General features: G+C 38.2%; 1 protein-coding gene across 1 annotated transcript; it reads left to right on the top strand.

Moving 5' to 3' along the window:
• Positions 1–37,912: 37,912 nt before the first annotated feature.
• PLD5 (phospholipase D family member 5) lies at positions 37,913–124,478 on the top strand (the record flags this gene model as incomplete). The annotated part of the gene is made up of 10 exons (XM_083349929.1): positions 37,913–38,101; positions 90,569–90,705; positions 102,688–102,856; positions 106,926–107,040; positions 116,658–116,785; positions 118,270–118,467; positions 121,093–121,232; positions 122,653–122,818; positions 123,787–123,901; positions 124,246–124,478. 10 exons carry the CDS (start codon positions 37,913–37,915, stop codon positions 124,476–124,478), a joined length of 1,590 nt encoding a protein of 529 aa, XP_083206055.1.
• Positions 124,479–144,179: the final 19,701 nt, after the last annotated feature.

Raw genomic sequence — 144,179 nt, 5'->3', positions numbered from 1 at the left:
AGCAATACTGGGATACAATCCCCAAAATGACAGAATGATCTCAGTTCGAATCCAAGGCAAACCATTCAATATCAAAGTAGTCCAAGTCTATGCCCCAACCACCAGTGCTGAAGAGGATGAAATTGACCAGTTCTATGAAACCCTATAGCACCTTATAGAACTAACACCAAAAAATGATGTCCTTATCATCATGGGGGATTGGAATGCTAAAGTAGGTTGCCAAAAGATAACTGGAATAACAGGCAAGTTTGGCCTTGGAGTACAAAATGAAGCAGGGCACAGGCTGATAGAATTTTGTCAAGAGAATACGATGGTCATAGCAAACACTCTTTTCCAACAACCCAAGAGACGGCTCTACACATGGACATCACCAGACGGTCAACACAGAAATCAGATTGACTATATGCTGTGCAGCCAAAGATGGAGAAGCTCTATACAGTCAGTAAAAAGAAGACCAGGAGCTGACTGTGCCTCAGACCATGAGCTTCTCCTTGCAAAGTTTAGGCTTAAACTGAAGAAAGTAGGGAAAAGCACTAGGCCACTCAGGTATGAATTAAATCATATCCCTGTTGAATATACAGTAGAGGTGACAAATAGATTTAAGGAATTAGATCTGATAGACAGAGTGCCTGAAGAACTATGGACAGAGGTTCGCGACATTGTACAACAGGTAGCAACCAAAACCATCCCAAAGAAAAAGAAATGCAAGAAAGCAAAATGGCTGTCTGAGGAAGCTTTGCAAATAGCTGAGGAAAGGAGGGAAGCGAAAGGCAAGGGAGAAAAACATAGATATGCCCAATTGAATGCAGAATTCCAGAGAATAGCTAGAAGAGATAAGAATGCCCTCTTAAATGAACAGTGCAAAGAAATAGAAGAAAACAATAGAATAGGGAGGACCAGAGATCTTTTCAAGAAAATTGGAGAGATGAAGGGAACGTTTAATGCAAAAATGGGCATGATAAAGGACCAAAATGGCAGGGACCTAACAGAGGCAGAAGAGATTAAGAAGAGATGGCAAAATTACACAGAAGAACTATACAAGAATGAGCTTAACATCCCAGATAATCACAATGAGGTGGTCACTGACCTCGAGCCAGACATCCTAGAATGTGAAGTGAAGTCGGCCTTAGAAAAGCTGAGCAACAACAAAGCTAGTGGAGGTGACAGTATTCCAGCTGAGCTATTCAAAATCTTAAAAGACGATGCAGTAAAAGTGCTACACTCAATTTGCCAGCAAATTTGGAAAATTCAACAGTGGCCACAGGATTGGAAAAGATCAGTTTACATTCCAATTCCAAAGAAAGGCAGTGCCAAAGAATGTTCAAACTATTGCACCATTGTACTCATTTCTCATGCTAGTAAAGTCATGTTTAAAATCTTACAAGCTAGACTTCAGCAGTATTTGGATCGAGAACTACCAGAAGTACAGGCAGGATTTCGAAGAGGCAGAGGAACTAGAGATCAAATTGCCAACATACGCTGGATCATGGAGAAAGCTAGGGAGTTCCAGAAAAACATCTACTTCTGCTTCATTGACTATGCTAAAGCCTTTGATTGTGTGGATCATAACAAACTGTGGCAAGTTCTTAAAGAGATGGGAGTACCAGACCATCTTATTTGTCTCTTGAGAAACCTATATGCGGGTCAAGAAGCAACAGTGAGAACTGGACACGGAACCACTGATTGGTTCAAAATTGGGAAAGGAGTCCGGCAAGGCTGTATACTGTCGCCCTGCCTATTTAACTTATATGCAGAGCACATCATGAGCAAGGCAGGGCTAGATGAATCAAAACTTGGAATTAAGATTGCCGGAAGAAATATCAACAACCTAAGATACGCAGATGATACCACTCTAATGGCAGAAAGTGAAGAAGAACTAAAGAGCCTCTTGTTGCGGGTGAAGAAGGAGAGTGCAAAACCTGGCTTGAAACTTAACATTAAGAAAACCAAGATCATGGCATCTGGCCCTCTCAATTCCTGGCAAATAGATGGGGAAGAAATGGAGGTAGTGACAGATTTTATTTTCCTGGGCTCCAAGATCACTGCAGATGGGGACTGTAGCCAAGAAATTAAAAGATGCTTGCTCCTGGGGAGGAAAGCCATGGCAAATCTAGACAGCACACTAAAATGCAGAGACATCACCCTGTCAACAAAAGTGCGTATAGTCAAGGCTATGGTCTTCCCAGTTGCAATGTATGGCAGTGAAAGTTGGACCGTAAGAAAGGCTGAGTGCCAAAGAATTGAGGCCTTTGAACTATGGTGCTGGAGAAGACTCCTGCGAGTCCCTTGGACTGCAAGGTGATCAAACTGGTCAGTCCTAGAGGAGATCAATCCTGACTGCTCTTTAGAAGGCCAGATCCTGAAGCTAAAACTCAAATACTTTGGCCACCTAATGAGAAGGAAGGACTCACTGGAGAAGAGCCTAATGCTGGGAAAGATCGAGGGCAATAGAAGAAGGGGATGAAAGAGAATGAGGTAGCTGGATGGAGTCACTGAAGCAGTAGGCATGAGCTTAAATGGACTCCAGATGATGGTAGAGGACAGGAAGGCCTGGAGGAATGTTGTCCATAGGGTCACGATGGGTCGGACACGACTTTGCAGCTAACAACAACAACTATTTTCTGTAGCTTGGAGCTCTTTAGATGTGTTGGATCTACAACCTCCAAGATTCTAAACCAGAGGTCCCCAAACTCCGGTCTGTGGACCAGCACCTGTCCAGAGCATGCCAGCAACTGGGCCATGCAAACAAGCAAAGCCTCATCTGAGGAATGCAGGCAGCACACAAAACCGCAGGACTGGTCCCTGGTGCCCAAAAGGTTGAGGACCACTGTTCTAAACTATCAGAAAGCAACACTGAGCTCTTTTATACTAATTCATCTCTGTAATTGTTTCAAATTCTCTACATTGCTATAAGGATCTGCCTCAATTAGGTCTCCCAAGAAAGCAGAACTCTTGAAACAGACTTGTTTCAAAAGGAACTTTTACTAAGAGTTAGTGATAGCACTAGAGCAAAGCAAGGTCTAAAGAATTCAATCACAAAAGGTTACATCATAATGCCCATTCAGGACTCCTCCCCCCAGTGTCCAACCGTCCAATTGAAATCCTACCAATCCACAGGTGCTAGGCTGTTTTGAGTTCCTAGTGATTTAGCGCCCATCTCAAGGTGTCTCTCACTTTCATTTCCTAATGGTACCAGGCTCCGTTGTTGGGAGATAAGGCAGATGTTTTCAGGCCACATTCCTTTCCCATGAAGGGAAGACGTTTCAGAAAGATCAGAGCACAGCAAAGCAAATACATTCCCCAGTCAAGCAGCCCCCCTCCTCCCACCAAAATGGCAAACCTCAAAAAACTACACAGGCAAAGAAATAATAAGCAGGCAAATTCAATAGGGTACATGGGTGTGTGTGTGTGTGTGTGTGTCTGACAATTGCATCCACATATAGCCATTACACTTGTCTATGCATACCCGTGGGATCTGCTGAATTCTCTAAACTGTCAGAACATTGTTTGAGCCACTCAAAGGTGATCAGACCCTAGGCTTGCCCCAGTTGCAATCCAACAAGCCTATTGTCAATCCATCAGTCATGAATGCTGGGTCTTGACAAGTCCCATGACTTTGCAGAGCCAGTTCAGCATCCAGATCTGTAGGTTTATTACTTTCCTGGCTGGTGAGATTATCAACTGTTTCCCACAGCTCTGTTGCTTGCCCTTTTGTAGTGACATTACTCATTACCTCCCTCTGATGTAAATTCAGGACAGAAGGAGGGAAAGATTAATATACCTGTGTTTAAATTTTCTGAATATTGAAAATGATGGACTGGAAAGCAGATTATAGTATATGGGAGAAGGTTTAAAATAACATATTTTTGATACATCACCATTATCTTCATCATAATAGAGATATATAACAAATTAAGAAGGAAATCATTTTGAACTAATGTCCTTCTGGATTTATGAAATATTGAGGAAATTTTCTTCTAATGGCATCTATACCACTTGGGAAATACACCTATGGTATGTAATTGTATAAGGGATGGGATACTATAAATTTGACTGTACTGGTTGCAAGAAGATTGTGAGTTGCTCCTTTAACTATTTTTATTTTCTTCTATTTTTCTTTTCTTTTTTGCATTTCTTTTTTTCCTATTTTTTTCTGATTTCTGTTGTATTTTAACACTGGGACACTTTAATAGTTTTTTAAAGAAGAGGAAATATGCTTGTGGTCTGAAGTAACATGACAGAAGTATATATTGGAACAAGCATATGTGACATCATAAAGAGCTACAATGCTGTACTTAAAAGGAGTCTAGGGATCAACTGACAGAATGGGGATGGAAGTGTTTCCTCGTCACAGTTCCCTTGTTAATGCTAAACTACAAATGAAGATAACTGTATCTCAAATTGTTTGAATTGTACAACCCATTCCTGAGGAGATTGAATTCACACTGTTATGAATCTTGCAATCTGTACAGAGCCCAGTGGAAATTTGGATTTTGACTCATTATCTAAAGTTTGTCTCTACAAGTAGAGTAACATACACACATACAAGTAACACAAACATACACATCTTACCCAGAGGAACATATTTTGCTGCCTTTGACAGATTGGAGAAAAAATATATTTTGCAATAGAAAAATGTACTTCATTCACAGTTTTCATCTGAGAAATTACTTTCTGCGGCCAAAAATATTTCATCTCATACAGAGAAACATGTTTTCTGCTTTTGATATATTGAGGTAAACATTATTTTGCAACAGAACAATATACATCATTCGTAGTTTTCATCTGAAAAATTATATTTTGCAGCCAACACACTTATTTTCTAAAGTGATTGGAATGTTTTGTTTGAACTCCTTGTCTAATGTTAGGACCCACCCCAAACCACGTCTTAGGAAGACAAAATTCTTGGAGTCAAGTCTATTCCAAAAAGAATCTTTACTATGACATGCTTGGTTGTAGAAAATGAGACAGGACTTAATATTATTCCACGAACTAACCCTTATATAGAGTTCCCGGTTTAACCCCCCTTAGCCCCATTTGGTCAGTCCCCCATCCTTTCTCTTGTATCATCCCTCTCGTGGGAAAAAGGAACTTAGGACCTTTCATGTTTATTGCTCTCTTCCGTGACATAAGCCAGATGCTAGCCCTCCCTTTTGTTTCCCCAGTTCAAAAGGCTTCTCCTTTCCTTTGACATGCCTAATACCGGTTCAATACACATCCATTCTCTTCTCTTCGGGAGATGGCAGAATCCATGGAATAATGTTTTAAACATACATTTATGAATAGGATATAAATGGATTCTGACACTTTATATTAAAGGATATTGCCAGATACAAAATTGGTGTGGTCAGATAGCCAAGAAACACACATTGCAGTATCTGAATATCCCATAGAAAAGTTTCAGTGGCAGATAACTGAAACTAAAAAACTAAAAAAAGTTGTTGTAGAAGTATAATAGAACTAAATATATATTTGGCCAATTAGATTTGTTCCCCTGAGAAGTACATCAATAATATGAGGTTTGGGTTTTTGTTTGTTTTAATTCTTCATTGTTGTTATACCTACAATAGCTTTTGCTTCAGCAGAATTTTCTCACAAGTTATTACTTTTTCTCCTTGCTAAAATAACTATGTGGGTGATATTTACAAATATTTCTACAGGCAGAATGGTATTGCTTTGTTGTGCTAAGAACAAAAGGAATCAAATGGGACACATCAAAGGAATTAAATTTAATGGAATTGTTGAATATTTTCATCAGTGCTAAAAACCGATAGATGAGAGTGATTTTGTGGATTATGCAGAAGTGTAAAAGGTATTTCTTATAGATATAAATATTTTATACCAACAAATTATTTTATACCAACAAAATACTTTATAACAACAAAATATTTTATAACAATAAAATATATTTTAAAATTAGGAAGGCAGCAAAACCTATAATATTCAGGATGTAACAACAAAATTAAAGAATGCAAAAACTTTGTTTTTGCTTTGTTGAAAGAAAAATCTTCATCAGGGTCCAGCCCAAGCCGGGAATAAACAACATGGCGACTGCTTTAGAAAGAAGGTTGTAGTTTATTGAAGAGGAGGGCCAGACAGAAAGATGGCTCTGGAAAAAAACACCTGACCATATATAGTAGGGAGTGGGTTTTTATACCTTCTTGGGCTTTTGTTTGGAGTTGTTCTTGTGGCATGAACTTTGACCTGAGTGAGTGTGCCTTTCTGGTATTCTGATGGTGGAGGGTTAATCCTAAAAGGTAAAGGTAAAGGTTCCCCCGCACATGCGTGCTAGTCGTTTCCAACTCTAGGGGCCGGTGCTCATCTGGGTCATTCGCAGTCAGTGTTGGCAGGGGGACAGAGGTTGGCCTCGAGGCCTCTCGTTTGTGGAGTCCCTCAGGGGTCGGTCCTCTTGCCCCTCCTGTTCAACATCTATATGAAGCCGCTGGGTGAGATCATTTGTGGTTTTGGGGTGGGGTATCATCAGTACGCTGATGATACCCAGCTTTTTATTTCCACCCCAGATCAACCCAGTGATGCCCTCTCCATGATGTCCTGTTGCCTGGAGGCGGTGAGGGTCTGGATGGGGAGGAACCGGCTTCGTCTAAATCCCGACAAGACCGAGTGGCTGTGCATACCGGCATCTCGGGTTGTCCATTCTATTCCATCTTTATCTATAGGGGGTGAGGTGTTACCCCCCGTAGATAGAGCTCGCAACTTGGGTGTCCTCCTTGATTCACAGCTCAGTTTTAAAGATCATATAGGAGCTGTGACCAGCGGGGCTTTTGCCCAGGATCACCTGGTGCGCCAGTTGCGGCCCTACTTGGGCCGAGATGCCCTACGCACAGTCACTCATGTGCTCGTGACCTCCCATTTAGACTACTGCAATGCTCTCTACATGGGGCTGCCCTTGAGGACCACTCAGAGGCTTCAAATGGTGCAGAATGCGGCCACGTGAGTTGTGATGGGGGTCTCCTGATACTCCAATGTAACACCTCTGCTCCGCAAGCTGCATTGGCTTCCAGTTGTCTTCCAGGTAAGATTCAAGGTGCTGGTGATGACCTATAAAGCCCTAAATGGCATGGGTCCAGGTTATTTATGGGAGTACCTTTTGCTGGTGTTAACTTCCCATTGTCCTGTGCGCTCCCACAGAGAGGGCCTCCTCAGGGTGCCGTTGGTCAGGGAATGTTGACTGGCAGCCCCCAGGGGGAGAGCATTCTCTGTGGGTACGCCTGCCCTCTGGAATCAGCTTCCTGTTGAGCTCCAGATGGCTCCCGACCTTCGCTCTTTTCGCTGCGACCTGAAGACTTGGCTATTTGAACTTGCTGGCCTGGACTGAGGGACTGGGATTTTAGATCTTAAATTTTAAAAATTTTAAATTTTAGAATGTGTTTTATTGTTTAGGGCTATTTGGTTTAATTTCATTTTAATTTTTGTATATTATGTGTTGTTCATAGTGTTTTAATTGCCCTGTACACCGCCCCGAGTCCCTTGGGAGAGGGGCGGTATATAAATCCAAATTTAAATATACAAATAAATAAATAAATCTCCGTTTCAAAGCCGAAGAGCCAGCGCTTGTCTGAGGACATCTCCGTGGTCATGTGGCTAGCATGACTAGATGCCAAAGGCGCACGGAACGCTGTTACCTTCCCACCCTACTGGTCCCTATTTTTCTACTTGCATTTTTATGTGCTTTCGAACTGCTAGGTTGGCAGAAGCTGGGACAAGTAACGGGCGCTCACTCTGTTAATCCTATTATGTCACAAAGGTCATATCCTGCTTCCCTGTGGCTGTGGCTGATGACAGTTGGATATTTTTGGTGTGAGGGATTACTGATTCTAGGGATCTTTATCGTTCTAATCCAAGCTTCCTGGCTCCAATATTTCTGACAAGATTATCACATCTGCATTCTTGCAGACCTGGTTTCTGTTTGGGGCAGAGAGACTTGGGGAGGGGGGGTTGGTTTCTGCCTTTAAAATCCTCTGGGGAAATATATTCTGCCTTTTTAATATTTCCCAAAATATTTCTTTCTCTGGATTCTTCCCACAGCTTTATGTGGTTATTTATTTATTGATTCATTTGATTTCTATAAAGCTTTGCTTTAACATCATAATGAGTCCTTTGGTAGATAGGGCGGCATATAAGTCCCAATAATAAATAAATAAATAAATAAATAAATAAATAAATAAATAAATAAATAAATAAATAAATAAATAATCTTGGTGTATTAAGAAATCCAAAAGATTTATTCTTGAATTGAAAACAGCAAAAATTATCCTAATATTGATAGATAGTGTTTAGACTATTAATAGAATAGAGAAGCACACTTTTATGGGGGGGGGAGTAAACACAGATTGTCAAAAAAAATTCTTGAAAGAGAGAAAGCAATTTGGAAGAAATTAGGAAAAAAAGAAGAATAAGAATGAATATAAAAGAAAATAGAGGAAGGAAGGACAGAAGAAAGGAAGATGGATATGTATTAAAAAGGGGAAGGAATAAAGTAGTACTACCTTGTAAAGAATAAAAAGTAACAGTTGTACTCCCTCCCCATAAGCTGTATTCCTAAAATGGCATCCTCCTCAACTTCAGTTTTCAAGATTACCCAAAAAATTACAATTTATTAGGTGGACAGATACCTGAACTACTGTTGATTAAATGTTCTTTTAAAGTTCTATATGCACCCAAACAGATTTCAGCATGGGCTGCCTCATTTTATCTTCAGTCTTTTCTTTAATGGCAGTTTCCTGACCTTGAAGAATACTTACCTTTGCCATTTGGCCAAGTAAAAACTCTTGTACAAGTATCTTTTTGTTTGGTGAATGAAAAGCAATTTAGTGTCATCAACACTAATACCCTTAGTTTTGCCTTCTTGATTTTGAACAGTTTTTATAGATTTTATAGCTTGTTAATCCTCCTATTATTAATGTTTCCCGGACTTGCTCATTTTGTAATATTGGAAGATAAGATTGAGGCCAGTACTATAAAATGATTTTTTAAAAACTCCTGTGATCACAAAATCTATTTCTCCAAAGTATTTTGGCATAGGCTGTTCCCCTTACAAACACTGTTCAGTACCAACTCACTCCCTCAAAACGATCTGTCTGAACTGTCACTGCAGTTTTTGATTTATTTAAATTGCTCAGAAATGAAATGCAGAAGCATCTAATCCAGTGGTGGGATTCAAATACTGTACGTGAACAACCAGTTCTCTGTGTGGATGATGCTTCTGGAAGTCCATTCTGGGTCGGGGCAACAAAAAATTAGCTACCGGTTCTGCTGAAGTGGTGTGAACAGGCTGGATCCCACCACTGATCTACTCTTATATGTTAATATAACTCCAAAAAAACACTGAAGTTTTTATTTTGGCGTTCTTCTCTATTCATAGAAGATACATTGTGATACTAGTTTAAAAAAGAAATGTTTTAAACTAAATCATAATTCTTCTCTCCATCGGCCATAATCAAGAGTGGCGACAGCAGTGGCAGCCTATTGCTCTTCTGGATATTTTAGATAAATGGTGTTTTGTTAAATGTTTAATTTTATCTGGCTGACATAGATGAAATGTGTACTTCCGGGAACTGAGAAAAGAACTTTTAAGTAAGAATAATGTCTTGTGAATCTTAAAATACTTTCTTCTCCTGATTGTGCATGCACATATAATGAATTCATGAATATGATGGATGGTATAACATCTGGCTGCTGAAGGTTACCTCTCAATATGCTTGAAGGGGAAAAAGTTGGGCATAAAATGGTCACATTTATTTAGCTGCCCGATGAAATAGAAGGTAAAATAAGAACTTCACATGGTTACTGGTTTTCAAACATTCATGCTCAGCTCTGATATTGTTTATTCTGGTTTCTTATCTAAAATACAATTGTTTGGGTTTAAATACCACATACTAAGCCACAAGCCATGGACTACTGATAAACAGTGACCAAGTTCCCAAAATACACTAAGCCTAACCAAGCAAGCCATCTTATGGTTCAGTGTGGGAATGGCCAGAATTTGGTCTCTCAAGAATTTGGTTTCTCACCCTTCAGCCTTTCCAGACCCCCTTAATGGGTCTCTCTGTTGGTTTCAGTGAGAGCACACTCTCCTGGCTTGTGGGAAGGCTGGCATGTGGGAGGTTTGGGAACGCTATGATAAAGCCTTCACCTCCATCTTATGGTACCTTGTTTTCGTGTGATCTCATAGGCACCTGAGTAATCCAATTATTTCTATGTATCCTATGTTGTATGAGATTGATGTAGTTTTTGTAATGTTGGAGGTGAATAAAAGTTCAGCGGGCAGTGCTCAGGGAGTTCTTTTTGGAGATGAGGCTGCCCTACCTGGTTCAGGACAATTCTATCGACCCGGGTCTGAATTCTTTTCCCTTCAGTTCAGTTTAATGTGTAAATCCAACCAGTATTTAGAAACATGAAGTAGTTAGTTCACCATTTAAGAGTTATGAAGAATTCCTAATCTGAAGAGAGAGAGGGAAAACCACATATGGGTAAGTTTTGCAAATTAATTGGGTAAATAAAAGATTTCAAAAGGCATGGTGTGGAAAACTGCTGTGAAAACATTTGTTACACTGTTAAATGAACAGGCTAATGGGAATTCATTATCAAAAGTTGTCAGATGTGTCTAATACAAGGTTTTGTTCTTCTTTTTACATTGTTATTATTATTATTCTGTATTGTTTCCGCCAGACTTCACATCTAGGCTAGGCAATAAAACTAGGCAGTAAATTTCAGATTTCCAGACATTTAGCTCTGGGTACTGGTGGCAGATTTGGCAGAAGGTTCCCAGACATGACTCAGCTAGCTGAAAATCTTAATGGCACAGAAGCATGAGGTCTTGACACAATTGTCCAGTTCCCACTGCAGAGAAAATAATTCACAGCCTTTATAAGTTTAGACTCCTTTGATTAAACTTCATGATTATTCTTTCCCCTTTCTGCGCTACTTGGCAGTTTGATGGTCTTCAGTGGCTGCCCTACATTCAGATAATGGTCTCTCTAGCTTGGGAAGTTTTGTTCCCCAACTTGTCACCTTCAGCCTTTACATGCTATGCTATTGCTTGTACACAGAAGTTTCACCTTAGGGCTGCTCATAAGCAAGTATGGCCCTATCATATAAGACTTGAAAGGCAATGTTATCATCTAGGATAGTATGTACAGGGTACTTGAGTAACGTAGAGGGTGTGGAACTGTTATTTTCTCTTCTTGACCTGTTTATAGTATATCATTTTTTTTTAGAATAGTAATAGCAATAGTACTTATATACCACTCCATAGTGCTATACACAGCATTTTTTGAGCAGTTTACAATGTTAGCATATTGCCCCCAACTATCTGGGTCCTCATTTTACCAACCTCAGAAGAATGGAAGGGTGAGTCAACCTTAGGCGCCTTCAAAATCAAACTCCAGGCTGTGGGCAGAGTTAGCCTGCAGCACTGCATTCTAACATTGTGCCACTAAGGCTCAAAATCCATATGACTCTGTTGATCTATTTTTTTTAATATATTTATTTTTTTAACTTCATTGGACATGTGTTTGCCTTAAAGAAATACTTGATTTACATCTCTTAACTATTTGTATGGAAAGGTATAATTTATACTAAGGTTTGGCTGTAATCAATGCATGTTGCAATGTGTTCTGAATAAAAATGGGAAGTTGTATATCTATCCAATGACTTTATATGTAAGATCTATTATGTAATTTCCTTATATATCTATTGTTTAGTTACACTTTCAGGCTGTTGACAGGATAAAATTTATTTAATTCATGCTGGAATTTTGTGGCCATAGAATTCAAATAATGAATGTCATCAGTGAATGTTAAGAAGATATTCTAACTATCAATGTACTGGTAAATTAGACTATCCTATTTATGGTTATTGTTCTGCTGTTGATTTAGATGTGTTTTCCACAAATGTATAATATTTCTGAATTCAAAAGGGGCAAAATTTGATTGTCCAATGTCTTGTTTCAGCTATATTTTTGTACTTTTGATCCATTTTTGGGGTGATGTTGGTAGTGATGCTAATAACAATTTTTCATATTTTAAATATAGAAGACTTCTGTATGTCACCAAAATGATTTCCCCAATTTCAGTATAAATGCAATCAATAAGGAATGACTTGTCTTAAAGTAAAAAGCAGAAGTACTGATTTAATCTTTTTAAAATTTGTGAGATTTTAAATTTAGTAGGCCATAGTCAAGAAGAATATTGTTTTTAAGAATCTTAAAATGAAATATTATTGATTCCATGTGTAAGTATATTAAAACTGTAAAGCTACTGAAAATGTACACAGTGGACATGTTTTACTGTGTTCAGTGAATTATCCCCTAGTAAGTGGCCAGAGGTGCATCTTTAAATTTCTCTGTTTTGGCACTGCAGCATTTCAAGAACAAAAATTATGCACTATAGGCAACATTCTTCCAAGAAAAATATTTTGCTTTCACTCAGAGCTGAAGAAACTTCTTGGTTGAAATGTCTTCAAAGAAAAACAAGAAAGTCCAGTTATCTCTTGAAAAAGCACCTTTGGAACAACCATGATCTGGATGACTGAGAATGTATCTGATTACAAGTAGATACTGTATTTATCTACTTGCAATATTGCATGCTTCTGAACTGCTGGGTGGGCAGGACCCAGGGAGTGTGTGAGGCGGGCAGGGGTGGGGGGCTCACCCTGTCTCACAGAGCCAGACTCAAATTGCTGAAGTGTAGACCATTTGTGGATGGCAGTTCCAGCATCAATAAGCCGTTCCACCATCACTTCCCCAGTGTATCATGTCAGACAGCATGAAAGAGCAGCCTGGGCTTACATGCATTGTGGCTTGGGGAAAATATAGGTTCATAGTTGCTTAATTTCAAGTAACATAATGACTTGGCCTGTTATCAGTCTACTCCTGCAGTGTCATCTTTGGTAGCTGAATACAGGAGAAGAAAAACTCATTTATGAACTTTGTTATAAAAAGATCATGAGAGCTGTTCTCCAACATAGTATACAGTGGTGGGATTCAGCCAGTTCTCACCACATCAGCAGAACCGTAGCTAATTTTTGTTGCCCAGGCCCAGAATGGACTTCCAGAAGCGGCATCCACAGGTTATGATTGTTTTGCATTCATATATTGTTTATTTATACATAATTCCTATAAACTGCTTTATTTTGGATAAAGAGGCATGATATGAGTAAATTTAATAATACATGTAGTAATAGAGGATCTTAGAAATCATAGCATTTGTAAGTGAGAGCCAGTTTAGTGTACTAGTTAAAGGCAAGAGGATATAAACTGAGAGACTGTGAGTTCTAGCCCCACCTAAGGCACAAAGCCAGGTGACTTTGTACCAGTCTGTCAGGTCCTCAAATCCTTACTCTTTACCTTGCATATATACTCTGCTTTTGGGGGAGGGAACGTTGCAGCAACTTGGGATAACCTTCGCTTTCTACTCTCTCCTCCTGCCTCCATTCCTTTGAGAAAGGAATGTGTCTCCCTCATCAGGGAGACGGTTACAGAGAAATGAAACTGGAGAAGACCTTTCGGTGCGCGCCAACTGTGCCAGTTACCCGCTCTTCAGACCATCTGTGAATCGGCTGGATTTCAAATGGACATTATGACTTTGGTGGGAGGAGGAATATCGCTTACTTAACTATACCGTTTCAGTGGGCTTTTCCCCAGATTTCGCCTTGACTTCCCTACTGTCACTGATCCCTCATAAAAGTATCCTCTTGAGACAATGCCTGCTTCAAGAGTTCTGCTTTCTTGGGTGCTTAGCTGAAGTGGGTCAGTTTACACAATCACTCTCTCTCAGAACTAGGAGGAAGGAAACTGCAGAAGTAGCATTAGCATACCCAGTTTAATTTATTTGTTAAATAATTTACAATCATAGACCTAAATAAAGAAGATGATATTAAAGTACAAAATATCCAAGATAACAATGGAATATAAGTGATGGGCTGTCTGTCAAAACAAAGCAAGATTATGGCATACATTTGAAAGGAGACCAGGAAGCCTGTAATTGGGGAGTTTGTCTGGCAAGAACAAAGAATGCTTATTCACAGGGAATATGCAGGTGTAAAACTTGTAACAATTCTGTGTGGTCAAAAAACTGGTAAAAGTAACAAAAGACTTAAGCATCTTGCAAACTCAGTTAGAAGCTGGGAACAGAGATGGCCTGGAGCAAATAGTATGTATATTAGATAACTCCTGAAGCATTCATTAGCCAAGGCTAAGGAATAGGGAATGCTAGAGACCAATAGAATAATTGTTAGATTATTATTGAAATGTTTATTAGATGATATTTCTTATATATTCCACCTTATCCCACCTTCTACTTCAGAGAAAATGTATAAAACTTTATTAATTCTGTGGTTCGAGGTTCCTTGGCATTTTGGCCAGGATCCCTTTTCTTGGAGTGCTTCAATAAAAGACAACAAAACCTGCACTTCGTGTCTGGTGTTCTTCATCGGCCTCAGCACCAGGCTGAGACCTGAATCGGGGACAACATAAGCATGCAGGTATTGTGTTCCAACCCAACTGTTTCTTTTCTTTTTTCTTTTTAAACAAATTTTCTTATTTAAAATATTTAAAAACTTTGGACATGGTGTTATCGGTCCAATATACCTTCTTGCCTAACATCATTTTTTATATGTTATATACATTTTATATGCATATCATTTATATACAATTATACAATATTCAATCTTATCATCCACCGTTATTCTAATATTATTTAAGTTCAACATCTTGTATATCTCTATTAAGACCTTCCTTTCTGTTCCCACCATAGGTAAAACTTATTCCAAATTTTATAATACTCTGACTGATCTTTATTTTTTTATTTCCAAACTTAACTTGTCCATTTCTGCACATGCCTATATTTTGTTTATCACCTCATTTTTGTCAGGTATTTCACTATCTTTCCATTTCTGGGTGAATATCATTCTCGCTGCTGTGATGATATGTATTATTAAATATAACTCTTCTTTGCTATGTTTCTCTTTTGTTATGCCAAGCAGGAAAAATTCTGGCCTATATTCTACTCTCCATCCTAATATTTCTTCTAGCCATGTCTGTATCTTTTTCCAATACCTTTGCGTCTTATTACAGGTCCACCATACATGAAAATAGGTGCCTAATTCTTGGGAACATTTCCAGCAATTTGGGGATATTGTTTTTATACATTTTACCTAGCCGTGTTGGAGGGAGATGCCAGCGGTAAAATATCTTATATAGATTTTCTTTGTAAGCTGTGGCCAGCGTTATCTTTTTATTTCTGTCCCAAAGTGTTTGCCATACATCAAGATCAATACCATGTCCCACATTCTTAGCCCATATCAACATCATTTCTTTGACTTGTTCTTCAATCATTTTATACCCCAATAACAATTTATACAGTTTTCTTATTTGCTTCTCATCTGCCCCCAATAAGATTTTATCCAGTGCAGTTTCTTGAATATTTATCCCCCACTCTTTCTTATCTTTCCCATATCGTGTTTGTATCTGTAAGTAAGCCCACCATTCCAATTTTATCCCTTGTTGCTCTAGTTCCTGTCTCGATTTCAGTTCTCCCACATCATTCATAATATCTTTATATGTAGTGCTATTCTCCAAATTGAACAGATTTGGGTAAACTATCGCCTCCAGGGTGGACAACTAGACCGGTACTTTAATATAATTTTGTTTTCTAATTTTATTCCAAATTTTTAGTAGTGCTTGTCTAATTCGATGGCTTTGAAAATGTTGATATAGCCTTTGTTTCTCATTCCATAGGAATGCGTGCCAGCCTAATTGCAAATCACGGCCTTCTAAAATTAATAGTCTTTTATTCCTTAAAATTATCCACTCTCTAATCCAGGTTAGTGCAGCTGCATAATAATATGTTTCCCAGTCTAATAGTCCAAACCCCCCATTTTATTTAGCATCCTGCAAGAGTTTCATTTTAATCCTCGGTTTTTTTCCCTTGCCATATAAAATTTAGTGTCAGTTTGTTCAGGTTCCCGAAATTTTTTTGATCTAGTTGTATAGGAATATTTTGGAACAGGAATAGAATTTTAGGTAGTACATTCATTTTTATGACAGCAATTCTCCCTAACAATGAAAGGCTCAAGTTTCCCCATCTTTCCAGGTCTTCTTTTATTTGTTTCACTATTTTCAACCCAACTGTTTCTGATCTCCAATGTTATGGCAGAATTTGGCCATCTTAATAGATTGTTTAGTAGGAAGCACACCATTGCCTGATGGGACCAGTCCAAATAATTTGTTATTAGAGGAAAGAATAACACAAGAGTGTGAGAGAGGGCATTTCAAAGTACATGTGTGACCATCTCAATTTCAGAGTCTCAACTTAAGTATTCTCAATAGGGGATATTGAAATTCCTGGTCAAAACTTTTGAGAGGAAAGTATCTAAAAGTGGCACAAGTATATACTGTAGTAAGTAGTTCAGTATACATTTCTGAGAAACTTGCTTTGAGTTCCATACTCTTATCATAAATGCACTCCTCAACTAGGAACATGGACATGCTATGACAATTAAAGTACCAGCTCAAACAAATCTATGGAGACAAGTCTGTATTTTGACTTGCATTGGTGGGAGTGAAGGCAGTAATATCTGATCTGATCTACTTTGATTTGTCTCCTCAATATCTATTTACACTGAGCTTAGACAAAACCTGGACCATGGTCAAACTGAGAATTTCTGACCTTAATGTACAGAAGGATAGATTTAATGAATTCGTGTATCCACTTTTGCTATCTTCCAATACTATCGCCTAGAGCTGGGGTATTAGATTATACTCATGGTTTGAATATAAATTTGAAAAGAAAGATCAAACATCAGAGTTACTCTGATTTCAACTAAAAGGCAAGTATGTGAGAATATGTACATAATTCTTGACACAGATCATAATCCAACGATTTATCTTTAGGAAAAAATAAGAACTTTATATGAGGTTTTGACTGCTAGAGGAATTGGAGACTTGTCACGTTAAAATTTTTGGTCATTACAAAAAGAACTATAAGTGAAGGTTTTCAGTCTTGGTTACTTACTTGTTCTTGTGGTATTCTTAAAGTTGTTAAAACTGCTTATTTTAACATGTAGATAAGGTTGAGGCTTGTCATTATGGGTCTTTACTCCATAACGTCCCACAAATGATACAACCTTTCTCTTGATGACCATTGGATACAGTTATATGAAGAGACAGTTGTCATGTAAGTTTTGGAGAGTGGGGGCCTAAATTGATGAAAGATTAGTGAAACAGGTTTAGTAACTTGAACAGAAAGTTAATTTTCAGGAAGTACATGAGTTAGGCAGAAAACCATCTACATGTCATTTCACTGGGAGGGGAATCAAGAGGAGAGTTTTCCCATCTGTGAAAGGGATAGAAAATAAGATGCTGAGATGATAAGATCAGGCATATTATGATACAAAGAGGGGACACAGAGGAAATTTCTAGCTTTTTCTTTCCTGCCTTTTATGACTAGTAGGTTGTAATGCTGCTGGGTGACAGTGCATCTGAAGACACACACTTTCAAAGGAGGGCTCAGTGCTATTGTGTCATGAGGAATTGCTCTCACTTGGAGGCAGATAGATTCCAAAAAAATCTAAATTGGCATATATCTTTGTGTTTTGTAAACTTTACCTTATATATTTATGATTTTTAAACCAAATATCAGAAATTAAGTCCCATGGAAGTTGATCTTTTAAAATGGTTTTTGATATGGTAAACATATTTTGAGTGTTCCAACGTTCTGTAAATTCAAAATCAGTTATGTATTATGGAACAACATAATTTCACTACATGGAAGTTTAATTTGGCTGTCAAATTAATATCTGGAAGAGAATATTTTAAGTTTTCTATTTTAGATTATATTACAGTTACTTTTATTTGACATTTCCTGAATGAAATACATGTATATCACTAGAATCTATTTTCAGATAAAATGACTGCTTGTATTATAGGATATCCAAGTGCAACATAGAAGGCATCTGATTTTGTTCTTGTTTGTCCCTATTGCTTATCACTACAATCCCTTAACATGTCTGCTCAGAATTCCTACTAAAAATCAATGAAATCTAGTCACAGAACATATGCACAACAATATTTTTATCTACTTTAATTGAGATTACAAATCCATTCAACCACGATGGAAGGAAGAATTCTGAAATTTAACTCAGTTGGATTAAAATATATATGTGCCGTCTTTCAACTTGCTTTTATTTCTAGACTTTCAATTCTCCATAGTTTAGTCGTGTTGTTGCTGTTAATTGTGAAGTCGTGTCCGACCCATCACGACCCCATGGACAATGTTCCTCCAGACCTTCCTATCCTCTATCATCTTCTGGAGTCCAGTTTAGTCATACTGAATTATAATAGAAAGTTCCTTTAATCCTCCTCCTCCTCCTCCTCCTCCTCCTCCTCCTCCTCCTCCTCCTCCTCCTCCTCCTCCTCCTCCTGCTGTAGCACTGGTGATTCTATTTCATTAATGTGGGCCAGGAAGAGATATGATTGAAAAAGGAAAAGGCAGATGCATTAAAGAAGACAATGCATCATAAAATTTCTTACCCTCAGCTCCTCAATCTGCTAGCTTATTTCTAGAAAGTCATGCCAAGCCTCATCCGGTCTTGGCATTATTTTGTTGAATGTCAGGACAGTCTCTAATCAAAGAGACACAATTCCTGGTCTGATGACACATGAAAGAATCATCCTAGTTGTGTATTATGGAGTTTTGCTTGATTTTTTTTTAGGACGGGAAAGAAGGCTTGTTTGGATAATTTGTTGCCCACCAGGTATTCCAGAAGAATGCTGCAGACCTGATGGCAGGAACTTCTCCCTTTCTTTAGAGGACTTTGCAGTTCTCAAGGCACGTATACCATTCTGGATAAACAGATGAAAGCAGGGGTTCTGCTGATGTACTGGCTGCAATGTTGAGGATGAAAATTCCTGGCAATGGTGGTTTCTAAACCGCTGCTTCAGACTAAAAGTCCTCACCCTCACCGGGTAGACTTCAAGTTAAATCAATCTTTATTGCTGTCATTAACCATCACCAAGCAAATATAACAACTGTAACAACACTTGACATTAAGAATTGTCTGAGCTTTGTTCATGGTGCAACCAGCATTATAGAATAAATTGTAACTAGAATTAAAGCAAGTGCCTTTTCTCATTACAGTTTAGGAAGAATGTGGAAATTTATTTTACAGGGTCTTTTTATGCATTTTATACATAATATCATCATTTTATTGTTATGAAACCTGGACTAGTTAAAGAAGTAGGTGGTATATTGTCATTTTCAAAATAATATAAAATATGTTATAATAATTGCCTCTTTCATTGCTTCTGGAGAATCAACATAATAAATTACAACATCGTACTGTATCTCAAAGGTCAGAAAGTAAGATTCTTTTAAAGCTGCCATTTTATACATAAAGTATATTATTCTATTCTGTACATACTTTTACCAGCTAATAATTACCGGTTTTTATTCTGGAGCTTCTGAATATTTTTGGCTTAGAAGGAGAGTTATTACATTACATTTAATTAATGTTGCCATTGTGAGACCAATCATGACTGGTGGGAAAATGTTCACAGCTATTGGTACAGCTAATAGGAACTTGGTAGTAGCACTGTCCATGACTCCAGGCACAAAACAGAATACAATACTCTTGCACTGATACTTTTTTCTCTGCTGTTCTGCAGATTCAGAAAGTTACTTCATATTTAGGTACAAATAACAGCAGTAGTTGTTGTCTTCTAAAAAGAAGGTTGCTTGTTCCAAATTCAGCAAAGCCCTCTTTTAAATTACTATTTTTCTTCTCCTGAGCTTCTTAGTGTTCCCTGTGTTGTTGTTTTTTTAATTCAGCCCTGGCAGAGCATCTTTCCATTGTTTTTGAAATCAATTCAGGTAAAATGGTTTCACCATCTATCAATAAGACTTAGAGAGTAGAGTAGAGATGAAACTTTTCTGCCTTAGGTGACTGGAAAAGTGATGATGTGGCATATTGCTGGACCTCTTAAAAAAAGTAAAAAATAGGAAACTTGGGGAAAGAAAAAATAAAAATGCAAATTCTGTCCATTTTCAATCAAACGTTTATTTACAAAGTATTCTAAACATAATAGTATTCATTGTAAAAGGCTGCCATAGAAGTTATTAGAGACTATGGTTAATACTGACTCAAGTGAAGGGGTGTTCCTTTGTCTGCAAAGTAGACAATGAACTGATGAGATTAGTGTGCAACAAACTAAAGCATGCTTTCCAAAATGAACACACACCTTCAAGACATAACATAAAAAAGTGTACTTTGGAGGTTAAGTAGTGTCAGCCCTCCCATGTAAACTAGACTGGAAACACAATGATGACCTAATTCAATTTTATTGCAAGGCTACACTGACAGAATCTTGCCAGTCTGAATCCACAAACTTCCTGCCACCACTTTTAACTGTTTGATTTATTAGGGCAGGTATTTCCTAAGTTTTAGTCTTTGACTATTCTCCTTGGGAATAATAATAATAATAATAATAATAATAATAATAATAATAATAATAATAATAATAATGATGATGATGATGATGATGATGATGATGATGATGATGATGATGATATTGAAAGGAACCTTGGAGGTCATCTAGTCCAATCCCCTGTTCAGGCAGGAAACCCTATAGGATTTCAGACAAATGGCTGTCCAGTCTCTTCTTAAAGACTTCCAGCATTGGAGCATTCACAGCTTCTGGAGGTGGGTTGTTCCACTGATTAATTGTTCTAACTGTCAGGAAGTTTCTCCTTAGTTCTAGCTTGTATCTCTCTTTGGTTAGTTTCCATCCATTGCTTCTTGTCTTGCCTTCAGGTGCTTTGGAGAATAGCTTGACTCCCTCTTCTTTGTGGCAACCCCTGAGATATTGGAACACTGCTGTCATGTCACCCCTCAGCCTTCTCTTCATTAAACTAGATATATTCAATTCCAGCAACCATTCCTTGTATTTTTAGCCTCCAGTCCCCTAATCATCTTTGTTGCTCTTCTCTGAACTCTTTCTAGAATCCCAACATCTTTTTTACATCGTGGTGACCAAAACTGGATGCAGTATTCCAAGTGTGGCCTTACCAAAGCGTTGTAAAGTGGTATTAACACTTCACGTGATCTTGATTCTATTCCTCTATTAATGCAGCCTAGCACTGTGTTGGCTTTTTTGGCAGCTGCAGCACACTGCTGGCTCATACTTAAGTGACTGTCTACTAGGACTCCAAGTTCCCTCTTATAATTACTACTATTGAGCAAGGTACCACTTATACTATACCTGTGCATTTGGTTTTTCTTGCGTAAATGTAGAACCTTACTTTTTCACCATTGAATTTTATTTTGTTAGATAGTGCCCAATGTTCAAGTCTGTCAATTCCAATTCAGCCTAGTTCATATCTATATTAATTCAATCCAAAGTGTTTCCATTCCATTTTTTAGCTGGAAAGTTTCCCAGAGTGACTTGCAGATCAGTAAAATTAGAAAATCCCTGTCCTCAGGCTTCAACTATACAGCCAAGATCCTTCTGTATCTTAAGCCTATCTTCTGGAGCGTTGGCTTGGTGTCTGCAAATCTGATGAGTTCCCCATCTATCCCCTCATCCAAATCATTGATGAAGATGTTGAAAAGCACTGGGCCCAGAACAGAGCCCAGGTTCCTTCTTCTCTTGTTGATTGTTTCCTGAGCAGCATCTATTTCCCACATCCCCCCAGGTCATCAACTCATTCCATAACAAGTAGAAAAATGTACCTGAGATCACTTTGGTGAGGAGTGCAGAATTAATAAAAGGCAATGTTGTGCATTCAATCATTCAGAAACAATTGATGGCCTATTCTGGGAAGAAGTAGTCAGGCAGTGTGGATATGCCTATGGAGTCCAGAGGCCTTTTACCTGACTCAGCAGATGATTACACTTTTCATAATCTTTCTGAGAATTTATGAAAACTAAAAAACTTAATTAGGTTAAAAGTTTTCATTAGATGATAAATAATATAGGTATAGCTAACTTGTCCAGCAGCTGCTCTTTATTTCTGACTTATACTAAGAGGAAGAAAATATTTTTAGAATATGTTTCACACAGAAATTTATAATGGAATTGAATTTCATTAATTCACTGCATCACGTGACTTGTCGTGACATATCACAACTTTTTTTGCATTGCTGGAGCTGGAGTGGACGCGGCCTCTGTATGATGCAACCGGCCTGCAGGCCAGAAGTTTGACACCCCTGGTTTTGAAGATAATGAAAGCTGAACTACAATATTTAAATGAGTCAGTGTAGACAACTAGTTTACTTATCAAGGATCCATATCTCTCACTGAGGCATATCTTATCAGTACTTTCTTCCTATTCTGATGACAATGTTTATGATAACAATGGTTATCTATTTTTATTTACTTTGGGCAGTTTACAAGAAAAACATAAAAAGTGGTGTAAACGCATAAATGCATCAAAGTTAAAGGAGAATTAAAAATACAGTTAAAATTAAAATATTATAAATTTAAAAAGGCACAGGGAGCACTCTCACATCACCAGCCACCTCCAAGGTCATATATTATTCTTTGATCACCATGCTAATTGGCAGAGCCAGGTCTTAACGTTTTTCTGAAGGTCAGAAGAGTGGGGAGTCACTTCACCTCTGCGAATAAGATGTTCCCAACAAGGGGGTCAGCAGCTGAGAAGACCCTCTTCCTACATCTCAGCAGTCAAACTTCTTTAACCTATCAGATCTGCAGCATGTCCTCGTTACCTTACTGGGTGGGTCAAGTTGATGTAATTGAGACAATATAGTTCCTCAGGTAACTTGGTTCCATACCTTGAAGGCTTTAAAGGTGATAAAGAATACCTTGAATTGGACCTGATGCAAACTGGCATCCAATGCAGTTTGTGTGGCAGAGGTGTTACATGAGCAATCCAAGGGAACTGCTCATGCCATTGCATTCTGAATCAGCTACAGCTTCTGGATACTCTTCAAGGATAGCCCCATATAGAGTGCATTGCAGTAGTTGACAAGGAAGTTGACAATGTCTGAGTGTCTGAAAGAAGTGTTTCTTGATCTAGGAAAGTGCATAACTGGCACATGACATGAAGTTGAGCAAAGGTCCTCCTAGCCATGACTGCCACCTGCTCTTCCTGCAGGTCATGAGTCCAGGAGGACCCGCATATTATGCACCTAGTCCATCTGGGGCAGTGCAACCTCATCCAGGACTAAACATAATAAGCTCCTGGATACAAAGGACCTCCTACGCATGGCCACTTCATCTTACCAGAGTTTCCTGAGCCTGTTGTTCCCTCCCCAGGTCCCCATGGAGTTCATGCACCATGAAAAAGGTGCCAAAGACAGAGATATACAACCAGGTATTGTTAGATGTCTAGGGAGATTCTCAGGCATGGTTGTCCCAAAGGTGCTTTTTTCAGGAGGCAACTGGACTTTCTTGTGTTTCTTTTGAAAATGTTTCACTTCTCATCTAAGAAGCTTCTTCACTTCTTCTGAAGTTCTTCTCCTTGGGTTAAATAGGTAATGATAAAACAATAGAACTGGGGAAACTTTAGAATGCTTCAGGACATATCTGGTACAATCTGATTCTTCAATCTAGATTAAAGAAATAAAGCATATTATATTTAGGGCAGGCGTGTCAAACTGCCGGCCCACGGGCCAGATGCGTCACGTCAAAACTGCGTCCACCCCATTGCCGGCAATGAGGAAGAAGTTTGACATGCCTGATTTAGTGGGATGATTCCCAGGTGCATCACTCTGTATTAAGACCCATGACAAACATGCTACAGAACATACTTACTATTGTAGTCTAATACCTTAACAAACATATCATGGAAATTTTCTAATTTATTAGCAGTCAATCTAAGTAGCCTCACAGCATGCTTCCTATAACCTTTTCTTACCATTGTCTTTTTCCCTCCTGGAAACATCAGCACATTTACTAAAAACATTAGACCTTTATTTTCTAAGAGGCATTTAGAAAACAAGAGTCAGAAGCTTAATTTGCAGCCTGCCAGCTTTCTGTTTTTCATTAACAAAAAACTTTTAAAAATTCAGGTGAGACAAAGAGCTTGACAAGAGTGAAATTTGCAGGCATACTGATAGGCATTATAGAGAGGTATAAGGCTGTAACCATAGCCAAATAAATTCTAATGAGCTTATCCAAAGCTATAGGCAAGGATTCTGGAGTATTCTGGCTTATCATTCATGTATATACTAATGCATCCATTCTGATCACTAATTGCTCCTACTTCTGAGAATGTCAAATGTGCCCTCCTTTATCAAAAGCTACCAAACTCCTTTTCACTAACATAAATGTCTGTTTCTCTACAGCAGCGAGTCATGGTTTGAAACCAGATGGAAGTGCAGTGGATCAGTACAGTGTTTCGTGTAAACTTCTCCTTATTACAACCACTCATCAATTTTTAAGTATGCCCCAAATATTTTATGAAGGAATATGGAAGATGATTATTCCACCATTGGGAGGTCAGCCTCTAGTGTTAGTTGGTGTCATGGTCCAAAACTCAAACTGTGACTCTGAAGATGATACTCTAGCTCAGGGGTAGGCAACCTTGGCTCTTTTACGACGCGTGGACTTCAACTCCCAGAATTCCTGAGCCAGCATGGCTCAGTATGGAAACCTCTCCATTTTTCCTCAGCATGGCTGGCTCAGGAATTCTGGGAGTTGAAGTCCACGCGTCGTAAAAGAGACAAGGTTGCCTACCCTTGCTCTAGCTGAACTGTAGAATGTTGGCCTCAGGAGACACCAAGCCAGGAATTACCCAAGGCTGATAAAACACGGGGACCATAGAATAGCTGGAGCAGTCAGAATATGACATATGGCCTCCCAGCCCTAGGAGAGTAGTGCCGACAGCAGAGCAAAGGTGCTCAATAAGGCCCCTTGTCAAACAAGGAAGTAACTCTTAAGTAAAGAGAGATGGTTACAGCCGGATTTAAGAGGCAATCTTTATTCAGATTTCTCGACTGGAAACTGTCTGATTTCCTGCTCTGCTGCATTGCTCTTGCCCCTGTGGCAAAGGGTCTGCATTCATGATTCCTGAAACCTTGACCTTTGGACTGGCTGGCAAACGTGACTTGGCTCTCTGAACTGGATTTGACTTCTGTGTTTCCACTGAAAATGAAACTACCCAGGGAAGCTTTCTTTTCCCAGAAATTCTGTTTTAAATTACATTCCTTTTTAAAATCTGCCATTATCTACTGAGCCTTGAGTTAAATTGCTATTTGCACCTAGCAAGTGAATGCGTGAGAGTTTGAAATGTGAACTGGGACAATCAGGTACCCCGCTGGAAATCTGCATGAAATTCACATATATTATGGGTTGTTTTTTTGTTAAAAAAGGTATAAATCTTGCTTCTATTTTCATTGGGATGAGGAAACACGTCTTCTGAGGAACTGTTTATTTAAATGAAGTTTTTATTTTTTAAAACAATAATACTGAAATAAAAGGAGGGGTATGAGGACTCAATATATAAAGTCTTCCAATTCCTTGTAAAAATATAAAAGATTCTTTAATGTTTTAGTACCATTTTAATTGCTAAGAACTAAGTAGATTGTGTTCAAGAAGGATAAAAGCATATCATTTAATTAGAAGATAAAAAAGAAAATCCAGTTATTTACTATTATGTAAAAATGAGGAGCAAGTTAATTAGGAAAAGTGAATACTGAAGAGATAATAGAGGCTCATTTCCTGGTTTCCTTTTGTACTTATATCGCCTACCATCTTTCTTGATTTATATAAGGAGCAAATTCTACATGAAGTGAATCCAAAAACTGGAATTTGGCCATCATCAACTTTGGATATTTTGTATTAAAAATAAGATGAAGTACAATAAATCAATCAATTTAAGTGAAAGACATTTACTCTAGCTAACAATTTCACTTTGGACACAGAGATGAAATAAGGGAATACTGTGTGATTTCTCTATATCCTTTGTGTATTCTTTACAATAGAAAAATCAATAGCAAGGAGCCAGGCACAGGTATTAAACAGTCAACCACAGAATGGTTCAGCATGGAAAATAAAATATAAACTTAAATGGATAAGACTTAATAAGTTTGCATTTCCTATATGCTAAAAGAGCTCATTTCATATTTTATTATTTCTACTAAAGAATTATATACCCTTGAATTCAAATTGATGCTTATTATATTTGGAGCGATATTGTCAGGCTCAGAAGATCAAGACTACACATTAAATTGAAATTAAAGTGATTTATAGCTGATGTCTATGCACAGGAAACTAGTCAATTAATGGTAAGCACTATTTTGGCACTAGATAAGGTTAACAGAGTTCAAGAGGAGTTGGAATTAGTCTACTTTGACAACCTAGTGACTCTAGGTTGATTCCTCTTTTGAGTCCATCACCAGGCTTTGCCACTCCTTCTCCTAGAGATATTTAACTCACCATTACATAATAACTCCTTCCCAAAGATATTAGGAAGGTGTCATCTGTGTGAATGTAATAGTGACGCGATTAAATGTCACAGTGCATTGATTCTGTGACAGCCCATGGGATCCCTGTGGGAAGCCATCTTAGATAGAACCAGTTTGAGTGGAAACATTCTTGGAAGACAAATGTGGACATATGAAGGTGAAATGTATGGAAAGGACCAAGGAAAGGAGGAAGCTTGATAAAGAAAGATCCAATCTAAAAGTAAGTTTTTTTGATGGTAATGAAATTTGAGAATTCTATCCATTTTTTTTAAAAAAAAACCTGAGAAAAAGAAATTGTGATTGAAACAGGAGAGGCAACCATATAGATATTTTCTACTTTGAAACTATGCCCTTGCCATATGATTTTCTTTCTTCACTTATAAAAACAAGCGCATTGGAAGATCAGTTTTGCTCTTCTTAATGGGTCTTCTGCAGTAAGAACCCCAACCTTTCCCATGAATCTGTGCTCCTTTGCCATTGCTCCAGTGCCCACATAACTCCTTCTGGTCAAGCAAACCTCCTTTTGCTTGCAATTCTCTATGCCGTATTGTTTAGCCCATGGGTGTCCAACCTTTTGGCTTGGCTGGACTGCATTTAGTGAAGAGGAATAGCCCTGGGCAACATATAAAATCTATAATATAGTTAATGTACTGCATATAAACCTCATAATAATGTTACGAGTTTATGATTTTTGTGGGGCTGCCTTATTAGCTGTCTAGGGCTGCATGTAGCTGATGGGCTGTGGATTGGACACATCTGGTTTAGCCTTTCCTGCAAGCATATGGTCAGGACTACAGTGAGAAGAAAGAGATGGAATGTTGTAGAAAGGCATCAACATAGAAGAAAAGAAAGAAAATGGCTGGATGCTCTCGTCTGCGTTGTGCCAATTGCTTTATGTTGAACAAATTAATTAACACTGGTGTGAAACAACAAGAAATAGATTTTACTGTCTTACTATTGTTACATTTTCCTTTCATAAACTACAGAATTCTGAATGTTTTCTGGCTGAAATCAGTAGAGTTGGGCGTGATTTCAATTTCATTTATTCCAATGGAAACACAGTAAAAGTCAATTTGTCAGAATCCAATCTTTTGTTTAAAAAACTTTTAAAATACTTAAGATGAACACAGAGTACAATTTCTTAAACACATTTCTTTAAAATAGCCTTGTCCAAGCTGGTGCTTTTCAGATATGTTTGTTTATTTGTTTGTTTACCAGACTTATACTGAGCTACCATAATTCCAAGCCTAGAAATATTGGTGTTTCTAGAGAACATCAGACTGAGGAAAATGATTTTTAATAAAATGTCATCTGACAGAATACAGCTGCTCAAGAACATACATTGTATGAAGATACAAACATGCTTGAACATATACGAGCATTTTAACAGAGTAATAGAGTTGGAAGGGACCTTGGAGGTTTTCTAGTCCAGCCCCTGTTCAAGCAGGAAACCCTATACCATTTCCCAACATCTCTTATTATTGCAGAAAAAAATGGCACTAGAGCAATTAATGACTCTAGTATTAATGACTCATGGAAACAAAATCTGTTAGGTTTATACTTTTTATCAAGCATAATATTCAGCCCTTCTGAGAGGTCTGGCATTTAGCTTCTGGTTTGAATGAATTACTAATGAGCACAAAAGAAAATGTTCTTGCATGTAGCAAGGCCTACTATATGTACCAAACAAATTTTGATTGATTACTTTAATATTCCTGGATTACAGTCATAGCCAAAGATGCACTGAAGCTTTGTTATAGAATGATACAGTAATGGATACAATTATAGTTGAGTGGCTCTTTATGGTTACATAGAACTATCTTTGATGCATGTGATGTATCCTAACTTAATGGCTTAAAATGCAATGTGAAATTTGTCACTATGGTACACTGAACAGAAGTGCCTCTCCTTCACATTTAAGTTTACGATTTTCAGAACCCCCAAAACTAACTACAGATAACATTAAATGTGAAAGGAATTTCTGGTTCTGAAGATCTGTTATATGCAGTGCTTTTTTTGTAGAAGAAAAAGCTGCCGGAACTCACACATGTCATACAACCCGCCTTGCCTACCCTACAAGGTTCCATCCAAAAAAGGTGCTAGAACTCCGTTCTGAGCGTTCTATGAGAAAAAAAGCCCTGGTTATATGGATAGATGCATATAAATGTATAGTTAGCATTCCATGAAGGTTATTTTTATTTCTGTGTGCTGTTCAAGATCTTTGTTGCTTCTCTGTTTATTTTATTTACACAAGCTCAGTTTAACAGGATCTTAGGCTCTCTGTGCAATAACGTCTGCTATATTGTTAGATCTGGCCTAAACTTATCTTCTCCTTTATAACATTCAATGGGAGATTCTTTTAAGACAATGTCTCAGCAGCAGTATATGTTTAGTTTCTCCAACCATAACTGTTTTTGCCTGTGACTACAACAACAAAAGCAATAAAACAAATTTTTGCTATTTTTTCCTGTTTTTTTTAAAAAAAGAAATTATGTATTGCTTGTGAGATGCTTTGTCTCCAAAGCAGGAGGCCTGGTTTTTCTAGAGCTGTACCATAAAGTGGGTCTAAAATAGTTGGTCCTAGTATCAGTAGACTTAAGACAGACGTGTCAAACACAAGGCCTGGGGGCCAGATCCGGCCCGCGAAGTGGTTTCATGCAGCCCGCGAAGCCATCCTGGAAACAGCGAGGGAACGGCCCCCACTGCCTTGCCCCTGGCCCAGAGACCCTCCTTCTGCCAGAGACCCCCAGATCTCTTCCACTCCTGCCCAGGCCCCCATAGGCACCCTTGATGAGAACGATGTAGAGCTGGCCACACCCACCCAGTAGGCCATACGCACTCTAGCCATGCCCACCCAGTAGGCCACGCCCACCCTGGCCATACCCACCCGGCCCCCTGAGGGCAACCACGATGCTGATGCGGCCCTCAATGAAATTGAGTTTGACACCCCTGACTTAAGACATTGCCTTTGGGCTAAAAAGGAAAAAAAATAAAAGCATCAACAGATGTTAGATTTTGATACAGGAAATCTTGGCTCAAATTCTAACTTAGTAATGGAGTTCCTTAAGAGCTTGGAGACACAAACCATTTCTCATAATGAAGGAATAATTAAACAAAAATAATTGTAATACACTTGGCTAGCTACTGTGAGAACAGGGTACTTGTACTGCTTACAATATGTTCTAATATGCAGTTTCTTTTCTATGAAACTGCAACAAATTTAAAAACCAACATACCCCAACATGCTATTCTAAAAAAATATTTTCTTTGCAGCATTCATAGCCCACCTTTGCTGGGAGTTCAAAACGCTTTATAGGGGGAATTTGTTGGAAATTTCTTGTGATATTATCCTCACAAAAACCCTGTGAATTGGGTTTGGCTGAGAGAATAATCAGCTCAGAATTATCATTGTGCTCTATGGCTGAATGGGAATGTGAAACCAGGTCTCCCCAGCCTATGTCCTGATTCTACTATATCAGTGATGGAACAGGGACATCATGCCCAACCTATTGCTGGAGGTAATGAGAATCGTGCTCTAATGCATTTGGAAAGCACCAAATTGTGTAAAGCTCTTATCAACAATAACAAAAATAAACATCTTGGCGAAAGCACCAACAATAACAGATGGGAGAAGAATTCTTATTTCTTAATATTTTCAATGTGTTATGCATTATAGAGAATAGCAATTTCCTGATATATAGTGCAATGCAGGGCTTTTTTTGTCATAGAACGCTCAGAACGGAGTTCCGGCACCTTTTTTGGATGGAACCTTGTTGGGTAGGCAAGACGGGTTGTAGCACACGTGTGAGTTCCAGCACCTTTTTCTTTTACAAAAAAAAGCAGTGGTGCAATGTATCATACATAAAGTACAGGGAAGAAAGAAAAATATATGTATCATCGTCATTAACGCTCATCTTTCACTATTGTTACTTGAACGTGGCAATTGATAGTGTTCTGTTAGTTCTGTTTGATGCTACGTTTCCCTATGTGCAGCGGTGGGATTCAAATATGTGAGCAATTGGTTTTCTGTGTGGATTCCGCTTCCAGAAGTCCATTCTGGACCTGGGCAACAAAAAATTAGCTACCTGTTCTGCAAAAGTGGTGAGAACTGGCTGAATCCCACCACTGCCTATGTGGGTAGGAAGCACAAATGAATAAATCTAGTGTATATATTTCAATTAATCTAAAAGCAGCAGGGTGTCTAAGAAAATATTTGATGAAGAAAGTCCTGATAATCTGTTACTACAGGCTTGCTGTTAAAATATATCTGCTAGAAACTGGAAAAATAACTGCAAATAGGTTCCTACTTAGATGAGAAAGAAAAGCACGTACCGGTAGTAGCACCTTTAGCTGTGAATTATGCACTGTAATTCTATTGCGGAATAAAGAATCGCGTAAAGCAGGCCTGTAAAACTTTTTTTAGGGGAAAAAGTCACATTGATAAATTAAAAATAATTGTGGGTTGCAAAAAACAAAACAAAAAAGAAAACCTGGTGTACCAATCAACTGTTGGTGACTACTGGAGTAATGGCAACAAAGGAACATCAGTAAGGAATGAAAGTTTTGGAGGCAAGCAGAAGTGGTGAATCATTCCTGCTGGCAGAGACATTTGGCGATGGTGAATTCATTGAGTTTTCAAAAAAAAAAAAAAACTGCCAGTGGCCTCCATGTTGTGCAGCATCAGTTGTAAAGAATGCTGACCAAAGTTGTTAAAGAAAGTGCAGGTCTTCTTTGAAGTCTACCACATTTTATAAGAGAATAGAGCCTCTCCCATCTTGAATTGTGTTATTTGAAGCTTTTGTGAAGATCCTGTTGGAAAAGCAAGTTACAAATGGGAGGGAGGGAGGAAGCTCTCATTTTGCAAAAGCTTGCACAAGTTGATGCAAACTTGTAAATGATCATGAAGGTCTTGGAAAAATGATTCTACACAGGAAAATGCCAACATCTTTCTTTGGTGGCTTTCGGACCCCACCCAGCTCTGCTTCAGAAATCTTGCCTCAGTCTGCATTGGGATCAAGAAAGCTTTATTAGCCAGCGAGGCTTAGAATCACTTTTGAGTCACTCCTCAATCTCTCTTCAAGTCTTCAAGCAATCTCCTCCCTCTGAATAGCAATTCCCCCTTTTTGTGTCTCTGAGAAAGTAGGTTATCTCTTCTCCCAGCCTATGTTATCAGCTATATATACCTCTTCAAGCTCATGACAGGATATCAGACACCTTTTAGCTGCTACATGTTGTCACCACCACCTCTTTTAATCTTCTCCATTCCTTCTACTGGCTTTATTAATCTCTGTCTTGAAGATAGCAATATCTGGGTCAATTCAATTATCTAGACAGAAAATCAGCAACTTGGTGCTGTTTCCCTGACTGATGTTGAACTACAAAGATGTATGGGGGTGTGGTAAAATACTTGTGTGTAAGCCTTCTGTTAGTGCCTTTTATTTTTGTATAGCCCAACTTGAGAACTGGTTAGTCGGTGATTCAGTGACTTCATGACTCCACAAGTAAACTTTGAGTTTTCCCACTGTCTGTTTCACAGTGTAAGCCTCTTTCTTTGTGGTGCTGTAGATTCTTTCTCTAGGAAAGAACTTTTCTGAAAGATAAAAATTTAGATGTTACATATCTTCTTCAAACTCTTGCATAACACCAAATCCTCATTAGATGGAACAACATCAAAATAAATGGAAAATGGAAATATGACCTTCTTAACTTTTATCTCTTCAAAGACTTTTTCATATTTAAGAGTCTTGACAAACTTTATTGGGCTCATTTTCTTGTCCTCATCTTTTTCCTTAATCTTGTTGTGTGGGGTATAGATATCACCTTATTTGTGAAAGTATTTTTTTAAAAAATTTAATCAATACAGTTCTTTGCTTTATTTCTGAATAATTATACAGTTTTCTTTGCTATATTTCTATGATATACTTCCTAACTGAAGTGACAGCCTTTTCCTTCATCTTCTTTATATGTATTTGGTATACACTAAAGATCTTTTAAGAATCACAGATGCAAATGGGTTTTAGTTACATTGGTGCACACAGGTTATATATACACACACATGCACAATTTTAGTTCTAAAATTAATATTACCCTTGGTCTTCAAGATGAGGCAGAATACTAAAACAACATAATTTAAGATATTGCATTAAAAGTTCTTATACATTAAAATGCATAACTAACCTTATTCTTCATGGCTTTGATGCTAGCCTTAAGAATTTGATACAATTTTTGGTAAATTCAATAGGGAACACATTTTCAGTTGAAGTCATTAGTATTCAGTATAACACATGGTGCAAATTCTTTCTTTAGCCCATCCATCTGCAGGATGCAAAGGCTCTTTTTGATGTGTAGTATGGCTGTACTTCTTTTGAAAAGTAGGAATATCAAAAATGGGGCCAGTTTCTATGAGAATTTATGGGACATATATTCTCAAATTAACCCAGTTCGTTTTGTGAAGTACTGTTCAGCTACCGTTCCACATTTTTGCATAACCCTCCTGGCCATGTTGGCATTCTGTTCTTCACCTTGGCAACAGTGGAGTCTCTTGGGGCAGATGGCCTGCTGTCAGGGGCTCACCATAGAAACAGCCTGCCAAGAGGGAATGCTAACAAAATTTCATCAGGTTCCTAATGATGGAAATTCCCAGATGAATGAAGAAAACAGACAGAGGGAAGTGAAATTATAGCCTAGCTGGAAGCAAATGCTGTTGCAAATCTCATGAGAAATAAGGTAGAACTAGAAGCAACAGGTCCTCTGTTTCTGAAGAAAGTATTGTTATAGACTCCCTGCTTCTCAGCCACAAGAAGTCCATTAGGCAAGGATGAGACTGATCATGGGATATATGGGTTGCCTGTCAATATTAGCTTCCATTAAAAATATAACAACAGTAATTATTAAAAATTAGTACTTTGCTTAAAAACACTCCTGAAGAAGCTTCCTGCATCAAATTCTAGTATTTCAGCCATCTTCCACCATTGCAAGCTGGTTTGTCTGCACTCTTCCGAAAATTTGCTTTCCCCCCCCCTTCAGTTATTCCGATTATATGGAATTAAGTCTCATATACTGCTGTTAGGTTTATTTGTACATAAATTCCACAAATCTAGATATATTTCAGGCCAATGAGAAATTTCCAGATTAAGAATTTGTCCTACTATATCTATTCCAGAGTAAGGCTTTTCTCCCAAAAGATAGCCATATTAGGCTATTTCCCCATTGTTGAGTTAAAGAGCAACTATTTGTCCTTGTGTCAGCACAATACTGATTTGCTGTCATCATCACCAATTTCTATCCTGCCCCAGTTCTGTCTGCTGCAAGTCCCAACCAAGTTTATAGTTTATAGTTTATTATATTTGTATACCGCCCTTCTCCCGAAGGTCTCAGGGCGGTGAACAGGGCACATATAAAATACAAGGTACAAAAGTTAAAAAGAGAATTAAATACAAAGCCCGAGCTAAAACAATAAATAATAATGTAAAAAACCACAATAAAAACCCAAACACATCCCCCATCAGGCCAGGCCGGCTTGTTCAAATAAATAGGTCATCAGATCGCGTCGGAAGGATATTGTCCTGATCTTATGTGACCATGTCAGCTATTGTAGGCAAAATGACTGAGTGGTTTTCTTTTCTTGCAGTGATCTCTGGTCATCCTATGATTAATATCAGAAACACCCACCAATTTGAAAATTGTAGGACAAATGAAGAGGGACTGATATTCCAGGACCCTCTCTTGGTTTTGCTAGGCTGATTCATCAGACTTTCCTCCCGCATTTCATTTCAGCATCTCACCAGTTCAAAATATTGTGAAATAAATATATGGGAAGAAATAGCACTAGAGAAAAGTGAGGCAGAAACTGCCATAATTGAACAAGTAGCAAGTGGGGTGGTTGAAACTGGCTGATTGTTGAGCAATCACTTCTCTTACTTCACAAGGTATGGGCAGTGGGTGGGGAAGTGAAAAAAATGGTAAATAAGCAATAAATAAGCCCAGTTCCACATCTCCATTATTCTTAGGACAGCACAGTAAACAAACCCGGGACTACCACGTTTATAGGGAAAGATGCCACACATACCATTTCAGAATTATACTAATTCAAAACATCTTTCTTCTTCCCCACTTAGTAGATACATGTTTCTTTGTTGGAATCATAGAGGTGGAAGAGGCAATTTGGCCTATCAAGCAATGAAGAATTCAAATTAAAATATCTAAGACAGATGCCTCCATTTGCACACATCCAATGACCTTGAGCCTGCTCCCTCACTGTGTAAGTAATTCCATTCTCAAATTGCTCTTAAGATTTTCTTTTCTAGCATTCAGTTGGAATGTGATTTCACATAACTTGAATCTATTATTCTGTATCCTGTACTCTTGAACAATAGAGAATTGGTCTTGATATTCCACATAACATTCTTTCAGGAATATGAAGATATTTGTCTGTCTTTCTGTTTATCTATCTATCTATCTATCTATCTATCTATCTATCTATCTATCTATCTATCATCGCTTAGTCATCTTTGCTCATGGTTAAATGTAATAATTAGTTCCCATGATTTGGAAATTCTGTTGATGCAGCCTGAAATTACATTTCCCTTCTTTTCACATCACATTGGTGGCCCATATTCAGCTTGCAATTAACCTACTATTCCTAATACACTATTTTTGCAAATGCTATTACCAAGCGAGGCATTCTCCATACTATATGAGAGGGCAAGAGGAGAAACATTTGATAAAAATTTTGCATTTTTCTGTTTAATTGCATTCAGTTAGTTCCATCTATTTCTTCAGCCTCTCAAGATCATTGACTTTTATCTTCTAGATTATTATCTATCACATCCCATTTATGTAACATTAGCAAATCTGACAAGCTTTGTTTCCACTTATATTTCCAAATCTTTAATGACATATGGAAGAGCAGAGGACCCAAGGCTAAAGTCTTTGATATTCCCCTTGATGCCTCTTTCCTATCCAATGAGCAAACTTTAATAAAGTTTTGCATATGATTGTGGAAAGGATGGGATACAAAGTGAAAGATCTTTCAATTCCAATTGAGGAAGAAATGGAAAACCACTCTACCCATCACCCTCAAAGATTATAGGCTCCTGCCTATAGGGAGGGTTACAGAATATGAAGGTGAGAAGACTTTGTGAGTTCAATTTGATGAAGAAATGGAAATGGAAGGTGGGACATAATGCTCTCTATTTTCCCACATCTGGAGAAAGAGAGGGGAAGAATAAACAGTGAGGTGATATAAGGGACGATGTCGGCAAGGTGGGAAGTAATGGATTCTCAAGCCAGACAGAACAGTTATGCAAACATGAAAAAGGTGAAGATATGACACTAACGATTCAGGCTAGGAAAAATCCACTGGTGGATTCTGGGAGTTGAAGTCCACAAGTCATAAAAGGGCCATGTTTGAAGACTCCTGCATAAGAGCACGTGTGGCCACAATTGGTTTACCAAATGAAATTATGCAAAGGTATTAGTCTGTTCTTCTGAGATCACTTGTTACTCCAGGAAACTTGCAGACCAAGAACCTGATCAACCTGGATATTGCAACTCCTTCCTTCTGCCAGAATCAATTGGTTTGATTTAGTTTAATAAAAAGAAGGGTCACTTATATAGTGACCGTATAAGAGTGTTCCAGTATCTCAGGGGCTGCCACAAAGAAGAAGAAGAAGATGTATATGTGTGTGTGTGAATCTATTGTCCAGGGCACCTGAAGGCAGAAGAGGAAGCAATGGATGGAAGCTAATTAAGGAGAGAACCACCTTAGAAATAAGGACAAATTTATTGACAGTTAAAACAATCAATGGAACTGCTTCCTTTCAGAAGTTGTGGGTTCTCCAACACTGGAGGTTTTTAAGAAGAGATTGGACAGCCACTTGTCTGGAATGATATAGGATCTCCTGATTGAGCAGGGAGTTGGACTAGAAGACCTCTAAGGTTCCTTCCAACTCTGTTATTCTGGTTTCTAAATCTATAACCAGTCCATCTTGTTAAACCTAAGCCTGTCTCACCCTATTGAAACTCAGCCTCCGGCCACTGGGACAGCAGCACTTTCATCACATCTTTTTTCCTGGGGTGGAGATGATGCCCCCAGTAAGAAGGAAAGGGCCAAGTCCTGGAGCATCTTACCTCAGAGTAGAGGTTGTCAAGGCAAAGGGGCTAATATTGACATCTCAAGGCAAATCCACGATCACTTAATGCTGTTGATGAGCACCTGACTACAGCCAAAGCAGGGTAATCCTGCTGTGAGTTCGGATTAAATCACCCATCACTCTACAACGTCACAGTATTTCCCCTCTTACGGAGACCGTTCAAGGACAGCCTCAAGGCACGCATAATCCGTTAAGTTTTTATGTTTTACGGTTTTACAGAGAATTCCAGCGAACGTAGTGACTTGAAACAGTGGCCGTAAAGTCAGGAGGGGGATCGGCCTTATTTCCTGCCAAGTGGAGTTTTCTGCGGATTCAAGAAGGGCGGAGAGGTTGGCAAGCGAGCAGTTTGACAAAAGGCCCTCAACTTAACCAAGTCCCATCCGAGTCCATCGCTCGGCGCTCAGCCTGCATCTTCCTAGGGCTGCCCTGGCCAACGCTCGGCCACGGTCCGGCTCCCCACTGCTCAACTTTTCACCCAGGGTCCGAGCGGGGTGTGTGTGTGTGTGTGTGTGTGTGTGTGTGTGTGTGTGTGTACACGTGAGGGTGCGCGGATACACAAGCATTGGCCAACTTTGGATTGGAAACCAGTTGATGCCGAGCCGCCCGTCGCACCTGCTGGTGCCTCCCGCTCGAGCACGAGCCGTTGGAAGGGCATTTCTAACGCCAGGTGCTCGGCCGGTTCGAATGGCGGCGGCGGCGGCCAGAAGTTTTTTTTTTTCCCCTTCCCCTTCTTCTCCGCCTCAGCCGCGGACGGCCGCAGAGAAGGCAGCGGAGGCGCGGGACGGACGCGAAGGACGAAGCCCCGCCATTGCACCAACCTGCGGGCTGGTGGAATCCGTGGGATGGGAGGGGGGCGCGCGCCCCTCAGCTTCCCGTGGTTCCTCCCTCCCCTCCTCCTCCTGCCTCGGCCCCTCCCTCCTTTCTTTCCTGCCCGCCCGCCCGAGAACGTGCGTGGCCGCTCTCAGCTTTCCCCTCAGCCGCTCGAGCTCCTGTCAGCAGCCAGTGCCGCAAAGAGCGGGTCGGGGCCGCTGCGTTGGCAGCGAGCTGCAGCTCGGCGGGGGCCAGAGGCTCCTGCCCCCTGCTAGGGCTCCCTCCGCCTCGTCTTCCCCGCCGGGCGCTCGGGTGCGCCGTCTCCCTCCTGCCGGTCGGCCGTTTGCCTCCGTCGGGTGTCCACACCCCCCCTCCCCCCCCCACACGCTTCGTCGTCGGCGCTTTGTTCCTAAACCCAGCCCCGCGCTCGCCGCCTTCCTCGCCGCTCGCCGCCCGGTGTCTCCTTTGGGTCCGCCGTGGACTTTGCCTTGTCATGTCAAGATGGAAGGCGGGAGCGAGTGGCTCGCCTCCTCCACCCGCCCCGAGGGCTTCGAGCAGATGAAGCTGAAGAGCAGACCCCGGGAACCCTCGCCCAGCCTGACCCGCGTGGGCTCCAACTTCTACAGCGCCGTCAAGCAGCAGGACTACAGTGCCAGCGTCTGGCTGAGAAGGAAAGACAAACTCGAGCATGTAAGCCACTTTTTTGTTGTTGTTGCTCTTCTCCTCAGGCGCTTTGACCAGACTGCCGTTGCCTTTTGGATCCTTCTTTCCATAAGCCCGCCAGGCAGGTGTATCGAGACCCATTTTACAGGTGCGGAAGCTGAGCTGGAGCGGAAACTTCTTGGACGACTTGCAGCATTTGGGGCTGAGTGAGAATTCTGCACCCGGGACGTGCTCGTGAAGTCACCAGGAGTCGAGCTCGACTCCGATGGGAGACTAGCTTTACTTCGATATGGCACAAGACCAACGATATCAACCCTCACCTCTCAACATTTATTTTATTTTTATTTATTTTATTTTAATTCCATTTATATCCCGCCCTTCTCCGAAGACTCAGGGCGGCTTACAAGCTTAGCAGTAGCCTTCATTCTATGTATATGCCTGCTTATTAGGGCTTTCACACACACCCCAAGCGGCATTATTACAAAGTCAGCTTAATTGCCCCCAACAATCTGGGTCCTCATTTTACCTACCTCGGAAGGATGGAAGGCTGAGTCAACCTTGAGCCTGGTGGGATGCGAACCTGCACTAATTGCAGGCAGCTGGTGTTACTTAAGGAGGCATTAGCCCACTGCTCCACCAACATAGGTTGATATTCCCTGAGAATATCAAGAGTCGAGTCAAAAAACATGGCATCTAGGGACAGCAGTTAAATGGCAATCCCACGTATACTGATTTGGGAGCAGGTCCCACATGGATTTACTTCCGAATAAAAAATATATAGGATTGCATGTGATGTAGTATAGTTTGCCCAGTATTTTGATGCCCGAATAGTTAGGTTAGGTTCAGTCCCCCAGAAGTGCAAATAGCTTTCTGTTTTCATATTATATGCTTCATCTCCTTTTTTTAAAAACAAACAAACAAGCCGCTATCTGCTGCAAACCACTTTTCACATCCATGTCCCATGAAGGCATCTAATTGCTTAGAGGTTATGGAAACTGGAAGCTTGTAGAACACTTCTCCAGTTGAATGCATCCTGCAGTGTTATGATGATTTAGAATCTAGATGTAGCTGTTTTTGATTTGTGTCCTTTATTTTTTATTTAGAACTTGCTGTATTCTAGATATATTTTTTCTAGATATATTTCTTACAAGACTATGTAAAGTTGTGCAAAGTAAATTTCATTGCACTTTCAATTCCTGCAGGAATAATGTTAAATAAGGAGTTTGGGGACCAGGAAACCATTGAAGCTATGGTTGGCTGCAATGCATATTTTAATGCTGGGTTTAAGGTACTTTGAAATATTTCTGTAGTTCAGAGGTTTTAGAGCAATGGACTGTCATGTTCTTGTGTAGTTTATGACATTAATGAGTTGTATGAATAATGGAACAGCATATTTTGATTTTGATATTAGGTTAAGTATATACTTGTAGAAAGAAAAGGAGTTTAATTCTAATGCGAAGTTTGTTGCATGCATGTTAGGAAGCAAGGAAACGGTTTAAGTTTTACAATGCAGCAGGCTTGCTTAAGGGGATGCTGTACACTGCTCAAAATAAGGTGAAATAGAGAGTCCCTGTGTACCTTATATGCAATATATGAACAATAAAGTGCTGTTAACGCAAGCTAGTTCCTTGAAAGAAATCACTGTAGCAAAATATTTGAGGGAACACCTGCTGCCAGCATCAAACGCCCTTCGCCCAGTGCGCTCCCACAGGGAGGGTCTGCTCAGGGTTCCGCCGGTGAGAGATTGCCGGCAGGTGACACCCAGGGATAGGGCCTTCTCAGTGGGAGCGCCTGCCCTCTGGAACCAGCTGCCGGTGGAGCTGAGAACTGCCCCCGACCTCCGATCATTCCGCCGGGGCCTGAAGACCTGGCTCTTTGAGCTCTCGGGCCCAGGCTGAGGAGAAATTTTTTAATTGGGTTTTAAATTATGTACAGGGTTAATTTAATATTTTTTAATATGGTTTTAACTTTTGTATGTTGGATTTTTTAATTCCCTGTAAACCGCCCTGTGTCCTCAGGGAAAGGGCGGTATACAAATGCAACTAAATAAATAAAATAAATAAATAAATAAATAAAATATACTGACTTTTCTGTACAGCTACAGTACATGAACTAGTGCCAAGTGATGTAATCTAAAATACAGGCAAAGGTGCAGTAACTGGAATGGTGAAAGCCTTGCATTCCTACAATATTTTATACCACTATTTATTTAAGAAAGGAATCTGAACAAAAATAAGTATCAGTAAAATACAATAGGTATCCATGCCCAAATATGGATTGCATTTTAGTAATTTATACTACAGCAGAATGATCAACAGTGGGAAGTGAAACTCTTGAAATGTCCTCAGCAGCCTTATAACAATTTGTATATATCTTGATTCAACAAGGGTTTTAGATAGCAGATTAAAGCAAAGTTACTGACTTTGCTTTAAGTTTGGACAGTACATCAATTACTTTTTGTTATGCATCAGTGTTTTAACTAAATGCAGCATATTTACTAACCCAAACAATAAAAAAGAACTAGGTAACTGTAATTGTGTTTGGTTTAAAACACATATATACTGTATGTCTTTAGCCTTGGCAAGATGATTACTTATTGAAAGAAATTGAATATGGCAGTGAATTAAGGTGAATAAATACACACAAACCGGGATATTCATGTGACTGGATTTTTTTTTATTAAGGGTGTAATTCTGTCTGCATAATGGTCATGGCCATTTGAATTCAGTGATAACTCCATTTGTTTATTTGCGGAGCATATTCTATATATATGTATTTCTGAAATGGGAAAAAATGGGTAAGCATAAATCTAGAGGATTTAGATAGTCTCTCATAAAGAATGTACAAACCTTCCTGTAGGTTGTTTCACAACGTGCATATGTTTTGGCATTTATAACTGATGCTTTTGTAACTGACAATCTGCTTTCAGGCATAGGCAACTTGATATATTCCAAATATTTTGGGGTACAAATTCCACAAACTCTTGCCGTTTGCCAGAGTGGCTGTGTGATTAAGAACTGAAAGAAAGAGAAAAAAATTGGAGTGCATCTACTTCTGCTTTATAGCAACTTTTTATTTTATTTATATTTAAAACATTTTAAACATTCCAATGTTTAAACTTTTTAAAATAGTGTAAAATGTAAAAAAATAATCTGAACCAATACACACGCACAATGAATATGCAACCTAGTAATACATACATTGCAATATAATGCATTTTTTGGAAGTTCACATGAAATGTAGTAATTGATGGCAGCAGGAATGGTGGTTCAGCATGAAATCCCCTTAAAAGGTTTATTGTTGAGTTTAGATTGGGCAATCTGATTTGGAATTAAAGCCATCTCTGTATATGAGTTATCTGCCTTCCTTCTGCTGGATGAATACAAGAACCAAACCGAGCACACTTCATCAGATATTGTAATTAAACAGTGATAGTAGGAAAAACAATATTAGATTAATAGAATAGCATTAACAGAAGGGGCAACATTGTTTGTAACATCAGTGTTGATATGTATTCCTTGACTTACTTAGTGTGGTTGAAATATTACAGTCTGATTTCCCTCCTTTTCCTGTGTGCGGTGTTCTTGTAGATACAGAGTTGTCATATTTTCAAGTTAAAACATGTTTTACTGGGTTTTTAGAAATTAGTTCTGGTATTAGTCATTTTTGAGACAAAAGAAAAACAGTGGCAACTCTGAATCCAATATTTATTTTTTTAATGGATGGGGAAATCTTATTATGCTTCATTCATCCTTTCCTTGCATACTGTTATTTTACTCCCCCAAATAAGAAAAAGAGTACTGTAAAAAGAGAAGATTCCTTTAATTGGGCTGCTGCGTGCAACAGATATAACATTGTCTCTTGCTTTAAATAAGGCCTCTTAGAATTTATCTATAGGTTTTTTCCCTAACCACGGCAAGAAGATGCCCCATAGTTTTATAGGCAAATGTATTTAAGATGCTGCCTTCATCTAATCTCCAGTTCCTGCTGTTCCTCTGGATAAGTATCAAATCAGACGGTCAGAGCATTGTATAGCAGCCATATGCCATCAAGACATGATTATTTTGCCTTGTAAACATATACAATGTGTTTGACAACAATAGCAGCAACTACAAGAAGAATAACATTTCGGCTTTGTATAAGACTTGGGGAACTGCTTTTCAGAGAAGCACAAGCTTGCTTACTCTGTAAGAGAAAAAAATCTCTCACATAAATTTCCCAAGAATTTATTGAAGCTCAAATTGTTAATTATGTTACTGGAGGCAGTAGAAGCAACGTAAAGTGGTGAGGATGCAATCTTTATACAGATAATTATGTAAATTAGAATAGCTTCTGATTGGATATAGCAAAATAATTAAATATAATCGATTGGATATAGGAGCAGCTTAAGTATCAGTGAGATCGGATATGGAGTGGATTCTATGAGGTAACAGAGTGGAATTACAAAAAGAATAGTGTACTGAAAGAATACAGAGGACATTCCATAAGTTGCTGTGTAATCAGTTTATGCTAAATTGGCCTTGGTTCCCAGAGCCTATGCTTGTCTTTTAATATTATCTCCTCATTTTATCAACATTCCTTGGCATAGCTGATCAGACAGAGTTGTTTCTCAAATCTCTAGAAAGTTAATTAAGGGAAGGGGATGTTTTGCTTTGTTTTATTTATCTAAATCAGTGCCAGGTTTTCTTCTATGACTCCACAGGACTTACCAAGAAGATGTATTTTGCAACTCCCCATTCATTTTCCTGCAGCACCCTTGCATGTTAAAACTGTGAGAAATGCTGAGATATACTGTTTTATTCTATAGCACAGTGCTAGTTTTAGGATTTCATGGGTACAGAGTTGGAGTCCTGCAGTAGCTCTGAGGAGCAATTATTATGGTTCCCTGAGTTCATAGATATTTGCAAATTTATTTATATATCGCTTTAAACATTGATATACTTTATGCTTCAGTCTCTTGCAATTTCACATTTTAACTATCACAAAGAATACCTTTAAAGTAAATGAGCTGGAAAAAGTAGGTGAGAAATACTGTGTTATTCTTAGGTTATTGGGAAGATGTGGTGAGTTGATACCCTTTAGCTTAACCAGTATATACTGCTGAATATATATTGATCTTTCAATTTTGTCACAAGTACATACAAGTTTATGATATATTTGAAAACTATATGTCTATGTACACAAAGGTATTATGGAATTATTTGCAGTTATTGAATTCCTCTTCTGTCCTGATCAAATATTCAAGAAATACTTGAAGTTTAACCATTAGGAATTAGGCAATAATCTATGAAATAAAATTATGTAACTTTTTCATAGTAATCTACAGTACTGATAATAACAATTATGAGATTAAAATATGCAATATTAATGGTCCAGGGACTACAACCCCTATTGCATGAACATACTACAGCTCATATAATGGGACTCTTCCCGTTCCTTATTTCTTTGCTTTCTAAATCTCATATGTGCTCTGTAAGGGCTTGGATGACTGCTGTTCCCAAATTATTCATCTGATTTTTATTTTATTTATCAAATTTTTAATTATGTTCAGTTGTGGTATACAACAAAGACAACCAACAGAGACACACAGAGAGAAAATAAAATGAAACCATACTTCATTTAAATGACTCAAATGTGCAAAGTAATGCGTGAACATATGTATCTAAAGCTGAAAACTGCCTGTTTACTATTCGTTACGATCAAACTGCCAGATAAGCTTATGAATATTTTAATGGTTTTGAGGAAGAATTCAACAATGAAGAGACTCAGGAAGCAAAATGAGATAAAAGAAAAGGCAAAATGAGATAATATAGACCAAGATGGAGAACCTTTGTTTTCTAATGACATGGGGAACATGAGAGTTTAATTTAGATCAAGTTGCATGGAATATGAGATGTGAGGGATGAGTAGAAATTGTAAGGAATATTGGGGTTCTCTGGGTGAGGGGCTGAGTAATGGCAATGATAACAAAGTGGTGGGGAAGAGGAGAGAAACTATTTACCAGAGTTGGACTGACTTGAATCACTCAGTCACTCAGTCAGTCAGTAGTAAGTAAGTAAGAATTACTGTATGTATGCATATCTGGATGCCTCTAGGATAATTGTCTCTGCCCGTTTAATAAGCTTTTTCAGTTTGATCGTGAAAAAGGTTTCAAGAAATAATGAGCACAGAAACATACCAGAACGTCTAGTGCAACTACTTGCTCCCTCAAAAATATAGCCTCATTTCTGATTGCTTACAGCACTTAGTTGTCTTCTTAGCTGCAAATATAGTGAGTTTTATCTTTAGGTAATTAGGACAAGCAGATTTTTTTCACCTGGAAAGAGCAATAATATGCTGCTTCATTTTTAAAGAGGTTTCAAGATGAGACAAGGGATTGGGTGTCCTAGATCTGATTCCAAATAATAGGGAAATGTGGTGGAAAAGACAAAAGCCTTGGAAACTTTGGAAGGACCTGCCATGTCATCTTGGGAAATAAGAAATTACAAAAAGAGAATTTTTAGCATAAATATATGTGCACATTGGATGCAGAAGAACCAATTTTAACAATGTTAAAGAAATACTAAGGATTCCATGGGCAGAAAGCTTCCAGAGCAAAGAAATGCAGGAGAGTTGGAAACTTGTAAAATATAAGCTACAGAGAGTACAGTCGCATGCCATACCAATAAGAACAAAATAGGTGTTGCTTAGTAAACCCTTGTAGGTGACAGGACCTTTCAGCTAAACTGAAGACCCTTCTCTGCCATTGCACCTGCCCTCTGGAACATCTTACCTCCTGAAGTGAGATCAGCGTCAACCCTCTTGACCTTAAAGACCCGGCTCTACCAGTTGGCTTGGGGCACTAACGGAGGGGCTTCATTTTGGGGGTGGTTAATTGATTAACAAGAGATCTCATCCTCTTCCCTTCCTCATCATATCCCCCCATCTTTTTAGCTAGGTTGATTTTATAGTATTGTATTTATATTATTATACAGTTTTATCTTTTAATATTACAAGCTGCCCAGAGTTACCGTGTGGCAAGATGAGTTACTAATAAATTTTGTAAATAAAATAAAGCTAACGTACATAGAAAAGGAAGGTTGAATTTATTTATCTTACTTGAGCAGCTCACAATCTAAACACAACATAACAAATAAATAGTTGGCATAGGAAACATTAAGCAAGATGGTGAATCTGGCCAGCAACAAGAAAACATATATTACATACCAAGCAAGTGGCTGCAACCACACTTGCCCAGAGTAGTTTTTGAGGCCCTCTAGAATGTCACAGAGTCCCTCGTATTCCAGAGGAAAGTCTATTCCAGAGGGCAGGTGCTATGGCAGAAAAGGCATGGTTCTGGGGTGCTGATAGTTGGCACTGATTAAAAGAACCAGCAGCATGCCAAACCTGTCAGATTGAATTGGCTAGGCAGTCATCCAAAGAGATAGGAAGCCCCTCAAGTAACCAGGTCCTGTACATGTATGGCTGTATAGGTTGAAACAAGCACTGTGAATCACACTTGGAAGCAAACGGACAATTAGGGTAGCTTTTGAAGTAAAGTAGTCACATAGGCACATCCAGGTGTGTCTATCATTGCCCATGTTGCTGCATTCTGGACCAGTTGAAGCTTCCAAGTGGTCTTTATGAGCAGTTCCATGTAGAGCATGTTGTAATAATCAAGACTAGGCCATGAGTGTCTGTCTGAAAGATCTTCCAATTTAGGAAAGGCTGCAACTGGTGAACCAGATGAAGTTGTGCAAAGACCAACAGATTTTCCCCTATTTTTGAAGCTGGCAGTTAAAGATGGAGTGTTTTTAGATTTAGATGGTTCTAACATCTATAGCAGGGACGGCGGTGGCTCAGTGGGTTAGGACGCTGAGCTTGTCGATCAGAAGGTCGGCCAGCTTCTGCCAACCTAGCAGTTCGAAAGCATGTAAAAATGCAAGTAGAAAAATAGGGACCACTACGGTGGGAAGGTAATAGTGTTCCGTGCACCTTTGGCATCTAGTCATGCCGGCCACATGACCATATAGACATCCTCGGACAAGCGCTGGCTCTTCGGCTTTGAAACGGAGATGAGCACCGGCCCCTAGAGTTGGAAACAACTAGCATGCATGTGCGGGGGAACCTTTACCTTTACCTTTAACATCTATAGCAATGTGGTCTTTTTAGGATTCCTCCCCACCCTGATGTTGAGAATACTGTAATAGTAGATTCCATCACTGTACAGATTGGTAGATTTGATGACTTTAAGGGTATTTCCCACATATTCTGTGACATGGCTCAGCACAGATCTGTGTGCAACTCCTCAGGCTGTCTCCAGGTTGTAATTGTTGATAGGCAAGAAAAAAAATCATTCTCTTTCCTTTATATGAATCTTTGCTCTGAAGAAGGAGTCTGTGAAAAACCAAACCAAAAACTCAGTGGTTTAAATGTGAATCATGCCTGCATAACTTGTGAGTTACCAGAGTGAATATAATGAAGCAGTCATTTTCTGCATGCTAGATCAGACATGTCAAACTTGAGACATCACGTGATGTCACGCAACATATCGGGATGGTTTTTCCATTGCCGGCAATGGGGTGGGCGCAGCTTCCGGATGACACATCTGGCCCATGGGCCAGCAGTTTGACACCCCTGTGCTAGATGATGGTGCAGGATGCATATATTTCATAAAATGTCTTTCCATTTGTATTACTGGTATATGAAATAGATGTTCATAATGTTCATGTATACTAAGAAAAATATAAGAAATTTATAAACAAGTGATTTCCATCCTTCATCACAAGAACTATAAGCAATTTTAGTAACTTTTCACCTCCTTTTAATTTGCAACAAATGGTTTCTTCATTCTATGTCCCAAGGGTATAAAGCATTGTCACTTCAGTCTTGATATCAGCAAAAGGCCATTAAGGTTTGCCAGAAATAGCAAAGTTGATCAAATAAACCAAATTTGTATTCCTTCCTTTTACTTCTATCAGTCTTAATCTCTACTCCATTTAATTAATGTTGAATAATTTTTCATTTCTTTTTTATTCCTTCTCACAGGATTCATCCAAGCTTTAGCAAACCTTTTGTAAATTCAATACGAAAGAATTATCCACATCATTCTCTTGCTTTATTGTAATTTCCCTTTGGTTTTTCTTTTGTATGTCCAATGAAACCTTCATTCTTCTCCATGGTTGTGACTTTTCATAGAAGTCTCTCCAGTCTGCCATTTCTTCCTCCAAAAGCTGGTAGCTTATTATTCTGATGGATATAAGATCAGAATCCTTATCAAATTATTGACACAAAAATATTAAAGCATATAAAGAGTGCTTCTGCTTTTATTTCATTTTTATTCCACTTCAACAGACTCCTGTACGAAAAGTTATAATCAGGTAAAGCAGTATATGAAATGAGCAATAAATTTGTGTCATGTTGTCTTGCAAAGGCTATGCATCCATGCTTTATCATAATTTTGTAATTAGTATAGAGTACAGTTTGTTTACTTTCTGATTTTCAGACAATAGTAGAGATTATTATAGTTGATCTAATAGTCCCATGATAATTAACAGCTGATACACAAATGCCATCTTAATATAGTCACAATTCTTTTATTATATCTTCAAATTGTACTTTGCAGTAAAGTTAAAAGAAAAGCATCACTTAATAAAGTAACAAGATCACTAGTGAAGGAAGAAAAGGTGCTCGCTGATTGCATTTTGTGTCATCTCAGTTTACCCAGTAGAAAATGAAGAATAACTATAAAAACAAACATTACAGCAACAACTTCACTCTTCTAAACGTTTTAGCATCAATCACAATATGGTCAACTGATTTCTTTAGTTAAATTTATGAAAAGCAATAGTCAGCACAAGATGACAACAACACTGCATGTTGGTATTTCCTTACCTGAAATATATTTTAGGCATGGTTTATTAAATGTGCTCTACCCAACCGGCTTCTTTTGTAACTCAGCCTAGAATTAGCAGTGAAAGACGCTATATAAATCTCTTCAAATAAATAAGCAGAAAGTGTTTGTATGACTTGTGTAAGTGAAACAATCTCTTTGCAAGGACAATACATGCTAAAGGAAAGAGCAGCGGAGTGGAAAATGAGACCCACTGCCTGGATTCATATATTCCAATAATCTATGATCTATATGCCGTAGTGGCTGGGCTTCCAGAGTATTTCCAGCCAAAATCAAAGATTATTGATGTCTGAACTCAAAGCGTGGTATGTTAATGGCAGACGAAGACCAGGGAATTCAAACACATGGATGATCTTGAGCAAGGGGCTGGACTAGAAGACCTCCAAGGTCCTTCCAGCTCCATTCCATTCCATTCCATTCCATTCCATTCTTTCTATTCTATTCTATTCTATTCTATTCTATTCTATTCTATTCTATTCTATTCTATTCTATTCTATTCTATTCTATTCTGTCTTGTACTAAAAATTAATATTTACTTCCTTTTTTGCTACAAGGGAGAGAAAAATAGAACAAAAAGACAAATACAAGGAAATTGAAACCAAATATAAAACAAAAAGTATGAAAAAAAGAAGCCCGTCTGAAAAGACTTTCTTTAACAAATTTAAATGAGAGACGTTCATAGGGAGTAAATCCCCAAATAATAAACTTTTGATTAATTAATCTCACTGTAAGATAATAGAAAATGTATTTAAAATCAAAGCCATCAATTTATCATTATAGGATTTATAGCTCAAGAGTTTCAAGAGTTCTTACAAATTAACAGTATCTGTCTTAGTCATCTTTATCACCTTTGTGTAGAAATAAATGGTAAACTTAGATTCTTTTCAACAGAAAAAGTTATGTTGGACTTTTAAAAGCTGTTAAAGCATCAGGTCTAACATGAGAAGTCAAGATATTTAGACTGAAGATTTAGCCATTCTGCAAATTTAAACAATCCATATTCACCTTGGAGGAAAATTATCTTCTCTAACTTATCCCACATCAAATATGCAAGGAAGGACATTAAATTTTCCTCTGATTTTATCGTCACAACACATGTGAGGATAAAATTAGAGGAAAATATGCCACTCCTTGGAGGAAGGATAATATATAAATGCAGTAAAATAAATTAGTAAGAATGTAAACAGGAGTTGATTCTAAAGGTTTTTTGGGTTTGATATGAATGACAGAATAACAGAGTTGGAGGTCTTCTAGTCCAGGGCTTTTCAACCTTTTCACCCATTGTACCACTTTTAGGATATGGCAACATCCAAGTACCACCAGTCACCTAGCAAGGTGTCAAAAACTTGATGACCAAAAGAAAAAGGAAAAAAGTGATGAAGTATAGGTAGTCCTCAACTTACAACAGTTCGCTTAGTGACTGTTCGAAGTTACAATGGCACTGAAAAAAGTGCCCCTCAAGCCACAGCTGAGCAAAACACCTGCCTGCCCGCCCAGCAGCGCTCTACCTCCTGACTGAGTTTTTCATTGTTGTGAGCATTTCTGTTGAGGATTGGCAGCTGGGGTGGGGTGGGAGGTGTTTGGTTTTTATTTCCCCTGTCTGCTGGGTGGTCACTTCACATGACCCTGGGACACTGTGACCATCATAAATATGAATCAGTTGCCAAGCATCTGAATGTAAATCACAAGACCCTGGAGATGCTGCAACATTCCAGCTGATTGGCGCTTCTTCTGGACTCAGCAGAAGCACCAGGATCAGCACCGAGCTCCATCTGGAGCCTGGCACTGATCCTGGCACTTCCACTGAGCCCTGACAACCCCAAAGAAGCACAGATCCTGGCGCTTCCACTGAGCCCTGACAGCCCTGCACCTCCAGCCATCTCTCGCTCAGGCTTGTGTGGTGCTGCCATTCCCCTCCCCCGCTACCACTTTTCTAGGATGGTCGTGTACCACCTGCCAGGTGCCAATGTACCACAGGTGGTACCCGTACCACTGGTTGAAAAGCCCTGTTCTAGTCCAGTCCCCTGTTCAGGCAGAAAACCCTATATCGTTTTAGACAAATGGTTGTCCAATCTCTTCTTAAAAACTTTCAGCAACATTTAAATCTCTAATTTGTTTTACTAAATTTTGATCTGTAATTGTGATGCCAACCTTTTGATCTAACTTCCACCTAGCTTTCAATTGGGTATATTGAAACCAAGAGTAACTTATATTTTCTTGTCTTAACTCCTCTAATGATTTAAGTTGCCAATCATTCCCTTGCAATCTAAGTAATTCCTTGTAGGAAACCATATCCATACTCACTCCCATAGATACGCCCTCTATCGCGTGTCCAGGAATTCCCCAAATCGGTATTTTATAATTTAACTTATAATAATACTTTTTCCAGACACGCAATAAAGCACTTCTAAGAATGTGGGATTTAAAAGCCCTGTCCACCTTCTTATCGTAAAGCAAATATGCATGCCATCCATATACCAAATCCCATCCCTCAAGATGAAGTATTCTCTTGTTGGTTAAATTAAGCGAATCACTAATCCAGGTCAAGGCAACCGCATCATAGTACAATTTCAAATTCGGCGCCTTGAGTCCCCCTCTTTCCCTGGCATCTTGTAAAATCTTAAATTTAACTCTTGGTTTTTTCCCCGCCCAGATAAATTTGTTAATACCCTTCTGCCATTGATCAAGGTTGGCATCCTTTTTCAATATTGGTATCATTTGAAACAAAAAGAGAAACTTTGGTAGAACATTCATTTTAACAACTGCAATTCTTCCCAGTAATGATAATTGTAATTTTTTCCAATTATTTAAGTCCAATCTCTTCTTAAAAACTTCCAGTGTTGGAGCACCCACAACTTCTGGAGACAAGTTGTTCCACTGAGTAATTGTTCTGTCAATAAATTTTTCCTTAGTTCTAGGATGGTTCTCTCCTTGATTAGTTTCCATCTTTTAGGCTGGAAACTAGAATTGGCAGAGTCATGTGGGATCTTCCCAAAGTCTAGGGTATTCTCTTTTGTTTCCACCCCATTGTATGGATCCTTGTCTCAAATGCAACGTAGTCTGTGGATCTTCTGCATTGCTTCTACTGCTGCAGGCTGGATCGCTGTACTGTGGGAAAGAGGAATGATGTGGAAGGGAACAAGCATCTCCAGACAGAATGAAAAGGAATGGATACATACAGACAAGCACTATGCAGAAGTAAACAGGAGAAAAGGAGCTATTTCTATGGATTTCAGAGCACTAGACTATTTGGCAGCTTTCAGCAACATTGCAGGAAGACAGTAAAAGCAATGGGACTACTTTTGTAGGCATGGAGCTTTTGCTTCATGGTGGACCTCATGGAGCATCACCTGCATCTTTAATAAATCACTAGAGATATGCTATGTTCCTTTTTGCTTCAAATGCCCCCTTGCAATTTACCTACTGAGTAAATAGATCAGAAGATGATGCTGTTAATATGGCTCTGCGCTTCATCCTACAATATCTTGAATCTCCAAAGACCTATGCAAGGATCCTTTTTGTAGATTTCAGCTCGACATTCAATATCGTCATTTCAGATATTCTTCTCACTAAACTAAATCAGCTACTGGTGCTTGACTAACATCTGTAAGTGGATTATAACCTTTCTAACAGACAGGAAGCAGCAAGTGAAGCTAGGCAAAATCACATCAGATATTGTACCTGTACAATTAGCACAGAACTCCCCCAGGGCTGTGTGCTCTCTCCACTTCTCTCTCTATACCAATGACTGCATCTCAAACGATCGCTCTTACAATACTAAACAACACAGTATCAACAGTAGAGACCTTCAAGTTTCTAGGTTCTATAATATCTCAAGATTTAAAATGGACACCTAACATCAAAAGTGTAAACTAAAAAGCACAACAAAGAATTTTCTTCCTGTGCCAACTAAGAAAGCTCAGACTGCCCAAGGAGCTGCTGATACAGTTCTACAGAGCAATTATTGACTCTGTCTTTTGCACTGTTATAACTGTCTGGTTTGGCACTGCAACCAAAAACGAATAGCTAGAACTGCAGAAAAAACAATTGCTAGCAGTCTGCCTTCCATTGACCTGTATCCTGCAGGAGCAAGAAAGAGGGTTGTGAAAATATCTACAGGCCCCTCACCTCCTGGACATAAATTATTTCAACTTCTTCCCTCAAGACGGTGCTATAGGGCATTGCACAGCAAAACAACTAGACACAAGGACAGTTTTTCCCCCATGCCATCACTTTGCTTAACCACTAATTCCTACAACACTGTCAAACTACTTAGTAAAGCTGTATTACTATTATTCTCCTCATCTTTACTATTAAGTAGCCTTATCTTCTTATGACTATAACTTCATTGCTTGTATCGTGTTTTTAGTTTTTAGTATCCTAGTATGATTTATGTTGTTTGCTTAACTAGTATTCTATGACTATCACTAAGGGTTGCATCTTATGATTTATGATGAAGTGTTGTATTTTATGATTTTTGATGGATGTATTTTTATGTTGTTCATGGTCCTGATGTATCACTATTACTTGTATGTACACTGAAAGTTTGTGCACCAGAGACAAATTCCTTGTGTGTCCATCTACACTTGGCCAATAAAGAATTCTAATATCTAATTCTAATTCTAATATCTAATATATGGATTCAGGCTGGTAAAGGAAATTGTGGTGCTATTGCTTAATGGAGAAATGTAGATTCAGCATATATGAGGTTCAATACCAAGAAGATCCAGGGAGGCAGAACACACAGAAACCAAATTAAGTGACAATCAAAATAGAAACAATTTCCCCAAAAACCTATTACCAAAGAAAGGATATCCTTTAAAATGCTCATTATTCTTTAAATCTCTGGGTACTTAAATGGATGCATTATGTGTATATAGAGATACTTCTAAAGTTGGCTAGAATTATACCCAGTATATCTGACACAAATCCTAGAGAAATCTATCTATATGTTTGCTAAGAATTGGCATAAATTTAATGGCACATAGTCATCAATTTGATGTAGTGAGGATGAACAAACTCAGCAAATGTTTTAGCTAACTTAATAAATCTTATTTGAAAACCAGATAAATTGAACCATGTTCAATATAACACTGAAAGTTTTTAAGAAGAGACTGGACAGCCATTTGTCTGAAATGATATAGGCTTTCCTGCCTGAGCAGGGGGTTCGACTAGAAGATCTCAAAGGTCCCTTCCAATTCTATTGTTATTATTATTGTTGTTATTGTTATTATTAATATTAAGTTTTCCAGATCTAATTTGCCTTTATATCACTTTCAGAAAAACAGCTCTTCATGCTGGTAAATACATTTCACTGATAATTTCATTTCATTGTTAATGTCATTAAAATGTCATAGTACATATTTACTATACAATTCATTTTCTCTACTGCACTGGTTTAACTTCTTGGTGAAGCAGATGGAGAAAGAAAGGATTGTCTTTAATATGCTAAAACCATAAACAAAAACATCTGCATGGTTGAGAGATTGCATAATTCCTTGATTTTCATTTATTTACCGTATGCATTCAGTTTCTGTAGCCACCTATCTCAAACAAGTGACCCGTGGCAGTGAACAATCATAAAACAACTAAAAATAGTTACAATATAGTACAGAATTAAATACATATGACAGCCAAGAAACAAACATCATTATAGATGTCAATACAGCCAGGAAACTGGGCCCTTTACATCCTTGGCAGAAAGCCTTGTGAAAGGCCAATGGAGTTGAGGTCGTGCTCAGCTCTGAAAGAAGAATGTTCTAGAAAGCAGAGCTATGGCAGATAAGACTAGTCCTTGCTAGCAGACATTCCTTGTCTGACACAATCCATAGCATGCCCAGCCAGGCAGACCAAATTGATCAGTAGAAACCACTGGGAAAAGATTTTAATTGGAAATGAGCACCTCCTCCAGTACTACTTAAACTACAGGCAAAAATAAATAGCAGATCTACGGTTTTTTCCCCCCTTGGGTTGAATCAATTGTGTAAGCAAAGGGGGAAAAAAACTTTGTGTTGCTTCATTTGTTTATTTTATTTATTTATGTTTGTAAATATATATTTCACATTGCATACACACATAAATACCTGCATATACTATTAAGCTGATGGTTTTGCATATCAATTAGCTACATCATAAGCAGCCAATACCTTATATAGAAGTATCCAGCAATATTCTATAAATGGAAAAGTCAATCCTTCAGTATAACATGCTATTCCTGTAGCTTTCTGGCCTATATATACAGGTTAATTTTCACAACAGTATGTGTGAAGCAAGGAGATCAGAATGTGGTATATATTTTGAAACCATATTATACATGACTGAACTTTATATGTCAACATAGACCACACACATGTGTAAATGACAAATTTATCTGCTGCTTCCATCCCCTAATTCCAAATTAGACAGCAGCTCTGGGGAAGAATATTTTAATGGTACTGTTTTTCTGTAACAGATGGTGCTTCCCAAACAGCCAGTTATTCCTGCCATGAGGTATTTAAATACTCCACAGGAAATACTTTCGTTTCAGAGGAGGTAATTAATATATATCATCGATGCACACTTTAGACCTGGAAAAGTATGACGAATTGTGATGTTTGTTTTCCAAAACATTGAGAAAAATCAATTTAAAGATTTCCCAATGGAACATTAATTTGATGATATATAAAAGAGCAGGAAAAGCTTTAAAGCTTTTTGGATTAAAATGTGGTGGAATATGCAGAAGATTTTTAAGAAAAAGATAAGATTTTTACCACAATTGTTTTTGTTGGGTATTATCGCTGATTGTACTGCTATAGAAACCAAATTGATGCTGAATTTAATAACAGCTGCAAGACTTTTGGTAGCGCAATACTGCAAGAAGGAGGACCTGCCTACTATTGAAGAACGGACTTTGAAAGTTTCGAACTTGGCAGAAATGGCTAAAATCTCGGCATATGTGAAAGATCACTCGCAACAGAGATATATAGTGGAATGGAAAAGATGGATTGATTTTATTCAGAACAAATATGGGACTACAAAGTATCATTTAGCATTTGAATAGTTATTAGTTATTGTAATTAGAGGCTATATTATTTTTCTTTTCTATGGTTAAGGAGAGTTAAAGTGCGATAGGGTTTAAAGAGTAATTATAGTAATTAGAATATTTTAGAGTAAGATTGTATGATGTAATACCCTGTATTCGGCTCTGGGAAGTCGGGTGTGTGTGTTGGGATGGGAGGGATGGGGAGAGGGGTGGGGTAGATGGGGTATATGTTTTAAAAATGTATTTTAAAACTTTTCAATAAAAAAGAGCAGGAAAAGCTATCAGCAATAGAAGTGTAGTTGACTCTATTAAGTATTCATGTCTTTTATAAAAGTCTGTTGTGAGTGGATGCAGAACTTAGTGATTTTCTGGATGTGTGTATCTGTATCTGTGTGTATGTGTGTGAAAGCCATCATAATTATTCTTCAGGATACTCCATGTGAGTTATCAGATTCAAATCAGCCAAAGTGGGTAGATCAGGGATCAGGAAACAAGCAATCAGAATTGTGTTTAAAATTAGGTTACAAAAAAGAGTTGAGTCCAACTAAAGGAAGACATCTAACCTAGGTTAATATAATCCCCATTTGCATTCCACATTGAATCACAATAAGATGACCATATTTTAACTTAGCCTTTTTTGTAACCTAGCCCATGTAATTAGTTGATTGTGATGAGTCATGTGAAGCCAGAAAAATAGATTTGTTGCACATTGAAATAACTCCAGCATCCTTATCAACTAAACTGAGGCCATGAATTAGTGTAATTGAAAAAGCATATCTCCTTTGTTATGTAGCTTCTTAGTTGAGCCAGGGTGTATTACACTCTTGCAGACTTTAGTCAGTGACACTTGTGAAGTCAATGATCTGATGTACCTGACATTTCTGCTATTGTGAAATAGATGGTATATTAAAGAGGAAAAAGAATATAAATTTCCTGTAATGTATTGGGCCTTTTACTTGAACTGTTTTCACGTGTCTTTGAATGCTGCTTGAGATTGCTTAATTAGGGTGTCTGTGTAATGGTCGCTGGCTGCCCAGACATGCAGTCTCCAGGATGATCAATGGTTGGGAATAGGTTCCTTTAAACCTATTGGCCTCCGCCTAGTGGCCAACCGTATAAGTAGCTGCGTAGAAGCCTGTTCTCAGTTCTGTTCCTGTTACTACAATAAAACAATTTTCCTGTTTGAACTCTCTCGTCTCGCCTCCTGCTTCCCAAGAATCCACCACACATTTCCAATTGCCTCTTAATTGCTTCCTTTGACTGTTTTGTACATTCCCACAATACAATATCTTAAGCAGTGACTCTAATTGTAGTGTACAGCTTTTCCATATTTCATTCCTAGCCAGCCAGCAGAGATTTTTCCCATTGCTTCAGTAGCTACCATCCTGTTGTTGTGGGGAAAAGCAATGCACTGCAAGATGAAGGAAAACAAGGAGTGAATCTGATTGGAATGACTTAGATCCCCCTGTTAAGATTTATCTCATGCTGGTAAAAGCAGCAAAATGTCAATGTTTCTGCTCTTACTGTGACCATAAGTACCTGGTGTACCTTTAACAGTGACTTTGCTCTTTCTGGAGGAGGATCTCCAGGATTGGTATGAGATGTGTTCTAAATATTTGTCAGATGGAGTAACTCAGATTTGTTTCAAACTGATCTTTGAGCCTGCAGAGCCTGCAGAGATGATTGAGTTTTAGTGTGGTTATTTGGGATGATTTAATTCTTATGAACTGGACAGAGAACATTTAGCTTGGCTACCTGTGTATTGAACCTATCTAACTAGTTTCCTGGGAGGTAACAGGCTATTGGATCCTGGCAATGGTGAATTCATCCTCGACAGGAGTGATCCCACTGCTGCTTAAAGAGGCAGTGGTTTATCCCTTTTAAGGAAGCCGTTGCTGGATCCAGTCATTTTGAATAACTTGAATAACTGATCCCATCTCCAATCTGCTCTTTTTAGGGAATGTTGTTGAGAAAGAGGTCTTGTGGCAGCTTTAGAGAATTCAAAGATTATCTGGATCCTTTTCTGTTGGTTTTCAGAACTGGGCATGGGACTGAGACAGCATTGTTTGCCTGTATGGTTCACACCTGATTGGGGGGGGGGATATGGAGGGGTGCATCCATTCTGACTTCTTGATCAACAAGTTTCAATACCATCCATCACAGTGTCTTTCTAGACCAGATCCAGGATTTGGGATTGGGAGATACAGATTTGTGCTGTACTTTTCCTCAACACCAATTCCATTTGGTGGAAGTTTCAAACACCATACCAAAATCACTAGGAGTTGTTTCTCTTGATCAGAGCTTACTTGTCACAGGAAATAATAGAAGTAGCAATAATAATGAACAATGATCATAAATGCACAAGCAATCGTCAAAGAAAAGTTCAAATAAGAAATATGGTGATAAATATCAGCTTCCTTAGTAGATTTGCACTTAGTAGATTTCTACAAAGGAATATTCTTAATTGCTAAGTTTGTGCTAAGAGCGTCCCAAAGGTACTTTTGCAAAAGGCAACTAGACTTTCTTATTTTTTCCCCCTTGAAAACTGAAGAAGCTTCTTGAATGAGAAGTGAAATGTTTTCAAGGAAAAAAACAAAGTCCATTGGGACAACCATGAACTGGATAATTGAGAATCTCCATAGACATTGTGTTAAAAGTAATTATGGCATGCAATACATTAATTTTAGAGATGAATAAATATTTAATATTTAATTTTTAGTAGAAAATTAGTTCTTGAAAAGTTGATACTACCTTAAAAGTCTTTAAAGGAAGAAGGTGGAAAGACATGCTATATATAACTATAATAATTTTATTTATTAATAAACATGTATTCCCATATCCTTAAGGTTGATAATATACAGTAGGTGTTTATTTTGTTGAGAAATTCTCTGCTCTTCTCCCAATTTTATGAACATTTATTTAGTGGTTTGTGATTGCAGAGTTATACATAAAGTGGTCTAAATATTAACCTAATGATGAGCTCCATAGAATTTATTTATTTATTTACAATATTTCTATTCTGCCCTGATCTATGAAGATTTGAGACAGCTATAAAAATAATAAAAATAATAAAATCAACCAAGACTGAGCCCTCCTGATTTTACTTTTTCTTCCATTCAAACAGGGTAGGAGCTACATAACTCTTTGGGGGAAAGTATTCCAAAGAGTAGGAACTACCAACACGAAAAACTCTCATGTGCTTGTGCATTCATGTTAGCAAGATTCAGTGCTAAGAGAGCAGGATCTAATAGCCTCCTTTATACAGAACTTTTCTGTATCAATTTGAATCAATAACTTTGTCTTACTTCATTAACCCGTCTGTTGTACTTGGAATGAAGAATTCATAATCCCGCTTCTTGTTCATTGTATGGATTTTTCTAGAACTTCAGTTATTTTACTTGCTCACTTCTCCATTGAATTTTTTTTTTCTTAATTGCAACTGCTGTTTGAAGACTCCAGGTTTTTATGCAGATTATTTCAGACATGTCAAACACAAGGCCCGGGGGCCGGATCTGGCCCACGAAGTGGTTTCATGTGGCCTGCGAAGCCATCCTAGAAACAGTGAGGGAACGGCCCCCACTGCCTTGGCCCTGGCCCAGAGACCCTCCTTCTGCCAGAGACCCTCAGATCTGTCCCACTCCTGCCCAGGCCCCCATAGGCACCCTTGATGCGAATGATGTAGAGTTGGCCATGCCCACCCAGTAGGCCACACCCACCCAGGCCATACCCACCCGCCCCCCTGAGGGCAACCGCAATGCTGATGCGGCCCTCAATGAAATTTAGTTTGACACCCCTGCTCTATTTCTATATGTGTACATACACATTCACATACACACACATTTTGTTTGTATATACAAATATAACAATAGTATTAATCTCTTTCCTAACTGGCATCTTAACCTGCTTCCTCTTGAGCATTATTTTTGACCTTTGGAAGTAAATCAATTAAGTTCTATATTTTACTGAAGGATAGAGATTGATATGAGTAACATTTGGATTCTATGTCTGAAAGATCAATGATAACTTATTACTTCTTCCCATTAATCCTTGGAAGAATGATGGCTGGAAACTGAAATATTCTTAGCACCCCACTTCAGTTTCCAAGTGATACAACAAAGTTATTTTTAAGATTTACAACACATCCAATAGTTTTCATCTAAAATCTAGGTGGTATAACAACTACTATTTATTATTGTAGTCTTCAACACTATTGAACATATTTCCACTGGAATGTAATAAATCAGGACACCTATTCATACTCCCAGAGGTGGGATAGCTAATAAGATAGATTGAGCTTTACTATCACCCTTTGCCATGTTAGGACAAAAAATACTCCTTAAGTTGGTTTGAAAAGCATATTTGAAATTGGCAGGTCATTAGGTGCAAAAGCTTACAACCTGGTGTAAGAAATCTTTCAAGAGCTGGTGAAGAAATGGGAAATGTCAGATGGATATTTCTGTCCTTTCTGATGAAGTAGCTATTAACCTTGTGATTATACAATCTGTGATAAAGAAGTTCAAGCAATTCACTTTCCAAGATTCTCGTAGCCTAACCTTTTTTTTAACCTGGTATTAAACCCAATTAATACAATTCCATGAGAATCTTGCTTCCCTATTTGTGTGCTGGGGTTTAGGGGTTTGACACCTGGAGTTATATGAACAAATGGTCATCAGAGCTGCCAAGAAGTATAGCTGTCCTGAGTCTAATATTTTAGCATCCAGTGTTATTAATGTCAGTCAGTTTTTAAATGCTTTGGGGCCCCAAGCCACCAGGTCTATGTGACTGGCTGGAAGAATCTAATTGCAATTTAGAATAAATTCATTTTCCCTCAGTCCCTTGAAAATTACAAGTAGAAAAAATACAAATAGAAAATAACACTTTTCATATTCAATTAAAAAAGGTAAAGCTTCCCCCGCACATGCGTGCTAGTCGTTTCCGACTCTAGGGGCCGGTGCTCATCTCCGTTTCAAAGCCAAAGAGCCAGCGCTTGTCCAAGGATGTCTCCGTGGTCATGCCGGCATGACTAGACACCAAGCTGATCGACAAGCTCAGCGTCCCAACCCACTGAGCCACCGCATCCCTTTCATATTCAATTAGAGATGGGTAAAATACTGACATGGCATCAAGGATCAAACCCTGAATTATTGCTAAAATTTGGGAACCTATTATTCCAAACTGACATGATGAATAGGTAAGTATTCTCTTTTACAGAAGAATTAAGCTAGCCCACTATTTTATTCTACAAAAATAAAGTGAATCCCACCTATTTTACATGATGGTTGTTATGGGAAAAATAGGTGGAGAAAGGCGTGTTAGATATGATTGCTGCCTTCAATTATTTCTAAAAATAAGAAAGATGGGATATAATAAATAAATCCCATTTGCAAAATGAGACTTCATGAGAATAAATAGTATCTTCCCAAGCCAAGATTGGCTGCCTGATTCCTGAAATTTCATGAAATAGACACTTTACTACTTGTCAAGGATTGTTTTTCCTGGTGAACAATTCTGCTGAATTGCAGAACTGAAAAAGCAATGTAATTCTTTATATTCAGTGCACATGCTATGAAAAAAAATGTTCAGGCATGACAGAATCATAATAATTTTAGTTTTAACATTGGTAGATAGCTATTGATATTGAGAAAATTTCCAAGAATATTTCATCCAATTAATCTCAAAATCATATTCACTTTCATCATTGTCTTTTCCAAAGGAAATGAGGTCTGTGTCTCCTTGTATGTGAAGATATATTTTCTATTGCCTTGACCCAAGAATTTATTTATTTAACTTACTGGCTGTCCAGCTCCAATTTTGAATTTGCTGCAAATGAATTAACTAATTCTCTAAGGAAATAATAATGAAAGGAAAGAATAATGAATAATGTATGTTTGATTTAGAAACAATCTAAATACCTAAAGAGTCTATTCCCTTTTTTTCTCAATTTTTTCGATGCATGTAGCTGCACTTTTTAAAAGAATGGCAGTCAAGAGCTGCAGTGTACAGATGTTGGATCAGGAATTTTAGTCCCTTTTTCTTTTATAAATACAGTGACCGTACATCTTTTATTATAAAGGACAACCCTTTATTTCAGAAAGCTGTCCTTTAGATTTAATTTAGCTATTTATTTTCTTGGTTTTGCCCCTGAATTTTCCATTATAAAGCAAAGCTGTAAAAATAAACATTTTTAAAAATTTCTTCCCCTTATGAACCTCTTTCAGGTTTGTCCCCTTTTTCAGATTTTTCCTTTATTTTTTTTTCTAACAAAAAATGGTCACTCTGTTTATACATGCAGTACATGCATACAGTACATAAGTATTTTCTAGATGTACTAAACTAATGTGAATACTAAAAGGCGATTTGTTAATTTGAATGGGCATGCATATAGCATCAACTAGCAGTTCCTTAAAGAAATTACAGGGAAAAGATGTGTTTGAATTAGGAAGTGTAGATAGCTCCTTGGGCGGCTCTCCAAAGCACATTTTCTTTTTTGAATCCAGATCTCTGCACAGCTTAATGTTGTAAATGTATTGAATAGCAGGGCTGTGCGACATTGTGGCTCTCTCTGGTGGTCAAAGAGAAAACTTTTTTAATACTTGCAAAAAGGAAAAATACAGATTAAGAAATATCGATAATGGTTCCTTCCCCCCCCTTTTTTCTGTCTTAGAAAAAGAGGCAATAGCAACTACTGAGATGAATTCTGAAGGAAGTGCAGCCTTGTTAATGATTTTCGTACCAGCTACTATATTATTTACATACAGGCAATAAACCCTATAGCAGACATGTCAAACACAAGGCCCGGGGGCCAGATCCGGCCCGCGAAGTGGTTTCATGTGGCCCACGAAGCCATCCTGGAAACAGTGAGGGAACGGCCCACACTGCCTTGGCCCTGGCCCAGAGACCCTCCTTCTGCCAGAGACCCTCAGATCTGTCCCACTCCTGCCCAGGCCCCCATAGGCACCCTTGAAGTGAACAATGTAGAGCTGGCCATGCCCACCCAGTAGGCCATGCGCACTCTAGCCACGCCCACCCAGGCCACACCCACCCGGCCCCCTGAGGGCAACTGCAATGCTGATGCGGCCCTCAATGAAATTGAGTTTGACACTCCTGCCCTATAGGGACGTGGTGGCTCAGTGGGTTAGGACGCTGAGCTTGTCGATCAGATGGTCGGCAGTTTGGTGGGTCGAATCCCAAGTGCCGCGTAACAGAGTGAGCACCTGTTACTCGCCCCAGCTTTTGCCAACCTAGCAGTTCGAAAGCACGTAAAAATGCAAGTAGAAAAATAGGGACCACTCCGGTGGGAAGGTAACAGCGTTCCGTGTGCCTTTGGTGTCTAGTCATGCCGGCCACATGACCACGGAGACATCCTCGGACAAGCGCTGGCTCTTCGGCTTTGAAACGGAGATGAGCACCGGCCCCTAGAGTTGGAAATGACTAGCATGCATGTGCGGGGGAACCTTTACCTTTACCTTAATAAACCCTATATTCCTCTAATAAGCCTTTTAATGATAAAACCTTTACATACTAATGTGTGATCTTTGGGAGAGATAAATATCAATCACCCCTTTGTCTTACTCTGGTCTTTCTGAAAGCCCTTAAGAGCTGGCTATTTTCGACTTCCGGTGGCGGCGCGGCGCCGGAGACAGCCTTTTCGGGCTGCCCGCGGCTCAGCTGTGTAATTTTCACCCGAAACAGCGCCGATCAGCTGTTCGGGTGAATTTGAAGCCCCCTCCTCGGGAGAAGAGGAGGGGGTGAGGCCCCAGGTAGGGGTCAAGTTCTCCGGGGCCGCCTGAGCTTAAAGCTTGGGTGGCTGAAGGATCGAACTCCCCCGTAGCCTGGGTTGCTCCCAGCTGGTCAGCGTCTCTGCTCCGGATTTCTTGGAGCAGAGCCAGGCGTTTGCGACCACCCCTGCCTGAAGGAAAGACTCTGGAATAAAAGGAGCAGGCAGAGCGGTACAAGAGGAAAAGGTGAAGAGGATTATTATACTTTACTCTCGAGCTTAATGGACTTTTTAAACTTAAAGTGAAAGTGCGTCATAAGTGAAAGTAAAAGATGGCGGCTAAACCTCCTTCAAAAACTCTTCGGAGCACTGGAACTTCTCTGGTGCAACAGACATCGTTGCAAGCCTTGCTTCCTCCTGCTGCATTGACATCGAAGGATTTAGAAGATGCCCTTGAAAAGCATGCCCAGGTAATTTTAGTAACATTGAGTGATAAACTGGCAAAAATGGAGGAGAGAATAGAAGAGAGGATGGAAGAGAAATTTAGTGCGATGAGGGTAGACATTTTGTCTACAGTGGAAAGTGTGGCTGAATGTGTACAAGGTTTGGAAGAAAAAGTGGAAGATTTGACTCAAAAAAATGCTGAATTAGAAGTTAAGGTATTGGAGAATGAAGACAAAGCGGACAGAGAGTTAAGCCTTGTTCAGTTTCACCAGATGCAGTATGCTATCAGAATTAGGGGCTTAAAAGAAAATGTTAAAGAAGATTTAAAGCAGCTGATTTCTGAAGCCCTGGAAGCAGTATTGGGTCAGCCAGCATCTGAAATAAAGGGATGTATGGATAAAGTTTTTCGTGTGAATTCATGGATTGCCAGACAGAGGAAGCTACCTAGAGATGTGGTGGTTTACTTTACAAAGAGAGAAATTAGAGATGAAGTTATTCAAGCTGCCTATGATACTAAAGTAGTGGTTGCTGATCAAGAAGTTTTGGTCTTAAAGGAAATTCCTCCAAAGATTTTAAGGAGAAGAAAGGACTTTGCATTTTTGGTGCAGGAACTTAAACAACGTGACATAAGGTTCAGATGGGAGATTCCAGTTGGGCTGGTGGCGATGCACGAAGGTAAAAGATATCGTCTGGTTACTGTGGCACAGCCGCGTGAATTCTACAATAATGTTTTAAAAGCAACCCCACTATCACTTCTGGAAGCTGCAAAGGGATCTGGAGAAGGAAAACCTCAAGAGACCGAAGATGGACAGACAGAGGAGAAAGGTGCAGGAGGGGATCAAACTATAATTTCATTGGCTGATGCTGGAGAGCAGAGGGTGACGCGTGCTGCTTTAAAAAGAGCAAAACAAATAAAAGAACAAGACCAGCAGAAGATTATGGAATTTTCAAAGCGCACTTACAGCGAGGCAGTGGGAGGAGCGCGGCCCAAAGGAGGTAGGGCCATTGATGAGGTGCTCCAAAAGCTTCGGGGCGATAAGAATGGCGACTAAATTTTTGACTTGGAATGTTAATGGATTAAATTCGCCTCAGAAGAGAAAGAAAGTTTTTTTTATATTTAAAACAATTTAAGACTGATGTTATATGTTTGCAAGAAACGCATATTAGGGCTATGGACCAAAAGTTTTTACTGAACTCAAGACTGGGTACGCAATTTGTTGCCTCTGCAATGAATAAGAAAAATGGAGTGGTTGTTTATATTAAAAGTGCTATAACAGCGAACTTAATTGAAGCAGGTAAGCATGGAAGATACGTAATGATAGACTTGTTGCTAGAAGGAAAAAAAACGCTTTTAGTTGGACTGTATGCTCCTAATCAACAACAACAACAGGCTGACTTTTTTAGCTTACTTCACACAAAGCTTACTCAGTTGGATTACAAATCGTTTATTTTTATGGGGGATTGGAATGGTGTTTTGGACGTACAGATGGATAAGGCTGGTTTTTTTAAGCGTATTCCGTGTCATGCCAGGCTGCCTAAGTCTTTTTTTGAAATGAAGGATGATTTGGAATTGCGAGACATTTGGCGTGACACACACCCGCATGAAAAGGATTATACTTTTTTTTCTGATAGACATCAATCTTTTTCTAGGATCAACTTTATTTTGCTGACTAATGATTTTTTTTCTAGGATTAAGAAGATAAAGATTTGTGCAAGAGCTATTTCTGACCATAGCCCAGTTTGGTTAGAGATTAATAAGGATAAGAGAGATAGGCGCTCGTGGCGCGTAAATGAGAATTTGTTTAGAAACCAGGAAAATGTGGAAGAGTGTAAACAGCGAATGAAGGATTTTTTTGAAATTAATATGAATAAGGATACTTCTATGGATACGGTCTGGGATGCTAGCAAAGCCTATATGAGAGGTGTGTTGATATATATGAACAATAAATATAGACGTATGTTGGAAGCTAGAAGGAAACAACTGGAGAATGAAATTAAGGAAAAGGAGAATGCTTTGATTTTGAATCCATTGGATGTGAAGATTAAGGAGGCTATTAAGCTACTAAGAGGACAATTTGATAAATTAATGGCTGATCAAGTGGCAACCAATTTGAGGTTTGCCAGGCATAATACTTTTTGCAATGCTAATAAGCCAGGTAGATGGCTAGCTTATAGACTAAGGAAAAAGCAGAGGGTTTCTAACATAGACAAAATTGAACACAAGGGAAAAATGGTGTTTCAACAGGATTTTATTAAGGAAGTCTTCGTGGATTTTTATTCTAAATTATATGCTAAGGAGAAGATTAATGAAAAAGACATTGATGAATATTTGGAGAATGCTAGCATCCCGGTGCTTACACAAGTACAAAAAGAGGAGATTAATCAACTGATAACAGAAGAAGAAATATTTACAGTAATTAAGGAGTTGAAGGTAGACAAAGCGCCAGGTACAGATGGTTTGACTGCGGCCTACTACAAAAATTTACAATTAGAGATGGTTAAACCGTTAAAGGAATTGTTCCAGACAATCCAGAGAGGGGGAAAGGTGCCTCCATCTTGGAGAACTGCTTTTATCTCTTTGATTCCGAAGGAAGACCAAGATGTTACGCAAGTTAAAAACTATAGACCGATATCACTATTAAATACAGACTATAAGATATTTGCTAAGGTGTTGGCTAATAGATTGATGAGGGTTCTGCAACGGGTGATTCATGGGGATCAAACTGGGTTTATAAGTGGTAGGCAAATGAAAAATAATGTGAGGCATATAGTAGATGTGTTGGAATTTTTGGAAAGGAACAACCAGATCCTTGCGGCGCTAATTTTTTTAGACGCTGAAAAAGCTTTTGATCAATTGAATTGGCAATTTTTGATGAAAGTTTTAGACAAAATGAATTTTGGGGATAAATTTTTGCAACCAATCGGCATTATATCAAAAACAAACAGCCCGAATAATAGTTAACAATAGCCTGACAGAAGTATGTAATATTGAGAAGGGCACAAGGCAAGGGTGTCCGTTATCGCCCTTGCTATTTGTGTTAACATTGGAGATATTATTGGTAAAAATACGAAATTCGGAAAGAATTAAGGGTATACAGATTAGAGATCAGGATTATAGATTGAGAGCGTTCGCAGACGATCTGGTTGTTACAGTGACCCAGCCGGAGAGTTCAGTTGTGGACCTGATGGAGATAATAATGCAATATGGGAAGGTTTCTGGATTTAAAGTTAATGTACAGAAAACTAAAATTTTGGCTAAAAACATGACAGCATCGCAAAAGGCCCTTTTAGAAGGATTAACTGGATTTGAGATTGTTAAAAGGGTTAAATATTTGGGGGTGTTTTTGTCGCCCTCTAATACAAAATTATATAAAAATAACTATGAAAAATTATGGGGAAAAATCCAAAAAGAAATGGAGAGTTGGGAAAAACTGCAATTGTCTTTGTTGGGGCAAATCGCAGCAGTAAAAATGAATGTCCTGCCTAAATTTTTATTTTTATTTCAAATGATACCGGTTCTTAAGAAAGATTCTAATTTGGAGGAATGGCAGAGAGGTATCAACAAATTTGTTTGGGCAGGGAAAAGGCCACGAGTTAAACTTAAGATTATGCAGGATACTTGTGAAAGAAGTGGTCTTAAAATGCCTAATTTTAAATTATATTATGAAGCTGCTGCGTTAGCAGGTATAAGTGATTGGATTAATTTGACACAAGAGAGATTATTAAATCTTGAGGGCCACGACTTGCTGTTTGGCTGGCATGCATATTTGTTGTATGATAAGAAGGTAGATAATGTGTTTAGAGTGCATATTTTAAGACAGGCATTGCTGAGAGTTTGGAAGAAGTATAGACATAAGTTAGATTGTAAAATACCATTGTGGGCAATTCCAAAACACGCAATAGAAAATATACATGCTGGATTCAAACATGATGTGACTACGTACAAGGAGATTTTAAGCTTGGAAAGAAATGTTTGGTGTTTGAAGCCATATACTCTCTTGCGAGACGAGAAGATTGTTCAAAATTGGTTTCAATATACTCAGCTACGGGCCAGGTGGAAAAAAGATCAGAAAAATGGTTTTACAATGACTGATGAAAATCTGATGAAGCAAATTAGAAATCAGGGACCAGCACATATTAAACGGATATATCTTGCATTGATAGAGATTGATTCAGAAACAGAACTTGTTAAGGATTGTATGATAAAATGGGCCCAAAATATCCAGGAAGTTATCACAATGGACACGTGGGAAAAGATTTGGGTGAGGAACGTAAAATTTACACAAGCTCAAAATTTAAGAGAGAACTTTTATAAAATGTTTTATAGATGGCATCTAGATCCTAAAAAGCTTGCAAGTATGTATCCGAATTATCAGCCAAAATGTTGGAGATGTGGTGATGAAGATGCAACATATTTTCATGTATGGTGGACTTGTAAAAAGGTTAAGGCCTTCTGGATAAAAATTTGGTGGAATATGCAGAAGATCTTCAAGCAAAGGATAAAGTTTTGTCCGCAACTTTTCCTGTTGGGAATAATTACGGATGCTACGGTTGTGGACACTAAATTGATGTTGAACTTAGTTACGGCAGCAAGACTTTTGATAGGTCAGTATTGGAAGAAAGAGGAACTGCCGACCATAGAAGAGTGGACTTTAAAGGTCTCCGACCTGGCAGAGATGGCGAAGATATCGGCTTATTTGAAAGATCAGTCGCAAGAACGTTATATTATGGAATGGAGAAAATGGATTGAGTTTATCCAGAACAAGTATAGGGTCAAGAAGTTTTATGTAGCATTTGAATAAGTCTTCTTTCTTTTTTTTCTTTTTCTATTTTAGCTTTTCTATATATATTTAATATTACTAAGGTTTGTTTTTTCCTACATAAGCTAGAGAGTGATGGATTTTAGAGTTTATGGTTTTTAGTATATGGTTGTTTATGATTGTTTTTATATATATATACCTTGTATTTAGCTCTGGGAAGTCGGGGGGGAGGGGGGGAGGGGGGAGAGGGAGGGGGGAGGGAGAGGGGAGGGGGGATTGTTAAAGATAAACTGTATGTTAAAACTTTTCAATAAAAAAAAAAGAGCTGGCTATTTTCCTGGGTGTGAGAGTCAGGAAGTTAGATTGATCCCAATGTGTTGACTAGTTGGTTTCCTCAGTTGCCAGTTTCCGTTCATTTATTTTTGGCTTTTATGGTTTTGTCTTATTACTTTGAATTGATATTTTAAATTTTGTTAGTCATTCTGTAGTCAGTGTTGAACCACTTACCATCTACTATATTGTACTGCTAACTGTAACCTATAAAGGGGCAAAATGCTGCATTATAGGGCAAAACCTTGTCAATAAAGTTATCTCGGATGGGTTAATTTACAGAATACTGGGATGCATTACTCCCGAGGGAACGAAATTTGGAAAAGTGATGATTGCTTCAGTGCTGCTGGACTGCTGCTGTGGTCAATGGGATCCTCATTTTCAATGTTCTGTTACAGTTTCCCAACCACTTGCAGATTCCCTCACTCCCTTCCTCACTCAACAATCCAACTCAGCAGCCCACCTAGAAGGAACAACTTACTGGCCTGTTGGGAAGGGGAGGGGATGAAGAGAGAACTAAGAACTGCCACAAAGAAGAGGGAGCCAAGCTATTCTCCAAAGCACCTGAAAGCAGGACAAGAAGCAACGGATGGAAACTAGTCAAGGAGAGAAGCAACCTAGAACTAAGGAGAAACTTCCTGACAGTTAGAACAATTAACCAGTGGAACAACCTGCCTCCAGAAGTGGTGAATGCTCCAACACTGGAAGTTTTTAAGAAGAGACTGGCCAGCCATTTGCCTGAAATGGTATAGGGTTTCCTGCCTGAGCAGGGGGTTGGACTAGATGACCTCCAAGGTCCCTTCCAACTTCTTCTTCTTCTTCTTCTTCTTCTTCTTCTTCTTCTTCTTCTTCTTCTTCTTCTTCTTATTATTATTATTATTATTATTATTATTATTATTATTATTATTATTATTATTATTATGAGAACTAAGTTTTCTGTTTCTCTGTTTACATAAGAAAGGAAAGAGGAGAGAAGTAAGTAAGTAAGTAAGTTTTCCAATATTCCCTGTCAGTTTCCCTCAGTGGAGAAATTGGCAGAAATTTGGAAATTGCTCTTGTTCCCACTGCATTTTTGCCCACCCATGGTCATTCAGTTTCTCTGTTTAGGTATATCTCTGAAATCATAACCCAACAGGGTATAATTGTCTAGTTCTATTTATTCTCATGATTCACTACTCCTATCTCCATACTTACAATATTCAGGAATTGTCAACTTCATATTTATGCAAAATATTTTACTGTATAGTACAAAGCCCGTACACCTTATCATATACTTTTTCTAAATCAACAAGTTTACAGTACACTTTATTTCTCACTTTTATACATTTTCAAATATCATTTGAAGGGCAAAAAATTGTACACCACTTAATCAGTGTAAAATTCCTGCTGAACTTTGTTCATTCTCATCTCTCATATCAGCCTACTGCTTATAATTTTCCTGTAATTTATGGGGAGATGAGAGGATGAGGGGAAGAAATGTTGTCTAGAGAACAATCAGAAAATTGGGGGGGGGGGAAACCACCGTTGGTTAATGGTCAGAGAAAGAAATTTAAGAGGGATCCACCCTAATTGATCAGACAGCAAGAGATTTGTATTTTCAAACATGCAAGATTCTGTTATTGTAGTCTTACAATAAAGTAGAATTAGCTCATTTGGTTGCGTTTCCTGTTACTGTTTGCCTCGGAAGGCAGACACTTTCCAAGCACACTTGACAATGTAATCTCCCTGTAGTGTTGTATTAACTCTTGTAACCTTTCTCTTCAATACAAAGGAAGAGTAATGGCATTTTCTTTTCAATCAGCAACAATAAATACAGCCTTCACATACGTTAAACAACTGCATGAGCACTCCAAAAGCAACCCACATCCATATTTTAATATTTTTCAAATTACAGCATCCACATCTGCAGTCTTAATCATTTTTCAACTGTCTCATCACACTTACAGCTTCCTTTTCATCTATTTCGTCTATTTATCTTGGATATAAACATTTCTAACATTCATTTCATTTCTACACTTTAATATATCACTTAACTTACTCCATACAAATCTCTGAAATATTCCTTCCAATATTTCCTCACTTCAATTTCATTCCAAATCATGTCATCACTCTTATTTTTAATTCTGTTCACTCTGCCAATACTCCTTCTTTAGACCTTTTCATTTACTTCCAAATCATTTTTTTAAAATTTCCATCATAAGCACTCTACATTTTTTGGCTTTTTTTAAGCTTGACTATTTTTTCTTCTTTTTGATGATTTCATATGCAACCTTTTCTGTCTACACATATGATATGCTTTCTCTTCTGTTCTGTTGCCTCCTGGTATGGCAGTGTCCACTATCCAGACTTTTTTTCCTTTGTTTTTCTTATAGAAATGGTTAAATATGGAGTAATATGTGGCAGTCCTCTACATCCCAGAGGACCTTAGCTTCTTCATTTTCTATTACTTTCTGTCTTGTGGCCCCACCAGTTTTTGCTTGTGAGCAAATGGTATTTCTTGCAAATCTTCCAATGCACCATTGTTGCTACTTTGTCTGACTGCTGTTGTTTGCAGTGAGTCTGTGCAATCTTCTTGCAGCAGCTAACTAGGTGATCCACTGGTGTAGGGTTCATCCTTAAGTTCCACCAATGGCTTCAAAAGAGCCTATCTCATCATGTTGCTGTCATATCATCCCCAGCACATCAAACAGGCATTCTTAATTTGCCCTTCCGTTTCAAAGTAATAGCTTCATCTTCTCATCTTCTCTAATGCAAGCTTTACTGTAGAAATAATCTAGAATGCCTCTTTGTCAATTTAGCTTATCACATGGTCAAAACCTGGGATCTTTCTTGCTATGCTGATTTGCTCAGGTCACCCTGGATCCTCCTCCCTTTTGAGCATCACATTTCCTGATCATTTTATTTTGGCTCCTGAAGGGACTGGGGACCTGAATTCTTCAGAGGCAACTACCCTCACAATCCTTATTATAAGTGTGAGTGGGATATTATACAACATCTTTATAAGAACAGGCTGCCCTGCTTTAGAGACTATTGTGGAAACAAAAGTATGCCAGGTCTAAGTGAAGCAAATTCTTCAGAGATCTGTCACCATCGCTTGGTAAGGATGATTATCTATTCTATTCTCCAAAGCACCAGAAGGCAAGACAAAGACCAGTGGATGGAAACTAATCATGGAGAGAACCAATCTAGAATTAAGGAGAAATTTTCTGACAGGGCGAACAATTATAGTTTATAGTTTATAGTTTTATTTAATTTATATACCGCCCTTCTCCTTGGTAGGGACTCAGGGCGGTTCACAGGGCATATATAAAAAAGACAATACAAAAATTAAAAAAGATTAAACCCATGCCCAGTTAAAAACAGTAATACAAATCTAAAACAACAATTAAAACCCATAATCCCCCATCAGGCCAGACCAGCTATTTCAAATAGGTGGGTCTTCAGGCCACGACGGAACAATTAACTAGTGGAACTGCTTACCTCCAAAAGTTGGGGGTGCTCCATCACTGGATAATTTTTAAGAGATTGGACAGCCATTTGTCTGAAATGGTATGGGGTCTTCTGCTTGAACAGAGGGTTGGACTAGAAGACCTCCAAGGTCCCTTCCAATACTGTTATTCTATTTATGTATTAAAATGTCTCAACTGAGAGAATTAGACCTTTGTAATATCAAAATAAAAGGAAGCCTTACTATAATTTGTGCAACGGATTGTGTTAATTTATTCTTATCAGTGGCCACTAGAGGGTATATATAAAGAATAAACAAAACAAATTGTCTACTCTAGAGGAATAGAGAAAAGGAAGTTAATTCATTTATGCTGGTTGATTGATTGAATGCATATTGCTGAGTTGACCTAACAAAATCTCTTGGCAGGTTGCCATTCATTCATTTATTTATTTATTTTAAAAAGCTTATATGTTTTGTGTTATTTGCGTTCTCTCTTATGTACAGAAAGGAGATCCCCAGTCTTTAGCCTTTCTGCAATTCTGTTTTTGTTTGCTTGAGCAACTGCTAATCATTCTGTTATCTGCCCAGTGATCACTACCTGTTATGTTTCAATGCCTTTCACTATTCAACACCATCCCATTTTGCTCCAATTAAATTTAGTCATTCTTTTGAGTTAAAAATATGCCTATTCGCTTAGGTAGGCTAAGGTAACTTTGGAAGTCATGGAAAAGCTAATATAGATCACAGCTTTTGCAATATCTTACTATCAGCAAAGCGTGTAAGTTTACATATCAAAATAAGTATATTAATTTAAATCCAGAGCTAAACAATTATCAGTGTGCATATTTCAGAATTTTGTATTACCTTCTTCCTGATACATGTGTGGGTTTGTGTGTGTGTTTGTATGTGTTTCTATCTGTGTGTATCAGATGAATAATTCTATACCAGAAACAGTTTCTGAATAGACTTTAAGTCTTCATGTAGAACAGAGAGCAATGTTCTAATTTAGAAGTCAGTAGAATCTGAATACTTATAATTAAATCTCTATCTTCAAGCAGTAGGTGCACTTGAAGAACCAAGCAACGTTAGAAAAAAGATATTTGAGGATATTACCATCCTCTGCCTATAAATCTTCCTCTTAAGGGTTACGTTATGTCACAATCAAGGCAAAATGTTTTCCCAGTTAACAGAGATACCTTACCTCTGTCTTGTATGGACTGAAATAAAATGTATTTTCATCAGCTAATAATGAATTTCAGCATCAGTTCAGGGAATCTGTGTTTTTTTTTAAATCAAGTTTTGATAAAAAGGAAGAAGAACTGTCATCTTCCCTACTGATTACACCTAAGCCTGTTTGACTAGATGATTGGAGTGATTCCATACATGTTGACAGAACTGAATCCAGTTCAGTAGCATTGAGGGAAATTGCATTAGTACAAATTGTATAAGAAGAAAAAAAAATTTCCACCTTTGGAACTACTTCTGGAACTACTCTTCAGGAAAAGTGAAGCAATCACAACAATCTATTTTTAACTGTCTTAATTTCCATGTTTAATCATGCTGACATGGCCAAGACCAGCAAGTTAATCCTTCTTTTTTCAGTACTACAGATAATGTTGTATATGTCCTGGAATGGAAAATCAGTCTGAATTTGGTGGCACCACCAAATGCTGTTGCTTTGTCACTATCTGCAAAAGCAGCACTTTGGCCCTTTGAACAAAGTCATGTATTAAACTTTTCTCTTATTCCTGTATTATAGCTTCAGGTAATGTTTTTCTAGAGCCACTGGAGGAAATTCATCAGAGAGCATTCTTTGTTTACTGGAGTCACTGAAGCATCCAAATGCAATTTTCAGCACATATCATGTGTGTTATGTATGCAGGCATCTGCATAGCAACAGCCCTCAGGGGGCGTTGGCCTGGACAGTTTCGGCGGGAAACCTAGGGCCAACCCCATTGGCTGTTAGCTTACCTGGCCAGGTATATAAGGAGGCCAGGTAGCCCTCATTCCTCAGTTCACTTCCCCTTCCAATAAAGAGCTGAACTCACACACCGGCTGGCGTCTCTCTTGCGTCGGACCCACTACACAATAGTGGCGACGAGGATGGGATTGCTGCCGACCAAGAGCTGAAGTCACTGGGGAAACGCTCCACGAGCTGAAGGGAAAGGCATTTTTCCTTCTTCCACCCACGACCGCCAGCTGAACCGGCAACGCCAAGCGCCACATCCATGACCAACTGCCGCCATGGCTAGAGCCAGACAACCCCGTGAATTCGAGACCCGCCGCCCCGAAACCTGGACCCGTTACCTGGCTCACGTTGAACTGTACATGCGGTTCAATCAGATATCCGAGGACGGTGCAAAGGCGGCCGCCCTGCTCTGCCTTGGGGGACCAGCGCTGCTGGAAGTCGCCGCGAACCTGTTCCCCCAGGAGGGCATCAACAACGTCGCGTACCGAGACCTCGTGGCCAGGCTCAACGCACATTTCAAGCCCCGGCACTCCAAGGTGGCCGCACGGTCACAATTCGAGAAAAGGGACCAGCGCCCCGACGAGACCAGTGCCGACTTCCTCGCCGCCCTGCGGGAAGCTGCCGTCGCTTGCAGGTTCACAAATTTGGAGGAGCGACTACTGGACCGGCTGATTTGCGGCCTATGTGACAGGCGGTTGCAGGAGCGCCTGTTCGAAAGAGAGGAGGTCTCTCTCCAGGAAGCCGAGGACGCCATCCTAGCCCACGAAGCGGCCTGCTGGGCTGTCCAATCCTGCCAGGAAACCCGGCCCGGCAACCAGGCAACCAGCGTCCACCGGCAAGGGGCCACAGAGGAGGACGACCTGAGCATCGACCTCCTCCAGCGGAAGTCGACCCCCGACCAGCAAGCCAGACGCCCAGACAGAACCAGGCCTCCCAGCAACACGGCCGTTCCCCAGAGGTGCGCAGGGTGTGGTGGGAACCACGTGCGCAGCCTCTGCAAGTTCCGGTCCGCCACGTGCCGGGCCTGCAAGAAAACAGGCCACATAGCCGCCGTCTGCCGTAGCCGCCGCCCCCGAGAGGAGATCCACGAGCTGCAGCTGGAGGAACCGCCGTTCGAAGGTACTGGGGCCCCCACCAAAACAAAAATTGGGTATGTCGAGAGCCGGCTGGCCATTAACCATACGGCTAGCCACCGGCTGCTCAAACCCAAAATTAGATTAACAATCCGTTTGCAAGGTGTCCCTTGCAGCATGGAGCTTGACTCTGGATCAGCGGTCTCGATTATTTCAGACAAGACCCTTAACCACATAATTAGCCGGAGCAAGCAACGGATTAAATTACGGCCTACTAAATTAACCCTGACCGATTTTCAGAATTCGCCGGTCAAGGTGAAGGGGGAGGCCACCATTTCAGTGGGCTTTAAGGGTCGCGAAGGGCACCTGGATGTTGTAGTGGTAGAGGGCCGCAGAGCCAGCCTGGTCGGGCTGGACTGGTTTGAGGCCCTGAGAATCTCAGTATCCGGGATCCATCGGATCCAGGGGGACTCCGTTGAGGCCGTTTGCCGGGAGTTCGCCGACGTCTTCGACGGGTCATTAGGCAAGTACACCGGGCCCCCCATATCGTTCAAGCTTAACTCGAACGTCTCGCCCGTTAGGGTCCGGCCGCGGCGAGTCCCGTTTGCGCTCAAACACAAAATCGAGTGCGAACTAGACAAGTTGGTGGCCCAGGGAATCTTAGAGCCTGTAGATGGAGGGGAGTGGGAAACCCCCATTGTGACCCCCCTCAAGCCCAACGGGGAAATAAGGATCTGCGCCGACTATAAGTGCTCGGTGAACCGCGCCCTAAACCCGCACGCTTACCCGGTTCCCGCGGTCAGCCACGTTCTCGCTTCCCTCCAAGGCGGCGCCATTTTTGCAAGGCTCGATCTTGCACAGGCGTACCAGCAACTCACGGTCACTAGGGAAACAGCTGACATCCAAACCATAGTAACCCATAGGGGGGCGTTCCGGGTGAACAGGCTGCAGTTTGGAGTCAGCGTTGCTCCCGGCATTTTCCAGGAGGTTATGGAAAAGACACTCAAGAGCATTCCAGGAGTCTGCCCCTATTTTGATGACATCCTGATCGCAGGAGCATCAGCAGAGGAACTGGCAGGGAGGCTTAGGGAAGTGCTGGCAAGGCTGCGCACAGCTGGCCTCAAACTCAAAAAGGAAAAATGCAGCATAGGCGTTCCTTCCACAGAATTTTTGGGGTTCAGAGTAGACACCAGGGGAATCCACCCCACAGAATCCAAGGTGAGGGTCATCAAACTAGCACCCACACCCAAGAACAAAGCAGAGCTTCAGGCATTCCTGGGTCTGCTGAATTTCTACCATACATTCCTCCCACACAAGGCAGCCATCACTGAACCGCTCCACAGGCTGCTAGACAAACAGGCAACATGGGCCTGGACGGCCACCCATGATCAGAGCTTCAAGGCCCTGAAGGCATTGCTGTCGGACAAGTCTACAGTAACCCATTTCATCGAGTCCAAGCCCATTTGTATCGCCTGCGATGCATCCCCTTATGGTGTGGGCGCTGTCCTAAGCCACCTTGAGCCCAACGGGGCACAAGTCCCCATAGCATACTATTCTAGGACACTGTCTGGAGCAGAAAGAAACTATGCCCAAATAGACAAAGAAGCCCTGGCAATCGTGGCAGGAATCAAGAAATTCCACGATTACTTATATGGCAGGGAGTTCACTGTCTTCACGGACCACAAACCACTCCTGGGCCTGTTCACCACAGACAGGCAAACCCCCCAGATTCTGTCCCCCAGGATGCTCCAGTGGTCCATCTTCCTTGCAGCATACAATTGCAAGCTGGTACACAAGCCAGGGAAGGAGATGGGCCACGCAGATGGTCTAAGTAGGCTCCCCCTAGACACACACGACCCAGACCCAGCACCAGCCACACAGATCCTAGCCCTGCAGGAACTACCCGAGTGCCCAGTTATTGCCAAGGACATTGCCAGCCACACAGCCACAGACAACATCATGGGAAGGGTGCACTCATGGGTTTGCACAGGGTGGCAGGACAAATCCCCGGGACCAGAGTTTCAGGCCTATTTCATTAGACGCGATGAAATCTCCACACACAAAGGGTGCCTCCTTTGGGGTAGCAGGGTCATCATTCCACCCGCACTACGCGCCAGGGTTTTGGACTCCTTACACGAAGGGCACCCGGGGGTGGTCAGGATGAAGGCACTGGCTAGGAGCTACCTCTGGTGGCCCGGGTTGGACAAGGAGGTTGAGGATCGGGTCAAGGCCTGTTATACGTGCCAGAGATCCAGGCCAGAAGTGCCACATGCACCAGTACACCGGTGGGAGGCCACACACACGCCATGGTCCTGCATTCACATTGACTATGCGGGGCCATTCCAGGGTCAACTATTTTTAGTAGTGGTGGACAGTCACTCCAAGTGGTTAGAGGTAGTCCCTGTCCCCAACATGACCTCGGGGAGGACAATCCAGGTGCTCAGAGCTCTCTTTGCCACACACGGCCTCCCCGACGTAATTGTGTCTAATAATGGGCCTCAGTTTACTGCTGCTGATTTCCAGGCGTTCTTGAAGGCGAACTGGATTAGGCATGCCACCTCTGCGCCTTTCCATCCATCTACCAACGGGCAGGCCGAACAGATGGTAAGGACGACCAAAGACGCACTCCGGCGCATCATCAGCGGGCACTGGCACCACAGACTGGCCAAATTTTTACTAGCCCAACACACAACACCATGCGTGGCTACCGGCAAGAGCCCAGCAGAACTGCGATGGGGACGGCGCCTCATCACCAAGCTGGACCGCCTAGACCCAGATCGGGTAGCAGCCGAATACCGGTAGGGCAACATCACCATCATCACCATCATCACCATCACCACCAGCATCACTACCATCACCATTGCCATCATCATCCACACACAGGGTCCTCAACCTGGGGGACCTGGTCTGGGCAAGGAACTATGGGGCTGGACATCCTTGGGTTCCGGGGACAGTGGTCGGGAAAACAGGACCCCTTTCGTACATTGTAGGGGTGGAGGGGGACAGACGCATAAGGCGACACATCGATCAGCTCAGAGGAAGAGTCCCTGAGCACGTCACACACGCCCCTGAGCGCGTCACACACGTCCCTGAACTCAACGCACACGATCAACAGGAGGACCACACTCCAGGAGGGTTCAACCCAGCTGAGGATGTCACAGGGCAGGGACCAGAGGAGGAGGACTTCCTGATGCCGGCTCCTTGCAGCCCTGCACAAAGGCCTCAGGAACCCACGGTCCAAGCCCAGGGGCCAAGCACACCCAGACGATCCACCCGTCCACACAGGACACCAGCCTACCTGTCGGACTATGTGTGCAAGTGATCCTCACACAAGGACACCACTGTTTTTATATATATATATATACTCATAGTTATAGGAGTTGCATGTTGTTGTTATGTGGGTCTTCTCTAAGGGGGGAGGGGTGTTATGTATGCAGGCATCTGCATAGCAACAGCCCTCAGGGGGCGTTGGCCTGGACAGTTTCGGCAGGAAACCTAGGGCCAACCCCATTGGCTGTTAGCTTACCTGGCCAGGTATATAAGGAGGCCAGGTAGCCCTCATTCCTCAGTTCACTTCCCCTTCCAATAAAGAGCTGAACTCACACACCGGCTGGCGTCTCTCTTGCGTCGGACCCACTACACAATAATGTGTTTCCTCAAAGATGCTTCTTTTAGCATAGAAAGTAAGGGGGGAAAATTTTAAAATAGTTAAATCTTTTTTAAGAAAAATAGTTCCTTAAAGATTTTTTTCCTTCTTCTGCTACCTCTAGGAAGAATTGTAAACATTTGCAGAGTGTGCCTACTTTTGTGTTGAATGATAAGGACAAAAAATTAAGAGGCTTTCTAATTCAATGCATAAGCAACCAATTTTGTGATAACCCTTCTAGAATCATTGGGCATGCACATTTGTCTGACCACACTGTTTGTTTTTGGATTTGAACAAATTTAACACCCTGTGCTTAACAAATATTTGGTTGTTATTAGTAAAATAACAAAAACGTGTAGTTCTACTCTATTGTTTAAAGAATTACCTCTCTTCATGGTTTTGCTTTTAAGGAGTTCTTTGCTGGAGACTTCAGAGAAGGTGAGTGCTACTTCTTCAGAATTCTAGAGGCTGTCAAAGGAGTTCACATGTAAAAACAACAATCAGTTCTGGAACCATGTGTCAATGCTGCTAACATCGGGTGTTATTGCTTTGACAACAGATGGAAATGCATTCATTTTTCTCTTTCGCTTTTAGAGCTGATGGATGGTGGGAGGGGAGATGAGAGTCCAGTTAGTCATAGCAACAATTTCAAGTCGTGGGAATTCAAGGTTACTGAGCTCAGAGCTGATAACGATTTGGCGGGCTGGAGAGCTGTGGAGAGAGCCCGCGTTTCAAGCTAATTGGGGAATGTGATTTATAACTGTTAGTTGGAGGAGGGAATTGTGCTTTTCTACTTTGTGCCAAGGGAAGGCGAATTCAGTTTTTGGCTTTAATTATGTAGTGCTGATATTATGCCCTTCTCAAATAAAAGATTCTTCAAGGGAAACAATGCCTCAAAGTTCTTTTGAAGAGTTTCATCTGTCGAAAACAAGACATTATGCTTGTATGTTGATCTAGCAGCTGAATTGGGGGAGGCAGAGAGTAACCTCTAAATGTAGAAAGAAACAAACTTCAGAAACATGCTACCAGACCTGTAGAAGGATAATAGCTGTTTGGAGCCCGGGAGATGATTAAAAAAAATGGAATGTGAACTTAATTTTGTTAGAGGCAGCATGCTAACTATAGAAAGAGCAGAAAAGAAATGGTATATCATCGTTGCAGGTATTTCCTATTATGAAATGGCAGAACACAATGACAAGCCATTGTGACTGTTTTCATTGTCTTTTGAATTTATGTTGGGATACTGAGGGCAAGCAGAACAATTTTGGTAGACACATTGCTATAAAGACTTTCTTGGATAGAGTTTTAGAATGATGAATATGAGGCTAGTTGTTCCTTATCTAGGATTAAGTAGAAAATAACAGCATTGGAAGAGAGGAATTCTAGAGAATAAGAGAAGAAAGTGACCAATTTTGAGACTGAATTAATAGTTCAGAGCCTCTCCTAGATGTTCTAAAACCTTAGTTTTAGGGAAATGTGTTTTTTTGAGGGGAGGTTTGTTGTTTCTGAGATGTTTTGTGCAAAAAGTGTATGAGTATGTCTTTTACATAGACTCCTTTTCTTAGATCTCTCTCTCTCTCTCTCTCTTCAGAGAAAGACTCTCCAATAAGGTATTGTTTTGGATTCTATCTTTTATATTTGAGCAGGCCATTTTAATATGATTTAATGTCACAAAACCTTTTGGAATTTAGCAAGTTAAGTTTATATTTCAAAGAGAAAGAAAGGAATTATACTGACTCATGAGTATTCTAATCATTTATTATTTTCTTAAGTATATGAGTCACCTAATTGCTATTTGTCCTCATTTTTAAATGTAATCTTAAAAAGAAGCATAGGGTAAAAATATCTCCTATTATTATATAATTGCATATTTTGCCAATGGCAAAACTATTCCATTTTCTGGCTTAGTTAGAGGAATTGTGGACTTGGGAGAAGCCCATGTATGAAATCATAGGTAATTTACAAGTCAGGATTTGGATAGGTTGCAAACATTTGTGTAATCACATGCATAGTCAGTCTTTAGATAAAGCTTCAACACTGTACTTTTATACAGGAAGGAGATACACAGGCATCTTTTAAAAACAACCATCCCTAAATATGCTGTGTAAACAAAGATTTCTGTTGCAAGCTCTACTTTTTATATCCTGATTGGCTGATGATTTTTTAAAGCAATATGGTTAGCAATTGAATGACTGAAATGTAAGCTGTATGGATACATTTTCCACACATCTCTGTGCTTCTTATATCTCTGGCTCCTGTGACTAGAACTGCGGCCACAGCTCATTTGATACTGCTGCAACTTACAGAATCAGAATGGTAAGATGCTTTTAATATTTTTCCCCCATAAATTGTTGGTATTTGAAATGCAAAATGCTGTGCAGTAGAATCTGCTAGTGAGAACAATAGAGAGTAAATAATTAAAGCATGATGCAACTGACAATTAGTAACACTATCAATGTTTTGTTGTCAAGGCAGAGCAAGTTGGTAACAAATATCTCTGGTCCTGATCATATACATTTTTAACAGAAGCCTTGAGGGGACTGTTTGAGAAAATATCTGGTCTTTTTGGTGAATATAGTCTTATGCTATCAGTTGTAAATAAAAGAAGTGTTCAAAGATAATAATGATTTAGATTTACTTCTAAAGGTTTGATTGCATATGCTGATTGCTGCTTTTGGATCACTTTGAATGAGTTTGTTATATTTGCCTGCCATTTATAACATCTTTAATAATTGAAGTAAAGCAAAGTATTCAAAATCAATAAATAGACAGTTTTACTTCAATACATTTAGAAATCAGCATGAGTGTCTCATTAGGGAGGTAATGCTTGTCCATCATTTGTATCTTTAGATTAGAGACTGGTGAGCAGGTTGCACTGCTTTTCCAAACTGGAAAAGTATTGGTCATATTTTTTAAATTATGCAAACAGCCTCTTGTCTGAAAACCTTATAACCATTACAATAGTTTATCAGAATCATGAGACTATTAAGGCAAAAAATACATGCTGCAGTGAGCAGTATGTATTTGATTGTTTCACATTTGAAAAGGATATTTTACTCTTCGTAATTGAAATGAAAAATCATGTAAGGCATCTTCTTTTAGCTGAACAGATAGATATATTGTGCAACTTACCAGATTTTTTTTCATATAAATGTGACACTTAATTTAAGCATATACTTATATATCTTAGACTGTTTTGCTTCAGATGTGGTTTTGATAATTCTGGAATTAAGATGCCCAAATAAATCAGCTGATATACAGCATTGATTTGGTTTAAAAGTCAAGTCTGTAACATCCTGCTTGTAGCTTCTGATATGAATAGGAAAACAGCTTGTTTGTACTCCATCCTGTTATTCAGGCAGAAACTAAGATCTTCAGATTGTTTATTCCAAATCAACATGACTTACAGTTCATCCTCATAACAGTTGGAACAATTTCATTTTTCCTATTTGCACTGTCCATTTTATACAAGTGATTCTGTGTCTGGGCGCTCTGGCATTATGGAACCAACTGCCGGTTGAGCTCCGGATGGCATCAGACCTCCGATCCTTCCGCCGCGGGCTGAAGACCCACTTATTTGAATTAGCTGGTCTGGCCTGATGGGGGAATATGGGTTTTAAATTGGTGTTTTTTAGTACTTATTATTGTTGTTTTTTTAACTGGGCACTGGTTTAATTTCCTTTTAACTTTTGTATCATTATTTATATATGCCCTGTGAACCGCCCTGAGTCCCTAGGGAGAAGGGCGGTATAGAAATCAAATAAAACTAAACTAAACTAAAAACTATTATATTTTGTGGCTATATTCTGTCATGTCTGGTAATATATTCAGTACATATTCATTAAAATTACTGAATATTAGGGAAAGGTGAATTACAATTCTTAGTTGTATTAATTGATGAGATATGTAGACATGGGCAGCATTTGAAATAACCACTTTCATTGGATAGGATGTAGCAAAATATAAGCAATACATATAATGGAATACCATACTATTAAGTCAAGTACACCCTAGTATTGTTCTCATCCAAATACAAGACAAGTTAACGTGACCATGTCCTAATTAGAAACAATCTGAGTTCAGCTTGCATGTTTTGTTGTTACATTTTTTATTTAATAAAAAATCCCAAATTCAAATTTTCATGTGTTATTCATACATTCAATGATTTTTATACAATGTTTTGAAATATTAAAGTTTGTTACAAAGAAGTCAAGAACGGTCCAATCTCAATGCACAACTGTAGAGAGCAATTTGTTTGGAAATGATTTGTACTACCGAGTAACAAAAATATAGGTAGCATTTATAAAATGGGGTACTATTATTCAAGACAATGGAGTTTCATATCTATCTGTCTATATCTATATCTATAAATATATAGATATAGATACAGATATATATGTATAGATATAGCTATATAGAGATAGAGATAGATAGATAGATATAGATATTGATGATAGATATATATGATAGATATAGATTATAGATAGATATATAACAGGGGTGTCAAACTCAATTTCATTGAGGGCCACATCAGCATTGTGGTTGCCCTCAAGGGGCCGAGTAGGTGTGGCCTGGGTGGGCGTGGCCTACTGGGTGGACATGGCTAGAGTGCGTATGGCCTACTGGGTGGGTGTGGCCAGCTCTACATCGTTAGCATCAAGGGTGCCTATGGGAGCCTGGGCAGGAGTGGGACAGATCTGAAGGTCTCTGGCAGAAGGAGGGTCTCTGGGCCAGGGCCAAGGCCGTGGGGGCCGTTCCCTCACTGTTTCCAGGATGGCTTCGCAGGCCACATGAAACCACTTTGCGGGCCGGATCCGGCCCCCGGGCCTTGTGTTTGACATGTCTGATATATAACATTCATCTTTGTAGATAATGTAAATGGGCATTACTATTTCTTCAACATGACATCCAGTAAGAAGTAGTTTTGTAATAAACAGCTGGTGTATATAATTTTGTCTATTGCTCTCTGAAAAACTGAATAAATTACCTTTGTATTGTATTTATTGTATTTTATTTATCAAATTTCTACACCATCAACCTCAACTACTATGTTTCCCTGAAAATAAGACCTGGTCTTAACTTTTTTTGCCTCCAAAAGAGGCACCAGGTCTTATTTTTGGGGGGTGTCTTTTCCACTGTCTGACATTGAGGTGACAGCACCAACAGGCCTGCCCAACCGGCCCATTTCTTCTGTGGCTGAAAGAAATGCCTCTGTAGCTGAGAATGGAGCTCCAGATTGACATGCACGGTGGCCCCCGGCCTACATTTCACCATCAAAAGCCTTCCGGAAAGGCCTCTGCATCTGAAAACCGAGCTATGGATTGAATCCGAGCTATGGATTGAATCTGTAGCTTAGTTCTTGGCTGCAGAGGCTTTTCTGGAAGGCATTTGATGGTGAAATGCAGGCAGAAGAAGTGGGCCAGCAATGTGAGGCAGGTGTCAATTCACAGGAGGCCTGGCTGTAACAGTAAGCAGGTGCAGGGCACGTGGGGCAGCTCCATCCCCACATCCCCACCCTAGCTTGATTTTTAGGCATGCACCTCACCCCAAAACTAGGGTTTATTTTTGGGGTAGGGCTTATATTAGGCCCACCCCCAAAAATCAAGCTAGGGCTTATTTTTGGGGTAGGTTTTTCAGGGAAACAAAGTATGTGGCTTACAAACAATCATCATAAAAGAGTATAAAACTGTTATTAAAAACTGTGATTAGAACAGAGTTAAAAAATAAGGTTAAAATGTACAATTTAAAAGTTAAAAAAAAGTTTGAAAGTTAACAAGGTTAAAAGATTAAAAATTTAGCAGGGCAGAGGGAGTGCTCTCAAACCATTTGTCATCTCCAGAGTTGCATAATATTCTTAGACCACATCTTCTGACTGGCCGAGCCAGGTCTTAACTTTCTTCCATAAGGTCAGTAGGGGGCTTGCTTCACCTTTGGGGATAAGATGTACTATTCCACTCACGTAGTTGCAATATTCAGAAATAGCACCATATGTAAGGAATTTGCACCATTTTATACTATTCTCTTGTGTAAGTATTATGTGTGATGTACTTACAAGATTCAATACAATTTTTTTGCATATAAAATAATAATAAACCTTTTATTGTCAAAGTACAACATGTGTACATTGAGATTAGCTAAAATACGTGAGTAGGCTATTTTAGCCCCTTGCTCTACACTGTGCACATTCATCCATACACATATTAGTCCAATCACCACACACCAGTACCGGGAGCTCAGAGCCGCTGCGTGTGGACGCGCCGCCATCTTGTGGAAATATCTTGTGGAAAAACAGGCATATCCTCCAAATGTCACTCTTCTTTAATGTTGTTGTTTTACTCTTCTTACAATTTCAGATTTGTTACTTAGTGTTTTCCTAGTACTCTTGCAGGAATAAAACTTGTACTGTAGTAGTCTGAATTCTGTAAAGAAAAAAAAAGAGTTACTATGGTAACCAATTCAAAGCCTGACAGGGAATACTTTTAACTTCATTCTTGGGGGAAAAGAACAGAAACAATATTGGTGACTAGACCCAAAAAGAACATAATCTAAAGCAGAGAAAGGTTTTAATGTTAAATTATATGGAATAACTTATAACCTATGTTAAATTATAGGCAATATTATAGACAGTATAGTTTTATATTAAAAATATAGCTGAAAGAACATTAAGAAAGGCAAATTGAAACTTGTATGTGATATTTAATATTTCAGTTAAATACCTATTTATCTTTGCTTTGTTTTTATTGAACATGAATACACCAAACAAAAAGGCTAATCAATTATATTGTGTTTTGGAAATATACAAAAGAAACATAATTCACATAGTGTTAATTTATTTTCTTACATTTATGCACGTAATATTCTTTTAACACATTTATTACTAACTGTAGTACAGTGGTTTGGTGGCCCAGCCGGGGGGGGGGGAAGAGGGGAACCGGGCTGCACAAGTGGTGGGGCGGTGTGGATGCAAGTTGAGTTGTGGAGGTGTGTCTGCCAGCCCACTGCTAATGGAAGTTGAATTGCACACATGCATTCACTGGCCTATAATAAGAGGTAAATGTGGCTGTTTAAATTCTCATATGATTTTGTTATTCAGTCATTCAGTTGATTTTCTGCGTTTGCAACCTAATGGATATCATTTCACAAGGATTGTCTGCCAATAATTGTTTCTTTGTTGTAATTCATGTTTGTGTCATCAGTGATTGTATCTAGCAACCTTGTCTTCCATGAATTTTTTTTATATTTCCCCCCAACTATTGGGCTTTTTTCTTGAATCTTTTGCCTTTGCATTATGGTTCTAAAATATTTAAACATCACTATCCTTATTAGTGCTTCTTGCAAGCAATCCAGTGTTATGTTGTTTAGTATTGTAATATTTTGCTTCCCATGGCCCAAAGTATTCTCAACCATTTTTCTCTAGCACCATAATTCAAAGGCATTAATTTATCTTCTCTTGGCCTTTCTGATGGTACAGTTTTCACAACCATATGTTCCAATTGGGAAAAATATAGTCTTTACAATTCACGCTGTTATTGTCAGTGTGATGTCTCTGCACTTGAATATTTTGTCTAGATCTGTCATCTTTCTCACAAGTAGCAGATGTCTTTTTATTTCATGGCTACACCATCACCATCCCTGTGAATTTTGAGCCTAGGAAGATAAGCATCAACTTCTTCTCTGCTTATATCCATTGTTGGCATAAATTTATTTTTTAGTTTTTTTTTTAAAAAAAAACATTGAGCAGCAGACCGGCTTTTGCATTGTTCTTTTCATCTTCAAGAAGAAATTCCTTAAGTCTTCCTCAGTTCCAACCATCATAGTTGTATAAACAGCTTTTTAAGGTTGTTGATATTTCTTCCAGAAATTTTAATTACAATTTTTATTTTTTTTCTAATCAGCATTTTTCATTACATATTCTACATGTAAGTTAAATAAGTAAGGTCATCATGTACAACTTTAGTACTTTTCTGATTCTGATTTAATTGCTCCCTTAATTGCTGTAAGAAGTTTCCTGGTTATCATATTAATTGTTCAATTGGTCCAGTATACCTATGTTTTTAAGAGTGGTTCATAATTTGCTATAGTAGCCTCTGCTGTCATTTTTTTATGTTTGTTAATGTTATAAATTTCAGCCCAGAGATTTTTAAGCATTCAATTTATCGAATCTAATCCATTTAATTTATTTTTTTAATTTTCACTGCATAATCAAAGGAAACGTTGCTGGTGTTGTTTCGTGTGAATTTGGTGACCTTACTTGTTTTCTTTAGTTCGAGTTTTGGTTTTGCAAGAAATTAAAGGTCTGATTCACAGACAACGCCTGATTTGGCTTTCGCTGACTGAACAGAACTTCTCCATCTTTGCATATATTGTACAGTATATTTGATTCCACTTTGTCTAGTGACACTCATTTGAAGAAGTTGTTAGAAGGTAGTTATTTAGCTTGTTCAAAGAAAGAATCTGTTACAAACATTGGATTTAATTGGCAGAACCATTTGTTTGTTGTCTGTTTTATTTCAGATGATATTTTTCTTTCAGGTTAAGCATGTTATCTTTTTTCTTGCTGGTGTGGTACTGACATGGTGTTGCAAATTACACAGAATTGTTCATCTTCTGTTTACTTCATATCTGTTGTTGGAACACGTCTAGCAACACCAAGCTGCCTTGGACCTGAATTGACATCATTCTGTCATTTTGGAGGCTAATATTTGAATATTAATTTTGACATCCTTTTGTTAACAATGATAACTACTCTATTCTTCTGTTTTTCACAGTAGAAGATCTACTGCTCTTCTGATGTAAAGCAACACATTCCAGTTTATTTCAATTCATTGACTGATTCTCAAAAGCAGTGTTCAGTCTTTCAATTTCTGCTTTGAATAAGAGTTGGATAGCTTTAGAGAATTGAGGTTGAAAGAAAGAAATTATTTCAGTACACAGATGGCAGTTTTCTCTACAGATAACACTTAGCTATAGAGAGGGAGACGTGTGGTGTGCATTTGAAAAACAATCCAAGTTCCGTTTGCAATATAATTTATTATGTCTTCTGTCTTGCTATCAAAATAAATACATCAGGCCAACCTCCTCGAAGCTAGATCTGTTCTGATGTATTAGGATGGTAATTTCTGTTTCCAGCTAGCAGTCCTAATACCGCAAGAACATGGCAGATGGGGGAAGGCTATATTAGTATGGTACTGTATATATCTGCATAAATATGGCTAAGGGTTGTAATCATTTCAAATAAATATATATCTTAAAGAAACTGACTAGAATTGGTGAATTCTGTGGGATGAAGTATTTATATTTGAAATAGAAATTATCATTAAGAGCTGGAAGAACATGTAATTGATTCATGGTTGAACAAAAGGAAGGAAACCATCTAAGCTGATTTTTAAATTTTAAATATAAGTTTAAAAGAACAGATTTCAGCTTGGGGATCTATACTTTTTAATTTTGTCTCCAGAGTTATTTTCACTAATATGAAGCCACTGGGATAGTTGTCCAGAGATTCTTCAATGTACTTAAGTATGCATCTCCAAGTCAATGTTGACTCCTGGTAACTGCTTGGACTAGGCAATATTTTTTGGGGAAATGATTTGTCATTTCCTAGGGCTCAGAGAGAATATTTATTTATTTAATTAATTAAATTTCTATACCACCCTATTCCCGAAGGACTCAGGGCGGTTTACAGGGCAGCATAAAATACAATATAAAAATAATATAGAATTAAAATACATTAAATTAATTAAGCCCAATTAAAACAATATTTAAAAAGCTAAAACCCCTTCAGTCCAGGCCTGATAGCTCGAAAAACCAGGTTTTCAGGTCCCGGCGAAATGAACGCAGATCGGGGGCAGTCCTAAGTTCCATGGGTAAATCATTCCAGAGGGCAGGTGCACCCACAGAGAATGCTCTTCCCCTAGGAATAACGCGCCGGCATTCCTTAACCGGCGGTATCCTGAGAAGGCCCTCCCCGTGGGAGCGCACGGGATGAAGGGAGCTTGATGCCGGCAGCAGGTGTTCCCTCAGATAACCCGGACCCAAGCCATTAAGGGCTTTATAGGTCATCACCAGCACCTTGAATCTCACCTGAAGGGCAACCGAAGCCAATGCAGCTCGTGGAGTAGAGGTGTTACATGGGAGTATCGGGAAGCCCCCATCACAACTCGCGCGGCCGCATTCTACACCAGCTGAAGCCTCCGAGTGGTCCTCAAGGGCAGCCCCATGTAGAGAGTGTTGCAGTAGTCTAAACGGGAGGTCACGAGCACATGAGTGATTGTGCGTAGGGCATCTTGGGTCGCAACTGGCGCACCAGGCGAACCTGGGCAAAAGCCCCCCTGGTCACGGCTCCTATATGATCTTCTAAACTGAGCCGTGAATCCAGGAGGATGCCCAAGTTGCGAGCCCTATCAATGGGGGGTAACACCTCACCCCCCATAGTTAACGATGGACAAAACTGGTTTTCCCGAGATGCCGGTATGCATAGCCACTCAGTCTTGGCAGGATTGAGTCAGAGCCTGTTTCTCCCCATCCAGACCTGAACCGCCTCCAGGCAACAGGACATCACATCGAGGGCATCACTGAGTTGGTTTGGGGTGGAAAGAAAAAGTTGGGTATCATCAGTGTACTGATGATACCCCACCCCGAAGCCACGAATGATCTCACCCAGCGGCTTCATATAGATGTTGAACAGGAGGAGAGAGAGGACCAACCCCTGAGGAACTCCACAAATGAGAGGCCTCGGGGTGGACCTCTGCCCTCCTGTCAACACCGACTGTGAACGGCCCAGAAGGTAGGAGGAGAACCACCATAAAACAGTGCCCCCCACTCCCAACCCCCCGAGACATCGCAGCAGGATACCATGGTCGATGGTATCAAAAGCCGCTGAGAGATCTAAAAGGACTAGGACAGAGGAGCAGCCCCTGTCCCGAGCCCACCAGAGATCATTCATCAGCGCGACCAATGCCGTCTCCGTGCTGTACCTGGGCCTGAAACCCGATTGGTATGGGTCCAGATAATCAGTTTCCTCCAGGAACAGAGGAAGCTGATGCGCCACCACACTCTCAACAACCTTCGCCAAAAAGCAAAGGTTGGAGACCGGACGGTAGTTATTTAAAACAGCTGGGTCCAGGGCAGGCTTCTTGAGAAGGGGTCTCACCACCAGCTCCTTCAAGGTGGCAGGAAAGACACCCTCACTCAAAGAGGCAGATATCACTGCCTGGAACCAGCCTCGTGTCTCCTCCCGAGCTGAATAAACCAGCCAGGAGGGGCACGGGTCCAATAAACAGGTGGTAGAGCTCAGCCTCCCCATAATCCTGTCCACCTCCTCAGGAGTCATAGGATCAAACTCAGTCCAGATAATACTACTCTCAAGACCGCTCGAATAACTGGCTTAAGGTCACCCAGCTGGCTTTATTGCAAAGGTGGGACTAGAACCTATGGTCTTCAAACTGGCTCTCTTATTTGTATATTAATTAATTCTTTTCTTTTGTCAGGTTTCAGGAAAAGTATACAAGATTACTTCAATTATGTCTATTACTGTATTTAATTTTTAAGATGGCATCATGGAGGTCACCTGGTTTCACTGAAAGGGAGAGGTTTTTTTTAGTTTATATTAAATTATGGAGGATTTTTTTATTATTTTGGCTGGTTTGTTTTGGAAGTTATGTTTTGTTATCTGATATTAAATTTTGTCAAGTGGCAGCCCTTATTTTCTTACCAAACTTCTAATGAGTGGTTGGAGTTCTCAATAATGATAAGCTGTAAGGCAATAATAGTCCATCCATCCAAGACAGATGTGCTTTGAATTTTAGTATGAAATGGGAGTCATTCTTTATGCACACTATGGCTATTTTTATTAGCATTATTTATTATTTCTAAATAACCTGAAAGTGAGGGGTTTTGTGTTTTTGTCAGTTCTTCAGTAGTCTATTTTTCTCTAAAGTTAGGATAAGATCAAAGCATTTTGTCCATATCATGGTATAGATGATGTATGGTAAAAAACAGTGTTAACATGGTTGTGAGAAAATAGTCAAAAACAAACAATGCTTTACCTTTTTTGATGCATCTTTTTTGATATAAAATTTGAGAAATTTTTAGATCAAAACAAAATATTTTTAGACTAAACTATATAGTGTTTGCAATATCTGGAAAGATTCTTGGCTATTTTGACCTAAATTTCTTCTTTTAATGTCTTTCAGTCCCAGCAAAAATGCATCGTGATTTTTTCATTGGTTTGCTGCTTTGCAATTCTGGCTGCACTGATATTTTCAGCAGTGGATATTGTTGGAGAAGATGAATATGGACTTACAGAAAAAAACTGTCAAAATAACTGTCGGTAAGAGGTAACAAACAAAGTTTCTTTTTTGGGGATAAATGGCTGCTGTAATGCAAAAAATACATAGAAAAAAAGTTTAAAACTTGCTTTAGAGGTACAAAAACAAGGTGAATTGCAATTCATTTGTAAGAGCAATGTGAATGTCAGAATTTTGAAAAAATCTCTAATTTGACAATATCATCCATTTGAACCCAACGCTCAATAGGGAACATTTTTAATTGTGGGTTTAAATTGATCAGATTTCATGGCCATATTACAATTTTTTTCTCATATTAACATAAACATCCAAATGAATAACAGAAATAAAGGTGAATATAATGTATGTTTCATATTTAAAATGTGGTTTACCTGCAGGCATGATTCTTTAGTTAACTATGTTTTCAAATGTATTTTTCTGAACATAGTTTAGAATGTTTCTAGCAAAGCTTATAGAGGAAAATGGAATTCTATCATCTCATTTTGCATGCTGTTGTTGATAGCTCTATTGTTCTCCTTATTTTCTTGAACCCATGCAAGTCAAGTCTGCTTTGGAATGAGAAAGGTGCCAAAGTAAGTTTGGAATTAGAATGTGAATATACAGTTGACCACTTGAAAACAATATAATGCTTTACACAAATGGAACATGCTGTTCATTAAAATGGAATACAGGAGGACACTGTATCTTGCCTCCTCCAAAAACATGTATCTAGCATAATCCTTCTTTGATACAGTACTAGGTTGTTGTTTTTTATTCTAGACTTCTGGACTGGGTCTCTGGAATTAGCAGCTGAATGTAACTTAATTATAAACTTTTGACCTTGGCCCTATGATTATTCTGTCTGTCTTGTTTATCTGTTTATTTATTAATTAATCAATTTTATATAGCCACCCTTCTCATGAGAAGTGACAGTGGGCAACAGAATAGTCAATACAAACAATCCTTATATAAAAACAGGCGTTTTTAATGCTTGCTTTCAGTATCCATCCAGTATCCAGCAGCTTAATGTAATCAGAAGCTTGCAATGTTATCCTACCTTGCAATTCTTTTAAAAAGTCAGAGTACATAAGATGAATTTTAGAAGTAATGTATCCATTTAATGTATCCATTTAAACACAGAGCCTTTGACTCGTTCAAATTATTTATAAACTTTGTAAATAAGGGCCAGCAGGTGTTTGTGTTATGTCAAAGTTTGCATCCTTACTTTTGTCATTTTTATTACATCACTTTTTGAGATATTTTGCTTATTTTATGCTTCTTACCTTATAATATTTTATAAGATAACCTTTATAAGATAACTAACTTGGATATTATTTTGTTATAGTATTATGTACTCTGTTCTGAGTTTCATATTGAATGACAGGTAGTTTACCATTTTATAGAAAAAGTAATTTATACATAAATAAGATGTACATTATCATGCACAACAACCCTAAAAAGCAATGCACACTAATATTCATATGAGCTGAAATTAGACTTCATGTCTTTAAATTAATAGATACTAAAGTAGCATAAAATCTAGTGCCTACATTTTGAAATGTGGACAAGAATATTTTTTAGTTTTTTAAAAATTTTCTTCCTATCTTTTTCTTTTTAAATTATAAATTTATGTGTATCTTTTATTTGCGAATTCAAATTATCTTCTTGCACTACGTATAAATTTGATATTTGTATTTTTTTCCCTTCCTTTTTTAAGACAAAGGGCAGTTTTAATGAAATGCTGACCTTCTGTTTAAAACAATAAACAGTGCAATAAAAGAGAATATCAATAGATCAAAGTTGTACTGTGGAATCTTTGGTGCCCTCTGAGTTGGGTTGTTTGCTTGGAGATGTTTCATTATCTACCTAGGTAACCTTATCATTGCTAAAGTTACCTAATGATGCTATGTTACTGCTAACCTAATGAAACATCTGCAAGCAAACAACCAAACTCAGAGAGCACCAAGAGCTTCACAAAACAACATGCATTTTGTGCTAGTATTGTGCAAGTGAGCATTATATTGAGAGATGTTGAGACTCTAGAAAGGGTACAGAGAAGAGCAATAAAGATGATTGGGGGACTGGAGGCTAAAACATATAGGGAACAGTTGCTGGAATTGGGTATGTGTAGTTGAACGAAGAGAAGAGTGAGGGGTGACATGATAGCAGTGTTCCAATATCTCTTTTCTGCCACAAAGCAGAGGGAGTCAAGCTATTCTCCAAAGCACCTGAAAGCAGGACAAGAAGCAATGGATGGAAACTAGTCAAGGAGAGAAGCAACCTAGAAGTAAGGAGAAACTTCGTGACAGTTAGAAGAATTAACCAGTGGAACAACATATCAAAAGTGTTATGTTATGTTATGCTATGCTATGCTATGTTATATTCAAATAATTCTTGCAAATAGAGCCTTGGTGGAGCAGTGGGCTAATGCCTCCTTAAGTAACACCTGCTGCCTGCAATTAGTGCAGGTTCGCATCCCACCAGGCTCAAGGTTGACTCAGCCTTCCATCCTTCCGAGGTAGGTAAAATGAGGACCCAGATTGTTGGGGGCAATAAGCTGACTTTGTAATAATGCCGCTTGGGGTGTGTGTGAAAGCCCTAATAATAAGCAGGCATATACATAGAATGAAGGCTACTGCTAAGCTTGTAAGCCGCCCTGAGTCTTCGGAGAAGGGCGGGATATAAATGGAATTAAAATAAAAATAAAAATAAATAAAATAACTGATTCCATGTTTCCAGAAGGGAGAAAGCCTTCATAAAAGTAAAATAAAATTTGGCATTTGTGTTACAAAAATACCCACTGTAATACAATACAGTGTATGTATTCCCAAGCACATTTTATAAATTGCAGTTTTCCCCTTTTATCTTCGCTTATTCCACTTTGTAGTCCTCTGTCTTGCTGTATGTTTGGAATTTTAACTGTCTTTGGGCTGTTTATTTTATGGTTTGTTGGACTGATGCACCTTCACATGTTAGGTAACAAAGGAGGTGAGTAACCATAGATACCCATGACATTTTTGGCATTAGGAAACAATAAACAGGTTAACCACATGGCTTATACCAGACGTGTCAAACACAAGGCCCGGGGGCCACATCCGGCCCGCAAAGTGGTTTCATGAGGCCCGTGAAGCCATCCTGGAAACAGTGAGGGAACGGCCCCCACTGCCTTGGCCCTGGCCCAGAGACCCTCCTTCTGCCAGAGACCCTCAGATCTGTCCCACTCCTGCCCAGGCCCCCATAGGCACCCTTGATGCGAACGATGTAGAGCTGCCCATGCCCACCCAGTAGGCCATACACACTCTAGCCACACCCACCCAGTAGGCCACGCCCACCCAGGCCATAACCACCCGGCCCCCTGAGGGCAACCGCAATGCTGATGCGGCCCTCAGTGAAATTGAGTTTGACACCCCTGGCTTATACAGATTTGTTTTCTTTAAATGGTATTCATCAACAGTCTCCATGGCTCATTACCTTTCTATTATTCAAAGAGAAATACATTTTTGTGTATATTGACAATAGACTTTTCTTTTCATTCACATTTGCATTTTTGTATTTCAGTAATACGTGGTAAAATGTGTTAGCATTCCTTGTCTTGTTCTTATATTTGGTAAGAATTCAGAATGTTTAAAATCTTTTCTCAATTAGTGTATATTCTCAGTGCTCTCAAGTAACTTCTGAATACCTACACAGATATCCATCCATTCATCCACCTATATTTCTACCTTCTCACTCACTTATTTGAAGGTGAATGAACATTTATTGTCAAAGTACAACCATGTATATACACTGAGATTGGCTGAGATCTCACACTCAGCCATTCACTGATAACAAATGAACTACCCCACTGCAAAGACTCTTCTCAGTGCAACCCTCCCCTCCCCTGTCTTAGAAGCAACCACAATAAACTCCACCTCATTTTCCCAAGCCAGGAGATACAGTAAGCTGTGCAAAATTCTGCCATTATCAACTGGATGAGTAGCTAATGACCAGCATTTTGAACAATGGTTGGTTTTTTATATAAATTTCAGCAATGGGCTTCAGGACCATAAAGCCTTCTGAAAATTTTCCTCCTTGAGTTGCCATTTGCACAGGTCCTAATATCATGGGTATTAAGTGCAGCCATAGTTATACGTTCAACTCCTCCCCTCAGGACGGTGCTGTAGGGCATTGCATGCCAAAGCAACTAGACACAGGGGCAGTTTTTTCCCTTTTGCCATCAATAGGGGATCAACTTATTTTCCAAAACACCTGAAGGCCAGACAAGGAATACCAGATGGAAACTGATCAAGGAGAGATTCAGCCTAGAAATAACAAGTTTTCTAACAGTGAGAACAATCAACCAATGGAACAGATTGCCTTCAGAAGTTGTGGGAGCTTCATCACTGGAAGCTTTCAAGAAAAAACTGGACTGCCATCTGGACTGCTTGGGTGGGGGGATTGGACTGGATGACCTACAAGGTCCCTTCCAATTTTGCTATTCTATTCTATTCTATTCTATTCTATTCTATTCTATTCTATTCTATTCTATTCTATTCTATTCTATTCTATTCTATTCTATTCTATTCTATTCTATTCTATTCTATTCTATTCTGCTGAACACTAATACTCACAGTATTGTCTTACTGTCATCCAAAAGATTCTTTCAGTTGAAACTCACTTAAAATGCATAGTATTATTTAAAATTTATAATGGCTTCTAATGCACACGGGTGCCAAAATTCTGCCTATAAAAGAAAATCTTCCTTAATGTTAGAATTAAGAAGGCCAAACACATCTCTTGGAGAATGTGTCTGGCCTTCTGATCCATGCTCCTCTTGCCAAGAGAAGACCTTCAGCAGACCCTGTCTAGATGGCCTCACCAAAGAATATTAGGTAAGGCAATCTCTTAACAGGGAAGCTTTTGATCATAGACTGTTATTTGCCCGTAATCCTTCTAAACCTTAATATTTTTAAATAGATAGTTTCGGAAAAGCGCAGCAGAAAGAATGAAGCTAGGCTCAGTAGATATGTAATTTTTCATTTCTGTTTCCTATTAGTAGATTAATGTTGTGGGAGAGTTATTACACTTGAAGGGCAGGGAGATTGTAGTCTGGGCAACTTTTTCTTCTTTCATGACTTATTTAGAGTTGATGGGTATCGGAAACTTGTTGTTGTTGTTGTTAGTTGCAAAGTCGTGTCCGACCCATCGCGACCCTATGGACAATGTTCCTCCAGGCCTTCCTGTCCTCTACCATCTTCTGGAGTCCATTTAAGCTCACGCCTACTGCTTCAGTGACTCCATCCAGCCACCTCATTCTCTGTCGTCCCATTCTTCTATTGCCATCAATCTTTCCCAGCATTAGGCTCTTCTCCAGTGAGTCCTTCCTTTTCATTAGGTGGCCAAAGTATTTGAGTTTTAGCTTCAGGATCTGGCCTTCTAAAGAGCAGTCAGGGTTGATCTCCTCTAGGACTGACCGGTTTGATCGCCTTGCAGTCCAAGGGACTCGCAGGAGTCTTCTCCAGCACCATAGTTCAAAGGCTTCAATTCTTTGGCGCTCAGCCTTTCTTATGGTCCAGCTTTCACTGCCATACATTGCAACTGGGAAGACCATAGCCTTGACTATATGCACTTTTGTTGACAGGGTGATGTCTCTGCTTTTTAGTGTGCTGTCTAGATTTGCCATGGCTTTCCTCCCCAGGAGCAAGCGTCTTTTAATTTCTTGACTACAGTCCCCATCTGCAGTGATCTTGGAGCCCAGGAAAATAAAATCTGTCACTACCTCCATTTCTTCCCCATCTATTTGCCAGGAATTGAGAGGGCCAGATGCCATGATCTTGGTTTTCTTAATGTTTAGTTTCAACCCGACTTTTGCACTCTCCTTCTTCACTCGCAACAAGAGGCTCTTTAGTTCCTCTTCACTTTCTGCCATTAGAGTGGTATCATCTGCATATCTTAGGTTGTTGATGTTTCTTCCGGCAATCTTAATTCCAACTTTTGATTCATCTAGCCCTGCCTTTCTCATGATGTACTCTGCATATAAGTTAAATAGGCAAGGCGACAGTATACAGCCTTGCCGGACTCCTTTCCCAATTTTGAACCAATCAGTGGTTCCGTGTCCAGTTCTCACTGTTGCTTCTTGGCCTGCATATAGGTTTCTCAAGAGACAAATAAGATGGTCTGGTATGCCCATCTCTTTAAGGACTTGCCACAGTCTGTTATGATCCACACAATCAAAGGCTTTAGCATAGTCAATGAAGCAGAAGTAGATGTTTTTCTGGAACTCTCTAGCTTTCTCCATGATCCAGCGTATGTTAGCAATTTGATCTCTAGTTCCTCTGCCTCTTCGAAATCCTGCCTGTACTTCTGGTAGTTCTCGATCCACATGCTGTTGGAGTCTAGCTTGTAGAATTTTAAGCATAACTTTACTAGCATGAGAAATGAGTGCAATGGTGCGATAGTTTGAACATTCTTTGGCACTGCCTTTCTTTGGAATTGGAATGTAAACTGATCTTTTCCAATCCTGTGGCCACTGTTGAGTTTTCCAAATTTGCTGGCAAATTGAGTGTAGCACTTTTACTGCATCATCTTTTAAGATTTTGAATAGCTCAGCTGGAATACTGTCACCTCCACTAGCTTTGTTGTTGCTCAGCTTTTCTAAGGCCCACTTCACTTCACATTCTAGGATGTCTGGCTCGAGGTCCGTGACCAACTCATTGTGATTATCAGGGACATTAAGCTCATTCTTGTATAGTTCTTCTGTGTAATTTTGCCACCTCTTCTTAATCTCTTCTGCCTCTGTTAGGTCCCTGCCATTTTGGTCCTTTATCATGCCCATTTTTGCATGAAACGTTCCCTTCATCTCTCCAATTTTCTTGAAAAGATCTCTGGTCCTCCCTATTCTATTGTTTTCTTCTATTTCTTTGCATTGTTCATTTAAGAAGGCATTCTTATCTCTTCTAGCTATTCTTTGGAATTCTGCATTTAATTGGGCATATCTTTCTTTTTCTCCCTTGCCTTTCGCTTCCCTCCTTTTCTCAGCTATTTGCAAAGCTTCCTCAGACAGCCATTTTGCTTTCTTGCATTTCTTTTTCTTTGGGATGGTTTTGGTTGCTACCTCTTGTACAATGTTGCGAACCTCTGTCCATAGTTCTTCAGGCACTCTGTCTATCAGATCTAATTCCTTAAATCTATTTGTCACCTCTACTGTATATTCAACAGGGATATGATTTAATTCATACCTGACTGGCCTAGCGCTTTTCCCTACTTTTTTTAATTTAAGCCTAAACTTTGCAACAAGAAGCTCATGGTCTGAGCCACAGTCAGCTCATGGTCTTGTTTTTACTGACTGTATAGAGCTTCTCCATCTTTGGCTGCAGAGCATATAGTCAATCTGATTTCTGTGTTGACCGTCTGGTGATGTCCATGTGTAAAGCCATCTCTTGGGTTGTTGGAAAAGAGTGTTTGCTATCACCATCGTATTCTCTTGACAAAATTCTATCAGCCTGTGCCCTGCTTCATTTTGTACTCCAAGGCCAAACTTGCCTGTTATTCCAGTTATCTTTTGGCTTCCTACTTTAGCATTCCAATCTCCCATGATGATAAGGACATCATTTTTGGGTGTTAGTTCTATAAGGTGCTGTAGGGCTTCATAGAACCGGTCAATTTCATCCTCTTCAGCACCGGTGGTTGGGGCATAGACTTGGACTACTGTGATATTGAATGGTTTGCCTTGGATTCGAACTGAGATCATTCTGTCATTTTGAGGGTTGTATCCCAGTATTGCTTTTCCTACTTTTTTATTGACTATGAAGGCTACTCCATTTCTTCTGAGGGATTCTTGCCCACAGTAGTATACCTGATGGTCATCTGAATTAAATTCACCCATTCCTGTCCATTTTAGTTCGCTGATACCTAAGATGTCGATGTTTAGTCTTGTCATCTCTTGTTTGACCACGTCCAGCTTTCCTTGATTCATGGATCTTACATTCCAGGTTCCTATGGAGAAAGAATCTTTACAGCATCGGACTTTCCTTTCACCACCAGACATATCCACAGCTGAGCGTCCTTTCGGCTTTGGCCCAGTCGCTTCATTCTTTCTGGCGCTACTAGTACTAGCCCTCTGCTCTTCCCCAGTAGCATATTGGACGCCTTCCGACCTGAGGGGCTCATCTTCCAGCGTCATATCGTTTTGCCTTTTGGTACTGTCCATAGGGTTTTCATGGCAAAGATACTGGAGTGGGTTGCCATTTCCTTCTCCAGTGGATCACGTTTTGTCAGAACTCTCTTCTATGACCTTTCCGTCTTGGGTGGCCCTGCACGGCATAGCTCATAGCTTCATTGAATTACGCAAGCCCCTTCGCCACGACAAGGCAGTAATCCATCTAGTTTCCCCATCGGAAACTAGATAGTGCTAAAAATGCATTCTTTACTCCTGGCTTTTCCATACCCTATAGGTTTGTTCCTCATTCAACACAGGTTTCTAGATCAAGGTGATACATACCTATCATGTATTCCATTTTGGGATAAACAATGTAGGGAGAGTGCATAAAAGGGTAAAAAAATACTAAGCTAAAGAAATTAAAGATCTGAGATAAGAAAAAGAAACAGAATAATCTATTTTACACCAACACATTCGCTATATATCTCATTATACTTCCCTGTCCTTTCAAACTGTCATTGCTTGCAGCATATCTATACCGCAACCACTTCATACATCTTATTTTCTTCATTAACGTCTCACAATTTTCAGTTTTCCCCTTCCTCTCAACCTATTTTGGAGCAGGATTCTCATTCATTCTCTCAATATGACCCAACCACCTCAACGTATTTCTTTTGTATTTCTTAGCTCATATCCATATGCATTTAGTTACTATTCATAGTTTATTCTTTCTCTCGCCCACTGTCCCTCACTTGCTCCTCTTTGTTAATACTTTTTAAGTACATTGAAATTCATTTACATGCTTAGAATACATTTACAGCGAATACAGTACATTTCTTGTTCTACAGTCAGTTTATTTTTATGTTTTTCCTGATATATCCAGCTCTTATTTCTATATAATGTACTGGAAGAAGCATATTGTCATACAGGGCCATTTTTTCTCTTTTTGATAAACAATCATTCATCATAACAGACCACATATTACCTACCACCCCTTTGCCAATGTTTGTACTTCTTAAATTTCTCAATAATAATATCTTTAATAATCATTTCACCAAGGTATAAACATTCATCTACTTGCTATAGTTTTCACCATTTATTTATAACTGGTGCTCACTCTGTATTTTCTCTGTCAAGGACCAAGACGTACCTTGATGATATTTTGTCAGTTTCACTATGTTATATATCATTTTAGTGTTTTTTGCAGTAAAGATGCCCTTGACCTGATTGACTTTTTTCTTGCTCATATTTATCTTCCTTGCAATGTGTAGTATGTTAAAATCATTAGTCACACTTCTCCTGAGAAGCAATTTGCATTCTTAATCTATTGCCACTTAACCAGACAAAAATTTATTACAACAAAATTTCTTCTGATAGAAAAATATTTTTTGTCTCATAGTGAAAATATAATGCAAAATGTGACTCTGTGTTTTTTGTTTCTATTATTATCTCACTGCTTTTAAAATCTTATTCTGGGAGATGGTCCACCTTGGAAGATAGAGATCAAACAATTGGCCTATCTAACTCAATGCTATGTGCACTGAGTAGCAGAATCTCTTTAGAAATTATACTTCAATACATTTTAGATTTTATTTTCAACCAGATACTATAATAAAACTTTAACATTTTTTAAAGTCATTTAAATTTAAAAAATAAAATCAATTTTAAAATGTTTTAATATTAATATACTGTTAACTGGGACTTCATGTCACATTCTTATGTTTAATACCAACACATGTAAATTATGGATGATCTATCAGATGAAAAGTAATATATTAATAAAAAGCAGCAACTTTACAGCTGGATGCCTAGTGGATTCCACAACCAAAGGATAAGAATGATTCAGTTCAAAGAATTATTAAGCTATGAATAAATCCATGGCCAAGAATCTTTACTTCTACGGAAGCACTGAATTTAGTTTTCTTGAGATTTTGGACAATGATTTAATGAAAGATCACACAAAATGTGTGTTTACATTCCACATAATCACTGATTTTACCAGTAGAATGTGTAGCAAGATTTGTAAAGGTTGGTATCTTGAGATGTTAGAGATCTACACTACCATTTTAGGTTAGGCAGCACTATACTAATTGAAAGACAAATATAGATACTAATATAACTAGCTTACTGTTCTCTATAATCGTAAACATATTTAAAACTGAAAACAGATAGCATTTGTAATCATGAATGCTAATTTGGGAACAAAATATGGCATAACAAGAAGGAAGGCTAGGATTTTTCAGAGATACAAGTATGTGTGGAGTAATGTACCACAAGTTCCCTTCCCCAGTATCCAAACTCCAAATCTTCAGTCAAGGCAGTGTAGGAGAAGACCAGGCTGAGACCAAGGGAGGGGTCAAACATGTCATAAGTCATGAATCTCTGCCAGCCCCCAAGAGATCTCTGTCCAGCCTACCTTGAATGCCTTTCTTGTCTCCCGCTCATTTCCTTTGACCGCCAGTTGGTCAACATCTATATGAAGCCGTTGGGCGAGATCATTTGTGGTTTCGGGGTGGGGTATCATCAGTACGCTGATGATACCCAACTTTTTCTCTCCACCCTGAACCAACCCAGTGATGCCCTCGCCATGATGTCCCGTTGCCTGGAGGCGGTCCAGGTCTGGATGGGGAGAAACAGGCTTCGTCTCAATCCTGCCAAGACTGAGTGGCTATGCATACCGGCATCTCGGACTAACCAGTCTATTCCACCTTTAATGATGGGGGGTGAGGTGTTACCCCCCATTGATAGGGCTCGCAACTTGGGCGTCCTCCTGGATTCACGGCTCAGTTTTGAAGACCATATAGGAGCCGTGACCAGGGGGGCCTTTGCCCAGGTTTGCCTGGTGCGCCAGTTGTGGCCCTACCTGGACTGAGATGACCTGCGCACAGTCCCTCATGCACTCATGACCTCCTGATTGGACTACTGCAATGCTCTCTACATGGGGCTGCCCTTGGGGACCACCCAGAGGCTTCAGCTGGTGCAGAATGCAGCCGCGCGGGTTGTGATGGGGGTTTCCCAATACTCCCATGTAACACCTCTGCTCTGCGAGCTGCATTGGCTTCCGGTTGCCCTCTGGGTGAGATTCAAGGTGCTGGTGATGACCTATAAAGCCCTAAATGGCTTTTAAAATCGGGCAATTAATTAATTTCCTTTTAATATTTGTAACTTTGTATTTTATTCTTGCCCTGTGAACCGCCCTGAGTCCTCAGGGAGAAGGGCGGTATAGAAATATTATTAAATTAAATTAAATTAAATTAAATTAAATGGCTTGGGTCCGAGATATCTGAGGGAACACCTGCTGCCGGCATCAAGTTCCCTTTGTCCTGTGCGCTCCCACAGGGAGGGTCTTCTCAGGGTACCGCCGGTAAAAGATTGCCGGCGGACAATACCCAGGGGGAGGGCCTTCTCTGTGGGTGCGCCTGCCCTTTGGAATCAGCTGCCTGTAGAGCTTAGGACTGCCCCTGACCTTCGTTCATTCCGCCGGGACCTGAAGACCTGGCTCTTTGAGCTCTCTGGCCTGGTCTGAGAATATTAATTGGGATTTTAATTGTATTTTAACTGGGGTTTTATTTCAAGGTCAATATAATCTTTTTAATTGATTTTAAGTTTTGTAATTTGTTGTATTGTTTTAAAAAAACACCTTGTGAACCGCCCTGAGTCCTATGGGAGAAGGGCGGTATATAAATTGAATGAATAAATAAATAAATAAATAAATAAAAATCTTTATACTGATTTGAACTGCCTGAATCTGCTGAGTTCCCCAGCGCTTGACAGGAAGAGATAGAAGATTCCACCCTCCCACCTATCATAAAGAATCCCCCAGGGAACTGATGCATTTCTGAAATGGGAACATTTGAAAACCTGTTTTGTTTTCTTTGTGTCTTCTCAGAGTTGCTCTTGTGGAAAATATTCCTGAAGGCATAAACTATTCAGACAGTGCACCATCCCATTTGTCTCTTTTCCAGGGATGGATGAATTTACTTAATATGGCTAAAGCATCTGTTGACATAGTGTCTTCCCAATGGAACCTCAGTCACAGCCATCCAACTCCATGGCAGGTACATTTTTAAAATTTTTCAAGTCTTATTGTCTGCTTGGTGTACATTTTACAATTCATTCTTGCCTGGGTCTGAATCCTTCAGGTTTTATTTAAATAATTTCTGGTTATTCTCATTGTGAGATTGAAGCAATTGCCTATAGAATAGTCTTTCAGAGTAACTAATAATATTTCATATCATATAAGTTTAATACTGAAAACAGTGATATCAGATTATAAAGAGTTGCCTAACTTGATCGTGGGCTTTTTCAAGTTTTATTATAATGATTTTTTCATATGCATTTAGACCCAAAATAAAGTTCTTTTCAAAGGCATCTCTTTCAAAATTACTAAATTAGTTTACATACTCTATCCTGACACTTTCCTGATTCTTGGATTGTAATGATGCCAGTTGGGATTCTGGGAATTGTTATTTAATCAGGATGAGAAGGTTGCAATAAAGGATAAATAATACCCATTTTCTCAGTAAAATTCCTTTCTGTTTGTTCTTTAGTAATATGTTAGTTTATCACAGCAATTTTAAACAGTCTTATTTTTTCCCTATAGTTAAAACAAAAAAATATTTCTAACATAGGGAAAATGCAATTTTTGTGCTGTTTGTGAAGTCTCATAGTAATGAGAAGGAAATTTTATTGTCTACATTATTTATGTTTATAAAAACATCAATACCATTTATGAAAAATTATATTTTGATTAATTAGTCTCAAGTTAAGGCTATAAGCAATGTAATTAATATTCTTTAAATATAAGACCACAAATTGGGATGTCCCTGCTCCATAATTCAAAATTCCTGTAAATTACAAATGTCTATTTAAAATTGTTCAGGTGTCTATCAGATATTCAGTATGATTGTTTGTTTTAAAATACTGTATTTACAGCCTACCAAATGGACTGAGGAATTTGGAAGGTTCAAATTTTAGACTTCCAAAACACTTTCCAATATAATAAGTGATTTAGAGAGGAGTTGCTAATAATTCTGATTTGAACTGTGAATTGAAAGATGTTTTAATTGAATGTTTGTTTATTCCACACTCTGGCATTTAGCATATTAATATATTTATAAGGAATTAAGATGATCCCAAACATTAATACTACTTTTTGCTTTAACATTCTTTAGAAGGATTTACCTGCAATTTTTAAATGAATATAGTTCCAGTTTGTCAGTTTGTGATATAAACTATCACAAAATCGGCCAAACAGACCTTGAAAAAAAATCAGTTTTTGCAACCTTTTGCTGTTGCAAAAACTGATTTTTTGGTAAAAGAACAACCAAGCCCCTGCTGAAATATTGGCAAGATCAAGTGATAACATTATAGCTATGCATATAATGGTTTTTAAGAAAGATCATTTAGATTCCATTTAAATAGTTATCAATTCATACCCCAGGGTGAAAGGTGGACATCTAGAAAGCTAAGTCTTCTTTGTACAGAAATTGCAATTTAAATAGAAAAGAAATCTCAGTATCTATCCATCCCAGACTAAGGGATCTCTCTTTGTATCTGTGTATAAATCTAGAATTATATTCATTTAATAGCAATTATTCTTCCCCATAAGTGTATGGGAATTTCAGTCGTCTATTTATATCAGCAACTCAGTTAACAACTGTCTTCCTTAGCAATGGAAATTTGGGGCTATTGTGGTCATAAGACAAGGACCACAAGCTTGTTCCACTTGTGTGTGTTGCATTGTATATTATGGCTGTGTCTAGAATTACAGACAGTGTTTCTCTAGAGTCAGATGGCTTCCAAACACAATGTCACTATGTTTTGTTGGGAAAAAGCCTCTTCACCAAGGCCTTAAGAATTTATAGGCATGCTCAAAAAAATGTAATTGTATCATATCAAAGCTTTTTCTGGATTCATTTGAGGGATCACTACCAAATTCAAGTTTCTGTCAATGCATTTTCTAAAATGCTGATTAGCAGATTAATGTAATCAGAAGCTTGCAATGTTATCCTACTTTGAAATTTTTAAAAGTCAGAGTACATAAGATGAATTTTAGAAGTAATGTAGTTTGCGATCTCCATGCCAAAGATACTGTCAAAATTTAGCATGTAGTTGCTTTTCAAAATTGCTCACTGATTTTTCTGATAGTGTAAAGGCTTCCAATCATTTTAACTTTTTGGCTTCAAATTAGACAAAATTAGACAGAGTTCTTATTGAAGGGGAATGTAAGATATCATTCTGCTTGTTATTATCTTCCTGACTTTGTAAGCTTCAAATCCTTTTTCCAGACAATAGTTTTAAAGTCTTATAGAAGCACTACCACATAACAGTATATTTTACACACATAGATACAATGACATTGATGTTTCTTTTAAAAAATAATGTTTATTAAGAATTATTTCATAGATTAAACATGAAATAGTATAAAGATTAAAGAACACAAAAATGAGGTGAAATGAAAAAGTGTGAAAGGAAATATAGACAAAAGAAAAAAGAAAAGGAAATATGTATGAACTTTCTTAAAGCGGTTGTAACAAATTTATCCTTTTTTCCTTCCTGATTAAAATTACATCATCATTCTTTTCTTCCCATAATCAACCTTTTTAATCAGCAAATCCATACACAATCAATTCATTTTTCTCATTTTCAGCAAAAATCCATAAAAGGTTTCCAGTGTTTAATAAAGATATAATTATCATATCCCTAATTCAGTCAATTTTGCCGTTTACACATGTTCCATCATCATTACAATCCATTCTTCCATTGTGGAGATTTCAGTACTTTTCCAGTGTTCTGCATACAGTAGTTTTATTGCAATTACCATATACTAAACCAATCTTCCATAAGTCTTTTCTAATTGGTTATCCATAAATCCCAGTATAAATTATTCTGATTTCATTTGAATGTGAGTCTTTAGAATCCATTGCATCATTATATTTATTTGTATCCAAAAAAAATTGTTTTTCACAAATCTACCATGCATGTTAAAATGATCCTTCATATTTTCCACATTTCCAATGGTGATTAAAAGTATCTTTATACATCTTAACTTATTTCTCTGGTGTCATACACCTACAGTACATCATTTAGTAAAAATTCCCTCTTAAATTGTAACACAATATGACTTACAGTCCTTTTAACTATTTTTTCTCCCAGTTGATCCATCTCTATATATTATAACCAAAATTCTTAGCTCATTTTACCATGCACTGGGGAGCACAGTGGCTCACATGGTTAGGATGATGATCTGACAACCGTCAGGCTTGTGTTTGAGACCCGGTTGCTGTCATGTGGCGGGGTGAGTTCCTATCACTCCCTCCAGCTCCTGCTGACTCAACAGTTTGAAAGTGGACTGTAGTAGATAGATGGGTAATACTTCAGAGAGCAACCTAATAGGAATATGAATGGACCCCATTTGGGCATCCCCTGGGGAATGGTGATGTCACTGGTTGATCCTTTCACCATAGAAGCCCTTTGATGCTTCTGATACAGAAATATAGCATCATGCTCCGTTTAACTTTCTCTTCTTCCATTTCAAATCTCGGCAAAAGTTTATACATTCCATTTCATTTGTACACAATTCGGTTTCAGAGTCCATTTTATCTTTTTTCAATTCCCAATTACCTTTTCATCTATCTTAAATCTCTTTTTAAATGTGCATATCAAAACCATTCAAAAATAAATTCCTCTGTAGTCCACTGTTCTTCTGACTTCATTTTAAGCTTTCCAGGTTCCATAAACACACTGATTTTATATATAATGTAATCCCTGCTGATCACACTGGTCCCTTCCTTTCAATGCTGCCATCTCGAGGGAATTAGGAAGTGTGCCTTTTGTATGGCAACCTCTGTTCTATAGAGACTCTTCCCCCTGAGGTCTAGAAGGTCCCCACCTCCTTAATCTTCTGAAAAGCACTTAAGACCTAGGTTTACCACCAACTGCTGAGGTTGGCATGGAATGAACTTGATGTGGGATACATGGGAAGGTTTAATTGTAGCATCTAGCCTTTTCTGTTTTAATTCCATTTTTATACATTGTTTTATTTTGGGGTTGTAAACTGTCCAAATTTTGGTTTAAAATGGGTGACCATTTACATAAGTAAATAAATGAATCTTTTCCTTATAGGGGCAACAAATTTTTGAAAAATTGGAAGAATTATTGTCCCAAAATATTGAAATAAAATTAGTGAGTGATATTCTTCACAAGAAGTCCAAATTATTAATTGACTTGGAAAAAAAGGGTAAGGGCATGAACTTTATTTTGTCTTATTATAGAGATAAAGCTATATTGTTTACATCACACATATGGGTTGTGATATGGTATGCAAAACCATTGCTGGGTTATATCTTATAAAGTCAAGCATTTTTAATTTCCATTGAGTTTTATGAGAAATGATTGAACACGATTAAATATTTTGTATTGCATAAATAGTTTCGGTTGATCAAATTATGCCAATTCACATTAAAAACAGAAAGCAGCGTTGCTGAATATGTAAATATTCAAAATAATGCAGATAGTAAACAAAGAGCAAACTTATAAATGCACCCAATTTCTTTCCACAATACAAGTTCCTTCATTGGGCATCAGGTATATGATAGTTATGTACTTTTATGGTGACAGAGTGAAATGTGTCTCTCCGTGCTACTTATTTTTGAATCGTGATGATTTTAAAACAGAGCACAATCAAGTCAGAATGGACATATACTTTATAAACCTTATACTTTAATATGATACACTCTGAGAGGAGACATTCATAATACAATTTTGTATTAATAAGTTTTAAACAAATAATTGAAATTAAGTTCTCTGCATATTGGAAAATAAAAGTCTGTTAGTATGATAAGAGAACCTGAACATTTTTCTGTCCCTGAGATACAGCAAATAATGATATATTAGTCATACAAAATGTATAAATGTAACTGTTCATTACAGAATCCAAATATAGATTTTAATTCATTATATGGATTTCAGATTCTTTTGCCAATTTGATACATATGATGATGTCCGTTCAGCTTTATTGAAATATTTGTTCTATGGACAGATAATAAAATTTCATGTTGTAATTGACGGACAATGAAGTAAAATTGGATAATCACCATTTACAATACAATTTATTAATTATTTTATTGGTAAAGTATACATTACTGAACACCTAGAATTTTGTAGTGTTTAACAAACCATTTTTTTCTGAAATAAAAACATTTTGAGCCAAACAAATCAAGGCTATACATTTATTTTGTTTAAAGAAAAAGTATTTCATTTGTCTGCATTATTATTAAATTTAGAAATTCCACAAAAATTGTTCCTGGCACTATAAGCATTTATATTTAAGAGCATTTGCATGATTGTAGCATATGACAAAGTATTAAGAAGTTAGCCAAATGTTGTGTTTTTTAAATTACATGCAAATCTAGTGCTTCTTACATTCTCAGCATACAGACTGTCTGCTTGTAGTGGCAATTAATTAAAAATAAATGGTCTTGTATTGCTGGTATGATTTCATATACTACAACTAAATTATATAATTATATAACTAAATAAATAGTTTAAAAAATCAAACCCCTAATTTTTTCTTTGTCCCAAGTATTTCCCCCCCCAATATTTTACAAGTTATTTTACAATTGCTATTTTAACAAATATAATTACTTAAAAATGCAAGGATAGCAAGGAGGACATTGTTGGAATTTGCCTAAATTGTAATCTGTTTTATGGAGAAGTTAAGAATGTTAATGTTTATTAATGTGAAAAATAATGTGTAAGCAGTTTAAACGTTCCATAATTTTCAATCAGGTGTAGATTTCTCCTTCTAATAACCTATCTCAGTTCTTCATACTACATTTATAGAAACGCAGAAATACCGCAGTTATCTCTCTATATCTTTATCTTGTTACTATTTTAATAGGGTTTTTATGCTTTTATGTAACTCATAATTTACTCTCATCATTTACTGTGTCCATGTCAGGCACTAAAAGGGTCTACTGTGTTACCTAGTGAAGATACACATTCATCAACATTCAACTCACCAATACTTTAAACCATTATCGTGTCAACATTCAATTATTCAAGATGCTCTATGGGAATGTAAGCTAATTTTTGTACAAAGTTTCATTAACCAAATATTACAGGGAGAGAAACAAGTTCAGGGCTTTTATTATTAGCAAATATTCTGAAACCTAAGGTTAGATGCACTGCATCTATTTGGGAGGGGGAAGTAAACATTTTTTTAAAAAAAAAGAAAGAAGAAAAGAAAAAACTCCCATTCTAGAACTTCTTTGTAATTCACATCAAAATCAGGCTCATTTTCTCATTCACTTTGCAGGGAGGTGTGAAACCAGATGCTGTGATGAGATGGCCAACAGAATGGTGGTAAGTTATCGTAGAATGAGAAAATAATGTGAAAATTTAGTCATGCATAAATAAAAGGAAAAAAAATTGGAAAAGAAAAATGGGAAAAAATCTCCCTTAAATTCCCATGGAGCTTCTATATTTGAATGTTGACGCTTGTGGGTTCAGTGTGATCCAGTGAATTCTACTTATAGTTGGATGTAAACTTTAATTTTACTCCCAGGTCTTTCATAGACTTGTTAGCTGACCTGGAACCGTTAAGTCCTATTCAAATGAACAAGCAGCATGAAACCTACCTGAAACTACATTATAGTAAGTGGGCTTTTCATGCATACAGTCATTTTATTACATGCTGCTACTGTAGAAAAGTTTTCTCTACCCTTTTACCAAGTGCCAGTAAGAGTATTTCAAATATGCAGACCCACGTTATGAGTTTTTGAGCACAAATCTAAGGCATATAGAAGGTAGGCCCTCCAGATTTTATTTCAAGCTATCTTTATCTTGCTGTTCAGTTATATCTGAAATGGGGAGAAAGAGAAATTCCAAATTATTTAGCAAGCCTATTCAAATATATCATGCAGCACCATACACCTAGAACATTTATAGGATACTCTGTTAAATGTGTCATAAAATTGGGAAGCTGTGCTATCTATTGGGCAAGAGGTTTGCAGACCAGACTTCCACTTTTTAGGAAGTAATTCAGAAACACATTTAATGTGAGAAGGAACACTCTGTTAGAGAAAACTAATGATAAAAGCGAATAAAAGCAGTAAATGATGGAAGTAAACTTCCTCTCGATTAAATGGAATGCTTCAGCATAGAACAAGAAGTAATGTGTGGGATAATACCTATGTGTGATTTAGGCATTTATGGACCAAATACATAATGGAATAATTGTGGTGACATTACAGGCATGTTAGTTGGGAATGTGAATGTCTGTGTAGAATGCTTTTGTATGCAAAGGATGCCCAAACAAATTGCAGCAGATTTAAGATAGATTATATGAGACCATGAAGAGTATGGCCCAAAGATTAATGCTTCAGATAATCAATTGTATTTGACAGGAAAATGGAGTCACTCACTGTATATGTTATGTATAAATGTGAAGAGTTAAAGCAAGTAGATGAATTTCTGTTCTTTAGGACAGTGTTTATTCAAGACTAGAAGATGAATACACAAGCTTTTAAGACATAGTAGCGAATATCTGTAGTTTGGTTGTAGGATGAGGGTGAAGGTTGGTTCTCTGAGCTTGTGGGTTGGTTTCCAAATGTTTTGTTACCAGGCTAGGTAACATCTTCAGCGGTATTTAGTGGTTGTCTGTGTCAGTGTTCTATATTTTAAGAAATGCAGATGCTGGTAGAAAACAGGGCATAAGCTGCCTGTCGTAAGGTATCTGTATCAAGATGTAGTGAATTATGATGTAAACTAGAATTTTTAATACTTCTTGTACATTTAATGTGTCATGCCTTAATTCTTGTGGCTTCCTAATTCTTGCTCCATTTCTGCACTGTGAAAATTCTGCTTATTGTTAAATGGCGCAGAATGATGTATGTATGTTAATCAGAGGTAGGTGATCACCATAAAGGATGAAGGGAAAACAAAAAAATAAAAATCTACCATGCAAATTTTAGGTCTAAACTGGGAAGTATATTATATATGTGAGAGATAAAGATATATTATGCAGCTTTATTTCTCAGTAGGATGTGCCATATTTATCTTTGAGCATAAGGTAAAGGTAAAATTTCCCCCACACATGGGTGCTAGTCGTTTCCGACTCTAGGGGCCGGTGCTCATCTCCGTTTCAAAGCCAAAGAGCCAGCACTTGTCAGAGGACATCTCCGTGGTCATGTGGCCGGCATGACTAGACACCAAAGGCGCTTGGAACGCTGTTACCTTCCCACCGTACTGGTCCCTATTTTTCTACTTGCATTTTTACGTGAACGTGCTTTCTAACTGCTAGGTTGGCAGAAGCTGGGACAAGTAACAGGCGCTCACTCTGTTACGCGGCACTCGGTATTTGACCCGCCAAACTGCCGACCTTCTGATCGACAAGCTCAGTGTCCTAACCCACTGAGCCACCGTGTTTGCATAAACACTTGCAAAATGCTTATTGCCTATGTGATGATAATATAAAGCACAAACTATACTTAGAATAATGAGGCAGATAAAGGAAACTTGGTACACAAGAAAGAATATAGAAAACATTAATTTTCCTATGATTGGAGAGATATACTGTACTATGATGCTGGAAAGTAGGTTAATATTAGAAAATGTAACTTGCAAATACTCAAATATATGAACAATGTAAATTAACCTATGCGAATAGTTGAAGAGAAATACAGAGTCTATTTTAAGAAAATTGTATTTCACTATGCAGCAATTAAATAAATCCAAACCATTGGAATATTTTCTTCAACCATGGAACCTAATAATTTATGTGCTTAATGTATACCCATCCCTAATAGCAATTATTATGAAGAGATAACCATTAAGGCAGGAAATAGTAATTCCTCTTCAAAACTAAGCAGTCCCAGAAAGTGAAGACTATTGTGAAATGACAACAAACCCACCATCTTGTTACACCATGTGAGCTAATTGCACAAAGCGCCAGCCCCGCAAGTCTATCATACATAGAGTTATTTTCCATTCAGGAGCATGACAGCCCATGGATAGAAACTGTAATTCAGCCTGTTGGTGTGGCTGACTATACTTCTATATCTCCTACCCAATGGTAGGAGAGTAAAGAGGTACCAACCAGGGTGTGAGTCATTCCTGAGAATTTTCCTCACTCTTCCAAGGCAACGGGCCCTGGCGATGTCGTCCAGTGGTATCAGGGGACAGCCCATGATGTTTTGTGCTGTGCTCACCACCCTCTGTAGTATCTTCCTATCCATGGCTGTCAAGCCAGCATACCAAACCACAATACAGTGTGAGAGGACGCTTTCTATAGTAGACCGGTAAAAGAAGGTCATCAGTCATTGTTCTACCCTGTTCTTCCTGTTCAGTTCATCAGGTGAAGGCCTCTTTCCTATAAGTACACTACTACATACTGACATTTGGGAAAAGGAAAAATGGCATGAATGCACCTTACATATTGACTTTATAGAATTATAATGTCTTAAGAAGTCTTATTTCTCAGTTTAATGTTAAATTGGATGAGGACTAGTTAAGGTGAGTGGATTGCAAAACAAGCGGACTTTGCAACTAAGTGATGTAAATGCTGAGAAAAACAGCAACAACCATATGTTTATACACACACACAAATGGCCTTTACATATAAGAATATATGAAATAGTACAAAAGAGAAAACTCTGGAGTTGTATTTGTGTGTTGGGTTAAGTAATTACACCTATTTGACTTGGCCATTGGACTACAAACAGAATCAATGAAAAACAGAAAAAATACTGAATATGTACTTTATAATAATGTATATGTTATTATAAAAAGTGATCTCCTGAAACATGCATTTATATTTCAAAAAGAAAAGAACAGTGATTGTGTTAAATAATAAAGATACTGAAGGTAAATCTGAAATGGTATAGGGTTTCCTGCCTGAGCAAGGGGTTGGACTAGAAGACCTTTAGGATTCTGTTCAGTTCTGAAAATGTGGCATTTTGTGTTTGCATGTGTGCAAAAAAGAAAAAAAGTTAGAGGGAGAAAGAATTATTCATGGTTATTATTAAATGAGAAAGCAGTGACGAGAGACAGACAAGGAAGGAAATACTCTGATTTTCTTTTAATAGAATGTAACTCTTACTAGAAATTAAACTATTTTAAATATCATAGCCTTGGATAAAATAAAAATAATTTTTTCAGTTTAAAAATTGGATGAGCAATAAAGTAGCTTTATGTTGTTAATATGAGCATTCTTCTATATTTATACTTAACCTATTTGAGTGCAAAGATTTTGCATTAATGGAATCTCTGGACCATCTCCAGGCCTTTGACAAAAATGCTAAAAGGGTAGCTTAAAATCTCTGGAGATATGATCTTTTGCCTCTGAGCCAGTGGAGCATATCCAGTATAAAGAAGCTCTTCTGAATGCAGTTAATCTCTTTTTAAAATAATTTGTCTCCTAAAGACAGTTAAAAAAGAATGAATTCTTTTTCTCTGAGAAATGTCATTTATAGTTAAGACATCTCAGTGTCTTTTTTAGAAAGTTTCTTTGAAATTAATGATACACAACTACCAATTAAATATAATTTGGGATCAAATTATACAAAGTATACAAACTTAACTGCATTAAATTATTTGTCTCTATTTATTTTTTTCTTCCTTCTAAAATAATACATTAAAAAGAAAGTAATACTTTTACATCTCACAAAGTTTTCATTCTGATTTAATTTTTAAATGTTCTTTTTATTACAACTAAGGCCAGGTATGAGCGGTCTATGATCTCCAGCCCTATTTTATTTCAGCCCCCAGTGGAAGCAAAATAAAGAAATAATCCACTAAACCTTCATAAACCTTAATCCTCTTTAATATTTCAAAATGAACACCAGAAGATCTATCGGCATATCAAAAGGTACAATTATTAATTAGTTGCACACACAAAACAGTTTCACCATCATACTTTATCAGTTTTCTGGAAACCACATTTACAGCATACCTCAGCAGCATCAACCTATATCCTTAATCTCTAGAATTAAAACAATCCCAAGTATGTGTTAGTACGTTGTATGTACCTTGTAGTGGGCAGGAAACAGGCAATTATTTTTTGGCTTGCTTGTTGATGTTCTTTAGAGATCCTAGCTAGCACAGATTGGTACTGTATATGCAACAGGAAATGATGCAGGTGGCATGGATAGTAACCAGTCTAGGAATTCTTTATCTTACTAAGAAAGGTCATTATTGGCTGGGAAGAGAGAGTCAATATTTGTGGGTCTATTTGGGGAAAATCCTGGCACAGAAGATTCCAACATGGAATGTAGAGTCATGATCAACAAAGAAATGAAAAAAGAAAGATACTTTGGATGTCTGAAGGGGAAATAATTGTCTGGCTCTTTTGTGAGTACTTTTTGGATGATGCAAATCTGAAGGAACATACTGAATTATTTCTGCTTGCATGTGCTTTTATTGAAGTCACTGCTGTGAGAAGAGGTGCTGTATAAATCATAATACATACATACTGTACATACATACATTCACACATACATGGATGCATGCATACATACATACATAAATGTATTTCAGTACAGTGTTGAAGCTCTGATACCCCCTCTCCCAAGTTGAATCTTTCTAGCCTGTACTTCTGGCTGTTTTGCTAAAATAGTATCTTGTTATCTTCTCAGCCAGTTGCTTTACTTTTGAATGCTTTCACAAACAGCTGTTCCTTAGCAGAGAAAGGTGACAGGATGTGATTTTCTGATATTTTTCCCCTTTTTCTTGTCACCATTTAAGCTTTTTCTGTCCCACGTTTTGAGATAAATTATATAGGAGTGCTTGCCACTGCAGTGCAATAACTCGTGTTTTTCTCTAGTTTTTCCAAGCCTCCCAAGTCCCATCCTTCGTAGATAGCCTCTGTTTCTCATGATTAAGTTGGAGAAGAGGACAGGACTATGTGGGAAGTTAGGTTCCTCCTCCACCTGCACACAAACTTTTTCAGATTAATGTCACCATTGGGTCAAGAGTATCTTCTGTCCTTGCAATCACACGGCATTACCACTAATCGTCAGATAACTGGGCTAATTTGGCTGGACTGCAGCAGCTTCTTTATAGCTGCGCTTCTTAGCATTTTCTTTTTGGAAGCTACATATCTGCAAGCCAAAATAGCACAGTTACAATTCTTCTGTCAATTCCACTCGCTGCTGGCCAAAATAACCAGTCAATTTCCTTTAGCATCTTATAGCTGCTCTGCTGGCTTTCTTTCATCTGGAAGATCTGTCTGAATCAACTAAAGCCTTGGTGCTCAGCCCCAGTTCATCTCCCTAGAACTTTTAGTTCTTTCTCTCCCTGGGACTGGGTTACCCTAAATGAGGCTCTCAGACAGCAGTCCATGGATGCAACAAGAACGGGAAAGTAACTGCATTTTGCTGCTCTAATTCTAATACTGTCGTTGATAATAAAGGCAGTGTTTAATCAGATTCACTCTTCATCATCTTCTAGTAGCACTCTAAGGGTGTCAGCCTAGAGCAGGCATGTCAAATTGCCAGCCCGCAGGCCAGATGCGTCACACCAAAACCGCACCCACCCCATTGCCGGCAATGGGGGAAAAGTCCCGATATGTTGCATAACATCACGTGATGTCGCGAGTTTGGCATGCCTGGCCTAGAGGAAGCAGTTGGATAAGGCAAAAAAGAGGTGATACCCTGAGCATTTGTTATGGGTGCATCATGACAGAAATGGGAGTGACATAAATGCTGCACTTGACTTCTGCTTGATTGCTCATGGCCATCAACCTGCAATTACTCCATCTTGACCTGGTAGACATGCCTCTCTCCTTTAGAGGGATTCCAGGAACAATTATATTTCCTGGCAGGTAACATTCCATCATTCCATAATTTAAACAATGCTTTCTTCTATTAGTAAATATATTAAAAGTTCCAATATAGTTGGCACTGACAGTGTTTTGTGCAGTTGCTTATTTTTATGTGCATTGTGGCATTTTAAAAATATTTGCATATTAGGAATACTTATTTTTGAGTTAAAATTCTCATTGAAAAGCTAGAGGTGTTTTCCTTTTAATGTATAAACAAAAACAAAAACACTATGGGTTTTCATTCATTTCATTCTATTTGGAGAGAACGTAAATCATTTGCACTATATCAGGCTTCTAAAAATATAATCTATCTTGTGCTACATTCTAAAACCTTTGCTATAGCTATTTTTTTCTTTCTTTCTTGGTTTGGAATGTAATAACTTTTTTCCATTTAGCCATTTTTTGTCAGTGTCTTCCAAGACTGTACTTAGTGTGCAGTAGTACAGTGTAGTATAGCAATGATATGATATACTATTCTTTTGGATCAGTGGGGCCCTAGCTTTGTAAATCAAGATATTGGGCAGTTATTCCATCTTTTTCTTCATGGGCAGGTTTTTTTGTGGTAAGACAAAACAGAGGAAAAAATGGTTAGAAGTTGAAGGATGCTAGTTTTTGTAAATTCAGAAAATGTGACAAGACTATTGTGTGAGAAAAGCTTCATTTACAAGAATTCAAAGTGCTCTGTTTATCCTAGCATAATTTTCTTTCATGTGTCAGTCAATACTTAATTACTAACTCAAAGCCATCTTCATAATCAAAATGAATACAATGAATTGAGAAACATTTTCTAGACACATTTTAATCTGTGAATGTCTGCAAATGGGTAATTATAATTCTATAACTTCTATCAGTCTATTTTTAAAACATCTCTAGGACTACAACTTCAGCCTCAGAAATTTAGAACTATATCTTACTGGCTCTGTGACTTTCAGATGATGATGATGATGATGATGATGATGATGATGATGATGATGATTATCTTTAAGAGATGATGATTTAAATATATGTTCTAATTGTATTTTTATTTTGTTTAGGTGCAGAAGTGATATATGTAAATTTAACTGCTTATAATGATGGTCATTTGCAGTCATCATTCTGGATTGTGGATAAGCAACATGTGTACATTGGAAGTGCCAGTTTAGATTGGAGTTCATTGGGGCAGGTATTAGTTCTTTAAACTGTAAAATAAATTCTTAAAAAGTCATAATTAACTTTGTTATGGAACAAAGTGGCAACAATACACCATCTTATTACACCATGTGAGCTAATTGCACACAAAACACCGGCCTTGCAAGTCAATCATATATAAAGTTATTTCCCACACTTTGTTGAGTCTATTACTTTTGATTTTGTTGTTGGCTTCTACTCTTTAGCAAGGCTGTAAAAAAATTCTTTTTTTGCATTGATTGCTACTCACTTGTTTTTGTAGCCCTGTTACCAAAAAGAAACAAGGGGCAATTCTCATTGTTTCCTATAGGTCAGACCTGGGCATTTCATGGTCCGCAAGCCACAGCTGGCCTGCAGGCCATCCAGTCTAGCTTGCAGTGTCAGGTATCTGTGGTGTTGGGGTCTGGGACATCATCAGCAGTGGGGAGGGTGGGGCATTGGCAGCATTTGCATGGTCTTGGTAGCAGGGGTGGGGTGACTATACCAGCAGTCCTCCACAACAGTTCTAGTTTTTCATGCGGCCCCTTGGAAAAATTAATTGCCCACCCCTGCTATAAAACTATAGTTTTGATTCTAAAAGAACCGATTACTGCTGTTGTTTCATAAGAGGGATAAACTCATGTTTCTAAAGAGCCTGCATAAGATAATGACAAGTGCTTCCATATGTTATAAAATTTAGCTACATTTTCCATAGTTCTAAAAAATAATAGTTATCAGAAACAATTCAATATTTGAATTAAAATTAGCCTAGTTAATATATTCAGCTTCTGAAGGCATAAGATTGTCACAGTAAAAGAATAGTCATTTTTGCATATTTATTTAATATTGAAAGCAGTAGTGCATAATTTCAAACTTCAAAGCACCCTTGAGATGATGCGTTGTAATCATATTTTGCTCAGCTTTTTCCCAATCATCTTGTCCCACCTGGAGGGATCAGAATCTAAACTTTTGCACTGTCATGCATTGCTTTCCCTCTGGCACTAACAGCAGCCTTCCTTGTAGGTTTGACATGCTAGCTGAGATTTAAAGGAGTTAATGGAACATATGTGCAGTATGTGCAGGGAATCATGTTTGATACAGAATGAATGAAGTTGATGCTAGAGACATAGTATCCTATGTTGACTTGCAGATGTCAGAACCAAGGAAAATTTTGTAAATGAATAATTTTCAAGGAATTGTAATGGAAAAGTGTTTTGCAATCATTTAATATTTATATTGTGTATTCACTATATCAGTGTTTATTATGCAACAATTTAAATTACAATATAGAATAGGCATGTGCTGAATCTCTCAGGGCAGAATTTAATATCTGCTTACAAGCTATTTGTTACAATATGAAAACCTGTCCTATTCTTTTTGCTATTTATTACTGATTATTTCCAGCACCAACAAATAGGTGCAAAGGAAGACAAAACCTGTCACTTGGAGCTCTTATAATAATAGACAATGTGCCTAGTAATACATACTTTGATTTCACAGATGAAGGAGCTTGGTACCATCTTATACAACTGCAGTTGCCTGGTTTTAGATTTACAAAGGATATTTGCCTTGTACATCTCCTTGAAATCCAGGAGCAAAGTTCCACCCACTTGGTCTAAAAGACTGTATGCCGTGTATGGTACTAAAAATAAACTGCCTCTTAAGTTGAATGAAACCAAGTCAGAAGTCTTTGTCTCAGTGAGTATATTTGTTCTTGTTTTTAGATAAGTTTAAGCTGCTACTTGAGTTGCTTCCCCATAAAATCATATCCCTAACATACTCAATATCTGCAAAGCCAATACTGCAATAAATTTTATTTATGTATCAAACTTCTTAACCACACATCTCCCTCTTAGATGACATTCAGATAAAAACATGGTTAGCAGCAAACAACATATTCCTGTAGTTAAGACTTGTGTCTTTATGTGTGAGAAGGTGGTTTGTTGATACATGATGTGGGATGTCCTCAGAATCTACTCTTCAGTCATTTCCTTTTGCTCAGAAAAAAATCTGGCAGCAATAAGGAATAAAAATGAATTTAATGAAGAAGATGTGTCTAAGATATATCTTATTAGTAAAGCAATGTTAGGAACAGCAGCCCTCCTATCACATCTTTTGGGCCTATGATAAGAGGAAGAAAATTGTGATCTTTGTTCTAGCAGAAAAGATATTAACCAAATCAAACACAGCTGTTACTAATAATTGTATTTGTAATGATAATTGAATACTAACTTTTTCTTCTGTTCCTTCCTCTTTCCTTGCCTTTAAAATATTTCTTTCCTTACAGCAATAGATAGTTAAATTAGAAGATTTAGAAGCCAAAGTACTGTTACATTGATTAGGCTATTCAAGTCACTAATCAATCCTATTTTAGTAAAAATAAAAACAACGGCTAAATCCTTTTTTGCAAAACAATCTTTCTTGGCTGCAGCCTAACAGTATAATTTTCTCAATAGTATTTTATCTTATAATCCTAATATTGGCCATGCAGAAGAAGGAGAAGATGCTGAATATTATTGTGTGATACTGTTAGCTCAGTAACAAAGGGAATAAATAGAAAATTCCCATAAATTTGTTGAAGATAGCCTGCAGTTGAAAGGAAAGATTCTATTTCAGCTTAGCCGAGGCACAGGTGAATCCCTCCAAATTTATAACTCAGGTCTGACACATCAAGGAATGTACTGAGATTTTGAAAGCTGCCCTGATGAACATCGATACATAATGTTTCTACTCCACTGATAACACTTGTTCAGTTACAGACATTGCTCAAGGACAAAAGCCATAGAAGTATTTGACACCTAAGTTCATTGTTGATTTGAAATTTCTTCCCTTCTTTAAAAGGGGAAGGTGGATTTAAAGTATTTCTCTCTATGCAAACTCATGTGTATAATTATGGTGCTCCATAATGCCTTATCCCAGTGATGGTGAACCTATGGCACGCATGCCAGAGGCGGCACTCAGAGCCCTCTCTGTGGGCACACCTGCCGCCGCCAGCAGCTTGCACAGGTTCATTAGGCCACCGCCAGTGCCCAGAGTGTCAGTCCTGCCCAGCACAAAGGAGGTGAAGCAGCTGGCTAGCCATCTCGAGTAGAGGTGGTAGAGCATGCCCCCATGCACTCGCTGGCCTCTGTGCGTGGGGGCCAATAGTGTCAGGCAGCAGCCGCCCCTGCGTCTCTTTGCCTTGCCCCGCAGCAATGGCACCCCACCCTACCCCCTGCCTCACCCTGCAGGATGAGCCTCCTGCTGACCGCCCCACCCACAAGAGACTCCCTGGATCTCCCCCAATCCTGTCCAGCCCCCATAGGCATCCTCCCACAAGCAACATCAAAGTGGCCACACCCACCCTGGCCACACCCACCCGGTTTGCTGTTCTACCACAGACAGACCCACCCAGTGGTCCACACACACCCCACACACCCCTGAGGGCACCACAATGCTGATGCGGCCCTGGCACTTTGCGATAAATAAGTGGGTTTTGGATTGTGGTTTGGGCACTTGGTCTCTAAAAGATTCACCATCACTGCCTTATACCAAGGCCTGGAAGAACAACTATTTTTTTTTTTGTAATTTCCTAAATGTCATACAGGTTGGAGCTAGGTGAATCTCTGGAGAGAATGTTCCAGAGGGCAGGAGCTGCAACATAATAAATCTTGCACCATATATAAAGCATAATTAATAGAAAATTATCTTTTTTGCCTTATACCATACCATTAAACATTTTTGGCTAATGATATTGCTGAAGTCTTTTTTAATTTTTTTAATGTTTTTATTTATTTTTTATTTTACTCTAATGTGAACTGCCTAGAATCTTTTGATTTGAATTAGAAATGAAATATATAACACAAGAATCCTTCTGGTCACACAAATGGAATTCTCTTCACTTTTTTTTTATTCCAGCCCATCCAGCATTTGCTCTGGAGTATCCCCAATTTATCCACAGAAAATTATAAATTTGTAGTTGCAAACATATATTTTAATTATATTCAAGACTCCATTAGAGCTAATGATGGATTTTGCAATTACAGGATTTAAATAACTTCTGCATTATTTTTTTTTAACACAGAATAGCTATGAATTCAAATAATACCTTTATTAGAGAATCAGAGGTAACTATTTTATTCTGCTTTTCAGAACAGAAATACTGTCACAGTAGCATATACTGTAACACAAAATGTATTGATAAGACATCATAATAAACACTATCAAAATATTAAAAGTTATATAAGCCATCTTATTACGGGTATAATGGTTTTATAATTCTGCACAAAAAAAACTGAAATATCTACTATATTTTTAAATATGTTTTTAAACTTCTCTCCACAGAATTCTCCAAAGCTCCTATGCCCTAAAGACAGGACTCTGGATACTGATGCAATCTATAGTGTGGTAGATAATGCTGAACAGTTTATATACATAGCTGTTATGGACTATCTGCCTATTGTTAATATAATAAATGAGACAAGGTGAGTAGACACCAGAAATATTCTTTTATGTATTGTTATATAAATATATTTTCTGAGAACAGCATTTGGTAAGAACTCTCTTTTCCAGTTTAGCACATTCAGAAGCTTATGTTGTAGAACAATTAAAATGTTAGGATAAGATAGAGGAGAACCAATTTCAAACCTTCCCTCAAGCATTCAAATTCACTGGATAAATTTAGGCCAGCTACCTACTTCACAGATTTTGCAAGAATAGAATGAAAGAACATCTCCTTATGTATTCCCTGGAATTCCTAGGGGAAATACAAGATGTAAATCTAACAAATAAATAATATATTCAAATAGTTCTTGGCAGGGCTTTTTTTCTCATAGAACGCTCAGAACGGAGTTCCGGCACCTTTTTTGGATGGAACCTTGTAGGGTAGGCAAGGCGGGGTGTATGACATGTGTGAGTTCCGGCACCTTTTTCTTTTACAAAAAAGCACTGGTTCTTGGACTTCTGTTTTCAGAATTCCTATGATACTTGTTGGCTGGAAACTGTAGAAGGTGTTAAGTCCCACCAAAACTAAAAGGGAGCAAGCCTGCAAAGATAGATTTTGTAGATTTTGTTGAGCACGTCTGAGATTTAGTCACTAATCCTGCAAATATATTTTCTTTCTTTGCAGTTCTATAGCTAGAATAATTCATTATTTTATTAAGCAATAAGTTGTGTACTATCAAAAATGTTTATTTCCTAATTTTCCAGCTTAATGTTTATTTTTAATACATCCTTTATTCAGATTAGTTATCACACATTATGTTTTCAATGGGAAAATATATAACTTGATTTCCTAATATAACCTGTCAATTAGAAGTGACTTCTACTAGGATCATTTTTTTTATTATGTACACATAAAGTCCTAAGGAAAAAGCAATCTAACCTGCCCCCTTATCCCCAAGTCAGTATAACCACGAGAAATTCTATTTTTTCTATGCAAGAAAAAGGAAAGAATATACCATATCATATTACCAGTTTGATCACAGAAATTTCTCCTACAACACTTCTATTTTAACTAACACAGTACTTGCAGACCTGGATCATTATCACCCTCTTAACTCAACTTGTCTCCATTCTTTGACTTCCACTTCATTGTCTAGCCCAGGGGTCTTCAAACTTAGCCCTTTTATGACTTGTGGACTTCAACTCCCAGAATTCCTCAGCCAGGCATAAGTCATAAAAGGGCCAAGTTTGAAGACCCCCGGTCTAGCCATACAGTTTGACCTTGATGAAGGTCCTGCATAAGATTAAGAGCTACCTGTTTCTTGGCTTTCAGGAATTTTAATGTGAGAGATTTTATGATAGTCATGGTACTTCAGAATTCCTTGGTTAGGGTTTTTACATCACAAATCCTGGCTTTTCATTTTTTAAAAAATGAATAACATAGGTTGCTTTTTTTTATAGGTACTGGCCTTTTTTGGATGGAAAGATCAGAGAAGCACTGATTCTACGTAATATTAAAGTGCGACTCCTTATAAGTTTCTCCAAAGAAACAAATCCCCTCACTTTTAACTTTATTTCATCTCTTAAAGCAATTTGCACTGACGTTTCTGACTGTAGTTTAAAAGTTGTAAGTATTCCTTCGTGTTGTTTGTTTACCTAGCTAAAACAATATTCTAGTACATTTCAGCAATCATGTTGAATCTCAGTCATATGAATTCCATTGTAAATCCACAGCAAAATAAAACATGGTCTTCTTTCCTCTTAATAATGGAAAGCTAGGGTCATTATTTCAAGTTTCCTTATCATTCTCACTGCCCATTCTCTGCTCAAATTATGTTTGGTTCTCCTCTTGCCAATTAAGCATGGTTATGGTTTTGGTATATGTTGATTCTCTGATTCTATGAATCTTTCATAATTTTCTTCATAATATGTGTGGAGAAGCCTTCTCGGAATATTCTTTCTCTTCTCCTGAACAAATGTATTGTTCAATAATACGATTCTTCTCCGATAGCAAAGTCCTAAAAAGAACCATTGTAACTTTGTTCCCCTTGAGTACAGTACAGCTTTCTCTTTTATTTTAAAGAGGAAGGCTTTGATTCTTTTAAAACTAATTTAAACTATAAACTATAGTTATGTCCAGTCTCAGACAAACTGGGTTAGGTTTTCAATGTAATTTAGGAAAACTATTAGTGGTTTAGGAAATTGCTTACTTCCCTAATCCAGAAAAATAAATAAAACTAATAATAACATAGTGAAAATCTTCCAGTGTTTTATTTTAGGCTGTATCAAAGTAATAGTGGGGAATTAGGGTGTCAGTTTGAGGACATGCTAGTTACTGTTTTTATGAATTACTTACCGTTTACATAATCACAATTAGCAATAAAGTATCAAGCTTTTGAAAATCAACTTTCCTATTAATGTGGAAGTTTTGCAAAGTACAATCAAAACCTCTGTAAATTTAGGTTATTTCATAATATTTTTATAGATTCTATTTTCCCTTTTCCAAATTTGATAGATCGCCATTTTTAAATTTAAAGTTCCTTCAGCAATGTTGGGACTAGCTATCTCTAAGTGAGTATTTCTCATTTAATACAGAAATTCTTTGATCTTGAATCAGAAGGTGCATGCTTTATTAAGGAGCCAAAAAACTCTTCTCTTCTCAAGCTAAATCGCAATAAATATGTGGTGACTGATAGAGCTGCTTATATTGGTAAGTAGAGAATTGAATGAGCCAGTTCCAGTCTGATTATTTATATATTGTTTGTTGCTTTGAAACTAGAATAACTGATTAAGTATAAAGCATATACATACTGTATATACATATATATATATATGTATATGTATGTATACAATCTTGTTTTATTAGTAAGCGTTAGATTTGAAAAAATTAGCATGTGACATAACCTATTTACGTATGAAGCTGAGATTGTCATGGAGAAAGTAAATTCAATCTGCCTCTATATTAAATAGAAACTATCAGCCTGAAGTTTAATTAAGAAAAAAATGTTTTCCAATTGTTACATAATTTTGATTGTCCTTTCATTTACCTTGTAGGTAATTTTGACTGGGTTGGGACCTATTTTAATCAGAATGCTGGAGCTGGTCTTGTCATCAACCATGCAGACATAGGGAACAAAACCAGCATAATTAAACAACTTAAAGCTGTATTTGAAAGGGACTGGTATTCACATTATGCTAAAAGTTCAACAGCAAAGATCTCAAACTGCCTAATCTACAAACACAGCAAAGCTGCAGCCAATAAGTCTGCCATAAGCAATATGAACTGACACCTCTTTTACTGTTCAGCATCACAGCCAAGGGAGAAATAGAGCAGGACTGATGCTGACTGCCACTTTCTTATTTATGGACAATAGACTTTTTTAAAAATAAAAAAATTTATAGTAAAAAAGCACACTTACATAAAATGTTCTTTAAACTATATTCTGTATACTGTATTATTTACAAATGTTAGATTTGTTACTGCTGACAATGAATGTCTCTTCGGCTTTGCTATTGATTTGGACATATTCATATTTAAAAGCATGCTTGATTCCTTAGTTTAAAGGTTATTTCTACCTCTCTCCTCTATATAGTAAAATGTATATACAGTACAAAGCAAGTTTGATTATGGAAAAAAAATCTTAAAAGAGTTGATAGTAAATGCAGATTTCCCTCAATCCCACAATTTAAGTACACATAAACCCTTTATTGTATAAATAGTATATTCCCAGTTTAAGATACTGGTTGTCTACCTGAATTCATAATACTGTGTCCAACCATATATATTTAAATGATCTATTATTACTTGAACCTCTAAAACAAAATTGTAAAGGGAATCGTTCTAATCAACCATAACCATTACCTTCTGCCAGTCATGCACTAATTCGATTTTCTGGGGCGGGGGGAATGAAATCATGCCTTAATCCCTACAAAATACATTGTAATTTTTTTAAAAAATATGAGACAATAATAGGTTGCATGTAACTTTGTTACCTGCCATATTGAAGTAAAATGTTTGTCTCTGCGTAAAATCGTTTCTGCAGGTCTAAAGCTCACATTTATTATGTGAAGAAATGGGGCAAAATCCACTAGGGCAATGTTTCTCAACCTCGGCAACTTTAAGAATTCTCCAGCCACTGCACTAGGGGTTTAGAGGCAATTCACTCCTTTTTTCCTTCCCAGGCAGCCCACAGTGGAGGATGAGCATTCATGCACGTGTCCCTCCTCATCTCCCATATAACCCAGTAAGCAACCTCTGATCTCTTGCAGAAAGACAGGATCATTCATGGCAACCCTTGTGATGCAAATGAACGGTGCTATGAGGTTTACTCAACCTTCTGATAAGATACTGAGAGATCTTAAAATGAAGTTAAAAGTTAACAATGATTTTCATGGTAGTTGATGGTTGAATACCATGTTAGCAGAAAAGGGCTTTATTTTAAAAAATATGGTGAGTTCTTCTATTATTTAAGATGTCTATCCTTACTGTTCATGCAGAAATAATTGTTCCCAGTTTAACATTTTTCAGATTAATATTCTTAGACTTTTCTAACATCAAAATGACTTTGTGTACTGTTCGCTTGTTTTTTTTAAAAAGCCAACTATAACAATAATGTCAGTTGAGTACTTATTAAATAAACATAAATCCTTATAGATTTCTAAAGCTTACAAGATAGTTTGTAGAATTTCTGATTATAAAGTGGAATTAATTTTAAATTCTTAGATTTTGAGAAAGAGAAGCAGACTGATTAACCTAACAAAAGTATTTCTTGTAGGCAAATGTAATATTTCACATTCAAACCACTTACTCTGTATCAGCAAGCCTATCGTTAGTATTTAAAATATTTTTAAAATAAATTCCTACTAAACTAAAATTAATCCATGAGTATCCCTTACAAAGTGAAAATCCAGGAAAAATATGGCAGCCTTATACCGTAGTTCTAGAGCAATGTTTATATGTATACAATTAAGTTGTTTTTAAGTTATAACAGCCAGGCTGTTGTGATAGGTTGGAAAAGTTGCTCAGAAGCTGTATTTTCATGTCAAGTTCTGGGCAATTGCCTAAATATTGTTAAAGTAGCCATTTGTCAAAAACCCCTCAGTTCCATTTTCAGAAGTCACATTCATATTCTTTTGCTATAGATATAAGCTTCCAAATTTCAGCTTGCTCAATATTGAAGGCAAAGTATTCAGCATCGGTAAATTACTTTCTTCTGGCTGAGCAGGAAAGTTTGATTTGTTTGAAGTGAAAAGTGAAAGCACCAATTTTCAGAGCTAGTTGATATGATACATGGTAAGGATTGCAATGACGCTGGAAGTAGATGAACAGAACCCCAAAAACTTCAAGACTATCCATACAAGTCTCTTCATATCAGTCAGAAGTAAACTGACGTCAGCAGGATAGAATTGCACTGTAAAGCTCTCTTTTAAACTGATTTCCTAAGTTTACTTACTGCAGATATAATCTCCTCCTTTTGTCTATCACATCCATTATTTTTGTGTTCTAATGATGCTGAACTCCTAGCAATCTAATTTCTGATAGAGGACAATATTTGTAGCTCAGGGTTGAAATCATCGGCCCTTGGCGCTCTCTGAGGTTGGCTGTTTTCTTGCAGACATTTCATTACACAAACTATGATGATGTTACCTAGTTTGGGTAATGAATCATCTGCAAGAAAACAACCAAGCTCAGAGAGCACCAAGGGCCCCTCAGTCTGTGATTTACCTATAGAAAAACCCATAACAATATATAATTCCACCATAGTTTTTAAAGTTTATGGAAACAAGACAGGTGTTCATGTAGAAAATGTGCCTTGTTTCCTGCACAGAACATCATGATTTACAAGAACATTGTGATTTGCAAGTTTTGTCATGGCTGCCTTATTTATTGATTTATTTATTTACATATCTGGTATAACAATGTTTTTCATCAATCTGGAATCCAAAGCACCTTTGGATTATTTGGACATAACATGTGAGATTTTCAGGCTTCAAAAGTCAGGGAGGACAGCTAGATTCAGAAAAACTCTTTTAACTTTTTCTTGCCATTAACTGATCACTGGAGGGAAGAGTCAGGTTCTTTAAAAGTTTACCCAGTGGTGGGATTCAAATATGTGAACAACTGGTTCTCTGTGTGGATGCCACTTTCGGAAGTCCATTCTGGGCCTGGGCAACAAAAAATTAGCTATCAGTTCTTCCGAACTGTTGCGAACTGGCTGAATCCCACCACTGTGTTTACCCCAAAAAGGAAAATGCATCTTGTGGGCTGGTGGCATCCCCTTCCTATTCCTGCAAAAAAAAAAAGTGATCTCTGTATGAAAGAAAGATAGACATAACACTTGTGAGAAACAGTGTCTCCTTGCTGGCTGCCATTCATGCTAAATTCACATTGCTCGGCACATAATTCTTTGACACTTGAAGTGCTACAGAAAATCTGCCACAACCATCAAACCAACTTCAAAAGCTTGGCGGCAGAATGCACCACTAACTGCATCACAGAAATATATGGTTGGAAGGCAGTTTGGAAGTCATCTAGTCTAGCACCTTCCAGGAGCCCCAGATTCCCATCAGATGGCTCTGTTTAAACACTTTTGTGTAGTCAGCAGTGCACAAGAGGATAAATGCATACTTATGTATGAGAGAATTCATAACACAGAGGGTACATGGATGGATATACAGTGACACAACCCCTCCCCAGCCAAACACTCCAAAAACTAGCCAACCACATTGAATCTCTGATTTTTGAATTCATGCAAAATTCTTTTTTAAAAAAAAATCCAAAGACAGAGTCAAACCAAAGTAAACTGTTTGTCTAAAACTTCAGGAAAAAAAAACAATGACTAAACTACATTGATGATAATTTTCTGTGTTTAGCTGTTATGGAGCTATTAGAGTGCCTTGCGAATCACAATTACAGACTGATTTCACACAGAAAGACTTCCTGAATTTCCATCAAGAAAACAAACTAAGGGTCCTGGTGTTGGGACAGATGGAGCTCAACATGGCTTTGGTAAAGCATCTGCTTCCTCTTCACATTCCTTCATCTTCAGTCCCTAATAGAGGGGAATGTGCTGGCTGTTTCAAATGTCAACACCATCCTATCTGTTGCTATTGTGGGGAAAGAGTTCCTCTTCTAGCAACTCTCCCCTGATCTTGCCCATCATAGTACCAAGTGGAAGGTACCACTGCTGGTTTGGTAGGCAAAGTACCCAAACCCAGTTTCCTCACTGGATTTTGACACCCCCTCCCACTCTTTTGACAGTAAATTTTGGCTTGGCTCACCTTTTGACCGGCCTTGCTTTCTCATCCATGGTTTATTCAGTGGGTTTTTAACAGGGGGATGTTTCTTCTCTTCCTGGACTTATTATTCTAGACTAAGTTGGCTCATTCATTTTGTATAAAATTATCATGACGAGCATTTTTTTTCTGTTCTGGCCTTTAGAAAAGCCAGAAGCCTGGCTATAAAGTAATAATCTCACCAAAAATTGTCTTACAATGAACCTCACATCTTCACATTCTCTTTTTATGATTAACCAAGAAAAATATTAAGAGCCTTCAGGTCAATATATAGTAAGCATATTTGCTGCTGCATACCAAGTCGTCAATTTAGGCATAAATTGTTTGGTTTTTGCTTTGACTTTTTAGTTAAGTCCAAATGTACTCAGACAGATTGAATAACCCCTTGAAAGGTTATACAATTAATTTCTGCATCTCAAATTTACATGTATGAGACAATAATTCCTCACTTTAATTTGACAGAATCCTTGATCTAAACTTCATAAAATAATGTTCTATTTCATCCCTTTTTATCCTTTTTAATAATTTTTCTTTAGCCATTGTCATGAAAATATCTTTGTGAAGGCTGCTTTTCAGAATATTTAATATACAGCTTTTAACTTATTCAAAACCTAATCTTATTTAATTCTTGTGTATTATTTATATTGGACTTTGAACTTTCAACATTTTACTTTATTTGTTTATTTATTTATTTGTTTGTTTGTTTGTTTGTTTATATCTTGCCTTTATTATTTTTATTAATAATTCAAGGTGGTGAACACACACCTACCCTTTCATAACTTCAAAGTTCATTATCGTTATAATTCAAGAAAATATGTTTTAACTAATATGAGCAAACCAACTCCCCCAAAGTGGCCCACGTCATATGTTTACTACAGTGTGATTCTGTTTCTTTTCTTTTTTAACACCTCCATTTCTCTGGCCATAAAAGATACGTCTGTGCTAATGTGATAGGTAAATAGGGAAGCAGATTATTGTTTGTGAGGTTTCAGATATGATCTGGATCATTTTTGCTTATTCATTTACTGGTATAATTTTTTTAATATCAACCCTACCTCAGCAAGAGATACCTTTCATAGATGAATAATTACCACATTAACATGGGATTTAAAGAACAGGTTGATATGGATGTTGCATTTTATTATCCAATAAATAATGGATTCTACTATCAAGATGCTTTCAATAGGGTGCTAAACTAGAAAATAATGCCTGGGGACCCCTTGCTTGGGGCCTTGACCTTTATAACCCAGGAGACTTAGGAAATCCTCATGCCAACTTTTTAGAGGCAAATAAATCCACTTTTTGCAGTGGTCAGAATCACTATTTGAAAACAATAGAAACAATTTAGAAGTGGGAGGAATAGGACCATACGTTTGTGTGATACCTTCTTTTGTGAAAGAGTAGAGAAGTCTAATTTTTTAAAAAATCACATGGCTATTTGTAACCAAGGCTGAAGGATCATGAGCCATCTGCTGACTAGAAACATTTTGGAGCAACCCTGGGTTCTTTCAATTGAAACTGGTAACTATAATAAAAGTAAAATGGTCTAGAACAGGAGTGTCAAACTGCCAGCCCACGGGCCGGATGCGTCACGGCAAAACTGCGCCCACCCCTTTGCCGGCAATGGGAAAAAAGTTGTGATACTTTGTGACATGTCATGTGACATTGCGAGTTTGACACCCCTGGTCTAAAGTGTTACAGGAATTCTCACATAGAGGGAAAAATATGGAAAATAAACAATTTACCCATATACTTTATCCCTAGATTCACATTCCTTTTATGTGAACTGTTTATCAGAGGAAAAGGACAGTTCTGCTTCAATACTTTAGTTACTTGAGATAAGCCTTACCAATTTCCCAAACAAGAGTTCCTTGCATTGCTTAGACCTGCTATGGTCTTGTGTTTTCTAGTGCACCTGTGGGAAATGTAATTTGCAAAAAGAAGTTGCTACAAACTATATCTGCCTTATATTTGAGCAACGTGCTTTAATTTCCAAAGGCTGAACACAAGGCAGTTGCTGCATGCTTATATAATTCAGTTTTATGATATGACTTTGATGAATGCCTATGCATTGTAACTGCTTTATTACAACAATATTCAATGTTTTATACTCATTTTTTTAAAAAATATATACTGCATGATTCCATAATTGTTCTGTTGTCTGCATAAAATACAAGCAACTAAGCAATATGTGATGTTAAGAATATAATTACAGTAGTTAACTTCAATCCATTACAACATCTCGATGTCACAAGACATTAGAGGCAGATGGGAAACAATATAATAGGAAGCCCATTTCAGCAGATAGTGGGTTTGCCTATACATGAGTCAGTAATCAGTATGTGTTTGTTACTCTGTGTACATATGGAGTTAGAGGCCTTAGCAAATCCTGGACAACACTTGCATAATTCAATAGGGCTTTGAATAAATTAGTGCTGGCAGAATCATAAGGGTAATTATAAAAATATGGGATTTGTAAAATAACCCCAAATATAGTGCAATTCTTCTTCTTTTTTACATATGCTGGTGGAAGTCCATTTTGGGTTTTTTTAAAAAGAAATGTATAAAGCCAGCATTCCCCAAGTTACTGCCCTGCAGATATATTAGGATTCAGATTCTGCAAGGCTGGTCTTGTTAGGACCCTGAATTGTAGTCTAAATCTATCCTGGGAACTATATATTTGAGGACATCTAGTTTAAGCAATATTCTTCAGTGTTGTCCTACATGCAGGGCATGATGGCTATTTTACTTGGCATTATAAACAGTATGTATTAATATGATAAACATGAAACAGAAATACATACTAGGAACATTTGCTAAAATTATTTTTATTTCATTGTGTTGCAAAAGTGTAATCCCAAACCAAGGTAGGCTTTCTATGGTGAGGAACTCTTGAAAATATTAAGCATTTAAAGACATTCTGTAGGATCCAAACTATTGTTTAGGTTGACATTAATTTGGCTTTTTTGTCACTGAACAGCAGCCTTAGGAGCAATGCCTGGCTGTGAAGTGGCCCATTGTTTAGAGCAGCATTCCCTATTTTGGAGCTCTCCAAGTGTCTTCGAGAACTCCTACCATCGGGGTTTTTATATTTTTTCAGGGATTTAATTTAATCTTTTTAATCGTTTTTAATTTTTGTATCGATGTTTTAAGTACCCTGTAAACCGCCCTGAGTCCTTCGAGAAAGGGCAGTATATAAATTCAATAAAATTCAAATTCAAAATCTCATTTAATATTGTAAGCCGCCTAGAGATAACTTGTGGTAAGATGGGCAGCCAATAAATTGGACAAATAAATAAATAAATCTCCAGCCTAATCTGAGTAGGTTAGAACTGAAGAGAGGGATAATTCAACTTGTCTGGGGCAAATCACATGTGGAAAACTGATTTACAGTGTTACTAAATGTAACCAAAGATAAAATACTTGATCATTTGTTTGAACCTAAATGGGAATACCAAAGGGATGGATTGATATAGAAATCTCTTTTTATCATATTTCATATTTATAAATCATTAATTTAAGCCACCAGAAAATTAGAATTCATGTTTGAAAGAAACTTCATGTTATATTTATAACGCTAATTATAAGTTATACTTATAGTGTATACCAAATTGTCAATTATATAACACTAATGAAATTATTGTACAATGCATTACGGTAATTTAAAGCTGTGTAAATATTACTTTTTAATGTAATTGGTATTAGTTTTTCTCATAATTTGTTATATAAAAATTCCTGATATTGCACAAAATGTATTTCACATAGCATGTTTGATCCGTTGTTTTATTTTTAGGTGCGAATTTTCAGGCTAAGCCAACTAACTTTTTATTTCACAGAAATAAAAGCAACATGTTTCACTATATTTCAATGCCTTTTGTGTCATTGCCAACGTCTTGCAGTGTTACAACTGAATATAATCAGAAACTGTGTAGAGCTACTGTTAAAAGGCATCATGTTTTGCATATAAAATAAAGAAGCAAGGATGAGAACACTGGAGGGGAAAAGTAAAATTGAGTTGTTTTTGTTACTGATTTATATATCTTTTTTTGTCAGAAGTACAAAGTGACTTACATGAGAAATTTTATTGTTGCTGCCTGTTCATTGCACTTCTGAGGCTTCTTCACAGTGGTGAATTTGATTATATTTTTAAATGACTTGTAGCTGTTCTATGCACCTTCCTAATATTGGTATCATGCATTAATTTTATTTTCTGTAAATGAAGTGCTCATGAAAAAAAAATCCAGTGAATGAAAAGAATGGTTCCCATCTTGCATGACCTACAAGTTGGATGGCATGCCTTCCTATGGTATGGGAAGAATAAAATACATAGATACTTTCAAAACCACTATATAAGAAACACACTTCTTCTTTCAACAATGGAAGTGTTTGTTCACCCAAACCTAATTAATTTTGAGAAAATTGTGACTTATAAAGACATTCTGAATATTGAAGGGAAACTAAAATCTAGACAAGAACTGGAAGAACAAGGCACTGATCTATCTTGGTGGCCACACCTGCAAATTCAAACAAAATATGAAAAACATGCTAAAACCTCTGGATTTTATCAAGAACAGACAGAATGTGACCAGATACTATTGACATCAGATGAAAAATTGATTAAGAAACTGTATAAGTATATGTTAAGTTTAAAGATGGAAAAGAAAGAAGTTGAATAAACAATGCTAATATAGGCAAAAAACTTTGGTCATAACGGAGTTAGAAAACTGGCAAAGCCTTTGGGAAAGACACTCTAAAATAACAAAGGTGGTGGTTTACAAAGAAAACCTATAGAAAATGTTTTACAGATGGCACTTAACACCTATGAGGTTAGCAAAAACGTTCAAAAATATGTCTAGCAATTGTTGGAAATGTAGACAAAAAACAGGCACATACTATCATCTTTGGTGGATATGCCTTAAAGCCAAAAGATATTGGTCAAGAATACATATACATGTATTCATAAGCCCCAAGACAATTGATGCAAAATCATGAAGGAAATAAGGGACTGTCTTTGTCATCATACTGTATAGTGCTATCTTATTGCACAAGTTTGCAGAAAAGTCAGCCCAGCTCAGCGAAATCTATTTTGAAGTAAGTGTGTATAGAACAGAAGCTTTAATCTTTTCAAGATCAAATGCAGTAGCAGCATTAGATAGATGTGTCACTTTCTTCTTTTCTGCTCACTTGTTTGAACTTCCAGTGACAGGCTGACTCACAGACAATAAGCAAGGCATTCTTTCCTGAGCCAATGGAACAATTACAGAACATTGTTTTCAGCGTGCTTGGGACTCCCTGCTAAGTGCTATATCTATGGCACACAACTAGCACTTTTTGCTATTTCAGCAGTTCTTGATAGAAGAATGTAGAAGAAAAGGGAAAAAAGGCCATTCTGAACAGGCAATTTTGCATTTTAATTTCACTTCAATAATGGCATCATATGACTGTTGAAAAAAACATAGAATTGTTTCTGCTGGTTTGAGATATGCTGGCTCAGGAATTCTGGGAGTTGAAGTCCACGAGTCATAAAAGAGCCAAGGTTGCCTACCCCTGCATTATGTGTAAGCTTTCGACTATAAAATTTAACTTCATTAATTTACTGTGTTTAATATGCCTCTTCTACTGTTTTACAGGTTTATAGCATAAATATGTTTAGGGTATAAATTTTAAAATGCAATAAAAAATAAAAACGGGACTATCTAATGCAGCACACATTGCAGCATAAGATACATGGGGAAAGGAAAGCATTGCAACGCCCAATACATTTGAAAGATGCCAAAGGAATTCCAAAACTCACATGAATTCCCTTATTCCATATCATATCAGGAATGGTGTTCATAGGACTCCAAGAAAGATCTTAACGAAAATTTTGATACAGCTGAAGGTGAACCTCAGAATTCAAGTCCGATAGCATTTTTGTGTTAAAATTAGAAAGAAAATTTTCTCTAGTTCTAGTCTTAGATAGAGGTTAGAGGAAGAGGGGGGGGGAAACAATAAAATATGAAATCTGTTCCAATTAAAGTTTACTTTTGTCGGTGCTGAAATGCACACACACCTAGCAATACACTTTGGCTCATCTGAGAATGACTCTTCTCCTTCAATCCCTCTCTCACTGAAATTGTCTCAGTTGATACTCTTCCCTGAGATTGTTTGGTCTCTAGCAAAAGAAAAAAGAAAAGAAAATCTCTCTCTCTCTCTTTTTTTTTTTTACTTTGCCAAATACCTAATAACCACTGCAACAGATTTCAGTAAGCACTCCAAGGGCGACACTACTCGCTAAGAAAAATATTCTTGTTAACTCTTTATAACTGTCCCTTTCAAATTCAAGACATAGTCTCCCACCCATTATATGTATGTAGAGACCTCAAGTTATGACTGCTCGCTCAGGGATTGTTCAAAGTTACAACTCATCTCACTGTCGTAAGGCTACAATAAACGTCAGGCAGTTACTGATACGGTGCCAGTTTGCAGTTCGAGCCCAGCTCTGAGAGATAGAGCGAGCTCCCGTCGCTCACGCCCTCGCTGTTGCCCACCCGGCAGTTCAAAACCATGCAATATCGCAAGCAGATAAATGTGTACCACTGTGGAAAACCTAGCTGTGTTTGTGTGTGAGGATAGTGGAAGCTGGTGCTGGATCTGGCCAGATGCGAGGCATCGCGCGACATGAGGCAAAGTGAGGTGAGACCTGTGCAGGAGCCTGGAGAGCCAGCAACCCAAGTGCTGCTAATTAATCAGTGTAAAGCTAGTTTGCTCCCTGTGATGCATCAAGGATAGGCATGCAAGTGCCAAACAATATGAACTAGCTACCTAGGCTGTCAGGACTGCATTGTGTATCTAGCATGTGTAGATTTCCCTGACATTGTATACCAGGGGTGTCAAACTGCTGGCCCGTGGGCCAGATGCGTCATCCGGAAGCCACGCCCACCCCATTGCTAGCAACGGCAAAAAGGCTCCGATACGTTGCGCGACGTCACGTGATGTCACAAGTTTGACATGTCTGCTCTAAACAAACAAGCAAACAAATAAATAAATAATCCACAATCAGAATTCTAATACCCACCCATCCTCACAGTCACATGATCACATTTTGGGTGCTTTGCAATCAGCACACATTTACGGCTGTCTGCAGCATCCTGCAGTCAAATTTCTGCATTTAACTTTTTTCTTTTTTTTTTTGCTGAAACTAGCATTTATTTCCAGTTAAGCAATTTTGACTTATTGGGACCCTCAACAGTCAAAGCTGCAGCCTGCTGTCTGTCAGGACCCACCCCAAACCACGTCTTAGGAAGACAAAATTCTTGGAGTCAAATCTATTCCAAAAAGAATCTTTACTATGACATGCTTGGTTGTAGGAACGAGACAGGACTTAATATTATTCCACGAAGTAAACCCTTATAAAGAGTTCCCGGTTTAACCCCCCCTTAACCCCCATTTGGTCAGTCCCCCATCCTTTCTCTCGTATCATCCATCTTGTGGGAAAAAGGAACTTAGGACCCTTCATGTTTATTGCTGTCTTCCGTGACAAAAACCAGATGCTAGCCCCCCCTTTTGTTTCCCCAGTTCAAAAGGCTTCTCCTTTCCTTTGAAATGCCTATTGCCGGTTCAATACACATCTATTCTCTTCTCTTCGGGAGATGGCAGAATCCATGGAATAATGTTTGAAACATTCCATTTATGAATATGATATAAATGGATTAAAAAATAGACTATATTGCTCCTTCTTGTTTTCACCAAACTGAAGAGAGGAAACTCATATGCAGTCATAGTGTGTAATTGTCATAATAAAACGTATTTGGCATTTAGGCCTTAAGTATTGGTCTTTAAATATTCAATATGCTTGGTTCTGCTTACCTTTCTGTGTTTTGCTAAATATAGATCCCAGTAAATGAACTGGGGATTAGGATTCTAATAGGAGGGTTATTCAACTTTTCCCCCTGAGATTTGTACACTAATAGATTTCAATCCTAAATTCATCGAGTATACTTTTGATGAGCATCTATATACTATTAGGCAAAGGCCAAATCGTGTTTTTGCCAAGGTCCTGCTCTGACATCAGAGATAACCAGATAGTTTCATCATATGAAGTGATCCATATTTATTTGCCTGAAAATCACCCCCCACCTACACACTTTTCCTGCATTAAGCATCTACAATGTAAAAAGCGAGCATCTTTCTGACCACCTTTCAAGTACACTGCAGCATTAATTAGGCCATTTCCCTTACCGTCTTCCTACGTGGGGTCCTTGGTGCTCTCCGAGCTTACTTGTTTTGTCGCAGGCATTTCATTAAACAAACTAGGTAAGATCATCAGTGCTCCATTACTGATGATCTTACCTATTTGGGGTAATGAAACATTTGCAAGAAAACAACTAAACTCAGAGATCACCAAGGACCCCTCATTTCAACCACCATTTAGTATCAAGAAGAGCTCATGCTTCTCCCACCAAAAGTGGGTAGGGGATTTTTAATTGGGACTACCAGACTTATGCTTCAGAAACCTGGATGACTTATAGAGGGCTGTATTTCTTTGCCACCCTCCAGATTTCCACAGCCAGATCCGGCAGTGTTTTCTTTTCAAAATGTGTTATCTACCAGTACCAAGCTCGCAAATGCATATTGCCTAACGAAACCTCTGAAACAGTACAAAAATTGTAGCCAAACTGCAGTGCTATTAAAATAACAAAATGTTCCCTTTATATATACAGAAAAAGATACAGTAGGTAAGGTATGAAAATTGCCATAAACGTACAGAAGTTATTAAAGTATGCATCATTCCTTGGCATTCATTTGCAGAAGACAAATGTTTTTAAAAAGGGGAGGAACAGCTTCAGCATTTTAATGAATTTTTTTAAAAAATAACCCTGAAGAGTTCATGAGCTGTTATTTCACATCTCAGTCTAAGAGTCCTAAGTTGGCAGAGATGGATGTGCTCAGCCGTGTTGCTCATAACCATTGCTAAAGGGATTCTTTCCAAAGCGTTGGCCATCTTCAAAGTTCAGGTTTGCAGTGAGCTCACTCTGGCTTGGTCTCCCAGATGCATTAATTAGTATTTCAGTCCTGTTGCCAATTATGGAACTGTTTACATCTCTGTGTTAAGCACTGCATACGTGTCAGTAGCTGTCAGCTTCTCTGAAGTCTTCTGAGGTATGTTAGTTAACAGCTTTAGTGATCAATTTATCCACTGGGCACACTTTGGACAAAGTTTAAACTAAGAACTTATCTTCCTGACATTCCACACAGCTGCGCAGCACCTGGCTGACGTTTCATTTAGCTGTTAATCCTTCTTGCAAATGTAATGTTGGGAGGGGACCTGGTTTATGCCACAATAAATTGGTTATCCTTTAAAATGCCTCCTGAGATGACTGGGTCTTTGTTTTTTCCAATAAACTAACATGTTTAGCTTCCTCTTCTATACATTGTCACAGGCAGACAACAGTTAACAATCATAAATAAAAATGTATCCGTGATGAGCAAAACTGTATATCTATTTTCAATTCTCATAGGGCCTTATTAAAAACAATTTATCTTTCCAAACCAAATAACCCCCCTCCCCTTTCTAGTTACATTATGCCAACCTCCTTAATTACAAGACCTGCAATTAGTGTTGGGAAGGCTTTGCTATGTAAATATGCATATTTATTATCTGAAAAGTGCAAGGTGAGGATTATTCTAGAGATGCTATTTATCCAACTGTCAGAATGACAAACAGAACATCACCAAGAAACATTAGGTGGTTGTTATCCATTATTATTGTTCAGAATAATGGAATAATGTCAGAAGGAAGAGGAAAGTCTTGATCAAAATGCGAATGAATATTATCCAGAACACATAACAACAACAACAACAGAATCAGCCTGCAAATTGCATTGCATATATAGAAACAAAATCAAAACAATGTAACTGAATCAAAAACTTTATCTACCTTTATCAGGTTTTTAATTTAAACAAAATTAATTTTAACAAAACCTGGACCAGAAATCCACAACTGAAATAGCTCTTTGAATGGATTTGGCAACATTCCAGGAAAAAAAATCTGAGTTTGTTCTGGACATTGACATGGGAAATAAAATAGAATATCCTGGATACCATTGAATCTAGGTATAATAATAAAAAAACCCCAATAGTTTCTCTTCTCCATGGTTCTTCTTCAGATAGTTTGGAAGCCTTCTAGACTCCAAACCTTCTGAAGATGGTGAGTAGCTTGGGATGTGTGCAGCAAATGCAAGGAGTACAAAGGACAAGAAAATGTCTACTGGCATTGATGGAAGTCTGGTTGCAAAATGCTGGGTGCTATCTAAGTTTGCAATTACATACATTAAGACACAATTCTGGATCATTTATTCTAATTGTAGGTTAAACACAGCAGAATTTTGTTTACATTGCCAGTTGGATGAGATCATTCAGAAAACACACATTTACCATGTACATGTACCATGACCTGTATGATGGAAAAAAAAGAGGACAGCATGTTCCATCATGAGTGGTATGTCAAGAGGAAATGTTTTAAAATCAGTGGATTGTTCAATGAGTCCTTTGCTAAACCATAGGCATCAGCTAAAAAAACAAACACTGAGCTCATGGCAATACTTGCTCAATACTCAATACATGCTAGCACTAAAGGCAACAGAGTTTCAAAGTTACTTTGATATATTATAATATATTTAATTTTGTATTTTTTCAGCATAGAAAAATATCACAGGTTTAAACTCTGTTTCCCAAAATGTCTCTCACAATTGGCCTACTGCACAAAAATGAAATTACATATAAAGCATGTCCCTTTCGTGATCTGAATGTTCTTAAAAAATCAATGTGAACTGAATTAATCAGGAATTCAAAGTCTGGGAGCCATCTGTTAATGTAAACATTAGTTTTATATATTTCACAACCGCTGTGCTATATTCTCTATGCATATCAATCAAGTTGGGGAAATGATCGTGTGTAAACTCTCAGAAGAGGTTTGTAAAAAAAATATACAACAAAGTTGATCAGTATCACTTCCCAGCAGTAACATTTTATTTGCCTAAATGTGACAGCAGTTTTAGAATAACACCCTTTTATTATTTTTTCCTCATTAATCCCCATAGGGACCCTGTAAAAGAAAATATAAGCCACCTCCATCAATGTCTTTTGCAGAACTATTTTTAGAAATTCATGTTATGTCTGTATGCTGAATCTAAAACAAATTATCCAATAAGTGTTTCATTGTCTCATTGATCCGCAATCTAGTGCTTCTGTGGTGGTCCTAGGATTATTGAGAAATCCCCTTCATAGCTCCTCATACAAAATAATTTTGTAGCAATTTGCTCCTACACACACTTAGCCTTTCAACACACTCCATCTCATAGTCTACTATAAGCATAAATACAGCCCTTGGAAAGGTAAGCAAATGATCAAATGGATATAAAAGTGCATAGGCTGCAAACAGAAGCCTTTAGACCTGGCTGGATGGAAGAGGAGAAGCAAAAGAAGAGAGGGGTACCAAGGTGAATGGATTCTCTGGCAGTGAAAATTATATGGGGAAGTCCTATAAAGTCTGTGGTACTTTGAAGGCTGTGGAAAACTTTCTTAAAAGAATGCCCCAAATATTAACTTTACAGTTGAAGAAGTACAGTATTATATGGGGATATATGAAAATGGGGCAGGTTTCTAAGGAAAACTTGGATATTTGTGACACAAAAGACAAAGAAGAATTGTCAGAGGATATTAGATGATAATAGCGTCAATAGCAAGATAGTGACTTTTGTATCAAACCAAATGCTCATCAGGAAGTTAATGGTACTCTCCATTCCATGTTACTTTCTGCTTGCTGGATCAGTCTAAATGTTTATCTAATCAGATGTTGATACAAAGTCTACCAGACATCATTCCTAGCATTATTTTTCGGTAGCTGATACTTGGGAACAAACTGTATCTAGATGTAATAATTTTGATTCAACCACCTTTTAAAGCCATTCAAGCTACTGAGTTACCCTATATTTTCCATGAGCGACATTGTTATTTTGGATTCAGAATAACTTCAATTTTTAATTTTGAAAAATGGTGAGAACATGGGCTGAAAGCCCAACAAGATAATATGATGGAGATTACATGTTTATAGTCTAAGTCTTCAGTTGTGCCCTCACAAAAAGACATTTTGTGTTCTACAAATCTTAGCATGCCCCTGAGCCTGCTGATCTGTTCTGATAATGAATAAAGAAGAATAAATGACCAAGACTGTGATTTTTATTCCAACTTAAATAGATATTGTAGGATTGGGGCACATATGAACCTCAAAATGCTGCTGAATTCTTAGCAACATGGGTTAATGAGGAGAAATCCAAATGAGATGTTGGAAATCATAATTCAGTTATATTCCAGAGAACCCACAAATTTCCCATCTTTATGGTTCAAAAGCTCATACAGATTCATCATATGATGAATATTTGAACTGATTTGATGTGCAGTGTGAATATAAATCAAATACAGATAATGACCAATATTTTCAATAGTATTTAGTTTAGCATTCAAATGATGAAAAACAAGTGACAGATATCTATGTGCAAATCAGCTTTTCTCAAGAGTCTTAAAAATCTTGAACTGAGTTCTGGACTGTGAATAATATTGCCTCTTCAAAAGGAAAGAAGGAAAGGAAAGGAAAGGAAAGGAAAGGAAAGGAAAGGAAAGGAAAGGAAAGGAAAGGAAAGGAAAGGAAAGGAAAGGAAAGGAAAGGAAAGGAAAGGAAAGGAAAGGAAAGGAAAGGAAAGGAAAGGAAAGGAAAGGAAAGGAAAGGAAAGGAAAGGAAAGGAAAGGAAAGGAAAGGAAAGGAAAGGGATACAAAGCTACTTTATACTCAGAATATTACTATTCAGGAAAGTTGTGCTTCCCTTTAGAGTTCAGCCTGCATTTAAATGTAGTCCAGGCTTCAATCCCCAAAGCAAATTATCTCCTTTATATGTAAAATATATTAGGCCGTAGCTGTATCACCAGGAGATATCTCTAGTGTTAGCTAGATCATAGAAAAACATACTTGGATATTAATTTGTAAAAATGAAGCATCGGCCTTCCTGATATTGGTAAATGATTATGTTGTGCCACCTAGTGATCAAGTCGATGTATGCCATTCCATGATTCATTACAATTTAGAGAACTGAGATGTGTCATGCAGCTTAACTAATGAACCTCAAAGAAATCCAGCCCTTACTAGGGTTATAAAAAGAATCTGTGGCACCATGACACGTTGTCTAGATACCTTACATGATTTGTAGCTACTGGGTATCTTGCAGTTTCAAAACAGCTGGACCAAGTTTGCATAAATCACAGTCAGGCTCCGAAATAAACTTGAGATTAGCAGGCTAGTCCCATGACATGACTAAGTACCCAGGCTTAAGCAGTGCTCAGATTGTCTGAAATGCAATCCTAGTACTAAATGCTGATCACTCATTGAGATTATCCAATAAAGTTTTTATTGCATGGTAGCAAAGCAGAAGATCATTTTCATTCCAACAAGCATTGTCTTCTGGAAAGGAGTTCACATTATGAGGAGGTAAGTTCATTCTAGCAGTGCAAGGTGCTGATCTCCTGCTAGAAATGAAAAACAGTGACTTATTTTACACTATGGCACACTAGTTATGCAAGAAGTCATAGCTAGCTATGGACATAAAAACTTAGACCATAGAAATTTAGGAGGAATTGAAGCCTAGATGCATAGCAATAGGACCATCCCACTTAAGCCACCTCTTTTGTGGGGAGCCAACCATTGTAAAGAAAAGATGAAGTTGTTTTAACCAACTATTGTCCCTTCATCCTGAGAAAGATTCCCTCAGTTACATTTCCAGCTGCATAAGGTCCATTACACCCAAAATAATATGAATAGAAAGAAGATTCCATTAACCTTGCTATGGGCACAATCCTTTGATAATAACCTAAATATGAGATTTTTGCAGTGAACAGAACTAGCAATAAACTAATGGCAATCAATCAATGACAAGAAACAATGGATGGAAACTAATCAAGGAGAGAAACAACCTAGAACTAAGGAGAAATTTCCTAACAGCGAGAACAATTAACCAGTGGAATGGCTTGCCTTCCAAAGTTGTGGGTCCTCCATCACTGGAGGCTTTTAAGAAGAGACTGAACAACTACTTGTCTGGAATGGTATTGTTCTGTTCCAGCCTACGACCGTCCCAGTTTGCGTGTCAAGGACAACCCCTTTTCTTTTTTAAATCAATACGCTGCAAAAAAAACCCAGCCCTTTTATTTTTATACAGTTCAAAATAATGAAGTCCTCAAAACAAAAAGCAGGAGAATATTTTCCTTAGCAAAATAATTAGTTCAAACAGCAAAACAAGAGTTAAACAAGAAGTTCAGCAAAAACATAAACAGACCAGGATTTCCTTTGGAGTTCTACCAACGGTTGCCTTCAGCAATCAGCACCGCCTACACCTTCCCCTTTTATTAGCAGCCCCAAGGCGTGGCTTCTCAATGCCTTCTCCTTCTTTTGCTGAGTTGCCTCATAGACTTTCTCTGGTCTGCTCTGCTAAACTGCTTTCTACTTCAAGTGTCTCTGAATAGATTCATCTGTGAAGCCTCAGAGTCCAAATCCTCCTCCTCACACACCTGAAATTCATAAAGAACACGATTGGAGGGGCCAGGCTCTTCCTCTGACTGAGAGTCCTGTAATGCATCAGAGCCTCCCTCCAAAATTGAAGGCTCTCTAAACCCGTCCTCCTCCTCCTCCTCCTCAGATCCCTCAGACTGCTGGGAGCACAGGCTGACATGGAATCACAACAGGTATAGGATTTTCCACTTTAGCAGAGGGTTGGACTAGAAGACCTCCAAGGTCCCTTCCAACTCTGTTTTTCTGTTATTGCTGTTATTTAATGATATTATTTACTCAGGCGGATGACAAATTAACAAAGCAGGAAGATACACAGTCTGTTTAGAGAGCCTAGAAAACAACAACATGGCTGGATTGGAAGCCAATGCCCAAAGTGCCTGAAATATGAAGTTTGAGGGAAAATGGGAAAAGTCCAAAACAGCCCTTATAGACTGTGAATCATAACATCATAGACAGTAAGAGCAAGAAGGAGTCTTGGAGATATTTAGACTAATCTACTACCTAGTGCCAAAATCTGCTGCTACAACATTCCTGGCATTATATAGAAGCAATTCAGTTTCTGTATAAACACTTCCATCAAAGAAGACTCCACCACTTCCAGATCAGTCTGTTGCATCATTGAACAGACTTGTACAATTAGGAAGTTCTCCCAATATCCAGTCAAAACTTACTCCCTTGTAATTTAAAACCATTGTTTCTTGTAATTTGGAATAAAACTCAACTCAACTTAGTGTCATGTATGACAGTCCTTTAGATGCTTGAACACAGCACTCATGTCTCTCCACAATTTTATCTTTTCCATGATAAGCCTACCCAATGCATCCAACAGTTTTTTACTATTTTGCTTTCCAGTCCTCTTATCACCTTGGTTGTGATCCATTGGAAATGCTTCATTATATCAAGGTCCTTCCTAAAATACAATGCCGAGAACTGGACGTTATATTGTAGATGTGGCTAATCCACGCAGAACAGAGTCACACTGAACTCTCTTGAGCTGGACAAAATTCTTCTATTGATTCATCTTGCAATCTTGGATTGAATTTGCTTTTTGTTGGCTCATGTTGAGCTCGTGATCAGGGTCCATTTTACATGAATGGCT

This window comes from Vipera ursinii (genome assembly GCF_947247035.1).
Source record: "Vipera ursinii genome assembly, chromosome: 1".
NCBI lineage: Eukaryota > Metazoa > Chordata > Lepidosauria > Squamata > Viperidae > Vipera > Vipera ursinii.
Note: the sequence above shows the minus strand (reverse complement) of the source record. Positions and strands in the feature narration are given on the sequence as shown.